Source organism: Rutidosis leptorrhynchoides, chromosome 5 (assembly GCF_046630445.1).
Source record: "Rutidosis leptorrhynchoides isolate AG116_Rl617_1_P2 chromosome 5, CSIRO_AGI_Rlap_v1, whole genome shotgun sequence".
Classification (NCBI taxonomy): Eukaryota; Viridiplantae; Streptophyta; class Magnoliopsida; order Asterales; family Asteraceae; genus Rutidosis; species Rutidosis leptorrhynchoides.
This window is the reverse complement of record NC_092337.1, coordinates 23,804,347-23,948,525: the sequence shown is the minus strand read 5'-3', so window position 1 is coordinate 23,948,525 and position 144,179 is coordinate 23,804,347. Positions and strand designations below refer to the sequence as shown.

Below are 144,179 nucleotides of genomic sequence, written 5' to 3'. Positions count from 1 at the left end.
TATCGGTGATAGATGAAGTATTGTTATATTACTTGTTGGAAAGTAAAGATGAAGCAATAGACACGTTTATTGCTTATAAAAATGTAGTTGAAAATCAACTTGAACGGAAAATCAAGGTCGTCCGCAGTGATAGATGTGGTGAATATGTAGCACCTTTTGGTGAATTTTGTGCGCAAAATGGCATTAGACATGAATTCACTGCACCTTACTCACCCCAATCAAATGGCACTGCTGAAAGAAAGAATAGAACCTTGAAAGAAATGGTTAATGCCATGTTGGTGAGTTCGGGCGTAAGCCAGTCAATATGTGTAACAACCCAAACCAACCCTCGACCAAACCACGCGAAAATACAAAAATAAAAAAAAAAATTCTGTGCAGCATACCCGCGCGGCGCGCCAGGTAGGGGCGCGGCGCGCCAAAGTGGTCTGTCCGGAAAGTTTTAAAATGCGAAAAAGATCGGCTAGTTCCCGACATTTTTAGACGACACGCTTTTAACCACACATTCAAATATGTAAAACTATCACGATTCAAACATAAAAATGATGTTTTACAAGTGGGGCCCACATCGGCCGTTTTACGAGTTTAATACAATTTACGAGTTTCGACCACCAAAAAGTTTAAGTTCCAAACTACACAATGAGCATGGCGTTTGGGATTAAACTACCCAACTATCGGTCAAACTCCAAGAGCTACTAAAGCCAAAAGCGTCCCCTAGCATCAAGCGGGATCTCTAGTCCAAAACGATGCCCTTACCCTTGTCCAAAACCGAACCTATAAAATGGTAAACAACGAGAGGGTAAGCAAAGCTTAGTGAATGCAATAATTATACGAATACATATATAATTATACCTACTTGCATACACTTACACACCAAACCGCAAACACGCTAGCATACACATTTAGCTTATCGTCACAATAGCAAGCTATAAATCTCCAATACCACAAGCTAGCATAACAACCGCATAGGAATATAACTCGAATAATATAATATGCTTACAACACAAATAACCATGGTTAACCAATAGTACAAGGGAACGGCGCTCGCGAAAACGCCATCGGTGTTCACAACATCTGTTAGGGCACTTAACACCTCGCACCACTAACCCCTAGGGTGGCACCTTAACACCTCGGCACATCACCCCGAGTGGCATCTTAACACCTCGATGCATCACTCATTATTTTACGGAGTGGTGTCTTAACACCTCGACACTACACTCCTAGGTGGCATCTTAACACCTCGATGCTACACCCGAGTGGCATCTTAACACCTCGATGCTACACTCTTCACGTGAAACGTGGTGTCTTAACACCTCGACACTACACCTTTCACACTACAACAAATAGATACATTATATACATACGCATATAATTATTCCACTCACCTCAAAGTCTTGTGAAAAGATACCCGAGCTTGCAAGACCTCAAAGTAACCTACCTATCATATTATACACATCATCAAACGCAAACTCAAGTCGGTCAACCAAACCCTTTCACCATTCTAAGCCATTTTGACCCAATGGTGCAATTTCAACCCATTTGCACCCTTAACCCTAAATTGGGTCAACACACACCAAAACCCTAATCATTCGTCAAGATGGGTTTAAAACACATTTAGGTCACAAGGCTAACTCGTTTTCATAATTGCTAGGCCACTTAGGTCATTAAAGACTCATTTGACCCATTTCAAGGTCAACACACCCATTTGGGTCATCCATACCCAATAACACCCATTTACATATTATTAAAGTGTTCTAGCACTAACTAACTAAATTTAAGACTCAAAAGTCCAATTTACACATTCAAACCCTAGGTTAGTCATCAATGAGCCTTCATAACCCATATTCACCCAAAATCCCCAAAATACTAACAAAATGGGTCTTTGGTTCATCACTAGCCCAAACCCTAACCCTTAAAGCAATTAAAGTAAGAAATTGGGTTTTATAACTTACCAACACAATCACCACGTAGCTATCGACTAGATGAACGACTTTATAACTTGCACCGAGACCCGATTCAACCTCTTTCACCCTTTAATGGAGCTTTCTCTCTCAAGAATTGCACTCTCTCTCTAGAGTTTAATTAGAGAAGATGAGGTTGTTGTGGGAGTAGTAAATGAGCTCCCCAAAACTGATCTAGGGTATTAAATTCGGCCCCAAAGTGAAATTACACAATTGCCCTCAAAATATCTATTTTAAAAAGAAGAAAGGAATCTGTCGCAGACAGATGGCGCGGCGCGCGACCTCCCAGTTCAGCATCTTTTCTCTTTTTAATTAAGTGCAACTAAAACCCCAAAACTTGAGTAACTTATATACACACATGTACACTACAATTTTTCGGGTCTTACAACTCTCCCCCACTTATTCGGATTGCGTCCTCGCAATCTAAGCCGCATGACACTAGGGAAGATAAACCAACACGAACTCTTCGGGCTCCCAAGTGAACTCGGAACCTTTACTTCGTCGCCATTGAACCTTAAAGGTCCTCACCTCTTTATTCCTCAACATTTTCACCTTCTCGTCAAGGATAGCAATCGGTTCTTCGACATATTCTAACTTGTTGTTTAGCTCGATCTCGTCTAAAGGCATCCATGAGGAATCATCCGCAAGACACTTACGGAGTGGGAAACATGAAATGTATTATGGATCCCCGCAAGCTCTTCGGGTATTTCTAATCGATATGCAACTTCACCAACACGAGCTAAAACCTTGAACGGTCCAATAAATCGAGGAGCTAACTTTCCCCGTTTTCGAAATCGAATAATACCCTTCCATGGCGAAACCTTAAGCATCACCATATCGCCTTCTTGGAACTCAATCAATCGCCTACGTCTATCGGCATACGAATTTTGCCTATCTTGAGCCTTCTTCAAATGTTCCCGAATCAAATCGATCTTGCTATTAGTCTCTAAAACCAAATCGGTACTCCCGATCTCTCTTTGACCCACTTCTCCCCTACAAACGGGAGTTCGACACCTACGCCCATAAAGCATTTCGTAAGGTGGCATCCCGATACTAGTATGATAACTATTATTGTACGAGAATTCCACCAAAGGAAAATGCTCATCCCAACTACCACCGAAGTCAATGATGCACGCTCGTAGCATATCTTCCAAAGTTTGATTCGTACGTTCGGTTTGACCGTCCATTTGAGGATGATACGCCGTGCTCAACTTCAATTGCGTACCCATATCTTCATGAAACTTTTCCCAAAACCGAGATGTAAAACGGGTATCTCGATCCGAAATAATAGATATAGGAACCCCATGTCGCGAGACCACTTCCTTGATAAACAACTTAGCCAAGGTCTTCGACGATATCGCCTCTTTAATGGGAAGAAACAAAGCGCTTTTTGTCAATCGGTCAACTATAACCCAAATCGAATCGAATTGGGTTCTCGCCGTTTTAGGTAACTTTGTAATGAAATCCATGGTAATGTGCTCCCATTTCCATTTCGGGATTTCTAACGGTTGCAACTTACCATACGGCTTTTGGTGTTTGGCTTTTACTTGTAAACACGTGACACATTGCTCAACATACTTCACAACATCACGTTTCATGCCCGGCCTCCAATAATCTTTCTTCAAGTCATGATACATTTTTGTCGCGCCCGGATGAATGGAATATTTTGACTTATGTGCTTCATCAAGTAGCACCCGTCGGTAATCACCCATCTTAGGCACCCACACCCTTCCTTGAAAAGACAACAAACCACGCAGGCCCATAATAATGAACTCCGATTGGCCCACGATTTGTTCCACATGCTTATTGTGAACGTAAGCCTCTATTTGAATCTCGCCAAGCTTCTCAAGAAAATCGTTGGAAATAATCAAACGTAACGACCCCACTTTTATCGCCGGATGTTGACTCTTTCGACTCAACGCATCCGCGACAACATTCACCTTACCCGGATGATAAAGTATTTCACAATCGTAGTCTTTCACCACATCCATCCACCTACGTTGGCGATAATTCAAATCTCGTTGATTAAAGAGATGTTTCGAACTCTTATGATCCGAATAAATCGTACACTTGACACCATACAAGTAATGGCGCCAAATTTTCAACGCATGCACTACCACCGCCAACTCAAGATCATGAGTCGGATATCTTGTTTCGTGTTCCTTTAATTGTCGAGAGGCATAAGCGATGACTTTACCTCTTTGCATTAGAACACACCCGAGCCCATTTAGTGAAGCATCACAATAAACCGTCATATCTTCCACATCTTCCGGTAATACTAACACCGGAGCTTGACACAACTTCTCTTTTAACAATTGAAAAGCAATTTCTTGTTCGTTCTCCCAATTAAACTTAGCATTTTTCCTCGTCAACTTCGTTAATGGAGAAGCAATCTTAGAAAAGTCTTGGATAAACCGACGATAATAACCGGCCAATCCGAGAAAACTTCGGATTTTCGTAGGCGTAGTCGGTCGTCCCCAACTCTTCACCGTCTCTATCTTCCCCGGATCTACTTGAATACCGTCTTTGTTCACAATATGACCAAGGAATTGGACTTCCCTTAGCCAAAATTCACATTTGGAGAACTTAGCATACAACTTCTCCTTTCGTAAAGTCTTCAATACTTCAAGCAAATGACGTTCATGTTCGTTCATATTTTTCGAGTAGACTAGTATGTAGTCAATAAACACAATAACCGACTTTTCCAACATAGGTTGGCACACCCGGTTCATAAGATCCATGAATGCCGCCGGTGCATTCGTAAGACCAAAAGGCATAACCACGAATTCAAAATGCCCATAACGTGTTCGAAAGGCCGTTTTCTCGATGTCTTCCTCACGGACCCGCATTTGGTGATAGCCGGACCGTAGGTCGATCTTTGAGAAATACGTCGCACCTTGGAGTTGATCAAACAAATCGTCAATCCGAGGCAATGGATAACGATTCTTGATCGTCACTTTATTCAACTCCCGATAATCGATGCACATCCGCATACTTCCATCTTTCTTTTTCACAAATAATACCGGAGCGCCCCATGGCGAAGCACTCGGTCGAATAAAACCCTTCTCAAGCAACTCTTGGGTTTGATTTAACAACTCTTGCATTTCCGTTGGTGCTAAACGATAAGGAGTTTTAGCAATGGGAGTAGCTCCCGGAACCAACTCAATACGAAACTCAACTTGTCTTTCTGCCGGAACACCCGGTAATTCGTCCGGAAAAACGTCTTCGAATTCACTAACAACTGGAATTTCACGAATAGGTGGTGGCTCATTACGAGTATCAACAACATGAGCAAGGAAAGCCATGCCACCACTAACAACAAAATGACGTGCCCGTGCAAAAGTGCATATCGGCACCGGTCTCCTTCGCTTATCACCATGAATAATTAACTCTCCCCCACTTAGGGTCTTCACACGAATAAACTTATCATGGCATGCAATATCGGCTCTATAACAATCGAGCCAATCCATACCAACGACAATATCAAAGTCGCCCAAGGTCATTGGAATAAGATCAATTTTAAAGGTTTCGGCACCAAAAACAACATCACAATTTTCACACACATCAACCACTAGCGCCGTCTTGCCGTCCGCTATTTCAACTTCTATCGGACTACTTAATTTAGCTAACGGTCTATTAAGTTTAGGCACAAATTTAGGAGACACAAACGACAAATTTGCACCGCTATCGAAAAGAATCCTTGCCGGATTAGAATTAACCATGTAAGTACCTGAGACAACTTCGTGCGATTGTTTGGCTTCATCATTGGTCATCAAATAGTTGCGACCCCTAGCCGTACCCGCCGCCCTCTCTAACCGCTTCACATTGTCGTTTCACAAGTCGGGACACTTCGGCTTCTTATTCCCTTCTTTGCCGTAATTAAAACAAGTGACTTTGTTTCCGGAAGATGGTTTCGGACACTCACGATCCATATGACCCGGTTGCCCACAATTGTAGCACATATAAGAAAACCCACCGGTAGTGCCCTTCTTTGCACTATTGACACTTTCGGGCCCCCTCTTGCTCTTGCTCTTCTTGCTTGAGGCGTTAGAGTAACTAAAACCTTCTAAGTTTCTTTTGGAAAACATGAAATCACTCTTTCTTGGAACCTCCGGCTCAAAACCCCGAGCCAACTCGAACAATTCATCAAAAGACTTAGCCATACCCCAACTAATCTTCCTCTTGTACTCATCATTCAAAGTACGGTAGAAATCCTTCATGAGCTTATGATCATCACCAACATATTCCGGGCAAAAACGAGTCTTTGCCAAGAATGTGGACTTGAGGGTAACCAAATCCATGGAACCTTGTTGCAAATGGTGCAACTCGTCCCGGATTCTATCGAGGTTGGAAGAAGTTCGGTATTCTTTGAAAAATTCTTTCTTGAACTCTTCCCAAGTCAAGCCCATACATTGTTCTTCGCCATATAAGTTGATCTTATCGTCCCACCACAACTTAGCTTCCTTCCGCAACATGCTTGAACCAAACCTTGTTTTCTTCTCAGGAGGGCATTCCGCGGTACGGAAAGCTCCCTCGATATCGAAGACCCAACATGTACTCTTCAAAGGATCTCGCACCCCATTAAACATCGGGGGTTGAGTGTCCTTGAAATTCTTATAATGGAAGTCCCGCCTTCCCTCACCTCCTTCACCACGAGGATACATGTTTCTAGCATCAAGGGCCTCTTCGATAGTGGCCTTCATTCGTTCATTTATCAAATCGGTCACTTGCCCATCGACCGAATCTTGGAAGACTTTTCGGACGTCCGTAAGAAAATCCGCTTTTAACTTTTTAAAGACGGCCTCAACCTTGGCCGAAAACTCAGCGTCCTCACTTGTACTTCCGTTATCATGATCGGGTCCGTTTCTCGTCTTCATTCTATAAAACGAAGTAGGTTAAGCGGCGAAACAAAAGGACATAACACGTATGTATATACATATACACCACACTACCCCATCTTGCTCAACAATCGTCGTACATTGCTTGTTCGACACGATTTGCGCCCGTAACAATGGTAGCTAATCATTGTTACGCGAGCACGTCGCATTAACTTGCTAGTACAACGTCCATCTCTCTCGATGCTCGCTAAACATACATAACAAATAGCGCATAGGAATATAACTCGAATAATATAATATGCTTACAACACAAATAACCATGGTTAACCAATAGTACAAGGGAACGGCGCTCGCGAAAACGCCATCGGTGTTCACAACATCCGTTAGGGCACTTAACACCTCACACCACTAACCCCTAGGATGGCACCTTAACACCTCGGCACATCACCCCGGGTGGCATCTTAACACCTCGATGCATCACTCATTATTTTACGGAGTGGTGTCTTAACACCTCGACACTACACTCCTAGGTGGCATCTTAACACCTCGATGCTACACCCGAGTGGCATCTTAACACCTCGATGCTACACTCTTCACGTGAAACGTGGTGTCTTAACACCTCGACACTACACCTTTCACGCTACAACAAATAGATACATTATATACATACGCATATAATTATTCCACTCACCTCAAAGTCTTGTGAAAAGATACCCGAGCTTGCAAGACCTCAAAGTAACGTACCTATCATATTATACACATCATCAAACGCAAACTCAAGTCGGTCAACCAAACCCTTTAACCATTCTAAGCCATTTTGACCCAATGGTGCAATTTCAACCCATTTGCACCCTTAACCCTAAATTGGGTCAACACACACCAAAACCCTAATCATTCGTCAAGATGGGTTTAAAACACATTTAGGTCACAAGGCTAACTCGTTTTCATAATTGCTAGGCCACTTAGGTCATTAAAGACTCATTTGACCCATTTCAAGGTCAACACACCCATTTGGGTCATCCATACCCAATAACACCCATTTACATATTATTAAAGTGTTCTAGCACTAACTAACTAAATTTAAGACTCAAAAGTCCAATTTGTGATGACCCGGGAATTTCCGACCAAATTTAAACTTAATCTTTAATTAATATCGACTTGATAAGCAAAGTCTGTAATGTTGAAGTCTCAACAAACTTGAAACTGTGTTCATATATACATTTGACCTTTGGACTATTTATATGGATTCAGTGAACCTTTGACTATTCTCGATGATTCACGAACGATTATTTGTAAATAAATATGTACAGATGTACATATATATAAATGTAAATAAATATAATAATTGGGAATGATAGAATGTAATCGTTTGAATTAAAAATTATTATTATTATTCTTATTATTATTATTATTATTATTATATATCATTTTATTATTACTAGTATTAAGATTAAGATTATATATTATCAATGTTATTATTATTAGTATCATTATCATTAATATTATTATTAGTATTATTATTAATATTATTATAATACTAGTATTTTGTTTATATTAACAATATAATATTTATTAATATACCTACTAATTACTAAATTAAACTCGACATATCAAACAGATATATAAAAACATGTACCTGCTGTATATAGTTTATTTCTTTCCTTCTTTTGTCTCTGATCATGATAAAGCATTTGTACAAATCGGTTTCAAAGTCACGATAGCAAACAAGGGTTGTTGAAAGTCGACATCTATTATATTTTTTATTGTATTTTTGGTACCTGATGGAGCAATACCAGTTGATTACTCCATAATAAATCCAACAATCACTCACAGGTTATTAACAGCACCCGTCGATTTCTTATCTTATTCCTCAATCACAACATTTTATTTAAAACTAATTCAGATGATGATTTTTAAATAGAAAAATTATAAAAACTCGATATTCTCTGCTATTAAACTTAATTTATCAAAAGCCTGCTTTCGTAACAAATTTTAAAATCTGAAATTGCAGTTATGTTATAAATCGTCAGTTTAAACTATCTGTCAAGTTTCAACATCCAATTTCTTCAATTGATTTCAAATTTTAGAGTCAAAGTTTTATCTTAAAAAGTCAACTGATTGGTTCTTGAGGAAATTCGTTGTGGTTTTGATGTAAATTGTTCAATTGATGATTGGAATAGTTTCTAAGAGTTATTTGAAATATACTTCGTGTTATACATTTTTGCTATAACGCAATGCAAATCGAAAATCAATTTTTCTTTTTATATATTTATGCACGACGAACAGTATCTGTTTTATTTTTTTTTTCTGTTCTTTCAAAACAAATAAACCTGTTCGATTTTTTTTCTTTTCAGTATTATTGTTTTAATTCGGAACCGTATTTGTTGATGATAAAAAGCTTGGGTCGATTTAAGGTGTGAGATGAAGAAGAAGAACATATAGATATATATACGGCTTATATCTATTTTAAAGGTGTTATAAATCAGAAAAAGGGCAACAGCCCAACGGTTTAGAGGGATGAAAGGTTTACGAGGGGTCGGGGGTTCGAGTCCCAGCATGGTCAGCTAATTTTTTTAGGAACTCTTTCTTGTGAGGTAGCCTTCCTATTAATGTTAATTATTATTATTATTATTATTATTATTATTATTATTATTATTATTATTATCTGTATTATTATTGTAATTATTATTATTATCGTTATTGTAAGTATAATAAATGTTATTAGTAAAGTAATTATTATTATTAGTATTAATATCACAATCATAATTATAAAGTATTACAACCGTTATTATTATTATTAATAATCGTATAAGAATTATTATTGTTATCACTATTATTATTATGATTAAAATTAAAAATTTTATTATTATTATTATTATGAAAATAATAAAATTTATTATTATTTTCATTAACATTAGTATTAGTATCATTTTAGAATTATTAGTAACAAAAGTATTTTCTATTAAGATTACCATTAGTAATAAGATTGTTATAATTAGAATTATTATTATGATTGTAGAATTATAATTATTATTACTAATGTCATATTTATATTTATAAGTATTGAAGACGCTATTATCAATTGTATATTTTTATATAAGTACTATTAACATTATTATTAATCTTATCATCTAGGTACTATGAGTATTATTATGATTACGCTTATTAATGTTATTATTATTTTAATTAATATTAGTATTGATAATATTTTTAAACATTAGTATTATTAATTAACATTACTAAACTTTTCATTTAAAAACTGTTATTTACATTTGTATAAGATTTATTAATAAAACTATCATTAATATTATTCTTATGATAATCATTAATATCATTATCATTATTGTTAATGCTAGTATTATCATTACTATTATTACTACTAAAATTATCATAGTATTTTATAATTACTATTCTTAACAAACAAATGAAATATAAATAAAATATTTAATACATATGACATAACAATATTATAAAACTAATATATATCAATGATGAAATATAAAAATTACGAATATAAAAATTATATCACTAATAATAATATAATTGTTCGATTACGATTATACGTTTTAATATATACACAAATGATATAGGTTCGTGAATCCGAGGCCAACCCTTCATTGTTCAGTTGTTCAATATCGTCATATGTATTTTTACTACAAAATACATTACAGTGAGTTTCATTTGAATCCCTTTTACTCTTTACATTTTTGGGCTGAGAATACATGCAAATGCTTTATTAACTGTTTTACAATATTTATATGCGTGAGTTTCATTAATCCCTTTTTAAATGCTTTTGCAATATATATTTTTGGGACTGAGAATACATGCGCTGCTTTTATAACTGTTTTATGAAATAGACACAAGTAATCGAAACTACATTCTATGGTTGGATTATTAAACCGAATATGCCCTTTTTATTAAGTCTGGTAATCTAGGAATTAGGGAACAGACACCCTAATTGACGCGAACTCTAAAGATAGATCTATCGGGCCCAACAAGCCCCATCCAAAGTACCGGATGCTTTAGTACTTCGAAATTTATATCATGTCCGAAGGAGGATCCCGGAATGATGGGGATATTCTTATATGTACATTGTGAATGTCGGTTACCAGGTGTTCAGTTCATATGAATGATTATTTTTGTCTCTATGCATGGGACGTATATTTATGAGAACTGGAAATGAAATTCTTGTGGTCTATTAAAATGATGGAAATAAATGATTATGATAAACTAATGAACTCACCAACCTTTTGGTTGACACTTTAAAGCATGTTTATTCTCAGGTGTTAAAGAAATCTTCCGCTGTGCATTTGCTCATTTTAAAGATATTACTTGGAGTCTTTCATAGCATATTTCGAAGAACGTTGCATTCGAGTCATTGAGTTCATCAAAGATTATTATTAAATCAATTTATAGTTGGATAGTGGATATTATGAAATGGTATGCATGCCTGTCAATTTTCGATGTAAAGAAATATTGTCTTTTAAAAACGAATGCAATGTTTGTAAAATGTATCATATAGAGGTCAAATACCTCGCAATGTAATCAACTATTGTGAATCGTTTATAATGTATATGAACGGGTCCTTTCAGTTGGTATTAGAGCAGAGGTCTTAGCGAACCAGGTCTTGCATTAGTGAGTCTAACTAATAGTCGTTAGGATGCATTAGTGAGTCTGGACTTCGACCGTGTCTGCATGTCAAAAGTTTTGCTTATCATTTCGTGTCGAAAATTACCTGCTTATCATTCTTAGAGAATCACTTGCTTACCATTCTTAGTCTAGACACGTTCTACTGCATTGACTGCATGAATAGTGTATAGACAAAATTCATATCTTAGCGTATCTGCTACTTCATATCTTAGTGTATCTATTACTGTAACTTTGCCTGACAACTTCCGTAGATTCCTCCGTAACTTATTGGATTTTAGAATTATATATGCATATGTAAATTATGTATTGCAGAATACTAATCTACATCCTATAATCTAATTCTTATCGAAAATCCTTCATCTGATCGTACGAGATGAATCCTGCAACCAGTTCGAGTCCCTCAAATTCTGATAGCTATTCCAATAGTTATTCCGACAGCTATTCCGACATAGACGTTCACCTAAGCTCCGAAAACAGTGTCATCAGCATGAATCAACCAATCAGCCATTATCAATTCATCTGATGGGTTCGTAGTTGACTTAATTAATGGAAACGCGCAGAAGGCAATCCCTTCCACCAACCGAATTCACCTCTTGACAATGAACCTGAAGCATTTACCGGCGAACCTGTTTGAGACACCATTTTCAGTCTTATTTCCAGAGTAACTCGACAAGATTATATTCTATCTACAATTCTGAACCCTATTCATCTGCTTGTTCCGACCGACAATCATCTTGGAATAATAGGAGAAGTCAACGAACTTCACGCTCGAGTAATCAATCTAGAGAATATGGTACAAAATGTACCAGCTTCAGCAACATCATCGGCACCAATAGTACCATCAGTAACAGCACCAGTACCATCAACAATCCATGCCTCAACATCTCATTATGTACCTCGAGTATAATCATCGTTCTACGTATCGTTCTACATCGATTATCTTCTTTCTTCATGACGATTAAATAATCTCTAAATGTTTTAGAGATTATGTATTCTAGTTCTAATGGTAAACCAAATGAGTTTAATATCACATTGACTCATTAAATCCATGATTACATTTGAAGAAAATATATATGTATATATATATATATTTTTTCATAAAAATTGTGATTAAAATTCTTTTGTACAAACTGTTAATGGTGAAAATATTTTAACGGGTAGGTAATACCCGAGGAATATTTATATTTCACATTAATAAGTTACATTGTACATTCTTCAATTCAGATTCAGCAGTCATTAACAACACTGCTCAAATTCACACATATACGAATCCGTTCACCACAAAATAACCATTTTCATTCAAATTTCATATTTGAATTTTGACCTATCAGAATCCAACAAGTGGCATAATGAAGAAATAATGGACACAATAAAAATTGATTAGAAACAGACTAATTAACAATATGTAATTTTGTTAAGAAACCATGCTAACTGTTCCAAACTAACTGTTATTTCCGTATTACCATTTAATTATCGCAATTTTAATTATCGTCATTTAATTTCTGTTATTTACTTTACGCATTTTATTTATCGTCATTTAATTTCTGTATTTATTTTACGCACTTTAAATATCGGGACACGTATACAAGGTTTTGACATATCATATCGACGCATCTATATATATTATTTAGAATCACCATAGACACTCTATATGCAGTAATGATCGAGTTCTCTATACAGGGTTGAGGTTGATTCTCAAATAATATATATACTTTGAGTTGTGATCTAGTCTGAGACGTATACGGGTCACGATACGTATTAGTTAATTCGAATATTATATATTAAATTATATATGAAATATTGGACTGTTAAATGTGGACTATTCACTATGGACTATAAAGATTGGATAAATTAAAATGAATTAAAATATTGATTATAACATATGAAACTAAACAACTCTTCAAGGTTGCCACTTGATTTCATCTTAAACCTCATTATATCTTGACAATTACAATCTGCATTCAAACCTTTCATGATTCTTGAAAACACCCCAATCTAGAGGAGGAACCAACCGCACTTTATCTACGGGAGAAAAGATTGAAGCATATAGTTATGCACCTGAAAACTCTCGGAACCTGAGTAAATGTTTAACACGTATCTGTGCTAATTCCTTTAGTGTTATTATTACCCAAAATAACTTGGTGATTTCCTTTCAAAGTAGCAAATTTTGTCACAGCTCCAGCAAGTCAACTTCGACTTTTCGTTTGAAACAACCTTATTAACACCTTGATATATACGTGTGCTCTTTTATTGTTACCAGGAAACTTTTTATATTCCATCATATTACTATCAGCGTTTAATCATCTAAAAACAAAATTCTCTTGAAACCACCTCAGATTGATAACCGACGATTCAGATATGACTGCATTAAATGCAGAGGAAACAGTAAAATTGTAGATGGCCTAAATGGTCAAAAGTTTGATGATAAAGAATGGAGTGTTAGGAATGCTCGATAGAAAATTTGGTACTGAACAATGGATTGAGCTAACCATGAAGGAAACAAAGAACAAATACAAGGATCATTCCATATATTCAAAGAATCCAGGTAATTCTGGATCCGATGAAACCTTCAACGAATATCTTGCTCCGTACTCATGTTAAAATCTTGCGGAAAATCTCCTTCATCATCCATCAATATTAGAAATTCCAAGATATCATCGTATATCCATTTATAAATATCCTCCATATTTCTGAAGATATCTTCATAACTATTCTTATCTGAAATCATTAATCTCTTCGTGCTATCAGTATTACATCATATAGAAACTGTTAGTTTCTATATTCTGTAAACTTTCGAGCTTAAGAATATGAATGTTATTAAAGTAATGTTGGGAACTGATGCATGAGTTAGTATAATATAATGACACTTGATCAACGTGATTATATTACAGTAAGTCATGCTGAGTTTCTAATGGGACGTAATGATTCACAGATCCTAACGTCATCACGTGCCATGTTACATAACTCTTTCATAATGCTTAACTTCTAAACATATCAAGAAAGTATTTTCTTGATAGTTCTATTCTCAAGTGATTCTGGTATTTTGATAAATCAAATCGTGCTAATACATTAGTTCTTATTTAGGACACAATGTTTATTCAAAATTCCATACTTACGAATTCTGGACCATTACTCGCTTTACTAGAGGTCGGGAGGATAATAAAAAGGCAAAGAGCTCCAAAATATAAGAGAAAATATAAAGCCCAACAACAACACCGAAATTACAAACCGTGGATATCAGTGCGTATAGCAATATAAAAACACGGGAGGATTATAAATACAATAATCCCTAAAGCATAGTAGAAATAAACGGATTCCTCCGGTGGAAGTTGGAAAAGGAGAATGATTGTTGCAATAATCAGGATAAGGACAAGGATCAGAACTGGATTAAGCATTTCACGATCTTTTGAATTTGGGAATTGAGTATTGAAGTGGTGAAGATTAATGGAACGGAAAAGGTAAAATTTATAGTGAAAATATCAGACAGGGGAATCGAGATAGATCACCGCATTTAATCTTCGAAATCTAAATTTCCTTATTCACAGGAGAATCAGATCTTTTAGATTTCGAAGATTTTCTTCAAATCCCTTAAATTCCAGAATTTAACTAAAACAACGTCAAAAGTTAAGACGCATCCTGTTTTCTAAATTCCACTGTGACTACGTCAAAAGTTAAATCTCTATCTCAATCTGTGGTGACAGCTTCATTCGTACGTTTCACCTAATCGAATCGTTTTATCTATACTACTCAATGATGATAAAACTCTATTTATCAATTCATATTCGCCAGGAAAACATTTTTATGGTTAGACATGACGACGTCACTCAAATTTCGGGACGAAATTTCTTTAACGGGTAGGTACTGTGATGACCCGGGAATTTCCGACCAAATTTAAACTTAATCTTTAATTAATATCGACTTGATAAGCAAAGTCTGTAATGTTGAAGTCTCAACAAACTTGAAACTGTGTTCATCTATACATTTGACCTTTGGACTATTTATATGGATTCAGTGAACCTTTGACTATTCTCGATGATTCACGAACGATTATTTGTAAATAAATATGTACAGATGTACATATATATAAATGTAAATAAATATAATAATTGGGAATGATAGAATGTAATCGTTTGAATTAAAAATTATTATTATTCTTATTATTATTATTATTATTATTATTATTATATATCATTTTATTATTACTAGTATTAAGATTAAGATTATATATTATCAATGTTATTATTATTAGTATCATTATCATTAATATTATTATTAGTATTATTATTAATATTATTATAATACTAGTATTTTGTTTATATTAACAATATAATATTTATTAATATACCTACTAATTACTAAATTAAACTCGACATATCAAACAGATATATAAAAACATGTACCTACTGTATATAGTTTATTTCTTTCCTTCTTTTGTCTCTGATCATGATAAAGCATTTGTACGAATCGGTTTCAAAGTCACGATAGCAAACAAGGGTTGTTGAAAGTCGACATCTATTATATTTTTTATTGTATTTTTGGTACCTGATGGAGCAATACCAGTTGATTACTCCATAATAAATCCAACAATCACTCACAGGTTATTAACAGCACCCGTCGATTTCTTATCTTATTCCTCAATCACAACATTTTATTTAAAACTAATTCAGATGATGATTTTTAAATAGAAAAATTATAAAAACTCGATATTCTCTGCTATTAAACTTAATTTATCAAAAGCCTGCTTTCGTAACAAATTTTAAAATCTGAAATTGCAGTTATGTTATAAATCGTCAGTTTAAACTATCTGTCAAGTTTCAACATCCAATTTCTTCAATTGATTTCAAAATTTAGAGTCAAAGTTTTATCTTAAAAAGTCAACTGATTGGTTCTTGAGGAAATTCGTTGTGGTTTTGATGTAAATTGTTCAATTGATGATTGGAATAGTTTCTAAGAGTTATTTGAAATATACTTCGTGTTATACATTTTTGCTATAACGCAATGCAAATCGAAAATCAATTTTTCTTTTTATATATTTATGCTCGACGAACAGTATCTGTTTTATTTTTTTTTTTCTGTTCTTTCAAAACAAATAAACCTGTTCGATTTTTTTTCTTTTCAGTATTATTGTTTTAATTCGGAACCGTATTTGTTGATGATAAAAAGCTTGGGTCGATTTAAGGTGTGAGATGAAGAAGAAGAACATATAGATATATATACGGCTTATATCTATTTTAAAGGTGTTATAAATCAGAAAAAGGGCAACAGCCCAACGGTTTAGAGGGATGAAAGGTTTACGAGGGGTCGGGGGTTCGAGTCCCAGCATGGTCAGCTAATTTTTTTAGGAACTCTTTCTTGTGAGGTAGCCTTCCTATTAATGTTAATTATTATTATTATTATTATTATTATTATTATTATTATTATTATTATTATTATTATTATTATTATTATTATTATTATTATTATTATTATTATTATTATTATTATTATTATCTGTATTATTATTGTAATTATTATTATTATCGTTATTGTAAGTATAATAAATGTTATTAGTAAAGTAATTATTATTATTAGTATTAATATCACAATCATAATTATAAAGTATTACAACCATTATTATTATTATTAATAATCGTATAAGAATTATTATTGTTATCACTATTATTATTATGATTAAAATTAAAAATTTTATTATTATTATTATTATGAAAATAATAAAATTTATTATTATTTTCATTAACATTAGTATTAGTATCATTTTAGGATTATTAGTAACAAAAGTATTTTCTATTAAGATTACCATTAGTAATAAGATTGTTATAATTAGAATTATTATTATGATTGTAGAATTATAATTATTATTACTAATGTCATATTTATATTTATAAGTATTGAAGACGCTATTATCATTTGTATATTTTTATATAAGTACTATTAACATTATTATTAATCTTATCATCTAGGTACTATGAGTATTATTATGATTACGCTTACTAATGTTATTATTATTTTAATTAATATTAGTATTGATAACATTTTTAAACATTAGTATTATTAATTAACATTACTAAACTTTTCATTTAAAAACTGTTATTTACATTTGTATAAGATTTATTAATAAAACTATCATTAATATTATTCTTATGATAATCATTAATATCATTATCATTATTGTTAATGCTAGTATTATCATTACTATTATTACTACTAAAATTATCATAGTATTTTATAATTACTATTCTTAACAAACAAATGAAATATAAATAAAATATTTAATACATATGACATAACAATATTATAAAACTAATATATATCAATGATGAAATATAAAAATTACGAATATAAAAATTATATCACTAATAATAATATAATTGTTCGATTACGATTATACGTTTTAATATATACACAAATGATATAGGTTCGTGAATCCGAGGCCAACCCTTCATTGTTCAGTTGTTCAATATCGTCATATGTATTTTTACTACAAAATACATTACAGTGAGTTTCATTTGAATCCCTTTTACTCTTTACATTTTTGGGCTGAGAATACATGCAAATGCTTTATTAACTGTTTTACAATATTTATATGCGTGAGTTTCATTAATCCCTTTTTAAATACTTTTGCAATATATATTTTTGGGACTGAGAATACATGCGCTGCTTTTATAACTGTTTTACGAAATAGACACAAGTAATCGAAACTACATTCTATGGTTGGATTATTAAACCGAATATGCCCTTTTTATTAAGTCTGGTAATCTAGGAATTAGGGAACAGACACCCTAATTGACGCGAACTCTAAAGATAGATCTATCGGGCCCAACAAGCCCCATCCAAAGTACCGGATGCTTTAGTACTTCGAAATTTATATCATGTCCGAAGGAGGATCCCGGAATGATGGGGATATTCTTATATGTACATTGTGAATGTCGGTTACCAGGTGTTCAGTTCATATGAATGATTATTTTTGTCTCTATGTATGGGACGTATATTTATGAGAACTGGAAATGAAATTCTTGTGGTCTATTAAAATGATGGAAATAAATGATTATGATAAACTAATGAACTCACCAACCTTTTGGTTGACACTTTAAAGCATGTTTATTCTCAGGTGTTAAAGAAATCTTCCGCTGTGCATTTGCTCATTTTAAAGATATTACTTGGAGTCTTTCATAGCATATTTCGAAGAACGTTGCATTCGAGTCATTGAGTTCATCAAAGATTATTATTAAATCAATTTATAGTTGGATAGTGGATATTATGAAATGGTATGCATGCCTGTCAATTTTCGATGTAAAGAAATATTGTCTTTTAAAAACGAATGCAATGTTTGTAAAATGTATCATATAGAGGTCAAATACCTCGCAATGTAATCAACTATTGTGAATCGTTTATAATGTATATGAAAGGGTCCTTTCACAATTTACACATTCAAACCCTAGGTTAGTCATCAATGAGCCTTCATAACCCATATTCACCCAAAATCCCCAAAATACTAACAAAATGGGTCTTTGGTTCATCACTAGCCCAAACCCTAACCCTTAAAGCAATTAAAGTAAGAAATTGGGTTTTATAACTTACCAACACAATCACCACGTAGCTATCGACTAGATGAACGACTTTATAACTTGCAACGAGACCCGATTCAACCTCTTTCACCCTTTAATGGAGCTTTCTCTCTCAAGGATTGCACTCTCTCTCTAGAGTTTAATTGGAGAAGATGAGGTTGTTGTGGGAGTAGTAAATGAGCTCCCCAAAACTGATCTAGGGTATTAAATTCGGCCCCAAAGTGAAATTACACAATTGCCCTCAAAATATCTATTTTAAAAAGAAGAAAGGAATCTGTCGCAGACAGATGGCGCGGCGCGCCACCTAGCCGCGCGGTGCGCGACCTCCCAGTTCAGCATCTTTTCTCTTTTTAATTAGGTGCAACTAAAACCCCAAAACTTGAGTAACTTATATACACACATGTACACCACAATTTTTCGGGTCTTACAATATGGGGGGATGTCATCCTATCGACAAACTATCTTTTAAATAAGATACCCCAAAAGAATAGGGATGAAACCCCATATGAGTTATGGTGGAAAAGAAAACCATCTTATGAGTACCTCATAGTGTGGGGGAGCCTAGAAAAGGTAGTTGTTCCCTACCTAAGGCACAAAAGATAGGATCAAAGACTATTGACTGCATATTTATCGGATGTGCTAAACAAAGTAGTGCTTATCGCTTCCTTGTGCATGAATCCAAGATTTTGGTTATACACAAAGGTTCGATAATAGAATCGAGAAATGTTTCATTCTTTAAAATGTATTTTCATACATTACAAATGAACGTGAAAGTTCATCCAGGATAGACGAGAAGGTGTTCAAGATGAGACACTTAATGAGCTAGTTCAATAGGAACTAGTATAATTAAAGAAACTTTCTCGATAAATGGCATACACATTATGCTTACAGAGGAATTAAAACTGAATGTATAAAAGATATACATAATATTTGAGACCCTTTTAAATTGGATATTTAAGACGGTGTTTATGTATGTGAAATCTATTTTGTCATGATACAAGAGATATGGTATTACATTTCTTGTGAGAAAAGCTATAGAGAATATGAATGATGCGTCAATTATTCTAATGCTTTGGACACAAAGTCTATGGAATGCTAGACTTGGACTTGTTAATGATGATCATCTGCAGAGATCAATTAACAACTAATATTTCATTGTGTTGAATATATTTAAAGACAAAATCGATTTCATTCAGTAATAGAAGGATTTGGTATATTGTGAACATCATTGATGATGTGAATTATTCACATGTTATGTGAATTATGATATTGAAGATAATTATTATATAAAGATGTCAATCTTTATTATAATATTATCTTACGATTTTGAATTGCCTAATCAGAATTCAGATGTGAAAATGTAATTTGAGTGCGAGAACTTTATTAAGTTTTCTAAATTCAACGTCTCTAGGTCAAACCTAGAATATGACTAAGAATTGCTCAAATGTGCTAAAAGATGGATCACAAAAGATGCAAATCTTATGTGTGAGCATTTGAACGCTTGATTGATTAAAGTCATATTAGATATATATGATTATGATATCAAGTTGCAAGACATGTGGGGAAGCTTTGAAAGGATAAGCAGTAACCCTAGTTGGTTGTGTAAAATGAACACAATAGCTTGTAAATGTAGGGGTGTCTTGCGTTTTCTATCAAGAACAAGGTTCATGATAACGCGTTCTAATGTATCTCTAATGAGTTGTACTCTATTCGACTTAGCATATGCTGTAAGTAAGCTAAGTAGATACAAGAGTAATCCAAATACATCTCATTGGAGTTGTATGATTAGGTTAGTTCGGTAACAGATATCCTGCAGTGATCGAGGGACACTGTGATGCAAACTATATATCTGATACGAATGATTCCATAGCGACAAGTAGGTGGGTATTCACACTTGGGGGTGCTGCTATCTCGTTAAAAGGATAAGCAGTAACCCTAGTTGGTAGTGTAAAATGAACACAATAGCTTGTAAATGTAGGGGTGTCTTGCGTTTTCTATCAAGAACAAGGTTCATGATAATGCGTTCTAATGTATCTCTAATGAGTTGTACTCTATCCGACTTAGCTTATGTTGTAAGCAAGCTAAGTAGATACAAGAGTAATCTAAATTCATCTCATTGGAGTTGTATGATTAGGTTAGTTTGGTAACAGATATCCTGCAGTGATCGAGGGACACAGAAATGTCCCGTTCATATTGATTATAAACGTTCCATATTAATTGATTTCGTTGCGAGGTTTTGACCTCTATATGAGACGTTTTTCAAAGACTGCATTCATTTTTAAAACAACCATAACCTTTATTTTATCAATAAAGGTTTTAAAAAAAATTACGTAGATTATCAAATAATGATAATCTAAAATATACTGTTTACATACGACCATTACATAATGGTTTACAATAGAAATATATTACATCGACATATGTTTCTTGAATGCAGTTTTTAAACAATATCATACAAACATGGACTCCAATTCTTGTCCTTATTTTAGTATGCAACAGCGGAAGCTCTTAGTATTCACCTGAGAATAAACATGCTTTAAACGTCAACAAAAAATGTTGGTGAGTTATAGGTTTAACCTATATATATCAAATCGTAACAATAGACCACGAGATTTCATATTTCAATACACATCCCATACATAGAGATAAAAATCATTCATATGGTGAACACCTGGTAACCGACATTAACAAGATGCATATATAAGAATATCCCCATCATTCCGGGACACCCTTCGGATATGATATAAATTTTGAAGTACTAAAGCATCCGGTACTTTGGATGGGGTTTGTTAGGCCCAATAGATCTATCTTTAGGATTTGCGTCAATTAGGGTGTCTGTTCCCTAATTCTTAGATTATCAGACTTAATAAAAAGGGGCATATTCGATTTCGATAATTCAACCATAGAATGTAGTTTCGTGTACTTATGTCTATTTTGTAAATCACTTATAAAATCTGCATGTATTCTCATCCCAAAAATATTAGATTTTAAAAGTGGGACTATAACTCACTTTCACAGATATTTCCTTCCTCGGAAATAAGACTTGGCCACGGATCGATTCACGAACCTATACAAATATGTACATATATATCAAAGTATGATCAAAATATAATTACAATCATTTTTATTATGTTTTAAAGATTTGAGTGTATTAAGTCAGCTGCCCTCGTTAGTAACCTACAACTAGTTGTCCACAGTTAGATGTACAGAAATAAATCAGTATATATTATCTTGAATCAATCCATGACCCAGTGTATACACGTCTCAGGCTAGATCACAACTCAAAGTATATATATTTTTGGAATCAACCTCAACCCTGTATAGCTAACTCCAACATTACTGCATATAGAGTGTCTATGGTTGTTCCAAATAATATATATACATGGGTCGATATGATATGTAAAAACATTTGCATACGTGTCTATGGTATCCCAAGATTACATAATATATTAGAATACATGTTGATGTGCAGCGGGGTGTATATAAAATAGCTTATATTTTACTAGGAAATACTATTAAATACGATACAATTTTACACAAGATATTTATTTATTTATAGAATGGATATACTTAAACCTTGCTACAACACTTATAGGCAGTGTACCTAATCGTACAGTAGTGTAGTTTTTAGTAAGTCCGGTTCGTTCCACAGGGAAATCTTTAAACAAAGCTCAACGCTATATTAGTTTACTTTTATAAAAATACAAACATATATATAAGTAATATTATTATTATAAAGGGGGGGTTTTTACCGTTTAATGACCGGTTTGTCGATTTTAAGACTTTAGTCGCAGTTAAAACCTAATGTAAAATATAAAATAAATACAAGATTTAAATTTAAGCGTAAAGTAAATAACGATAATGAAATTGCGAATAATAAAAGTGCGATAAAATAAACTTACGATAATTAAAAAGTACGATAATTAAAAGTGCAATTAAATAACAATAAATAAAAGTGCGATAATTAGAAGTGCAATTAAATATAAAATAAAGGAAATTAAATATGAAATAAAAGAATTATGCTTATTTAAACTTCCGTAATCATGATGTTTGACGCGTTGATTTTAGTTTTATACCCATGGGTTAATTGTCCTTTGTCCTGGATTATTTAATATGTCCGTCTGGTTTTTGTCCATAACAGTCCATCAGTCATAAATATAAAGTGCGAGTGTCCTTGTCAAATTATTATTATACCCGAAGTTAAATATTCCAACTAATTGGGGATTCGAATTGTAACAAGGTTTTAATACTTTGTTTAATGAATACACCAGGTTATCGACTGCGTGTAAACCAAAGTTTTATTACTTTGTTAACAATTACACCAATTACCCTTGAATGTAATTTCACCCCTGTTTTAATTATTCTAGTGGCTATTAATCCATTCCCGTGTCCGGTTAAATGAACGATTATTCGTACATATAAATACCCCGCCCATCGTGTCCGATCGAGTGTATATGGTAATTTATAGGGACGCCCAATTGTAAATCTTTATATTAACATTAACAAACTTTCATTTAGTTAAACAAATATAAAGCCCATTAATAGCCCATAGTCTAATTTCCACAAGTGTCGTTCTTTTGTCCAAACCCCAATTATGGTACAAAGCCCAATTACCCAATTTTAGTAATTAGCCCAACATCATGATTACTTCGTTTTAAATAAGCATAATAATAACTTAGCTACGAGACATTAATATAAAAAGGTTGAACATAACTTACAATGATTAAAAATAGCGTAGCGTTACACGGACAGAATTTCGACTTACACCCTTACAATATTCGCTAACATACCCTTATTATTAGAATTAAAATTAAAATTAAAATTAAAATATAAAATATATATATATATATTACGTATATATTGAGAGAGAGATAGATATTTTCTGTGTAAAACTCGGCAGAAAACTGGCTTTATATAGGACCTGACCAGCATTTTCACTCCATGCGACTCGCATGGATTTTGTGCCTCTGGCCATGCGAGTCGCATGGCCACCCTGGATCCAGCCAAATTGATTTGTTTTCTTCTTGCCGACGTAATATAATAATAATATATAATATAATATATAATTATATATAATTATATATATATTATATTATATTCTTGTACATAGTAGACTAGATACTTTTGGTCCGTTGCGTCGGGCGTTTCTTCTTGGCTCAGGTCCCGGTTCCGGATTTTCGGACGTCTTCGCGTATTATTTTATATCGTGTACTTTGCGTCTTGTAACTTGTACTCTTGTCATTTTGAGACGTTCCTCATCAATATTTTGAACCTTTTTAGTTGTATCTTGTACTTTTTAGCTCTTTGGACCTTTTTGTCTTCAATTTGTCGAATCTGCCTTTTGTCTTCACTTTTTAATATTTAAACGAATATTGCTTGTAAATCGAACAATAACAACTAAAATCTTGTCTTTCTTGGGGAATAATGCTATAAAATATATGTTCCTTTTTAGCCTTATCAAATATTCCCACACTTGAGCGTTGCTTGTACTCAAGCAATATCGTCTTGAAATACTAGAATCACTTCTTTATTCTTCACACTTTATACATCAGTGATTTTGATATGGCGGTATAAACAATGATAGTAACGATATGGTTTACAGTCCCACATGACTATAAAAATTTAGATCCATTAAGGAAATTGGATCTTTATGAAAACATTTGATCTTTTGAAATCTAGTTTTTACCCTAGATAAGTTTTCCGGAATAACCCTTTACCGGTGTTTGCAAAATATTTTTGTGGGTTTGGTGGGTTTCAGATTTGAAAATTTTAGCTCAAAACTTGCGGTTTTGTGTCACCCACTTGCTAACCTTGTATTTGGAAAGCAACACGTCCAGTTTACTTGTCCCGTATATTACCTTTCGGCAAACTACCGTCCGGTTATAAAGGAAAGCGTTGAACAAGCAACTGTTAAGGCAATGTCCCGTGACATGCTTTTGATTATGGTCTATAACGTGTCGGACGCAATTACTATCCTTGGTAGGAGCAATAGTAAAGCTCACCCTTATAATTTTTTCGTTCTGGCACAAGGTCCTGTCTTTGACCATGCTATGCAACCACCGTTCTTACGGTTGACACCCGATTTAGTTCAGGTGACCTAATGAATTCCAGGTGAATTCCTAGGATTTTACGTTCAATGGTAATGAACGCATTGAAAATAGGGTTTTCAGAAAACAAATCGGTTTGTAATTTTGATCAAAATATTTTCTCGTTTAAGCTCGAGTTTAGATATCATTGAATTCCATGAGTTTGAATTCTCAATCTTTAAGGTCAATCTCAAGGATTGAATAATATCAGGCTTAAAAGCTGATTTTTAATCTTTAAGGAGATTATCCTTTCTGGGGATCTGATTCATTAGTCTTATCCAGCTAATTTGCACGGTGCCTCCCCATTGTACGAGATAAATCCTTCTCATGGTTAGGATAAATCTGACCACTTGGCGACCCTGTTTGATGCTGAGGTCCGTGGATTTCCAGCTGATTTTAGTGATGACTTTTCTAGATTTTTCGTCAACCTACAGCTGGTCTGGACGACAACTTCTTGTCCTAAATCAAGAAGCGCGTGTCTTTTTCGGAAGACTTTACTTCCTTTTAAATGATGGAATTGATTCATCGTGTAGATCCATCTCTCTTCGATAGTTTCACTGGATAAAACAGTTGATTATTGTTCAAAGCAAAAGTATTTTCAAAAATTTGTTACAGATATATGTGACATATGTTTAAAATAACTTGGTAAATTTTCCCACACTTGGCTTTTTATTTTTCTTTTTATCGTCCTCTATTCCATTTTAAATGAATTTTGACATTTTAGTTTGTTTCTTAATTTATGTTCTTTCTGAGATAACAATAATTTCGGTGTTAAAACCTAGTATTTATCGTTCATAAATATGTATAAACATGATTTGAATTCATTTAATTGAAAATTTTTACTAGAATTGGGTAGTCAGTATATAAGACTAGGGCTGTTCTTTTTTATCAGAGAGCACTAGATTCTAATACAACTACTGCTTTACTAGTATTTTTAATGGTAACCAAGTGTATAAAGTAAAAAAATTTTAAAATCCGAAAGAATTTAACCCCTTCCCACACTTAAGATCTTGCAATGCCCTCATTTGCAAGAAATCAGAAATAATTTAAATTATTGAGGGTGATTAGCGCAGAAAAATGATTAAATTTTACCAAAGTTTCAAACATATTGTCGTTTGATTGTTTGAATGATAAATGGTGCACGTCATTTGTTCATTCCGTCTTGTTGTTATTTCACATATATTTTGCATCATTGTCGTCAAAATTACTTGCTTTTGCTGAACTTAATGCCAGTCTTTGAAAACGCGTTGTTTTACCCTGTTTTGTGCATAAAATAGAATACATACAATACAAATATAATCATACATGCAATTTGAAATGGAACTTTGGCATCCCACTTTCAAACTATAAGAAAAATATTAGTACACAATAATAATAAGAATATCAAACATTACATAAACCTAATAAAATGTTAAGTGTTTAAAATAAAAATAAAAATTACCAACTTATCTCTACTGATCAGGAGGTGGGTTAGGAGGAAAATTAGGATATGGATCCCAATTCATGTTCGCGTCCGGGTTCCATGGCTGATTATAGGTGAACTGGTATGCTGCGTCATAATCATATAAATCATAGGGTGGTCTCATTTCTGGCTGATGTGCGGGATAGTATGCGGGTCGGGTCGGATAATACATCTCGCCAGGCTGCAACTGGCTTATAATTTGGCGCTGATGATAATCCCATCGGCCATGCTCTCGTTGCCGGGAATGCTCGTAGTCATTCCGACGTTGCCATGCCTCGTACTGCATATGCCTATCATAGTTCGTCATGTATTCATCCTCCATACGAACGCCTAAATCAAGAGCAGTCTCCCGAACAACTCCTATAATGTTGTTCGCCTCTTCCATTTCGTCATCCGAACCTCTCTCTACCTGTCGCTGAGGTCCCTCGTATCGATATACCCGACCACGTCTCATCAATAATACCCTTGCACCGTGATAAAGGTTTGAACTTATAGTTTCACCTTCGTCCTCTATTTCGTTCATTGGACCCCCTTGGTGCTTATCCACACCTAAATACTCTCCAATGAGAGTAATGAAAATACCACCACCTATAATACTCCCCGATTTCATCCCTGAAACTACATTAGCGAGATAATAACCAACACAATAGGGAATGTTAACGAAACTCCTCGGGTCTCTAATACACTTGAGGTAGAACAAATCGTTTACGGTCAATTTCTCTTTATTCTTACCCCTTTGTGTAATTGTGTTTGCTAAGAATCTATGAATCACCCGGAGTTCAGCTCTATCTATATCTAAGTATGTATGATTTCCACTGGCGTGAAATTCATTAAAGTGGGACATACGCCTCCAGACGGCGTTAATATCAAATTCCCTATCTATCCTTTCTCCTTGGGCAATCAGGCTATTACAGTCGGGGCTCAAAAGTTCAGCAGGGGTGTAAATCTGTAAGGCCCTGGCTAAATCTATCATGGACATTCTGTACATGCGTCCACCTAACAGAAATCTAATAAAGCTTCTATCATCTATCCTCCTAACATCACTGTTTAACTTAATAGTACTAAGTAATTCTATACACCATTCCCTATATATGGTTCTACGAATTGAAAATAGGCGCATCCAATCGTTAAACTGAGAATTACCATACCTTTGCACCAATAATTCCCGAATCGGTTCGGCAAGGTCAACTGTTTCCAAAGGTACCCAGTCAATTGCCCTTGGCATTTCAACAACCTTAAAGTAGAGAATGTGCATGTTCTTTTGATAATCTGGATACTCTATCCAACATCGATCAAATCTCAGATTTGGGTGTAACTGATCTTCATTAATGTCTAAACTCAGAATCATTTGATGTGGAGCGAATTGACGAAACTGATTCATGAATAATTGATCTTGATCGTGATATGGAATATGTTGATCCTCATGTTGTTCTTCTTCTTGTTGCATATGTTCTTGTTCATAAAACATTTCCGGTTCGGGCTCTGGTTGTCTGGACGATGATGCACCGTCCGTATCTGTATTTCTCTGCAAAACACATTAAACACAAAATTTGTGCATCCAAATATGCATTAGTGTTAGCAAAATAATAACTTGAAATAATTATGATGACATGTTCAATTCATAACACATTTTATACACATTTTCTTAACAATAACAATTCTACACTTTTACATACGAAAATGTGTACAATGTTTTATCACATTTAAACTCTTAACCATGTCAACAATAATCATTATAGCAATTAAACACTTGTTATATGGCATTCAAATCAAACTAGTGCTCATTTTCATATTTTTGTCAAGTCTACACTTTGTCAAATAAGCATATACGAAAAATGTACATCAAGTTCATAAGCATTTATCTCAAATAACATGCCAAAATAATCACTACTAGCAATGAAACAAGTTTCAAATGGCCTTTATATCAAATTATCCAAGTTCATGAATTTTTAGACTTAAAAAGTCCACTTTAATTCTCAAAAACATGTTTAGGCTCAAAGTTTGGATCAATTAACTACCTAAACATGTTACACTACTTAATTTAGCAACAATTCATGACAAAAATCGGCCATAACCTGTTTATATCAAAAAGCCCCAAATTGCTCAAGAACACAAACCCTAGATTCTTAAAAATTTGAAGTTTTTAGCTTCAATTCATGTTAAATAGCTTCTATCTAGGATATACATGCATAATATAACATCAATTTAACACTAATTTCACTAAAAATTAACAAAAATTAAATTAGGTAAAATGGCTCAAGAACACACATAATTCGAATTTAAAGAGATTAGGGGTGAAATCTTTACCTTTCTCCTGAAGGGGTTGAGACTACTGAATCTAGGCATGATTGTTGTGAAGTCTTGCAAGAAATTTGGTGAAAAATGGCGGATTTTTGAGAGTATTTGGGTGCAAGTTCGTGAATATGTGTGTGTATTGTGAGAAAGAAACAGCAGCGACTGAATAAATTGATTCTGGCCAGTTTTTTGTAGCCATGCGAGTCGCATGACTTTGTGCCTAACCCCATGCGACTCGCATGGGGTGTATTTTCTGGATTTTAATATTTTTTTTTTTTAACTATAATAAACCTTATACTTTTAAAACATAGAATTAAATAAAATTTTAAAAATTTTGTTTCTTTTTAGGACGAGGTCGTTTCGGGAAGATGCCCTAGTCCGTCCCTCGAGAAAATTTTAAAATTTTGTCATTTTCAAGCGATTGTTTTAAAAGCTTAGATTTTTGAATTTTTTTAATTTTTTTGGCATACTTTAAATCAATAAGATTAAAAATAATGATAATAAAAGTTCTCGTCCCTCCCTCGGGTAAAGCAATTTCGGTTTAATGACCTAGTCTTCAACTTACGACGAATTTTAAAAATCATATTTTTAACTTAATGAGATAAAGTAAATTTTTGTTTTTAAATTCACACAACTTAAATATAAAATTCAAAATTAAAAATTAAAAATTAAAAATTCACACCAAACTTAATTTAAAAATTCATATTATAAATTCATACCAAACTTATATTAATTTTTCAAATATTTACAATTTTAAATATATTGTTTTTACAAAATTTACAATATTAATTTAAGATTTAAATATTAATTTTAAAAACATGGTAAAAATAAAATTAAAAATCTTTTTGTCTTTTTATCCCACTTTAATCAATCAAATATTATCAAAAATATGCGCCCCTCTTTTCGGTAAAGTAATTTCGGTTCCAAGACCTAATTTAACTCATGACGAATTTTTGAAATATTTTGGTTTGATTGATTAAAGATATTTATACCTTAAGAATAAACGTTAAATTTCGCAGTGATGTAATAAATTTTTGAATGATATCAATAATTTCGGTCGCCAAACCTAATTTTATTCAATACCAATTTAATACTTTTTAGCGAACAAATTAGCGTTTATTATCAAAAGGTTAAAAATAAAAATAAAAATAAAAACTGTACAGACATACCTGTGAAATAGATTTCTTAGTTATATGATCTATTCCATTCATAAGATAGTCGGTTTAATTGATTTTCCATGGCTGCACAGGCGTAACCTCGAGCATTCATTGTCTTTTCTTCTAAACATATGAACGGTCCGTCTCTGCATAAAGTAACAAATTCGGTATTTGAATAGGTTTGATTATTGGAACATTTACCTCCATGTGACCATTTTCCGCATTTGTGACATCTTTCTAGGTGTCGTGCTCTTCTTTTCGCTGCGGATTTTGATTTTCCTTTACCAAATTGTAACTTATTATCTTCGCATCTGGATCCTTTTCTAACTCCGTCCATTCTTTCTCTGATTACTGATACTAATTCGCTCGGTAGTATGTCATTATTACGTTTAGTGATCAAAGCGTGTAGCATTAGACCATGGTTTAGTTCACAGGCAGTCTTCATTTTGTAAAAACCTAAAAAAAATAAAAATTCAGAATGGGGGGAGAAGACTAGTTCTTTAGGGTCTGCTAGGGAAAGACCATACGTGTTCCATTTTCGAGAACTACACGAAAACAGACAATCTAACTCTAACAGAAATATATATTATCTTTTAAAGACTTGATTCTCCCCACACTTAGTTAGCTGTGGTGTCGAAATTGTGATTAACTTCGTTATCGACTTCCATCGGACCATGTATGTAATGTTTAACTCTGTGACCATTAACTTTAAATTCAATCCCATTTGAATTTATCAATTCTATCGTTCCGTATGGGAAAACTCTTTTGACTATGAATGGTCCAGACCATCTTGATTTCAATTTTCCAGGAAATAGCTTGAATCGTGAATTGAAAAGAAGAACTCTGTCTCCTTCTTTAAATTCTTTTGAACTTCTGATTCTTTTATCATGCCATTTCTTCGTTCTTTCTTTATAGATTAACGAATTTTCGTATGCTTCATGTCTTAATTCTTCTAATTCGTTTAGTTGACTTAATCGTAGACGTCCGGCTTCATGTAAATCAAGATTACATGTCTTCAAAGCCCAAAATGCTTTATGTTCAATTTCTACTGGAAGATGACATGCTTTTCCATAAACAAGTCTAAAAGGTGTGGTTCCAATTGGAGTTTTGTAGGCTGTTCTAAAAGCCCAGAGTGCATCCTCCAATTTAATGGACCATTCCTTCGAATTTGATCCTACGGTTTTCTTTAGAATACGTTTTAAAGCTCGGTTGGTATTTTCAACTTGTCCACTTATTTGTGGATGATATGCGGTGGAGATTTTATGAGTTACTCCATATCTTTTAAGAACTTTCTCAAGTTGATTATTACAGAAATGAGTACCCCGATCACTTATTAAAGCTTTCGGTGTTCCAAACCTTGCAAAAAGACGTTTTAAAAAGTTGACTACAACTCGTGCATCGTTAGTTGGGATAGCTTGTGCTTCCGCCCATTTAGATATATAATCAATGGCTACGAGTATATATAAATTATTATGAGATTTTGGAAATGGACCCATAAAGTCAATACCCCAAATGTCAAATACTTCACATACTTGGATGACATTTTGTGGCATTTCATCACGTTGACTTATTTTTCCGGCCCTTTGACATGCATCACAAGATTTGCAAAGAAGCTGTGCGTCTTTGTAAATTGCAGGCCAATAGAATCCAGCTTCATAAACTTTTCTTGCTGTTAGTTGAGGCCCATAATGCCCTCCTGTTGGTCCTGTGTGACAATGGTTTAAAATTTTACTAGCTTCATCTCCAAATACACATCGGCGTATTATTCCATCTGGACAACTTTTAAACAGATGTGGATCTTCCCAGAAATAGTGTTTTATATCACTGAAGAATTTCTTTCGTCTTTGGTACGATAATCCTTTTTCAAGGAATCCACAAACTAAGTAGTTTGCATAGTCTGCAAACCATGGGATTTCTTTATAATCTATCTTCAATAGATATTCATCAGGAAAGTTGTCTTGTATGGCTGATTCATTTAGAACTTCTAATTCGGGATTTTCAAGACGAGAAAGATGATCAGCGGCGAGATTTTCTGCTCCTCTTTTATCTCGGATTTCAATATCAAACTCTTGTAAGAGTAAGATCCAACGGATTAATCTTGGTTTAGAATCTTGTTTTGAAAATAGGTATCTAAGAGCAGAATGGTCGGTATAGACCACCGTTTTTGCTAGAACGAGATATGATCGAAATTTGTCAAAAGCAAAGACAATAGCAAGGAGTTCTTTTTCAGTAGTTGTATAGTTTGTTTGTGCTCCTTGTAACGTCTTACTAGCATAATATATTGGTTGAAATCGTTTTTCAATCCTTTGTCCTAAAACGGCTCCCATTGCAAAATCACTTGCATCGCACATTAGTTCAAATGGTAGATTCCAATTTGGTGTTATCATGATCGGCGCATTAGTGAGTTTTTCTTTAAGAATATTAAAAGATTTGATACATTCATCTAAAAAGATGAATGGCGCATCCTTTTCTAGGAGTTTATTCATAGGAGTGGCAATTTTAGAAAAATCTTTTATGAAACGTCGGTAAAAACCGGCATGCCCTAGAAAACTCCTAACTCCTCTAACATTGGTGGGATGTGGAAGTTTAGCAATTACATCTACTTTAGCTCTATCCACTTCAATTCCTTCTTTTGAAATTTTATGTCCAAGAACGATGCCTTCTTTAACCATGAAATGGCATTTCTCCCAATTAAGTACTAGATTTGATTTTTCGCATCTAATTAGCATTCGTTCCAGATTAACTAGACATGATTCAAATGTATCATCGAAGACTGAAAAGTCATCCATGAATACTTCCATGCATTCTTCTATCATGTCGTGAAAAATCGCCATCATACACCTTTAAAAGGTTGCAGGGGCGTTACAAAGTCCAAATGGCATGCGTTTGTAAGCAAAAGTACCATAAGGGCACGTGAATGTGGTTTTCTCTTGATCTTCGGGTGCTATTGGAATTTGAAAATATCCGGAAAATCCATCTAGAAAACAATAGTAACTATTTCCGGCTAATCTTTCCAACATTTGATCTATGAAAGGTAAGGGAAAGTGATCTTTTCTGGTGGCGTCATTTAATTTTCTATAATCAATACATACACACCATCCTGTTACAGTCCTAGTAGGAATAAGCTCATTTTTCTCATTTGTGATGACAGTCATGCCACCCTTCTTAGGCACGCATTGAACTGGGCTTACCCATGGACTATCAGAGATTGGATATATCAAACCTGCATCTAGCAGTTTAATAATCTCTTTCTTAACTACATCTTGCATATTAGGATTTAGTCTTCGTTGGCGTTGCACATACGTTTTATGACCTTCTTCCATAAGGATTTTATGTGTGCAATACGAAGGACTTATTCCCTTAATATCATGAATCTTCCATGCAATGGCTGGTTTATGAGCTTTCAACACAGAAATGAGTTGTGATTTCTCATTTTCAGTAAGAGAAGATGATATTATTACAGGTAATTCAGATTCACCATGTAAATAAGCGTATTCCAAATGGTTTGGAAGTGGCTTTAACTCTAATTTCGGAGGTTCTTCTATCGATGATTTATATCGATATCTGTCTTCTTCTTTTAGCATTTGAATTTCTTCTGTTGTTGGTTCATATCCATTAGCTATAAGTGTAGCTAACATTTCAGCTTCATCAATTGGTTCATTACCTTCTCCTAAAGAACATTCTCCTGTTCCTTGTAATTCTGGAAATTCTTCTAATAATTCTGCATGTGCATCTATAGTTTGAATATAATAACATGTATCATCTGCAGATTGTGGTTGTTGCATTGCTCTATCAACTGAAAAGGTAACACTCTCATCCTCTATACTTAGGGTCAGTTTCTTACCGAACACGTCTATCATTGCTTTAGCCGTGTTTAAGAATGGTCTTCCTAATATGAGAGGAACTTGAGAATCTTCTTCCATGTCCAAAACAACAAAATCTACTGGAAATACTAAAGTACCAACTTTAACTAGCATGTTCTCCATTATCCCTCTAGGATATTTTATTGATCTATCGGCTAGTTGTATGCTTATTCTGGTTGGTTTCAATTCTCCAAGGTCTAGTTTAGTGTATAGTGAATACGGCATTAGATTTATACTAGCACCTAAGTCTGCCAATGCTTCTATTGAACTAAGACTACCCAGAAAACATGGAATTGTGAAACTTCCTGGATCAGATAGTTTTTCTGGTATCTTATTCAACAGCACTGCTGAACAATTAGCATTCATTGTAACAGCCGAGAGTTCTTCCATTTTCTTTCTATTTGAGATTAGATCTTTCAAGAATTTAGCATATCTAGGCATTCCTGAAATCACATCAATGAAAGGAAGATTTACATTTATCTGTTTAAACATATCCAAGAATTTGGATTGCTCGGCTTCAAGTTTTTCTTTCTTCATTTTACTCGGGTAAGGAAGTGGTGGTTGGTATGGTTTAACATAAGGTTTATCCTTAACTGTGTTATCTTCATTAACCTTTTCAACTACCGGTTCTTTTTCCTTATCTTGATCAGGTTGTGGTTCTTGTGGAGTAGGAATAGTTTCATCAGAAGTTACAGGTATTTCAGGTGATTTAAGTGTTGTACCACTTCTTGTGGTAATAGCTTTAGCTGTTTCATTCCGGGGGTTAGCGTTTGTATCACTAGGTAGACTTCCCGGTTTTCTTTCACCTATTAACCTTGCTAGGTTACTTACTTCTTGTTCCAGATTTTGAATAGAAGCTTGTTGATTTCTAAATGCTTGAGCATTTTGTTCATTTGTTTGTTTTTGAGATGTGAAAAACTGTGTTTGAGTTTCAACTAGCTTCGTCATCATATCTTCTAAATTCGGCTTTTTATCATCGGTTTGTTGTGGTGGTTTGTTTTGAAAATTTGGTCTTTGCTGATTGTAAGTATTATTGGATACTTGTTGATTGCTAGGACCTTGTTGGTTGTTGTATGGAATATTTCGGTTATAATTCTGGTTTTGATTGTAAATCGGTCTTGGCGGTTGATAATTATTCTGATAATTATTTCCAGGCCTTTGGTTTATGTATGAAATATTCTCTCTTTGTTCCATTGTTAATTCAATACTGAGACAATCTTTTGTCAAATGTGGTCCTCCACACTGCTCACAACTAATTCGTATAGCATGAATATCTTTAGTCATCTTTTCCATTCGTCTCTCGAAAGCATCTATCTTTGCCGAAATGGAATCTAAGTCATGGCTAGAATCGGCTCTAGCTGCTTTAGATGATCTAATGATATCTTTTTCTTGGTGCCACTCATGTGAGTGGGAAGCAGTGTTGTCAATAATTTTGTAAGCATCAGTTTCGGTTTTCTTCATAATAGAACCACCAGCTGCTATATCTATATCTTTCCTTGTAGTGATGTCGCATCCTTGGTAGAATATTTGTACTATTTGACAGGTGTCTAAACCATGTTGCGGACATCCTCTTAATAACTTTCCATATCTTGTCCACGCCTCATATAGAGTTTCATTTGGCTTCTGTGTGAACGTAACAATTTCTGCTTGAAGTCTTACGGCTTTAGATGCAGGAAAGAATTGTTTAAGAAATTTGTCAACTAAAACGTCCCATGTATCAATCGCCCCTTCAGGTAACGATTCCAACCAATCTTTGGCTTCTCCCTTTAAAGTCCAGGGAAATAACATGAGATATATCTGTTCATCCTCCACTTCTCGGATTTTAAATAGTGTGCAGATCCTATTAAAGGTACGTAGATGTTCATTTGGATCTTCCTTCGGCGCACCACTAAATTGGCATTGATTAGTCACCATGTGTAGAATTTGTCCTTTGATTTCATAATCTGGCGCATTAATGTCTGGATGAGTAATTGCGTGACCTTGACCAGTGCGTTTAGCTCTCATTCGGTCTTCCATACTTAAAGGTTCCAGATTCTCCATAATTGAATTTGTTGAATCGGTATCACTAGATGATTCTGTTTTAATGGTTCGTTCCTCAACAATCTCTGTTTGAATGATTGGTGGTTCCGGAGGAAAGTTTAGTGGTTCAGGATCTATGAACCGTTCCTGAATATTCTCTGGATTCTCAATTGTGAGGTTGGGTTCAAAAAATGGATTATCGGAAATTTGAACTGAAGTACTTGGTTGACTAGATGACGATTCTAAAGAAAAATCAACGGCGAATATATTTGCTAAATGTCTTGATCTAGTTACAGGTGGTGAACGTACAAAAGGTGATGAACGTCTTGCTCGGTGCATTCACTGAATATCCTATTAGTTTTTAAAAGGAAAGAAAAATTATAATAAGTTATCCAATCAATAGACTTTTCTGATTTTGCCCACGTTTCGAATAGCTAAAAGATGCAGCAGAGGGGCAGGATTCGTTTGGTCTCAATATAATTGAGGACTGTTTGGCTCCAATAACCCGGTCCACGTACAAATCCAACTATTACTACGAACCAGAAAATTTTGATGTCTATTAATTTAACCACTCAAAATAAATTTTTGTAATTTTAAGAAATTTAGATAAGAAGTAGAAAAAATTCTAAGTCCTAAAAACTAGAATAGCGAGAAATAAGAAAGAAAAAGATTGCGCCGCAAAAGGTCGAAAAAGAAAAAATGGTAGAAAAATAAAAGGTGACGGAAAAACAAAAGAAACTTAAAAAAAAACTTAAAAATACTTGACTAACCTAACCTTATTACTACAACTAACTTAAAATTATAATCGCAAATTGAAATTACTAATTGGAATGATAATTGGTACATAGTAAAAGGTCTAAAAATATTAAAGCTTACAGGAAAAACTAAATCCCAAATAGAAATAACTTAAAAAAGAAACTAAAACTTAAAAAGGCGTCGCAAAATTCTAAAGCACCTAATTCTTAGTCTAAAGAAAAAGCACTTAAGGAATTCTACGGCAAAGCCTAAAAATCTAGGAGTAAAAATAACTAAAGCAAAAACTAAGTTTAAAATTAAATATGAGCGAAAAATATAAATATTACGCTACAACGATTAAAAAGGGACAAAATATTAAAAGAAATAAAAAGTGATAAAAAAAAAATACAATTTTTATTAAAATATTATTTTTATATTAATTATATTAGAGTATTAAGTTTTAAATATAATAAAACTAATTAAAAGTAGTTAAAAATAATTAAACTAAAAACTTAATTAATAATAATAAAATCAAACTAGGTTTTATAATAATAATAATATATTATACTCCGCATTAAATGCAGAATTAGGGCAAATTGGTGGCCTGGTCAAACTCCTTATGCGAGTCGCATGAAATAAGCCGGTGGGTCATGCGAGTCGCATGACTGAACTGGACTGGTTCAATTGACAGGTTCAATTTGACAGGTCACGTGATTTTTAAAATTTATTTTATATTTTCAGTTTTATAATATAAGATATAAATATATAATTTAACTAAAAACTTAATAAAATACTAAAATAAAATACAAATACTTTAATATTTTGTAAATAATAAAGAAAAACTTAAAATACACTTTAAAATATATTTTTTTTTATATATTTTTAATTTTTAAACAAAAATATAAATTTTACAAAAACTAATTATAACTTAAAAATTAAAAATATGGCGTTTCGCTTCGGCGAATCCCCGGCAGCGGCGCCAAAAATACTTGATGTGCAGCGGGGTGTATATAAAATAGCTTATATTTTACTAGGAAATACTATTAAATACGATACAATTTTACACAAGATATTTATTTATTTATAGAATGGATATACTTAAACCTTGCTACAACACTTATAGGCAGTGTACCTAATCGTACAGTAGTGTAGTTTTTAGTAAGTCCGGTTCGTTCCACAGGGAAATCTTTAAACAAAGCTCAACGCTATATTAGTTTACTTTTATAAAAATACAAACATATATATAAGTAATATTATTATTATAAAGGGGGGTTTTTACCGTTTAATGACCAGTTTGTCTATTTTAAGACTTTAGTCGCAGTCAAAACCTAATGTAAAATATAAAATAAATACAAGATTTAAATTTAAGCGTAAAGTAAATAACGATAATGAAATTGCGAATAATAAAAGTGCGATAAAATAAACTTACGATAATTAAAAAGTACGATAATTAAAAGTGCAATTAAATAACAATAAATAAAAGTACGATAATTAGAAGTGCAATTAAATATAAAATAAAGGAAATTAAATATGAAATAAAAGAATTATGCTTATTTAAACTTCCGTAATCATGATGTTTGACGCGTTGATTTTAGTTTTATGCCCATGGGTTAATTGTCCTTTGTCCTGGATTATTTAATATGTCCGTCTGGTTTTTGTCCATAACAGTCCATCAGTCATAAATATAAAGTGCGAGTGTCCTTGTCAAATTATTATTATACCCGAAGTTAAATATTCCAACTAATTGGGGATTCGAATTGTAACAAGGTTTTAATACTTTGTTTAATGAATACACCAGGTTATCGACTGCGTGTAAACCAAAGTTTTATTACTTTGTTAACAATTACACCAATTACCCTTGAATGTAATTTCACCCCTGTTTTAATTATTCTAGTGGCTATTAATCCATTCCCGTGTCCGGTTAAATGAACGATTATTCGTACATATAAATACCCCGCCCATCGTGTCCGATCGAGTGTATATGGTAATTTATAGGGACGCCCAATTGTAAATCTTTATATTAACATTAACAAACTTTCATTTAGTTAAACAAATATAAAGCCCATTAATAGCCCATAGTCTAATTTCCACAAGTGTCGTTCTTTTGTCCAAACCCCAATTATGGTACAAAGCCCAATTACCCAATTTTAGTAATTAGCCCAACATCATGATTACTTCGTTTTAAATAAGCATAATAATAACTTAGCTACGAGACATTAATATAAAAAGGTTGAACATAACTTACAATGATTAAAAATAGCGTAGCGTTACACGGACAGAATTTCGACTTACACCCTTACAATATTCGCTAACATACCCTTATTATTAGAATTAAAATTAAAATTAAAATTAAAATATAAAATATATATATATATTACGTATATATTGAGAGAGAGATAGATATTTTCTGTGTAAAACTCGGCAGAAAACTGGCTTTATATAGGACCTGACCAGCATTTTCACTCCATGCGACTCGCATGGATTTTGTGCCTCTGGCCATGCGAGTCGCATGGCCACCCTGGATCCAGCCAAATTGATTTGTTTTCTTCTTGCCGACGTAATATAATAATAATATATAATATAATATATAATTATATATATATTATATTATATTCTTGTACATAGTAGACTAGATACTTTTGGTCCGTTGCGTCGGGCGTTTCTTCTTGGCTCAGGTCCCGGTTCCGGATTTTCGGACGTCTTCGCGTATTATTTTATATCGTGTACTTTGCGTCTTGTAACTTGTACTCTTGTCATTTTGAGACGTTCCTCATCAATATTTTGAACCTTTTTAGTTGTATCTTGTAATTTTTAGCTCTTTGGACCTTTTTGTCTTCAATTTGTCGAATCTGCCTTTTGTCTTCACTTTTTAATATTTAAACGAATATTGCTTGTAAATCGAACAATAACAACTAAAATCTTGTCTTTCTTGGGGAATAATGCTATAAAATATATGTTCCTTTTTAGCCTTATCACATGTATAATACAATATAAGTTAGCTAGGATATGATTTGTATAGATTTGTTAAACATTTCCCGTAGCTAAAAAGATCAAAAATATCCAATCTTGTTTTACCCATAACTTCTTCATTTTAAATCCGTTTTGAGTGAATCAAATTGCTATGGTTTTATATTGAGCTCTATTTTATGAATCTAAACAGAAAAATATAGGTTTATAGTCGGAAATATAAGTTACAAGTCATTTTTGTAAAGGTAGTCATTTCAGTCGAAAGAACGACGTCTAGATGACCATTTTAGAAAACATACTTTCACTTTGAGTTTAACCTTGATTTTTGATTATAGTTTCATGTTCATATGAAAAATCATTTTTCCAGAAGAACAACTTTTAAATCATAGTTTATCATAGTTTTTAATTATCCAAACCAAAACAGCCCCCGGTTTCACTACGACGACGTATATCCGATTTTATGGTGTTCATCGTGTTTTTAGGTTTTAAATCATTAAGTTAGCATATAATATAGATATATAACATGTGTTTAGTTGATTTAAAAAGTCAAGTTAGAAGGATTAACTTTTGTTTGCGAACAAGTTTAGAATTAACTAAACTATGTTCTAGTGATTACAAGTTCAAACCTTCGAATAAGATAACTTTATATATATGAATCGAATGATGTTATGAACATCATTACTACCTCAAGTTTTCTGGATAAAACTACTGGAAATGAGAAAAATGGATCTAGCTTCAAAGGATCCTTGGATGGCTTGAAAGTTCTTGAAACAGAATCATGACACGAAAACAGTTCAAGTAAGATTTTCACTCGAAATAAGATTGTTATCAAAGTTTGAATATGAATATTACCTTGAATTAGAAAGATAGCCTACTGTAAATAACAAAGGTTCCTTGATCTTAGATGATTACTTGGAATGGATTAGAAAGCTTGGAAGTAGACTTGCAAACTTGGAAGTATTCTTGATTTTTATGAAACTATACTTATGGAATTTATGAAGAACACTTAGAACTTGAAGATGGAACTTGAGAGAGATCAATCAGATGAATAAAATTGAAGAATGAAAGTGTTTTTAGGTGTTTTTGGTCGTTAGTATATGGATTAGATATAAAGGATATGTAATTTTGTTTTCATGTAAATAAGTCATGAATGATTACTCATATTTTTGTAATTTTATGAGATATTTCATGCTAGTTGCCAAATGATGGTTCCCACATGTGTTAGGTGACTCACATGGGCTGCTAAGAGCTGATCATTGAATTGTATATACCAATAGTACATACATCTAAAAGTTGTGTATTGTACGAGTACGAATACAGGTGCATACGAGTAGAATTGTTGATAAAACTGAACGAGGATGTAATTGTAAGCATTTTTGTTAAGTAGAAGTATTTTGATAAGTGTATTTAAGTCTTTCAAAAGTGTATGAATACATATTAAAACACTACATGTATATACATTTTAACTGAGTCGTTAAGTCATCGTTAGTCGTTACATGTAAATGTTGATTTGAAACCTTTAAGTTAACGATCCTGTTAAATGTTGTTAACCCAATGTTTATTATATCTAATGAGATGTTAAATTATTATATTATCATGATATTATGATATATTAATATATCTTAATATGATATATATACATTTAAATGTTGTTACAACGATAATCGTTACATATAAGTCTCGTTTCGTAATTCTTGAGTTAGTAGTCTTGTTTTTACATATGTAGTTCATTGTTAACACACTTAATGATATATTTAAATATCATTTTATCATGTTAAATATAGTGTATCAATATCTTAATATGATACATATGTATTTAGTAGACGTTATCATAACGATAATCGTTATATATATCATTTCGAGTTTCTTAACTTAGTAATCTTATTTCTTATGTATATCACACATTGTTAATATACTTAGTGAGATACTTACTCATAATAATCTTATGTCAACCATATATATATGTCTATATATATACCACAACATGTAGTTTTTACAATTTTGTAACGTTCGTGAATCGCCAGTCAACTTGGGTGATCAATTGTCTATATGAAACTTATTTCATTTAATCAAGTCTTAACAAGTTTGATTGCTTAACATGTTGGAAACATTTAATCATGTAGATAAAAATTTCATTTAATATATATAAACATGGAAAAGTTCGGGTCACTACAGTACCTACCCGTTAAATAAATTTCGTCCCGAAATTTTAAGCAGTTGGAGGTGTTGACGAATCTTCTGGAAATAGATGCGGGTATTTCTTCTTCATCTGATCTTCTCGTTCCCAGGTGAACTCGGGTCCTCTACGAGCATTCTATCGAACCTTAACAATTGGTATCTTGTTTTGCTTAAGTCTTTTAACCTCACGATCCATTATTTCGACGGGTTCTTCGATGAATTGAAGTTTTTTGTTGATTTGGATTTCATCTAACGGAATAGTGAGATCTTCTTTAGCAAAATATTTCTCCAAATTCGAGACGTGGAAAGTGTTATGTACAGCCACGAGTTGTTGAGGTAACTCAAGTAGGTAAGCTACTGGTCCGACACGATCAATAATCTTGAATGGTCCAATATACCTTGGATTTAATTTCCCTCGTTTGCCAAATCGAACAACGCCTTTCTAAGGTGCAACTTTAAGCATGACCATCTCTCCAATTTCAAATTCTATATCTTTTCTTTTAATGTCGGCGCAGCTCTTTTGTCGGCTTTGGGCGGTTTTCAACCGTTGTTAAATTTGGATGATCTTCTCGGTAGTTTCTTGTATTATCTCCGGACCCGTAATCCGTCTATCCCCCACTTCACTCCAACAAATCGGTGACCTGCACTTTCTACCATAAAGTGCTTCAAACGGCGCCATCTCAATGCTTGAATGGTAGCTGTTGTTGTAGAAAAATTCTGCTAACGGTAGATGTCGATCCCAACTGTTTCCGAAATCAATAACACATGCTCGTAGCATGTCTTTAAGTGTTTGTATCGTCCTTTCGCTCTGCCCATCAGTTTGTGGATGATAGACAGTACTCATGTCTAGACGAGTTCATAATGTTTGCTGTAATGTCTGCCAGTATCTTGAAATAAATCTGCCATCCCTATCAGAGATAATAGAGATTGGTATTCCATGTCTGGAGACGACTTCCTTCAAATACAGTCGTGCTAACTTCTCCATCTTGTCATCTTCTCTTATTGACAGGAAGTGTGCTGATTTGGTGAGACGATCAACTATTACCCAAATAGTATCAAAACCACTTGCAGTCCTTGGCAATTTAGTAATGAAATCCATGGTAATGTTTTTCCATTTCCATTTTGGGATTTCAGGTTGTTGTAGTAGACCTGATGGTTTCTGATGTTCAGCTTTGACCTTAGAACACGTCAAATATTCTCCTACATATTTAGCAATATCAGCTTTCATACCCGGCCACCAAAAGTGTTTCTTGAGATCTTTATATATTTTCTCCGCTCCGGGATGTATTGAATATCTGGTTTTATGTGCTTCTTTAAGTACCATTTCTCTCACATCTCCAAACCTTGGTATCCAAATTCTATCAGCCCTATATCGGGTTCTGTCTTCCCGAATATTAATATGTTTCTCTGATCCTTTGGGTATCTCATTCTTCAACTTTCCTTCTTTTACAACCCCCTGTTGCGCCTCCTTTATTTGAGTAGTAAGGTTAGTACGAATAATTATATTCATAGCTTTTACCCGTATAGGTTCTCTGTCCTTTCTACTCAAAGCGTCGGCTACCACATTCGCCTTCCCCGGGTGGTATCGAATCTCAAAATCATAATCATTCAACAGTTCAATCCACCTGCGTTGTCTCATATTCAGTTGCTTCTGATTAAATATATGTTGGAGACTTTTGTGGTCGGTATATATAATACTTTTGACTCCATATAAATAATGCCTCCAAGTCTTTAATACAAAAACAACAGCACCCAATTCCAAATTGTGAATTGTATAATTTTGCTCGTGAATCTTCAATTGTCTAGACGCATAAGCAATCACCTTTGTTCGTTGCATTAATACACAACCGAGACCTTGCTTTGATGGGTCACAATAAATCACAAAATCATCATTCCCTTTAGGCAATGACAATATAGGTGCCGTAGTTAGCTTTTTCTTCAATAACTGAAACGTCTTCTCTTGTTCATCCTTCCATTCAAATTTCTTCCCTTTATGCGTTAATGCAGTCAAGGGTTTTGCTATTTTGGAGAAATCTTGGATGAATCTTCTGTAGTAAGCAGCCAATCCTAAAAATTGACGTATATGCTTCAGAGTTTATGGAGTTTCTCACTTTTCAACGGTTTCGAACTTTGCCGGGTCCACCTGGATACCTTCTTTGTTCACTATGTGACCGAGAAATTGAACTTCTTCCAACCAAAATGCACGCTTTGAAAACTTAGCGTACAGTTTTTCTTTCCTCAATACTTCTAGCACTTTTCTCAAATGTTCTTCGTGCTCTTGATCATTCTTTGAGTAAATAAGTATGTCATCGATGAAAACAATGACAAACTTGTCAAGATATGGCCCACACACTCGGTTCATAAGGTCCATGAACACAGCTGGTGCGTTAGTCAATCCAAACGGCATAACCATAAACTCGTAATGACCATAACGTGTCCTAAAAGCAGTTTTTGAAATATCATCCTCCTTTACACGCATTTGATGATATCCAGAACGTAAATCGATTTTCGAATAAACCGACGAGTTTTGTAGTTGATCAAATAAGTCGTCAATTCTCGTCAGTGGATAACGGTTTTTGATGGTAAGTTTATTCAACTCTCTGTAGTCAATATACAACCTAAATGTACCATCCTTCTTCTTGACAAACAAAACAGGAGCTCCCCATGGTGATGTGCTTGGTCGAATGAAACCACGTTCTAATAGTTCTTGCAGTTGGCTTTGCAGTTCTTTCATCTCGATGGGTGCGAGTCTGTGAGGAGCACGAGCTATTGGTGCAGCTCCTGGTACAAGATCTATTTGAAATTCAACAGATCGATGTGGAGGTAGTCCCGGTAATTCTTTCAGAAATACATCGGGAAATTCTTTTGCGACGGGAACATCATTGATGCTCTTTTCTTCAGTTTGTACTTTCTCGACGTGTGCTAGAACAGCATAGCAACCTTTTCTTATTAGTTTTTGTGCCTTCAAATTACTAATAAGATGTAGCTTCGTGTTGCCCTTTTCTCCGTACACCATTAATGGTTCTCCTTCTTCTCGTACAATGCAAATTGCATTTTTGTAACATACGATCTCTGCTTTCATCTCCTTCAGCCAGTCCATGCCAACTATTACATCAAAACTCCCTAACTCTACTGGTATCAAATCAATCTTAAATATTTTGCTACCCAGTTTAATTTCTCTATTCCGGCATATATAATCTGCTGAAATTAATTTACCGTTTGCTAATTCGAGTAAAAATTTACTATCCAACGGCGTCAATGGACAACTTAGTTTAGCACAAAAATCTCTACTCATATAACTTCTATCCGCACCCGAATCAAATAAAACGTAAGCAGATTTATTGTCAATAAGAAACGTACCCGTAACAAGCTCCGGGTCTTCCTGTGCCTCTGCCGCATTAATATTGAAAACTCTTCCGCGGCCTTGTCCATTCGTGTTCTCCTAGTTCGGGTAATTTCTAATAATGTGGCCCAGTTTTTCACATTTATAACAAACTACATTGGCATAACTTGCTCCGACACTACTTGCTCCGCCATTACTCATTCCTACACCATTTGTTCCTTTCGTTCTGTTAACCCCTGGTCCGTAGACCTCACACTTCTCCACGCTATGACCATTTCTTTTACACTTGTTGCAAAATTTGGTGCCGAATCCTGAGTGATACTTTTCACACCTTTGACATAGCTGCTTCTGATTGTTGTTGTTGCTGCTGTTGTTATTATTGTTGAGATGATTGTTGTAGTTGTTGTTGTTGTTTTGCCGTTTGTTGTAGTTGCGATTGATGTTGCGATTGTTGGGATAGTTGTTGTTGTTTTGGTGACTCTTATCACCGTTTTCCTCCCATTTTCTTTTGACTAGCTTCACGTTGGCCTCTTCAGCTGCCTGTTCTTTAATTCTTCCCTCAATTTGGTTCACTAGTTTGTGAGCCATTCTACATGCCTTTTGTATGGAGGCAGGCTCGTGTGAACTTATATCTTCTTGGATTCTCTCCGGTAACCCTTTCACAAACGTGTCGATCTTCTCTTCCTCATCTTCGAACGCTCTCGGACACAATAGGCACAATTCTGTGAATCGTCTTTCGTACGAAGTAATATCGAATCCCTGTGTTCATAACTCTCTAAGTTCTGACTTGAGCTTATTGACCTCGGTTCTGGGACTGTACTTCTCGTTCATCAAGTGCTTGAATACTGACCACGGTAGCGCGTAAGCAGCATCTTGTCCCACTTGCTCTAGATAGGTATTCCATCATGTTAACGCAATACCTGTGAAGGTATGCGTAGCGTACTTAACTTTGTCCTCTTCAGTACACTTACTTATGGCAAACACCGATTTGACTTTCTCGATCCACCGTTTCAATCCAATTGGTCCTTCGGTTCCATCAAATTCCAAAGGTTTGCAGGCAGTGAATTCTTTGTAGGAGCATCCTACACGATTTCTTGTGCCGTTAGCTGTATTGCTAGATTCAGAGTTATTGTTGGTATGTAGCGCGGCCTGTACTACGGCTATGTTTGAAGCAAGAAAGGCACAAAATTCCTCTTCGCTCATATTCAAGGTGTGTCGAGTAGTCGGTGCCATTTTCTTCAAAATAGTTAAATGAAACAAGTTAATCATACAGAATATTAAGAGTAGTCAATAGTATCTCGTAGCATAATATGAACTCATTTATAAAACTTTTTCTTCATATTAGTGTTTTATAAGTTTAAATTCGGGTACTACCTACCCGTTAAGTTCATACTTAGTAGCTAATATACAATTCAACTACTACAATTCCATATGAAAAACTGATTATAATAATATATCACATACAAATATTCTTCAAACTTACAACTTCGCTATATTACATATAACATGAAATATAGTACACTATGATACAGGACAGTTTTGAAGATAAATCTAGTTAATACGCAAGTTGTTCAGCAAAGGAAATAAAGACACGTAATTCATAAGTCCAGAAACAAGTCATGCATTCTGGTTTTACTAAGACGACTTCCCATCCTTGGTCTTGTGGAAAATAACCGTTATGACCATTAGCTAGGCAGCATGTTGTAATGTCGTCAAAAGGACGAGGGTTTCGTAATGTCCAACAGCCCCGTAATAAACTAAAAACCTTGTTTCTCACCCCAACTACTGAATCCGTTACTTGTGGGAAAGTTTTATTTAAAAGCTGCAATCCGATGTTCTTTTTCTCACTTTGGTAAGAAGCGAACATCGCTAACCCGTAAGCATAACATGCTTCTTTATGTTGCATGTTAGAAGCTCTTTCTAATTCACGAAATCCTATGTTGGGATATGTTGAGTCAAAATAGGTTCTTAACCCGTAGCATAAAATTGCATTTGGGTTCCCCGCATTTAATGCTTTAAAGAAAACACGGCGTAACTTACAGTCTTCCCAATGTGATATACCCCACCTATAAAAGGAAAGCCTTTTATAAACTAAGGCATTTCTGGAAAGTCTTTCAAATGTTTGGCAAGTTAATTTCGCCATAACTAAATGTGCTGATGAATTCTGACCAACTCTAGATAAGATTTCCTCAATCATATCCTCTGGTAGGTCTTCTAAAATATTCGGTTGTCTACCCTTAACGTCCATTTTGTTTTTATACTGTAAAATAGACAAGGATTAGATTCGTAATAACAAACAATACAAGCAATTTTTACATAGAACATAAAAGTACCAGCACACTACAATACATTTATTACACAACATGCTCACACCCCTCTAATTTGAATCACTAGTTTCTTCTTCTTCGGACTTGGTTCTTTTTCCTAATCTTCTAGGGATATATGATGTTCCTCTAATACGAGTCGTCGTTTTCCACATTGGTTTAGAAAAACCTGGTGGTTTAGAGGTTCTCGGGTTATTGTCACGATATTGAAAATACGGGTGTTGACGGTACATATAAAGTTCATCGGGGTCGGAATCAGATTTCTCTATTTTGATGCCTTTTCCCTTATTATTTTCTTTTGCCTCATTAAATTGGGTCGGTGTAATTTCTATAACATCATCGGAATCCTCATCCAGATCCGATTCATCGAAAAATTGGTAATTTTCCCAATATTTTGCTTCCTTAGCGGAAACACCATTGACCATTATTAACTTTGGTCCATTGGTTGAGGATTTTCTTTTATTTGATCGGTTTTCTGTGGTTCCTACTATTCCCCCCTCTGGAACCTCTTCTTCTTCCGGTTCCTCTTCTTCTGGTTCCTCTTCTTCCGGTTCCTCTTCTTCCGGTTCCGTTTCCTCTTCTTCCGGTTCTTCGGGAACTTGTGAATCTTGCCAATATATATTCGACTCTTCGTTATTATTAGGTGAGTCAATGGGATTTGTGCTAGAGGTAGACATCTATCACACAATATCAAACATGTTAAGAGATTAATATATCACATAATATTTACATGTTAATAATATATAGTTTCCAACAAAAATGTTAAGCAATCATTTTTAAAGAAAACACGGTCGAAGTCCAGACTCACTAATGCATCCTACAAACTCGATAAGACACACTAATACAAATTTTCTGGTTCTCTAAGACCAACGCTTGGATACCAACTGAAATGTCCCATTCATATTGATTATAAACGTTCCATATTAATTGATTTCGTTGCGAGGTTTTGACCTCTATATGAGACGTTTTTCAAAGACTGCATTCATTTTTAAAACAACCATAACCTTTATTTTATCAATAAAGGTTTTAAAAAAAATTACGTAGATTATCAAATAATGATAATCTAACATATATTGTTTACACACTACCATTACATAATGGTTTACAATAGAAATATATTACATCGACATATGTTTCTTGAATGCAGTTTTTAAACAATATCATACAAACATGGACTCCAATTCTTGTTCTTATTTTAGTATGCAATAGCGGAAGCTCTTAGTATTCACCTGAGAATAAACATGCTTTAAACGTCAACAAAAAATGTTGGTGAGTTATAGGTTTAACCTATATATATCAAATCGTAACAATAGACCACAAGATTTCATATTTCAATACACATCCCATACATAGAGATAAAAATCATTCATATGGTGAACACCTGGTAACCGAAATTAACAAGATGCATATATAAGAATATCCCCATCATTCCGGGACACCCTTCGGATATGATATAAATTTCGAAGTACTAAAGCATTCGGTACTTTGGATGGGGTTTGTTAGGCCCAATAGATCTATCTTTAGGATTCGCGTCAATTAGGGTGTCTGTTCCCTAATTCTTAGATTACCAGACTTAATAAAAAGGGGCATATTCGATTTCGATAATTCAACCATAGAATGTAGTTTCACGTACTTGTGTCTATTTTATAAATCATTTATAAAACCTGCATGTATTCTCATCCCAAAAATATTAGATTTTAAAAGTGGGACTATAACTCACTTTCACAGATATTTCCTTCCTCGGAAATAAGACTTGGCCACGGATCGATTCACGAACCTATACAAATATGTACATATATATCAAAGTATGATCAAAATATAATTACAACCATTTTTATTATGTTTTAAAGATTTGAGTGTATTAAGTCAGTTGTCCTCGTTAGTAACCTACAACTAGTTGTCCACAGTTAGATGTACAGAAATAAATTGATATATATTATCTTGAATCAATCTACGACCCAGTGTATACACGTCTCAGGCTAGATCACAACTCAAAGTATATATATTTTTGGAATCAACCTCAACCCTGTATAGCTAACTCCAACATTACTGCACATAGAGTGTCTATGGTTGTTCCAAATAATATATATACATGGGTCGATATGATATGTAAAAACATTTGCATACGTGTCTATGGTATTCCAAGATTACATAATATATTAGAATACATGTATAATACAATATAAGTTAGCTAGGATATGATTTGTATAGATTTGTTAAACATTTCCCGTAGCTAAAAATATCAAAAATATCCAATCTTGTTTTACCCATAACTTCTTCATTTTAAATCCGTTTTGAGTGAATCAAATTGCTATGGTTTTATATTGAACTATATTTTATGAATCTAAATAGAAAAAGTATAGGTTTATAGTCGGAAATATAAGTTACAAGTCATTTTTGTAAAGGTAGTCATTTCAGTCGAAAGAACGACGTCTAGATGACCATTTTAGAAAACATACTTTCACTTTGAGTTTAACCTTGATTTTTGATTATAGTTTCATGTTCATATGAAAAATCATTTTCCCAGAAGAACAACTTTTAAATCAAAGTGTATCATAGTTTTTAATTATCCAAACCAAAACAGCCCCCGGTTTCACTACGACGGCGTATATCCGATTTTATGGTGTTCATCGTGTTTCCAGGCTTTAAATCATTAAGTTAGCATATCATATAGATATATAACATGTGTTTAGTTGATTTTAAAAGTCAAGTTAGAAGGATTAACTTTTGTTTGTGAATAAGTTTAGAATTAACTAAACTATGTTCTAGTGATTACAAGTTTAAACCTTCGAATAAGATAGCTTTATATATATGAATCGAATGATGTTATGAACATCATTACTACCTCAATTTTTCTGGATAAAACTACTAGAAATGAGAAAAATAGATCTAGCTTCAAAGGATCCTTGGATGGCTTGAAAGTTCTTGAAACAGAATCATGACACGAAAACAGTTCAAGTAAGATTTTCACTCGAAATAAGATTGTTATCAAAGTTTGAATATGAATATTACCTTGAATTAGAAAGATAACCTACTGTAAATAACAAAAGTTCCTTGATCTTAGATGATTACTTGGAATGGATTAGAAAGCTTGGAAGTAGACTTGCAAACTTGGAAGTATTCTTGATTTTTATGAAACTATACTTATGGAATTTATGAAGAACACTTAGAACTTGAAGATAGAACTTGAGAGAGATCAATTAGATGAATAAAATTGAAGAATGAAATTGTTTGTAGGTGTTTTTGGTCGTTGGTATATGGATTAGATATAAAGGATATGTAATTTTGTTTTCATGTAAATAAGTCATGAATGATTACTCATATTTTTGTAATTTTATGAGATATTTCATGCTAGTTGCCAAATGATGGTTCCCACATTTGTTAGGTGACTCACATGGACTGCTAAGAGCTAATCATTGAAGTGTATATACCAATAGTACATACATCTAAAAGCTGTGTATTGTACTAGTACGAATACAGGTGCATATGAGTAGAATTGTTGATAAAACTGAACGAGGATGTAATTGTAAGCATTTTTGTTAAGTAGAAGTATTTTGATAAGTGTCTTGAAGTCTTTCAAAAGTGTATGAATACATATTAAAACACTACATGTATATACATTTTAACTGAGTCGTTAAGTCATCGTTAGTCGTTACATGTAAATGTTGATTTGAAACCTTTAAGTTAACAATCCTGTTAAATGTTATTAACCCAATGTTTATTATATCTAATGAGATGTTAAATTATTATATTATCATGATATTATGATATATTAATATATCTTAATATGATATATATATATATACATTTAAATGTTGTTACAACGATAATCGTTACATATAAGTCTCGTTTCGTAATTCTTGAGTTAGTAGTCTTGTTTTTACATATGTAGTTCATTGTTAACACACTTAATGATATATTTAAATATCATTTTATCATGTTAAATATAGTGTATCAATATCTTAATATGATACATGTGTATTTAGCAGACGTTATCATAACGATAATCGTTATATATATCATTTCGAGTTTCTTAACTTAGTAATCTCATTTCTTATATATATCACACATTGTTAATATACATAGTGAGATACTTACTCATCATAATCTTATGTCAACCATATATATATGTCTATATATATACCACAACATGTAGTTTTTACAATTTTGTAACGTTCGTGAATCGGTGGTCAACTTGGGTGATCAATTGTCTATATGAAACTTATTTCATTTAATCAAGTCTTAACAAGTTTGATTGCTTAACATGTTGGAACATTTAATCATGTAGATAACAATTTCATTTAATATATATAAACATGGAAAAGTTCGGGTCACTACAGACACTGTGATGCAAACTATATATCTTATACGAATGATTCCATAGCAAAAAGTAGGTGGGTATTCACACTTGGGGGTGCCGCTATCTCGTGGAAATTGTTTAAACAATCGATTATTGCTGGATCCATGACGGAATCATAATTCATCACTTTACATAAAGCTGGTGAAGAGGCAGAATGGCTACGTCAATTCGTTGAGAATATACCAAGATGGCCTAAGAAAGTGTCGGCCATATGTATACATTGTAATATCCAATCGGTGATTGGTAGAGCTCATATTACAATGTGTAATGGTATGAATAAACATATTGTATGAATAAACATATGAGACGTAGACATAATAAAGTACGACAACTAATCTCTAGAGGAATTATCACTATTGACTATGTGAAGTCAAAGGATAATGTTGCAGATCCGCTGACAAAAGGCTTAAGCAGAGAGTTAGTGTGTAAGTTGTGTGTGGGAATGAGACTAAAGCCCATGAAAGGCTAAGTTTATATGAAGGAAAACCTAACTCAGTTGACTAGAGATCCGAAGATCTGAGTTCAATAGGACAACCTACTTGTATGAACTAGCGAAGTCACTGTAGGGGAGTTAATTACTAAACTAGCAACCCTTACACCTTTTAAAGGGAGTTTACTAATTAAGAGTAGACTTCCTAGTCCATTCCTAAAAGTGACAAGTAAGAGGATAAACCTATGGCTTTTAATGATTCAACTGAAATAACCATGCGTGGTTAATCAGTAGCTACGCTGTGGTGAATCACCTATGTGAGAGAGAAGTGGGGTCACTTTGAAGGGTATTGTTGGGGCACAATATTTGATAAGCTCTCGCAGAACCGGGCTAATGTTCATGACCATAACGAACATAACTATGAGGACTTGATATTGTCAGGGAGAGTCTTGTGTGAAGCATATTGTCGCCTACACAAACGGCAGACGAGTTCAAAGACATCGCCGTCTACACAGAGCCAGTAGACTAAGTGCGTTTTCACAAGCGAAAGTTCAAAGGGTAACACCTACTTATCGTATGCAAGATTCAACCGCTGAAATTTAATCGGAAGATTGTTGTTTCTGATATCGATCTCCATTCATGTGGGGGATTGTTGGAAAATTTGGTTAAAAAGTGTGTTTTCACCAATATTGGACACTAATTAATACTCCCTCCATCCCAAATTAATAGTCCTGTTTTGACTTTTCAAAGTCTTGTTTCCGCAACTTTGACTTTAAATATCTTTGTTTGTGTTATATAACCTTTGATGAAAATTATATGAATATAATGAGTTTTAGATGTACTTTTTATTGGTATAACTTTCATCGAATATTATATATCCTAAATAAAGATATTTAAGGTCAAAGTTGATAAAAGAAGACTTTGAAAAGTCAAAATAGGACTATTAATTTGGGACGGAGGGAGTATATGATTAGTAGTCAATATTAATGACGATAAAAATGGGTTTTTTAGCCACTAACGAGGGCTTTACAACGAACTAAAGTGTGTCCAAAACGGAATAAAGGTGAATGAGATATCGAGTCTCAACGTTGTGCGTTTAGTGCAAATTCTAAAAGGCTTTTAAGTTACAATAAATTGATAGTAGGTGGAAACTAAAAGATAGAGCTTCCATTATAAATAGGAGCCTCAAGAGTTTGTAGAAAACACACAAAATTGCCGAGCAATAAAACACACACACACAATTTCTATTGTTCTCTCTCGGTTCAACATCAACGGTCTCCACGTTCGACTATCTTTCAGGCAAGTGTTTGTAGTGACCCGAACTTTTCCATGTTTATATATATTAATTGAGATTGATATTTACATGATTAAATGTTTCCAACATGTTAAGCAATCAAACTTGTTAAGACTTGATTAATTGAAATAGGTTTCATATAGACAATTGACCACCCAAGTTGACCGGTGATTCACGAACGATAAAACTTGTAAAAACTATATGATGACATATATATGGTTATATATATAGTTAACATGATATTATGATATGTAAACATATCATTAAGTATATTAACAATGAACTACATATGTAAAAACAAGACTACTAACTTAATGATTTTGAAACGAGACATATATGTAACGATTATCGTTGTAACGACATTTAATGTATATATATCATATTAAGAGATATTCGTACATCATAATATCATGATAATATAATAATTTAAAATCTATTTTGATATTATAAACATTGGGTTAACAACATTTAACAAGATCGTTAACCTAAAGGTTTCAAAACAACATTTACATGTAACGAATAACGATGACTTAACGACTCAGTTAAAATGTATATACATGTAGTGTTTTAATATGTATTCATACACTTTTGAAAGACTTCAAGACACTTATCAAAATACTTCTACTTAACAAAAATGCTTACAATTACATCCTCGTTCAGTTTCATCAACAATTCTACTCGTATGCACCCGTATTCGTACTCGTACAATACAAAGCTTTTAGATGTATGTACTATTGGTATATACACTCCAATGATCAGCTCTTAGCAGCCCATGTGAGTCACCTAACACATGTGGGAACCATCATTTGGCAACTAGCATGAAATATCTCATAAAATTACAAAAATATGAGTAATCATTCATGACTTATTTACATGAAAACAAAATTACATATCCTTTATATCTAATCCATACACCAACGACCAAAAACACCTACAAACACTTTAATTCTTCAATTTTCTTCATCTAATTGAACTCTCTCAAGTTCTATCTTCAAGTTCTAAGTGTTCTTCATAAATTCCAAAAGTTCTAGTTTCATAAAATCAAGAATACTTTCAAGTTTGCTAGCTCACTTCCAATCTTGTAAGGTGATCATCCAACCTCAAGAAATCTTTGTTTCTTACAGTAGGTTATCATTCTAATACAAGGTAATAATCATATTTAAACTTTGGTTCAATTTCTATAACTATAACAATCTTATTTCAAGTGATGATCTTACTTGAACTTGTTTTCGTGTCATGATTTTGCTTCAAGAACTTTGAGCCATCCAAGGATCCATTGAAGCTAGATCCATTTTTCTCTTTTCCAGTAGGTTCATCCAAGGAACTTAAGGTAGTAATGATGTTCATAACATCATTCGATTCATACATATAAAGCTATCTTATTCGAAGGTTTAAACTTGTAATCACTAGAACATAGTTTAGTTAATTCTAAACTTGTTCGCAAACAAAAGTTAATCCTTCTAACTTGAATTTTAAAATCAACTAAACACATGTTCTATATCTATATGATATGCTAACTTAATGATTTAAAACCTGGAAACACGAAAAACACCGTAAAACCGGATTTACGCCGTCGTAGTAACACCGCGGGCTGTTTTGGGTTAGTTAATTAAAAACTATGATAAACTTTGATTTAAAAGTTGTTATTCTGAGAAAATGATTTTTATTATGAACATGAAACTATATCCAAAAATTATGGTTAAACTCAAAGTGGAAGTATGTTTTCTAAAATGGTCATCTAGACGTCGTTCTTTCGACTGAAATGACTACCTTTACAAAAACGACTTGTAACTTATTTTTCTGACTATAAACCTATACTTTTCTGTTTAGATTCATAAAATAGAGTTCAATATGAAACCATAGCAATTTGATTCACTCAAAACGGATTTAAAATGAAGAAGTTATGGGTAAAACAAGATTGGATAATTTTTCTCATTTTAACTACGTGAAAATTGGTAACAAATCTATTCCAACCATAACTTAAACAACTTGTATTGTATATTATGTAATCTTGAGATACCATAGACACGTATACAATGTTTCGACCTATCATGTCGACACATCTATATATATTTCGGAACAACCATAGACACTCTATATGTGAATGTTGGAGTTAGCAATACAGGGTTGAGGTTGATTCCAAAATATATATAGTTTGAGTTGTGATCAATACTGAGATACGTATACACTGGGTCGTGGATTGATTCAAGATAATATTTATCGATTTATTTCTGTACATCTAACTGTGGACAACTAGTTGTAGGTTACTAACGAGGACAACTGACTTAATAAACTTAAAACATCAAAATATATTAAAAGTGTTGTAAATATATTTTGAACATACTTTGATATATATATGTATATATTGTTATAGGTTCGTGAATCAACCAGTGGCCAAGTCTTACTTCCCGACGAAGTAAAAATCTGTGAAAGTGAGTTATAGTCCCACTTTTAAAATCTAATATTTTTGGGATGAGAATACATGCAGATTTTATAAATGATTTACAAAATAGACACAAGTACGTGAAACTACATTCTATGGTTGAATTATCAAAATCGAATATGCCCCTTTTTATTAAGTCTGGTAATCTAAGAATTAGGGATCAGACACCCTAATTGACGCGAATCCTAAAGATAGATCTATCGGGCCCAACAAGCCCCATCCAAAGTACCGGATGCTTTAGTACTTCGAAATTTATATCATATCCGAAGGGTGTCCCGGAATGATGGGGATATTCTTATATATGCATCTTGTTAATGTCGGTTACCAGGTGTTCACCATATGAATGATTTTTATCTCTATGTATGGGATGTGTATTGAAATATGAAATCTTGTGGTCTATTATTATGATTTGATATATATAGGTTAAACCTATAACTCACCAACATTTTTGTTGACGTTTTAAGCATGTTTATTCTCAGGTGATTATTAAGAGCTTCCGCTGTAGCATACTTAAATAAGGATGAGATTTGGAGTCCATGCTTGTATGATATTGTGTAAAAACTGCATTCAAGAAACTTATTTTGTTGTAACATATTTGTATTGTAAGCCATTATGTAATGGTCGTGTGTAAACAGGATATTTTAGATTATCATTATTTGATAATCTACGTAAAGCTTTTTAAAACCTTTATCTATGAAATAAAGGTTATAGTTTGTTTTAAAAATGAATGCAGTCTTTGAAAAACGTCTCATATAGAGGTCAAAACCTCGCAACGAAATCAATTAATATGGAACGTTTTTAATCAATAAGAACGGGACATTTCAGTTGGTATCCGAGCGTTGGTCTTAGAGAACCAGAAAATTTGCATTAGTGTGTCTTATTGAGTTTGTTAGGATGCATTAGTGAGTCTGGACTTCGACCGTGTTTTCTTTAAAAATGATTGCTTAACATTTTTGTTGGAAACTATATATTTTTAACATATGAATATTATGTGATATATTAATCTCTTAACGTGTTTGATATTATGTGATAGATGTCTACCTCTAGAACAAGTCCCATTGACTCACCTAATAATAATGAAGAGTCAAATGTAAATTGGAATGATTCGTGGACTGATTCACAAGTTCCCGAAGAGGAACCGGAAGAAGAGTCGGAACCGGAAGAAGAATCGGAACCGGAAGAAGAATCGGAACCGGAAGAAGAAATAGAACCGGTGGGGGAAATAATAAAACGGTTAAGTAAAAGAGAATCCTCAACTAACCGACCAAGGTTAATTATGGTCAATGGTGTTTCCGCCAAGGAAGCAAAATATTGGGAGGATTACCAATTCTCCGATGAATCGGATTCCGACGAGAATTCCGATGATGTTATAGAAATTACCCCAACTGAATTTAAAAAGGCAAAAGAAAATAATAAGGGAAAGGGCATAAAAATAGAGAAATCTAATTCCAACCCCGATGAACTTTATATGTATCGTCAACCCCCGAAGTCCTTAAGTTGTAACAATGACCCGGGAACCTCTAAACCACCAGGTTTTTCTAAACCAATGTGGAAAATTACGGCTCGTATTAGGGGAACATCATATATCCCTAGAAACTTGGCAAAACGAACCAAAACTGAAGAAGAAGAAACGAGCGAGTCGGAATAAGATAGTTGTATTCGTGTGGTGTAATATATGTAATATAGTGTGCTTATGCTTTATGATATATGTAAAAATTGCTTGTATTAATAAGTATTTTTTTATGAATCTAACTCTTGTCTATTTTACAGTTTAAAAACACAAAATGGATAGACAACCCAATATTTTAAGAGACCTACCCGGAGACATGATTGATGAAATCTTGTCTAGAGTCGGTCAGAATTCCTCGGCACAACTATTTAAGGCGAGATCAGTTTGTAAGACATTCGAAGAACGTTCCAAGAATGTCTTGGTTTATAAGAGACTTTCGTTTGAAAGATGGGGGATATCACATTGGGAAACCCATAAGTTACGATGTGTTTACTTTGACGCATATATTGCGGGGAACCCAAATGCTATTTTACGCAACGGGTTAAGAAATTATTTTGACTCAATATATCTGAATATTGGACTTCGTGATTTAGAAAAAGCGGCTAACATGCAACATAAAGAAGCATGTTATGCTTACGGATTAGTAATGTTCGCTTCTCACCAAAGTGAGAACAAGAACATCGGGCTACAACTATTAAACAAAACGTTTCCACAAGTGACGGAGTCGGTAATTGGGGTAAGAAATGAGGTTTTTAGATTGTTACGGGACTGTTGGACATTACATAACCCTCGTCCCTTTGACGACGTTACAACACGCTGTCTTATCAACGGCCATAACGGTTATGTTCCACAAGACCAAGGATGGGAAGTAGTCCTAGTAAAACCAGAATGCATGACTTGTTTCTGGACGTATGAATTACGTGTCTTTATTGCCTTTGCTGAACGACTTGTGTACTAGCTAGAATTATCTTCACAACTATCTTGTATCAAAGTTATTGTGTGCTATATTTCATGCTTTATGTAAAATAAGCGGTATTGTAAGTTTGTAAAATATTGTGTAAAAGTTTGAACGCGAAATATTATTATAATCAGTTTTTCATATAGAATTGTAGTAGTTGAATTGTATATTAGCTACTAAGTATGAACTTAACGGGTAGGTACTACCCGAATTTAAACTTATAAAATGCTAATATGAAGAAAAAGCTTTTATAAATGAGTTCATATTATGCTACGAAATACTATTAACTACTCTTAATATTCTGTATGATTAACTTGTTCCATTTGACTATTTTGAAGGAAATGGCACCGACTACTCGACACACCGTGAATATGAATGAAGAGGAATTCCGTACTTTTCTAGCTTCAAACATAGCCGCAGTATAGGCTGCGCTACATACCAACAATAACCTTGGATCTAGCAGTACCGGAAATCGTGTAGGATGCACCTACAAAGAATTCACTGCCTGCAAACCTTTGGAATTTGATGGAACCGAAGGACCGATCGGATTGAAACGGTGGACCGAGAAGGTCGAATCGGTGTTTGCCATAAGTAAGTGTACTGAAGAGGACAAAGTGAAGTACGCTACGCATACCTTCACAGGTTCTGCGTTAACATGGTGGAATACCTATCTAGAGCAAGTGGGACAAGATGATGCTTACGCACTACCGTGGTCAGCATTCAAGCACTTGATGAACGAGAAGTACCGTCCCAGAACCGAGGTCAATAAGCTCAAGACAGAACTTAGAGGGTTACGAACCCAAGGATTTGATATTACCACGTACGAAAGACGATTCACAGAATTGTGCCTATTGTGTCCGGGAGCATTCGAAGATGAGGAAGAGAAGATCGACGCGTTTGTGAAAGGATTACCGGAAAGAATCCAAGAAGATATAAGTTCACACGAGCCCGCCTCCATACAACAGGCATGTAGAATGGCTCACAAACTAGTGAACCAGATTGAAGAAAGAATTAAAGAACAGACTGCTGAAGAGGCCAATGTGAAGCAAGTCAAAAGAAAGTGGGAGGAAAACGGTGATAAGAATCACCAATACAACAACAACAGCAATTACAACAATAATCGCAACAATTATCCCAACAATCGCAACATCAATCGCAACTACAACAAACGACCCAACAACAACAACAACAACAACAGCAACAGCAACTACAACAATCATCCCAATAACAATAATAACCGCAACAACAACAACAACAATCAGAAGCAGCTATGCCAAAGGTGTGAAAAGTATCACTCGGGGTTCTGCACCAAATTTTGCAACAAGTGTAAAAGAAATGGTCATAGCGCGGCGAAGTGTGAGGTCTACGGACCAGGGGTTAATAGAACGAAAGGAACAAATGGTGTCGGAACGAGTAATGGCGGAGCAAGTAGTGTCGGAGCAAGTTATGCCAATGTAGTTTGCTATAAATGTGGAAAACCGGGCCACATTATTAGAAATTGCCCGAACCAGGAGAACACGAATGGACAAGGCCGCGGAAGAGTTTTCAATATTAATGCGGCAGAGGCACAGGAAGACCCGGAGCTTGTTACGGGTACGTTTCTTATTGACAATAAATCTGCTTACGTTTTATTTGATTCGGGTGCGGATAGAAGCTATATGAGTAGAGATTTTTATGCTAAATTAAGTTGTCCATTGACGCCTTTGGATAGTAAATTTTTACTCGAATTAGCAAATGGTAAATTAATTTCAGCAGATAATATATGTCGGAATCGAGAAATTAAACTGGTTAGCGAAACATTTAAGATTGATTTGATACCAGTAGAGTTAGGGAGTTTTGATGTGATAATCGGTATGGACTGGTTAAAAGAAGTGAAAGCAGAGATCGTCTGTTACAAAAATGCAATTCGCATTATACGAGAAAAAGGAAAACCCTTAATGGTGTACGGAGAAAAGGGCAACACGAAGCTACATCTTATTAGTAATTTGAAGGCACAAAAACTAATAAGAAAAGGTTGCTATGCTGTTCTAGCACACGTCGAGAAAGTACAAACTGAAGAAAAGAGCATCAATGATGTTCCCATTGCAAAAGAATTTCCCGATGTATTTCCGAAAGAATTACTGGGATTACCCCCACATCGATCTGTTGAATTTCAAATAGATCTTGCACCAGGAGCTGCACCAATTGCTCGTGCTCCTTACAGACTCCCACCCAGCGAGATGAAAGAACTGCAAAGCCAATTACAAGAACTTTTAGAGCGTGGTTTCATTCGACCAAGCACATCACCGTGGGGAGCTCCTGTTTTGTTTGTCAAGAAGAAAGATGGTACATTCAGGTTGTGTATCGACTACCGAGAGTTGAACAAACTTACCATCAAGAACCGCTACCCACTACCGAGAATCGACGACTTATTTAATCAACTACAAGGCTCGTCTGTTTATTCAAAGATTGACTTACGTTCCGGGTATCATCAAATGCGGGTGAAAGAAGATGATATTCCAAAGACTGCTTTCAGAACACGTTACGGTCATTACGAGTTTATGGTCATGCCGTTTGGTTTAACTAATGCACCAGCTGTGTTCATGGACCTTATGAACCGAGTGTGTGGACCATACCTTGACAAGTTTGTCATTGTTTTCATTGATGACATACTTATTTACTCAAAGAATGACCAAGAACACGGTGAACATTTGAGAAAGGTGTTAGAAGTATTGAGGAAGGAAGAATTGTACGCTAAGTTTTCAAAGTGTGCATTTTGGTTGGAAGAAGTTCAATTCCTCGGTCACATAGTGAACAAAGAAGGTATTAAGGTGGATCCGGCAAAGATAGAAACTGTTGAACAGTGGGAAACCCCGAAAACTCCGAAACACATACGCCAGTTTTTAGGACTAGCTGGTTACTACAGAAGGTTCATCCAAGACTTTTCCAGAATAGCAAAACCCTTGACTGCATTAACGCATAAAGGGAAGAAATTTGAATGGAATGATGAACAAGAGAAAGCGTTTCAGTTATTGAAGAAAAAGCTAACTACGGCACCTATATTATCATTGCCTGAAGGGAATGATGATTTTGTGATTTATTGTGACGCATCAAAGCAAGGTCTCGGTTGTGTATTAATGCAACGAACGAAGGTGATTGCTTATGCGTCTAGACAATTGAAGATTCACGAACAAAATTATACGACGCATGATTTGGAATTAGGCGCGGTTGTGTTTGCATTAAAGACTTGGAGGCAATACTTATATGGGGTCAAAAGTATTATATATACCGACCACAAAAGTCTTCAACACATATTTAATCAGAAACAAATGAATATGAGGCAGCGTAGGTGGATTGAATTGTTGAATGATTACGACTTTGAGATTCGTTACCACCCGGGGAAGGCAAATGTGGTAGCCGATGCCTTGAGCAGGAAGGACAGAGAACCCATTCGAGTAAAATCTATGAATATAATGATTCATAATAACCTTACTACTCAAATAAAGGAGGCGCAACAAGGAGTTTTAAAAGAGGGAAATTTAAAGGATGAAATACCCAAAGGATCGGAGAAGCATCTTAATATTCGGGAAGACGGAACCCGGTATAGGGCTGAAAGGATTTGGGTACCAAAATTTGGAGATATGAGAGAAATGGTACTTAGAGAAGCTCATAAAACCAGATACTCAATACATCCTGGAACGGGGAAGATGTACAAGGATCTCAAGAAACATTTTTGGTGGCCGGGTATGAAAGCCGATATTGCTAAATACGTAGGAGAATGTTTGACGTGTTCTAAGGTCAAAGCTGAGCATCAGAAACCATCAGGTCTACTTCAACAACCCGAAATCCCGGAATGGAAATGGGAAAACATTACCATGGATTTCATCACTAAATTGCCAAGGACTGCAAGTGGTTTTGATACTATTTGGGTAATAGTTGATCGTCTCACCAAATCAGCACACTTCTTGCCAATAAGAGAAGATGACAAGATGGAGAAGTTAGCACGACTGTATTTGAAGGAAGTCATCTCCAGACATGGAATACCAATCTCTATTATCTCTGATAGGGATGGCATATTTATTTCAAGATTCTGGCAGACATTACAGCAAGCATTAGGAACTCGTCTAGACATGAGTACTGCCTATCATCCACAAACTGATGGGCAGAGCGAAAGGACGATACAAACGCTTGAAGACATGCTACGAGCATGTGTTATTGATTTCGGAAACAGTTGGGATCGACATCTACCATTAGCAGAATTTTCCTACAACAACAGCTACCATTCAAGCATTGAGATGGCGCCGTTTGAAGCACTTTATGGTAGAAAGTGCAGGTCTCCGATTTGTTGGAGTGAAGTGGGGGATAGACAGATTACGGGTCCGGAGATTATACAAGAAACTACCGAGAAGATCATCCAAATTCAACAACGGTTGAAAACCGCCCAAAGTCGACAAAAGAGCTACGCTGACATTAAAAGAAAAGATATAGAATTTGAAATTGGAGAGATGGTCATGCTTAAAGTTGCACCTTGGAAAGGCGTTGTTCGATTTGGTAAACGAGGGAAATTAAATCCAAGGTATATTGGACCATTCAAGATTATTGATCGTGTCGGACCAGTAGCTTACCGACTTGAGTTACCTCAACAACTCGCGGCTGTACATAACACTTTCCACGTCTCGAATTTGAAGAAATGTTTTGCTAAAGAAGATCTCACTATTCCGTTAGATGAAATCCAAATCAACGAAAAACTTCAATTCATCGAAGAACCCGTCGAAATAATGGATCGTGAGGTTAAAAGACTTAAGCAAAACAAGATACCAATTGTTAAGGTTCAATGGAATGCTTGTAGAGGACCCGAGTTCACCTGGGAGCGTGAAGATCAGATGAAGAAGAAATACCCGCATCTATTTCCAGAAGATTCGTCAACACCTTCAACAGCTTAAAATTTCGGGACGAAATTTATTTAACGGGTAGGTACTGTAGTGACCCGAACTTTTCCATGTTTATATATATTAATTGAGATTGATATTTACATGATTAAATGTTTCCAACATGTTAAGCAATCAAACTTGTTAAGACTTGATTAATTGAAATAGGTTTCATATAGACAATTGACCACCCAAGTTGACCGGTGATTCACGAACGATAAAACTTGTAAAAACTATATGATGACATATATGTGGTTATATATATAGTAAACATGATATTATGATATTTAAACATATCATTAAGTATATTAACAATGAACTACATATGTAAAAACAAGACTACTAACTTAATGATTTTGAAACGAGACATATATGTAACGATTATCGTTGTAACGACATTTAATGTATATATATCATAATAAGAGATATTCGTACATCATAATATCATGATAATATAATAATTTAAAATCTATTTTGATATTATAAACATTGGGTTAACAACATTTAACAAGATCATTAACCTAAAGGTTTCAAAACAACATTTACATGTAACGACTAACGATGACTTAACGACTCAGTTAAAATGTATATACATGTAGTGTTTTAATATGTATTCATACACTTTTGAAAGACTTCAAGACACTTATCAAAATACTTCTACTTAACAAAAATGCTTACAATTACATCCTCGTTCAGTTTCATCAACAATTCTACTCGTATGCACCCGTATTCGTACTCGTACAATACACAGCTTTTAGATGTATGTACTATTGGTATATACACTCCAATGATCAGCTCTTAGCAGCCCATGTGAGTCACCTAACACATGTGGGAACCATCATTTGGCAACTAGCATGAAATATCTCATAAAATTACAAAAATATGAGTAATTCATTCATGACTTATTTACATGAAAACAAAATTACATATCCTTTATATCTAATCCATACACCAACGACCAAAAACACCTACAAACACTTTCATTCTTCAATTTTCTTCATCTAATTGAACTCTCTCAAGTTCTATCTTCAAGTTCTAAGTGTTCTTCATAAATTCCAAAAGTTCTAGTTTCATAAAATCAAGAATACTTTCAAGTTTGATAGCTCACTTCCAATCTTGTAAGGTGATCATCCAACCTCAAGAAATCTTTGTTTCTTACAGTAGGTTATCATTCTAATACAAGGTAATAATCATATTCAAACTTTGGTTCAATTTCTATAACTATAACAATCTTATTTCAAGTGATGATCTTACTTGAACTTGTTTTCGTGTCATGATTTTGCTTCAAGAACTTTGAGCCATCCAAGGATCCATTGAAGCTAGATCCATTTTTCTCTTTTCCAGTAGGTTCATCCAAGGAACTTAAGGTAGTAATGATGTTCATAACATCATTCGATTCATACATATAAAGCTATCTTATTCGAAGGTTTAAACTTGTAATCACTAGAACATAGTTTAGTTAATTCTAAACTTGTTCGCAAACAAAAGTTAATCCTTCTAACTTGACTTTTAAAATCAACTAAACACATGTTCTATATCTATATGATATGCTAACTTAATGATTTAAAACCTGGAAACACGAAAAACACCGTAAAACCGGATTTACGCCGTCGTAGTAACACCGCGGGCTGTTTTGGGTTAGTTAATTAAAAACTATGATAAACTTTGATTTAAAAGTTGTTATTCTGAGAAAATGATTTTTATTATGAACATGAAACTATATCCAAAAATTATGGTTAAACTCAAAGTGGAAGTATGTTTTCTAAAATGGTCATCTAGACGTCGTTCTTTCGACTGAAATGACTACCTTTACAAAAATGACTTGTAACTTATTTTTCCGACTATAAACCTATACTTTTCTGTTTAGATTCATAAAATAGAGTTCAATATGAAACCATAGCAATTTGATTCACTCAAAACGGATTTAAAATGAAGAAGTTATGGGTAAAATAAGATTGGATAATTTTTCTCATTTTAGCTACGTGAAAATTGGTAACAAATCTATTCCAACCATAACTTAATCAACTTGTATTGTATATTATGTAATCTTGAGATACCATAGACACGTATACAATGTTTCGACCTATCATGTCGACACATCTATATATATTTCAGAACAACCATAGACACTCTATATGTGAATGTTAGAGTTAGCTATACAGGGTTGAGGTTGATTCCAAAATATATATAGTTTGAGTTGTGATCAATACTGAGATACGTATACACTGGGTCGTGGATTGATTCAAGATAATATTTATCGATTTATTTCTGTACATCTAACTGTGGACAACTAGTTGTAGGTTACTAACGAGGACAACTGACTTAATAAACTTAAAACATCAAAATATATTAAAAGTGTTGTAAATATATTTTGAACATACTTTGATATATATATGTATATATTGTTATAGGTTCGTGAATCAACCAGTGGCCAAGTCTTACTTCCCGACGAAGTAAAAATCTGTGAAAGTGAGTTATAGTCCCACTTTTAAAATCTAATATTTTTGGGATGAGAATACATGCAGGTTTTATAAATGATTTACAAAATAGACACAAGTACGTGAAACTACATTCTATGGTTGAATTATCGAAATCGAATATGCCCCTTTTTATTAAGTCTGGTAATCTAAGAATTAGGAAACAGACACCCTAATTGACGCGAATCCTAAAGATAGATCTATCGGGCCCAACAAGCCCCATCCAAAGTACCGGATGCTTTAGTACTTCGAAATTTATATCATATCCGAAGGGTGTCCCGGAATGATGGGGATATTCTTATATATGCATCTTGTTAATGTCGGTTACCAGGTGTTCACCATATGAATGATTTTTATCTCTATGTATGGGATGTGTATTGAAATATGAAATCTTGTGGTCTATTATTATGATTTGATATATATAGGTTAAACCTATAACTCACCAACATTTTTGTTGACGTTTTAAGCATGTTTATTCTCAGGTGATTATTAAGAGCTTCCGCTGTAGCATACTTAAATAAGGACGAGATTTGGAGTCCATGCTTGTATGATATTGTGTAAAAACTGCATTCAAGAAACTTATTTTGTTGTAACATATTTGTATTGTAAACCATTATGTAATGGTCGTGTGTAAACAGGATATTTTAGATTATCATTATTTGATAATCTACGTAAAGCTTTTTAAAACCTTTATCTATGAAATAAAGGTTATAGTTTGTTTTAAAAATGAATGCAGTCTTTGAAAAACGTCTCCTATAGAGGTCAAAACCTCGCAACGAAATCAATTAATATGGAACGTTTTTAATCAATAAGAACGGGACATTTCAGTGTTCAAGTCCGGCAGTACGCTGCTTCGGACCGGTGTACCCTGGGAACAGACGTCGAATCTGTTTAAGGGAATTGTGTCAAACACAAGATCGGTTCAACCTTCAATTCGGTTAGATCGTTCCATCTTTTCGTTCTTATTATAATTATGTGTAATACATGATTATTATGTTTGTGATAATATGTATATTTGTTTAAGTTTCGTATATAATTTACCTGGTTTATACCTTCATTGGCTTGTGTGAGCGTATGTGGTAGTAAGTGGACACGGTAGCAGTGGATGGAGGCAGAGTGAGGCCGTAACACGGGGGGTTACCTCACTTAACTAGTTACTCCAGTTGTTAATTTTATTTTTGTTATAGTTTGAAACATAAATTATGAGTATGGTGTAATGAATGCTAAAACCTTAAAGAATTAGTTTACCACCTCCCCCTGCCACCGTCTCCACACCTTCCCTGATGTCGTGTCTGCTTACCACTATCCACTAAATGCTCACAATAGCCGCCAAAGTTGTAGACCATAGTGTACATCCATAATGGCCCATTGCAATCAATTGTGTACAAAATGGTAAGATTCAAGTTATTATTAATGACACAACACTATCATTATTCATTTATATTTATATGATACAAAATCTAATAAATTCTTATAATACATAAATTCTTATCCTTATTTAATAACTTCATGAACTTATCTTCATCTACCTCTTGCATAACAGAACAAGTACAGGAGCTAGTGGTCTGTTTAACATTGGGAGCTTGCGGCGTATCCAGTCATCAACGGACATCTTGAAGCAAAACCTTCCACCATCTCATATTCTTCCCTATTCATGCCATCAAACATTCATCAAAATTGGGTCTTGACCCAAACCCAACACAACCCAACCTGATTGGGTTTGACCCATTTGGACCTGTTTAAAAAAGATAACCCATTTAGGTTCAACCCGACTGCCAGGTAGAGCCCGATATATAATAAACATTTGATCGTTTGGGGTCGCCAGATGGTCAGTTCTAACCTTTTTTTATGATAAAGATTAAATAATAATCTAATATTATATTAAACAAACTGAGAAAAGTAGGATTACATTCCACCAGGATGGCCCACATAACCAGCATGCTAATAACACCTCCAGCTGCTATAATTCTGGTTGCAGCCTCCATCGCTAATCGGGTTGTGTTCGATTTACTAATTACCGTTTTGTCACCTCTCAGGAAGATATCCCAAATTGAATGCAACTAGCCTTTACACAATAAAAAATCACAAAGGATTTTAACGCATAAATCCATAACAATAATATGAAGCAAAAATGTACTTAAGTTTCAACCAACTTTCACTTCATTATTTAGTTTCTTGTTACCAACTAATGGTAGCTATGAGACAACTTAATACAGATTGATACAAAAAAGTATACCTGGCAACTGAGACCCATACTCTCAATTTTGGGTCAATTGGGTCTTGAAAAAAAAGCCTGACAATGTAAACCCTAAACCTTGAAAAAAGTTCTAATGGGTTTCCCTCCAACCTATTGGGTCTGATACAAAATATGAAGAAACATGTCTAATGGGTATCAATTCCTAAAGCTCGATAAACAGAGATAGGTCTCATGGGTCTTGTGAATGGGTCAAACAGGTCAAGCATAATTATCATAATAAGTTTTATCCGTCAAACATTATTATGTATATTAATTAATATTTTCTATAAATAATAATATAATAACTAAAATAATTTTTTGACCCATTTGACCGACCCATTACCTTTTTCGACCTGTTACCCAACCTGACCCATTTTGACCCTTTAAAAAATATGACATGTTTGACCCATGACCCATTTCAAACCAAAACCGTTTTGACCCGTTACCCAAACTGACCCAACCTGACCCATTTGCTAGATATGCAAAAATGTAAAACTTGGTTGCATGAGTCAATATACATAAGTTTCAGTCTATACCTCGCGGTAACGCCCTTTGGAACGACTTCTTCCATTTTGCTATGGCACGTTGCAAATAGCTTCACCATTCTTTTATGTGAACAACTAAAATACTATAAACACATTTTAATTCAAATTTATTAGTTAGATGATGAGAAAAAGGGCACCTTATCGAGTTATCGGGATCATGTAATCCATCCAACAAATACCTGGTTTTTTGTAATGCGGTTTCTTGAATATACATTGAATAAACACACCCGTTACACGATTCATCAGCCACCATATTCATCATCGCTAGCGTATCATAACCATTTCCACATGTAGTATCCACAACTGCCCATTGGTAATTGAGGTTTTGACTTTGATACTACTAAGTTTAGATACCACTATGGGTGTAAAAAAGATCCATTTATCTCATCAAATCAGAAGTGATATTTTGAATATTTTCCGGACATCACCTATGAAATATTTGGGAGTTTTTCAATTAATCCCATTAATATTTAAAATATGCTGTTAAACTAGCTAAATACATAGAAGTTTGCAAATTACTATTTAATAGAACAAAAATGGTATTAAACCCTTGATACATTTTGTCTGTTAAACTTTTGATCAGACATGGTATTGTAATATATAAATATTCATATATTTATCTGTTAGCTAATTGATCCATTTTAACATACCTGGATGTGAACATTAAGTTCACTGTTATATTAATATATAAAAGCACACAACTAAACACTAAATAATGTTGATAGTTCTCCATAAAACATGATAAGCATCAATTTGAGGAATTTCATCAAACAACTTGTGGGCTATTCACAATAACGAGAAAATACTTCTTACAAATTATTAGGAAGTGTGTGAGGAATTTAATTTAATCAAACAGGCTATCGTACCAAACACAGTAATGAGAATCAATCAGATTCATAGAAAGTGGTATTTAGTATTGCAAGAGATATAGACGACGTACCTTTTCTACCTACAGTCTATGTACTGTCAAGGAAGAAGTTGATTTAGGGACATCTCCAATGTTCGGGCAGTTATATATATAAAGTGATTGAAGGTGAGTAAGGAGTTGTAAGATCTCCTCCGAAATTGATTCCACATCCTTAAAATCACTGATCGATAGATGACATAAAGATGGTGGAAGAAGAAAAAAGGTTGAAGCAGTATTCGTTGCATCTCCTTCCATTGCAAATGAAGTAACTCCTGAATCAAAACCGTCTAATCTTAGGTTAACAAGTGATGTCGGGTAATTCTGAAGCCCCCACTCAAACATTGGCTTCTTTAATTTTCCTATTTCTAAGTTCCTTAAATTAGGAGGCCACAACCCACATGGAAATGTATCATCCATGTTTTCACACATAGTTATGCTCATATCTTCCAAAGATGTGAGACTTTGCAATTGCTCATGAAATAATGACTTTAGATTCTTACAATAAAAGACTTCAAGAAACCTTAGAGAGGATGGCACATCCTGCAATGTTGTTGACATAGTCACTGATGTCATTGAATAACAATTGTATATTGACAATTCCTCAACGGTATTAGCGCAATTGTAACTCTCCAACGAATCACAATTAGAAAGATCGACTTCTCTAAGGACAGAGTTCTTGTTGCTACTTCCAACATTAACCTCTTTCAACTCATCACAATTTTCAATCTTTAATATTTCAACTGCCCCGAGATGTTTTAAAACATCCGCATCAAGTTTTGTAAGATTATTAATTTCATAAATAGTCAAATTTTGAATTGCTGAAGACACAACAACAATGGCTCTTAAGACTACATCAGAACATTTCCTTAAAACCAAAATCTCAAGTGACGGTATTAATCCAATTGACACCTCAGCCAGTTTCAGGCAATTTTCTATACGAATTTCACGAAGATGAGGAAATGATCCAATAATTTCGTCACCATCACAATTTGACCATTTCTCCAAGCCTTCCATATCAGAAACCTCCAAGTATTCTAATAATGGAAATGCAATACCATGAAAATGTGTACAATTTAAGCACCTTTTTATTGTAAGTTCTGTTAACTTATCAAATGAAGCATTTGCAAACCAACTAGGAAATTTCATTCCCCCATAGTTCAATATCTTCAGTTTATTCAACTTACTATGAGGTCTCAATCTTTGATTCACTTCATATTCTGTTTGCAAATTCCAAGAATAATCAAATTTATCACCCCATTCCATTTCCAAACTAACTAGACCCTTCTTTCCTTCTAAGTTGGCATCTATTGCTTGTTGTGAATTTGTTACCTTTTCCAATCCTCGAATAGAAAGTTGACCCTGAAGATTCACGAGGCCTTTAAGGTCAGATACCTTGAAAGCATTACTTCCTTTGATGAAAACCTTAGTTAGAGTTTGTAGACTCGTTAACCCACCTATCCCTAAGGGTGTCTTCTTTAACTTTGGAGTATTACTCATGTCAAGATGTCGCAGATTTATTAACTTACCAAAATTGACTGGAAAACTAAACAACTCAAGGCAATCACAAACCAACAGGCTTTGTAGATTATAAAGCTCACCCACTTGTTCCGGTACTTCTTTTATTTCTGTATGCGAAAAATTGAGGTAACGCAAATGCTTGAGACCACCAATGGATTCTGGTACTTTTTCTATTGAACAACCATTAAAGCTTAGCACCCTTAGGAGCTACAATCGGGGAAGCAATTTGACAAGAACATGATCTGATGTTTTAAAGCAGGGAAGCAATTTGACAAGAACATGGTCTGATGTTTTGAAGCGTGACCACCAATTAACTGACGCCGGTAAGAACGTTCGCAACTTTCTTGATCTATGTAATTCCTTGAAGTTTATAAATTCTTCATCTGGTTGAGTTAAGAATGAAAAGTGACGTATCTTATCAAAATCTTCATATCTACCATTTACATTCATCTTATCATCCAACATAAAGAAGAACTCTCCCGCAACACTTATGGCCAAGTCATGCATCAAGTCATGCATTACATATTCTGATTCGTTTTTAGTTGAATATTGGAAAAACGACCTTGATAATAGATCTTCAAAATACTGGAAACCCAAACTCTCCATTGTCATCTTAGTGCGCTTTGATTCAGACATAAACCCCTCTGCCATCCATAATAACACTAATTCATTCTAGTTGAACAAGTAGCCTTTCTGGAATAAACAGCAATAAACAAACAATTGCTTCAAATGTAGAGGAAGATCATAGTAGCTCAGCTTAAGAGCCAGAAGAATATCACTTCCGCCATCATCAGAACTCCATATCTCACTCTTCAACAACTTATCCCATTCATCATTTCCTTTTCCTTTCAAAACTCTCCCAATTGCTATCAATGCTAAGGGCAATCCCTTACATTTCTTAATTATTTCTTGAGCAAGTGATAATAATGGATGGTTTTCAAAATTATGCTCGTCTACGGCAGATTTAGCCAACAAGGACAGAGCATCTTCATCAAAATTGTGACATTCAACACTGTCCATGTTCTTCCGTATGGTAACTATAATTTTACTTCCTGGTTCCCCTTTAAGTGGTTTTTCAAGAGCTTTCCACTTATGTCGGTCTTCATTCCAAACATCATCTAACACAAGTAGGAATCTTTTCTTTGAAAGTTTCTCTTTAAGAGCCTCATGAAGTGAATTTAAACTAGCAGGTGTATTGTCCTCTCTGGTTACAGCTTGATAAATTGCCTTGCTAACAGCAACCACATCAAAGTCATTCGAAACACAAACCCATGCCTTTAGTTCAAAGTAATCCTTGACTTTTTGGATGTTGTACAAAAGTCTTGCAAGAGTTGTTTTCACGTCCCCTCCGAAACCAACTATGGACACAACGCTCACATCTTGATTACTTGATTCATACCCCAACAATCTCTCGAGCAATGTCGCTTCATCCTTTTCCCGACCCAAAACTGGAAACTCATGATCTAACAGTGATGTTTCCTCTGTTCGTTCAAAATTTCTGTTTGATCTAAGTGCAAGTACCGTATTGATATCTACACCTAACATTAATGATACCGCAACCCGAATACGCATTATACGTATGCGGGTAATCACTAGCGTGCGTATGCATGTAATTTATATGCGGTATGCGGCATGCGGAAGTGTGTTGAATGCCTTTGTTCTCGGTATGGCGGTTACTTGACCATCAAGCCTAATATCTTTTCTATAATTACAACCCAGATTCGGGGTAGTTTGTTATGGAAAGGATTATCATAATCTTGGACGGTTCTAGAATTAGGGTTTGCCTATATATACTAACCCTAATTATTATTCCAGGATCATCACACTTTACGTAGGCTTACAATACGAATTCATTATCATCATTCATCAAAAGTTAACAGGTTAGTCACTCTCGACGGTTTCCTACAGCCTTATTTGGGCCTTCGATCAACAACCATCATCGAAGGTGGACTTAATCACCTAGCCACCCCGCCGAAATCATCATGTCGACCAGGGTTATTCACGGTAGCCAGACCGGAGAGCTAAGTTCTAAGATCCTCAAACCTCTTTTAAACGTATTGAACATGCATATTAATCTCTTGGAAAATATATGCATGATCAAGTGGTGCTTTCATTGAGAGTCGAACTAATTCAAGACGTGTTTAATTGTTTTTTCTTTTAAAAGTTTTGAATTGTAAAGCTCATTACTCACAGTTTTCTTGAATTTTTTTTTTTTTGTTTCTTTAACAGAATCATGACTTCCGGGAAATCATCGAAACGTACTTAAACGGACAACCAGAACATGCCATCTGGTAATCAGCCAATGCAAGCTATGACTACGGGGGCGGGATACACGCCTTACCCTCCACCCGTGTCCGGTGAACCTTTTCAAAGGTATAAACCGATATTCCCGGATGGAATTACACCGCCAAGGGCAAACTCGCCGGTCAAAACTACGCGGCTAGATTTTTCTGCAGTGGATCCAAGAGTTATCTTTGCAGGCACTAGCGGCGAAACTATAGGCCCGCATGTAGTATGCTGCGGCCAGGTGCCTATTTACAGCACCACGGTATCAATCCCTCTGTAGACGCAGGGTTGTCAGCAAAGTTCGTCTTTTACACCACTGCAGCCTTGGCAGCCGCCGTGCCCAATTTCACAGTTTCTAACCCCTACGGATGAGCAGACATTACTTAATAGTTGGGGGTTCGGTGTCATTCCAGACGCCAATTCTCATTGGACGCCGATAACCGCAGAACAGCAAAGCACTGCACATACGGTTGGACTTATAACGGCATATCCTCAGGTCTCGCAGGCATCTGCGCCACAGGTTTCAGCACCTTTTCAGCTACCCGTATACTCTGCGCTGGCAGGCCTGCCTTCTTTTCCAAACAGCAGCCTTGGTTATATCTGCAGACCCCGGGGCAACCTTGGCAAAATATCCAGGGGCATGCGAACCTTGCGGGGCAGTTCATGCAGGCTGCACCTCCTGACATGGTTCATTTATTTTCACAACCCGACTTTGTTCAGGACATGATGAAGCGTTTCTTCGCAGGGCTCAAAGGTGACCCTGTTAAACCACCTTTTGAGCTACCAACTACTTTTGATAAGTTTTCTCCGCATATAACTGCATATCCATTTCCATCAGCGCCAAAGATACCCCACACACTGGGTACCTATAATGGCTTGACTGATCCAGATGATTTCTTGCAGCGGTTTGAAGGCGCAATGCGCACCCAGGGATGGGTGGATCCAGTTGCATGTCAGATATTTCCCATGACACTGCAGGGTATTGCACGCGAATGGTTCAACAAGCTACCAGCCGGTAGTATATCCGGGTTCATGGATTTTCGAACGAAGTTTCTGCTGCAGTATTAAAATCAGAGGCCGTTCAAGCGCACTGACATTGAATGTCATGATATTGTACAGAAACCCAAGGAATCTTTGGGTGAATTTCTCACAAGATATACTAATGAGTGCTTGCGCATACCGGACCTAAAGCCAAAGCAGCAGATTTCTGGGCTAATACATGGTATAAGTACGGAGCGTCATCCAACGCTGGTCAGGCGTCTGTGCCATACGGTGCCAACAACTTATGCTGAAGCACTTAATGAATGCCATGATTATATGCGGAGTGGTGAAGATAATGATATTCCCACCGCTAGCTCACGCAATGAGAGGAAAGACGATGATGATCGTTCGTGCGATCAAAGCCTCGGTAACAGTTCTCTCGGAAGATATCCTAGTGGTGGTCCTATAAGAAGTGATAAGGGACGAACAAGTGGCAACTTCCGAAACAATAATCAGCGCGGCATTAATAATCAGAACTATGCGCTGCTCAAAAGCCTGTCTAAAACACCAAAAGAGATTTTGGCAACCGAACCAGTATGCGCAACCTTTGCGGTTCCAACTCCGTTGACAGAATTTGGCAAGCGGGATAAAACAAAATACTGCGAGTTCCATGGCGATCACGGCCATGACACCAATCGGTGTAAAAATTTAATGGAGCGAGTGCTGGAAGCGCTACGCGCAGGAAAATTAGATCATCTCAAGCCACCAAAGAAAGATAAGGGAAAGGCCGCGGAAGAAAGTTCAAAAGCCAAAACGTTCGCATGGAAAAAAGTAGGTAAAGCTAGAAGCGCCGATGTAACCATCAATATGGTTGACGCGGAAAGAGTCGGTCAACGAAGAAAGTGCAGTGATTACCAGGATTGGGAACTCATTCCAATTTCATTCCCTCCTGTAATGTCAATCGGCACAGCTAAAGAACCTGACATCATCAAGTGTTGCATTCCTAATCACGGTATACAGATCAAACGCATGCATGTTGATACCGGCAGTGGTGTCGACATTATGTACGAACATTACTATCATTTTCTTCCCGCAGAAGTCAAAGTGCAGTTACGCCAGCCCGATATTACGCTATCAGGATTCTCTGGGGAAAGCTCGTGGCCGCTTGGCCGCATAGAGCTTGTAGTAGAACTTGCGGATGACAAGAATTCGCAATTGGTTAGAAGCGAGTTAATTGACTTTTATGTGGTCCGTTCGACTTCGCGCTACAATGCACTTCTGGGGAGAAATTTCATACGGCGTTTTAATATTATACCCTCAGTAGTGCATGGCTTGATCAAGTTTCCTACCATGGGTGGAATTGCTACAATTGCGTCACATCAAGCAACCGAGTTATGTGGTTCATTTGTGCATGTAAGCATTCCCAGCATAGGAGAATAGCTTAAAAGCAGTGCAGTCATAGCTAACCGCTTGCATCCGGACAAGCGAATCAAAATTGGCGCAGGCTTATCAGCCGAAACTAAGGCTAAGTTGCAAGGTATATTGTCCGCTAACACAGACGTGTTCGCATGGTAGGAATCAGACATGATGGGGGTCCTGCGGGATATTGCGGAACATAGGTTAAACGTTAATCCGTCACTCACACCCGTTAGGCAGAAGAAGCAGTACATGGCCCTTGAGCGCAGTGATTGGTTATGTGCAGAAGTTGACAACCTAGTCAGAGCAAACATTTTGCGGGAAGTGCGGTACCAGACATGGGTTGCTAACCCCGTGTTGGTGAAAAAGGCTGATGGTAACTGGCGGATGTGCATTGATTTTAAGGACATTAACAAGGCTTTTCCTAAAGATAACTACCCCCTCCCGGAGATTGACTGGAAGGTGGAATCGTTATCAGGTTTTCGATATAAGTGTTTCCTGGATGCGTACAAGGGTTATCACCAAATCCTCATGGCTGCGGAAGATGAGGATAAAACTGCTTTTCATACGCCGCAGGGTATTTATTGTTATACTAAGATGCCTTTCAGATTAAAGAACACAGGAGCTACCTATCAGCGCGTAATTGACGCAGCCTTCAAGCACCAAATTGGGAGAAACCTTGAAGCGTATGTTGACGATTTGGTAATTAAAAGTAACACCGAAGAGGAAATGTTTGCGGATATCCTAGAAACGTTTGAGTGTTTACGTAGGATCAACATGAAGTTTAACCCGCTTAAATGTAGTTTTGGGGAAGAGGAAGGCAAGTTTCTAGGTCATGTGGTGACGGCGCGTGGAATCAAGGCAAATCCCAAAAAGATTGAAGCCATTGACAGTTTACCATCTCCAAAGACAAAGAAGGATGTGCAGAGTCTAACTAGGAAGCTCGCGGCAATCACGCAGTTCTTGTCAAAAGCCGCGGAATGACAGTTACCGTTCTTCAATACTTTGAAGAATTATTTAAAGAATAAAGACTTTGTATGGACTCAGGAAGCAGAATCAGCTTTTCAAGATATGAAGAAGGTGCTTGCTGAATTACCAACACTTACCGTGCCAATAGCAGGCGAAACGCTTACGCTGTACCTTGCGGCGTCCAAAGAAGCTGTCAGCTTGGTCCTTATCGCAGATCGCGGAGAGGTAAGGCATTCTATTTTATTTATACATGTGAATTATTTATTTTGTGGTCAAATAATGTTGAGGTTTTCTCAGACGCAAGTGCCGGTCTACTTCATAAGCAAGACGCTTACAGCAAGCGAAGTAAGCTATTCACCAATTGAGAAGCTAGTGTATGCGCTAGTTCACACAGCGCGATGTTTACGTCGGTACTTTCAGGCGCACCCAGTTGTAGTTCTAACTGATCAGCTGATCAAACAGGTTGGTAACTACTAACTTTGCGGCAATGTCCGAGAATTTCGCATTGACTAACGCAATCATTTTCTTTCAGGTGCTGTATAAGCCTGAGATTTCTGGCTGAATGTCTTAATAGGCAGTTGAGTTAGGAGAGCACGAAATAAATTTTTCTTCGCGAAGCGCGGTTAAAGGCCAGATACTTGCGGATTACCTAGCGGAGATACCCGCAGACGTTGAGGCATCGGCCGAACATCAGGATATACCCGCATCAATTTTAACACCATTGGAGTTATACATCGATGGTGCTTGCAGCGCCGCTAGTGCGGGTACAGGCATAATTTTAACTGGCCCGGATGGCGAGGAGCACACATATGCGCTGCGGTTTAATTTTGCTGTTACAAACAATGAAGCAGAATACGAAGCCTTGTTAGTAGGTATGCGGATTGCGCATAAATTAAATGTTAAAGTGTTGCATGCTTATGTGGATTCAAAGTTGGTATGCAGCTAAGTTAGTGGTGATTTCGAAGCACATGACATAGCCATACAGCAATACCTGTCGCTTGTTCATAATCTCGCTGACCAGTTCGAGGCTTTTCAAATTTCCCATGTAATGCGAGGGCAAAACAAAAAGGCGGATGTGCTTAGCAAATTGGCTGCATTGGCCTTTGATCATCTGGGGAAAAGAGTTCTCATAGAAGAACTACACGCGAAATCCATTGTTATGATGCCCCTAGTGGCATTTGTTGAGGAGTCCAGCTCAACGTGGATGACACTCATCATTGCTTTCCTGTGGGATGGCACAACACCCGCAGACTCTGTTGAAGCAAAGAAAGTTCGCACCAAGGCACCAATGTATGCCCTCGAGGGTGGCAGCCTGTATCGAAAGAATTATTTAGGACCACATTTAAGGTGCATTGGTCCAAACGAATCAGAGGAGGTTATTGTAACAGACTGAAACCCGGGCTAGTTGTAAGTTGTCTATTCTTGCCCTTAGGGTTTGTGTTTAGTCTTAAGTGCTTTTATTTTAATTATTTTCTTAGTGTTTTATTATAATTGTGTTGTGACCAGTTTGTGACAAGGGTCCCAGAACAGGTTTGTTTATTTCAATTGGACCTCGTTTGGGTTACCTAATCTTGTGCGAAAGATATCAGATAACTGGTAAATACTCGTGTGTTGTACAGTGTGGGAATTAAACCTAATTAAGTGACTAGTGTAATGTATTTTCTTCCCATTTCTAAAAAATTCTCTAATACACCGTACCTTCATCCCTCCCATCTACCAAACCCTAATTCCTCATTGTTGATCTTGAGCTCGAATTGGTCTTGAAATCATGTTCTTTACACTCTACTGATTCTTTTAAGGTATGAATCATGAGCTTTCAGGATCAATTTAGTGTTAAAATAGTGTTTTTAAGTATATTTGATCAAAAGCTTGATTTTAGGTCAAAATCCACGGATTTGATGTTGTTATGGTCAAAACTTTGTGGGTTTATAGTCTATAACATGTAGTAATTGAGTTGTGGTAAGTTTTGGTGTCGAAAACGAGCTCTAGATCGAGTTTTGGTGAATTTAGCTTGAAGTCCGTAGGTTGTGTTCAGAATCTGTAGATGATGAACACAGTCGGCGCCGACTGTTGGTCGACAGTTGACCGACTAGCGAGTGAACCGGCCGACTGAGTTTGACTTTCGGCCGATTGTGGATATACCAAATAAGTCGACCAATTGGAAAATTCAGTCAACCGATTGAGGAGACAGTCGACCGACCGTGTGTCCAGGGCAGAATGTTTTACCAAAGTGCCTTTTTCTAGCCGTTATGCTGCCCGTTTATATTTTGGTGTCCAGGATGTAAATTTTGAGTAAATTTTGAAAGTGCATAAGTGTTAAGCATGAAAATTTTAGCGGACGCATTTTTTTTTACTAATTTGCTATAATTCGCTGTCAGTGTGTCTAATCTTGATGGGAACACTATTCTAACTTGGTTTTTTGCTGTTCTCAGGAGATAAGGACAAGGAGGAAGCTCAGAAATAATAACTAAGCAGTTGCTGGTAATTGGTGAGTGGGTCTATCTACGGATAGAGTTTAAGTAGCATATCATGCTACTGTGGTCGACTCTTTTACCATGCATAGTGTAGTGACCCGAACTTTTCCATGTTTATATATATATATATATATATATATATATATATATATATATATATATATATATATATTAAATGAAATTGTTATTTACATGATTAAGTGTTTCCAACATGTTAAGCAATCAAACTTGTTAAGACTTGATTAATTGAAATAGGTTTCATATAGACAATTAACCACCCAAGTTGACCGGTGATTCACGAACGTTAAAACTTGTAAAAACTATACGATGACATATATATGGTTATATATATAGTTAACATGATTTTATTATAAGTATGTATCTCATTAGGTATTTTAACAATGAGTTATATACATAAAAATGAGACTATTAATTTAAGAAACTCGAAAACGATATATATAACGATTATCGTTATAACAACGTCTTACTAGGTACATATGAATCATATTAAGATATTGATACACTTGGTTAATTATGTTAAATGATAAGTAAATATATTATTAAGTGTATTAACAATGAAATACATATGTAAAAATAAGACTACTAACTTAATGATTTCGAAACGAGACATATATGTAACGATTATCGTTGTAACGACATTTAACTGTATATATATCATACTAAGATATATTATATATCATAATATCATGATAATATAACAATTTAACATCTCATTTGTTATAATAAACAATGGGTTAACAACATTCAACAAGATCGTTAACCTAAAGGTTTCAAAACAACATTTACATGTAACGACTAACGATGACTTAACGACTCAGTTAAAATGTATATACATGTAGTGTTTTAATATGTATTCATACACTTTTGAAAGACTTCAAGACACTTATCAAAATACTTCTACTTAACAAGCTTACAAATACATCCTCGTTCAGTTTCATCAACAATTCTACTCGTATGCACCCGTATTCGTACTCGTACAATACACAGCTTTTAGATGTATGTACTATTGGTATATACACTCCAATGATCAGCTCTTAGCAGCCCATGTGAGTCACCTAACACATGTGGGAACCATCATTTGGCAACTAGCATGAAATATCTCATAAAATTACAAAAATATGAGTAATCATTCATGACTTATTTACATGAAAACAAAATTACATATCCTTTATATCTAATCCATACACCAACGACCAAAAACACCTACAAACACTTTTATTCTTCAATTTTCTTCATCTAATTGATCTCTCTCAATTTCTATCTTCAAGTTCTAAGTGTTCTTCATAAATTCCAAAAGTTCTAGTTTCATAAAATCAAGAATACTTCCAAGATTGCAAGTTTACTTCCAAGTTTTCTAAATCCATTCCAAGTAATCATCCAAGATCAAGAAACCTTTGTTACTTACAGTAGGTTATCTTTCTAATACAAGGTAATAATTATATTCAAACTTTAGTTCAATTTCTATAACTATAACAATCTTATTTAGAGTGGAAATCTTACTTGAAATTGTTTTCGTGTCATGATTCTGCATCAAGAACTTTCAAGCCATCCAAGGATCCTTTGAAGCTAGATCTATTTTTCTCATTTATAGTAGGTTTATCCAAGGAACTTGAGGTAGTAATAATGTTCATAACATCATTCGATTCATACATATAAAGCTATCTTATTCGAAGGTTTAAACTTGTAATCACTAGAACATAGTTTAGTTAATTCTAAACTTGTTCGCAAATAAAAGTTAATCCTTCTAACTTGACTTTTAAAATATGTTCTATATCTATATGATATGCTAACTTAATGATTTAAAACCTGGAAACACGAAAAACACCGTAAAATCGGATTTACGTCGTCGTAGTAACACCGCGGGCTGTTTTGGGTTAGTTAATTAAAAACTATGATAAACTTTGATTTAAAAGTTGTTATTCTGGGAAAATGATTTTTATTATGAACATGAAACTATATCCAAAAATTATGGTTAAACTCAAAGTGGAAATATGTTTTCAAAAATGGTCATCTAAACGTCGTTCTTTCGACTGAAATGACTACCTTTACAAAAACAACTTGTAACTTATTTTTCTGACTATAAACCTATACTTTTTCTGTTTAGATTCATAAAATAGAGTTCAATATGAAACCATAGCAATTTGGTTCACTCAAAACGGATTTAAAATGAAGAAGTTATGGGTAAAACAAGATTGGATAATTTTTCTCATTTTAGCTACGTGAAAATTGGTAACAAATCTATTCCAACCATAACTTAATCAACTTGTATTGTATATTATGTAATCTTGAGATACCATAGACATGTATACAATGTTTCGACCTATCATGTCGACACATCTATATATATTTCGGAACAACCATAGACACTCTATATGTGAATGTTGGAGTTAGCTATACAGGGTTGAGGTTGATTCCAAAATATATATAGTTTGAGTTGTGATCAATACTGAGATACATATACACTGGGTCGTTGATTGATTCAAGATAATATTTATCAATTTATTTCTGTACATCTAACTGTGGACAACTAGTTGTAGGTTACTAACGAGGACAGCTGACTTAATAAACTTAAAACATCAAAATATATTAAAAGTGTTGTATATATATTTTGAACATACTTTGATATATATGTATATATTGTTACAGGTTCGTGAATCAACCAGTGGCCAAGTCTTACTTCCCGACGAAGTAAAAATCTGTGAAAGTGAGTTATAGTCCCACTTTTAAAATCTAATATTTTTGGGATGAGAATACATGCAGGTTTTATAAATGATTTACAAAATAGACACAAGTGTGTGAAATTGCATTCTATTGTTGAATTATCGAAATCGAATATGCCCCTTTTTATTAAGTCTGGTAATCTAAGAATTAGGGAACAGACAACCTAATTGACGCGAATCCTAAAGATAGATCTATTGGGCCTAACAAAGCCCATCCAAAGTACCGGATGCTTTAGTACTTCGAAATTTATATCATATCCGAAGGGTGTCCCGGAATGATGGGGATATTCTTATATATGCATCTTGTTAATGTCGGTTACCAGGTGTTCACCATATGAATGATTTTTATCTCTATGTATGGGATGTGTATTAAAATATGAAATCTTGTGGTCTATTGTTACGATTTGATATATATAGGTTAAACCTATAACTCACCAACATTTTTTGTTGACGTTTAAAGCATGTTTATTCTCAGGTGAATAATAAGAGCTTCCGCTGTTGCATACTAAAATAAGGACAAGATTTGGAGTCCATGTTTGTATGATATTGTGTAAAAACTACATTCAAGAAACTGATTTCGATGTAACATATTTGTATTGTAAACCATTATGTAATGGTCGTGTGTAAACAGGATATTTTAGATTATCTTTATTTGATAATCTACGTAGAGCTTTTTAAACCTTTATTTATGAAATAAAGGTTATGGTTTGTTTTAAAAATGAATGCAGTCTTTGAAAAACGTCTCATATAGAGGTCAAAACCTCGCAACGAAATCAATTAATATGGAACGTTTTTAATCAATAAGAACGGGACATTTCAGTTGGTATCAGAGCGTTGGTCTTAGAGAACCAAAAAATTTGCATTTGTGTGTCTTATCGAGTTTGTTAGGATGCATTAGTGAGTCTGGACTTCGACCGTGTTTTCTTTAAAAATGATTGCTTAATATTTTTGTTGGAAACTATATATTATTAACATGTATATATTATGTGATATATTAATCTCTTAACATGTTTGATATTGTGTGATAGATGTCTACCTCTAGCACAAATTCCATTGACTCACCTAATAATAATGAAGAGTCGAATATATATTGGACTGATTCACAAGTTCCCGAAGAGGAACCGGAAGAAGAATCAGAACCGGAAGAAGAATCAGAACCGGAAGAGGAGGAACCGGAGGAGGAAATAGAACCGGTGGGAGAAATAATAAAACGGTTAAGTAAAATAAAATACTCAACCAACCGACCAAGGTTAATTATGGTAAATGGTGTTTCCGCCAAGGAAGCAAAATATTGGGAGGATTACCAATTCTCCGATGAATCGGATTCCGACGAGAATTCCGATGATGTTATAGAAATTACCCTAACTGAATTTAAAAAGGCAAAAGAAAATAATAAGGGAAAGGGCATAAAAATAGAGAAATCTAATTCCAACCCCGATGAACTTTATATGTATCGTCAACCCCCGAAGCCCTTAAGTTGTAACAATGACCCGGGAACCTCTAAACCACCAGGTTTTTCTAAACCGTTGTGGAAAACGACAGCTAGTATTAGGGGAACATCATATATCCCTAGAAACTTGGCAAAACGAACCAAAACCGAAGAAGAAGAAACGAGCGAGTCGGAATAAGATAGTTGTATTCGTGTGGTGTAATATATGTAATATAGTGTGCTTATGCTTTATGATATATGTAAAAATTGCTTGTATTAATAAGTATTTTTTTTATGAATCTAACTCTTGTCTATTTTACAGTATAAAAGCACAAAATGGATAGACAACTAAATATTTTAAGAGACCTACCCGGAGACATGATTGATGAAATCTTGTCTAGAGTCAGTCAGAATTCTTCGGCACAACTATTTACGGCGAAATCAGTTTGTAAGACATTCGAAGAACGTTCCAAGAATGTCTTGGTTTATAAGAGACTTTCGTTTGAAAGATGAGGGATATCACATTGGGAAACACATAAGTTACGATGTTTTTACTTTGACGCATATATTGCGGGGAACCCAAATGCTATTTTACGCAACGGGTTAAGAAATTATTTTGACTCAATGTATCCGAATATAGGACTTCGTGATTTAGAAAAAGCGGCTAACATGCAACATAAAGAAGCATGCTATGCTTACGGGTTAGTAATGTTCGCTTCTCACCAAAGTGAGAAAAAGAACATCGGGCTACAACTATTAAACAAAACGTTCCCACAAGTGACGGAGTCGGTAATTGGGGTAATAAATGAGGTTTTTAGGTTATTACAGGACTGTTGGTCATTACGTAACCCTCGTCCCTTTGACGACGTTACGACACGCTGTCTTATCAACGGCCATAACGGTTATGTTCCACAAGACCAAGGATGGGAAGTAGTCCTAGTAAAACCAGAATGCATGACTTGTTTTTGGACGTATTAATTACGTGTCTTTATTGCCTTTGCTGAACGACTTGTGTACTAGCTAGAATTATCTTCACAACTATCTTGTATCAAAGTTATTGTGTGCTATATTTCATGCTTTATGTAAAATAAGCGGTATTGTAAGTTTGTAAAATATTGTATAAAAGTTTGAACGCGAAATATTATTACAATCAGTTTTTCATATAGAATTGTAGTAGTTGAATTGTATATTAGCTACTAAGTATGAACTTAACGGGTAGGTACTACCCGAATTTAAACTTATAAAACGCTAATATGAAGAAAAAGATTTTATAAATGAGTTCATATTATGCTACGAAATACTATTAACTACTCTTAATATTCTGTATGATTAACTTGTTCCATTTGACTATTTTGAAGGAAATGACACCGACTACTCGACACACCGTGAATATGAATGAAGAGGAATTCCGTACTTTTCTAGCTTCAAACATAGCCGCAGTACAGGCTGCGCTACATACCAACAATAACCTTGGATCTAGCAGTACAGGAAATCGTGTAGGATGCACCTACAAAGAATTCACTGCCTGCAAACCTTTGGAATTTGATGGAACCGAAGGACCGATCGGATTGAAACGGTGGACCGAGAAGGTCGAATCGGTGTTTGCCATAAGTAAGTGTACTGAAGAGGACAAAGTGAAGTACGCTACGCATACCTTCACAGGTTCTACATTAACATGGTGGAATACCTATCTAGAGCAAGTGGGACAAAATGATGCGTACGCACTACCGTGGTCAGCATTCAAGCACTTGATGAACGAGAAGTACCGTCCCAGAACCAAGGTCAATAAGCTCAAGACAGAACTTAGAGGGTTATGAACCCAAGGATTTGATATTACCACGTACAAAAGACGATTCACAGAATTGTGCCTATTGTGTCCGGGAACGTTCGAAGATGAGGAAGAGAAGATCGACGCGTTTGTGAAAGGATTACCGGAAAGAATCCAAGAAGATATAAGTTCACACGAGCCCGCCTCCATACAACAGGCATGTAGAATGGATCACAAACTAGTGAACCAGATTGAGGAAAGAATTAAAGAACAGACGGCTGAAGAGGCCAATGTGAAGCAAGTCAAAAGAAAGTGGAAGGAAAACGGTGATAAGAATCACCAATATAACAACAGCAATTATAATAATAATCGCAACAATTATCCCAACAATCGCAACATCAATCGCAACTACAACAAACGGCCCAACAACAACAACTACAACAATTATCCCAACAACAATAACAACCGTAACAATAACAACAATCAGAAGCAGCTATGCCAAAGGTGTAAAAAGTATCACTCGGGGTTCTGCAACAAATTTTGCAACAAGTGTAAAAGAAATGGTCATAGCGCGGTGAAGTGTGAGGTCTACGGACCAGGGGTTAACAGAACGAAAGGAACAAATGGTGTCAGAACGAGTAATGGCGGAGCAAGTAGTGTCGGAGCAAGTTATGCCAATGTAGTTTGTTATAAATGTGGAAAACTGGGCCACATTATTAGAAATTGCCCGAACCAGGAGAACACGAATGGACAAGACCGCGAAAGAGTTTTCAATATTAATGCGGTAGAGGCACACGAAGACCCGGAGCTTGTTACGGGTACGTTTCTTATTGACAATAAATCTGCTTACGTTTTATTTGATTCGGGTGCGGATAGAAGCTATATGAGTAGAGATTTTTGTGCTAAATTAAGTTGCCCATTGACGCCTTTGGATAGTAAATTTTTACTCGAATTAGCAAATGGTAAATTAATTTCAGCAGATAATATATGTCGGAATCGAGAAATTAAACTGGTTAGCGAAACATTTAAGATTGACTTGATACCAGTAGAGTTAGGGAGTTTTGATGTGATAATCGGTATGGACTGGTTGAGAGAAGTGAAAGCAGAGATCGTTTGTTACAAAAATGCAATTCGCATTATACGAGAAAAAGGAAAACCCTTAATGGTGTACGGAGAAAAGAGCAACGCAAAGTTAAATCTTATTAGTAACCTGAAGGCACAAAAACTAATAAGAAAAGGTTGTTATGCTGTTCTAGCACACGTCGAGAAAGTACAAACCGAAGAAGTTAGCATCAATGATGTTCCCGTAGCAAAAGAATTTCCCGATGTATTTCCGAAAGAATTACCGGGATTACCCCCACATTGATCCGTTGAATTTCAAATAGATCTTGTACCAGGAGCTGCACCAATAGCTCGTGCTCCTTACAGACTCGCACCCAGCGAGATGAAAGAACTGCAAAGCCAATTACAAGAACTTTTAGAGCGTGGTTTCATTCAACCAAGCACATCACCGTGGGGAGCTCCTATTTTGTTTGTCAAGAAGAAAGATGATACATTCAGGTTGTGTATCGACTACCGAGAGTTGAACAAACTTACCATTAAGAACCGCTACCCACTACCGAGAATCGACGACTTATTTGATCAACTACAAGGCTCGTCTGTTTATTCAAAGATTGACTTACGTTCCGGGTATCATCAAATGTGGGTGAAAGAAGATGATATTCCAAAGACTGCTTTCAGAATACGTTACGGTCATTACGAGTTTATGGTCATGCCGTTTGGTTTAACTAATGCACCAGCTGTGTTCATGGACCTTATGAACCGAGTGTGTGGACCATACCTTGACACGTTTGTCATTGTTTTCATTGATGACATACTTATTTACTCAAAGAATGACCAAGAACACGGTGAACATTTGAGAAAGGTGTTAGAAGTATTGAGGAAGGAAGAATTGTACGCTAAGTTTTCAAAGTGTGCATTTTGGTTGGAAGAAGTTCAATTCCTCGGTCACATAGTGAACAAAGAAGGTATTAAGGTGGATCCGGCAAAGATAGAAACTGTTGAAAAGTGGGAAACCCCGAAAACTCCGAAACACATACGCCAGTTTTTAGGACTAGCTGGTTAATACAGAAGGTTCATCCAAGACTTTTCCAGAATAGCAAAACCCTTGACTGCATTAACACATAAAGGGAAGAAATTTTAATGGAAGGATGAATAAGAGAAAGTGTTCCAGTTATTGAAGAAAAAGCTAACTACGGCACCTATATTATCATTGCCTGAAGGGAATGATGATTTTGTGATTTATTGTGATGCATCAAAGCAAGGTCTCGGTTGTGTATTAATGCAACGAACGAAGGTGATTACTTATGCGTCTAGACAATTGAAGATTCATGAACAAAATTATACGACGCATGATTTGGAATTAGGCGCGGTTGTTTTTGCATTAAAGACTTGGAGGCACTACTTATATGGGGTCAAAAGTATTATATATACCGACCACAAAAGTCTTCAACACATATTTAATCAGAAACAACTGAATATGAGGCAGCGTAGGTGGATTGAATTGTTGAATGATTACGACTTTGAGATTCGTTACCACCCGGGAAAGGCAAATGTGGTAGCCGACGCCTTGAGCAGGAAGGACAGAGAACCCATTCGAGTAAAATCTATGAATATAATGATTCACAATAACCTTACTACTCAAATAAAGGAGGCGCAACAAGGAGTTTTAAAAGAGGGAAATTTAAAGAATGAAATACCCAAAGGATCGGAGAAGCATCTTAATATTCGGGAAGACGGAACACGGTATAGGGTTGAAAGGATTTGGGTACCAAAATTTGGAGATATGAGAGAAATGGTACTTAGAGAAGCTCATAAAACAAGATACTCAATACATCCTGGAACGGGGAAGATGTACAAAGATCTCAAGAAATATTTTTGGTGGCCGGGTATGAAAGCCGATGTTGCTAAATACGTAGGAGAATGTTTGACGTGTTCTAAGGTCAAAGCTGAGCATCAGAAACCATCAGGTCTACTTCAACAACCCGAAATCCCGGAATGGAAATGGGAAAACATTACCATGGATTTCATCACTAAATTGCCAAGGACTGCAAGTGGTTTTGATACTATTTGGGTAATAGTTGATCGTCTCACCAAATCAGTACACTTCCTGCCAATAAGAGAAGATGACAAGATGGAGAAGTTAGCACGACTGTATTTGAAGGAAGTCGTTTCCAGACATGGAATACTAATCTCTATTATCTCTGATAGGGATGGCAGATTTATTTCAAGATTCTGGCAGACATTACAGCAAGCATTAGGAACTCGTCTAGACATGAGTACTGCCTATCATCCACAAACTGATGGGCAGAGCGAAAGGACGATACAAACGCTTGAAGACATGCTACGAGCATGTGTTATTGATTTCGGAAACAGTTGGGATCGACATCTACCGTTAGCAGAATTTTCCTACAACAACAGCTACCATTCAAGCATTGAGATGGCTCCGTTTGAAGTATTTTATGGTAGAAAGTGCAGGTCTCCAATTTGTTGGAGTGAAGTGGGGGATAGATAGATTACGGGTCCGGAGATAATACAAGAAACTACCAAGAAGATCATCCAAATTCAACAACGGTTGAAAACCGCCCAAAGTCGACAAAAGAGCTACGCTGACATTAAAAGAAAAGATATAGAATTTGAAATTGGAGAGATGGTCATGCTTAAAGTTGCACCTTGGAAAGGCGTTGTTCGATTTGGTAAACGAGGGAAATTAAATCCAAGGTATATTGGACCATTCAAGATTATTGATCGTGTCGGACCAGCAGCTTACCGACTTGAGTTACCTCAACAACTCGCGGCTGTACATAACACTTTCCACGTCTCGAATTTGAAGAAATGTTTTGCTAAAGAAGATCTCACTATTCCGTTAGATGAAATCCAAATCAACGAAAAACTTCAATTCATCGAAGAACCCGTCGAAATAATGGATCGTGAGGTTAAAAGACTTAAGCAAAACAAGATACCAATTGTTAAGGTTCGATGGAATGCTCGTAGAGGACCCGAGTTCACCTGAGAGCGTGAAGATCAAATGAAGAAGAAATACCCGCATTTATTTCCAGAAGATACGTCAACACCTCCAACTGCTTAAAATTTCGGGACGAAATTTATTTAACGGGTAGGTACTGTAGTGACCCGAACTTTTCCATGTTTATATATATATTAAATGAAATTGTTATTTACATGATTAAGTGTTTCCAACATGTTAAGCAATCAAACTTGTTAAGACTTGATTAATTGAAATAGGTTTCATATAGACAATTGACCACCCAAGTTGACCGGTGATTCACGAACGTTAAAACTTGTAAAAACTATACGATGACATATATATGGTTATATATATAGTTAACATGATTTTATTATAAGTATGTATCTCATTAGGTATTTTAACAATGAGTTATATACATAAAAATGAGACTATTAATTTAAGAAACTCGAAAATGATATATATAACGATTATCGTTATAACAACGTCTTACTAGGTACATATGAATCATATTAAGATATTGATACACTTGGTTAATTATGTTAAATGATAAGTAAATATATTATTAAGTGTATTAACAATGAAATACATATGTAAAAATAAGACTACTAACTTAATGATTTCGAAACGAGACATATATGTAACGATTATCGTTGTAACGACATTTAACTGTATATATATCATACTAAGATATATTATATATCATCATATCATGATAATATAACAATTTAACATCTCATTTGTTATAATAAACAATGGGTTAACAACATTCAACAAGATCGTTAACCTAAAGGTTTCAAAACAACATTTACATGTAACGACTAACGATGACTTAACGACTCAGTTAAAATGTATATACATGTAGTGTTTTAATATGTATTCATACACTTTTGAAAGACTTCAAGAAACTTATCAAAATACTTCTACTTAACAAAAATGCTGACAAATACATCCTAGTTCAGTTTCATCAACAATTCTACTCGTATGCACCCGTATTCGTACTCGTACAATACACAGCTTTTAGATGTATGTACTATTGGTATATACACTCCAATGATCAGCTCTTAGCAGCCCATGTGAGTCACCTAACACATGTGGGAACCATCATTTGGCAACTAGCATGAAATATCTCATAAAATTACAAAAATATGAGTAATCATTCATGACTTATTTACATGAAAACAAAATTACATATCCTGTATATCTAATCCATACACCAACGACCAAAAACACCTACAAACACTTTAATTCTTCAATTTTCTTCATCTAATTGATCTCTCTCAATTTCTATCTTCAAGTTCTAAGTGTTCTTCATAAATTCCAAAAGTTCTAGTTTCATAAAATCAAGAATACTTCCAAGATTGCAAGTTTACTTCCAAGTTTTCTAAATCCATTCCAAGTAATCATCCAAGATCAAGAAACCTTTGTTACTTACAGTAGGTTATCTTTCTAATACAAGGTAATAATCATATTCAAACTTTAATTCAATTTCTATAACTATAACAATCTTATTTCGAGTGGAAATCTTACTTGAAATTGTTTTTGTGTCATGATTCTGCATCAAGAACTTTCAAGTCATCCAAGGATCCTTTGAAGCTAGATCTATTTTTCTCATTTACATTAGGTTTATCCAAGGAACTTGAGGTAGTAATGATGTTCATAACATCATTCGATTCATACATATAAAGCTATCTTATTCGAAGGTTTAAACTTGTAATCACTAGAACATAGTTTAGTTAATTCTAAACTTGTTCGCAAATAAAAGTTAATCCTTCTAACTTGACTTTTAAAATCAACTAAACACATGTTATATATCTATATGATATGCTAACTTAATGATTTAAAACCTGGAAGCACGAAAAACACAGTAAAATCGGATTTACGCCGTCGTAGTAACACCGCGGGCTGATTTGGGTTAGTTAATTAAAAACTATGATAAACTTTGATTTAAAAGTTGTTATTCTGGGAAAATGATTTTTATTATGAACATGAAACTATATCCAAAAATTATGGTTAAACTCAAAGTGGAAGTATGTTTTCTAAAATGGTCATCTAGACGTCGTTCTTTCGACTGAAATGACTACCTTTACAAAAATGAATTGTAACTTATTTTTCTGACTATAAACCTATACTTTTTCTGTTTAGATTCATAAATAGAGTTCAATATGAAACCATAGCAATTTGGTTCACTCAAAACTGATTTAAAATGAAGAAGTTATGGGTAAAACAAGATTGGATATTTTTTCTCATTTTAGCTACGTGAAAATTGGTAACAAATCTATTCCAACCATAACTTAATCAACTTGTATTGTATATTATGTAATCTTGAGATACCATAGACATGTATACAATGTTTCGACCTATCATGTCGACACATCTATATATATTTCGGAACAACCATAGACACTCTATATGTGAATGTTGGAGTTAGCTATACAGGGTTGAGGTTGATTCCAAAATATATATAGTTTGAGTTGTGATCAATACTGAGATACATATACACTGGGTCGTGGATTGATTCAAGATAATATTTATCGATTTATTTCTGTACATCTCACTGTGGACAACTAGTTGTAGGTTACTAACGAGGACAGCTGACTTAATAAACTTAAAACATCAAAATATATTAAAAGTGTTGTAAATATATTTTGAACATACTTTGATATATATGTATATATTGTTATAGGTTCGTGAATCAACCAGTGGCCAAGTCTTACTTCCCGACAAAGTAAAAATCTGTGAAAGTGAGTTATAGTCTCACTTTTAAAATCTAATATTTTTGGGATGAGAATACATGCAGGTTTTATAAATGATTTACAAAATAGATACAAGTATGTGAAACTACATTCTATGGTTGAATTATCGAAATCGAATATGCCCCTTTTTATTAAGTCTGGTAATCTAAGAATTAGGGAACAGACAACCTAATTGACGCGAATCCTAAAGATAGATCTATTGGGCCTAACAAAGCCCATCCAAAGTACCGGATGCTTTAGTACTTCGAAATTTATATCATATCCGAAGGGTGTCCCGGAATGATGGGGATATTCTTATATATGCATCTTGTTAATGTCGGTTACCAGGTGTTCACCATATGAATGATTTTTATCTCTATGTATGGGATGTGTATTAAAATATGAAATCTTGTGGTCTATTGTTACGATTTGATATATATAGGTTAAACCTATAACTCACCAACATTTTTTGTTGACGTTTAAAGCATGTTTATTCTCAGGTGAATACTAAGAGCTTCCGCTGTTGCATACTAAAATAAGGACAAGATTTGGAGTCCATGTTTGTATGATATTGTGTAAAAACTGCATTCAAGAAACTGATTTCGATGTAACATATTTGTATTGTAAACCATTATGTAATGGTCGTGTGTAAACAGGATATTTTAGATTATCATTATTTGATAATCTACGTAGAGCTTTTTAAAACTTTATTTATGAAATAAAGGTTATGGTTTATTTTAAAAATGAATGCAGTCTTTGAAAAACGTCTCATATAGAGGTCAAAACCTCGCAACGAAATCAATTAATATGGAACGTTTTTAATCAATAAGAACGGAACATTTCACATAGTGTAGGAATTGCCATGATAGAATAATATCGTTTGCTTGATGTTGTATGTGAATTATGTGTACACTGTGTGAATGGCACCAGTCGGGTCTAGGGAGACTGGGGACTCGAGACCGTGCCTAGGAGAGGTTAGAGTCCGTATGAGGTCAACCGTGCCAAGGGGAGGTTGGGTCCATAGGCTACTGATTGTAGAGTATAGTGTGAATGATGCATCCCCTGCATCTGGATAACTATACTGTGAATTAAGTAGCAGGGACTATCGGTAGACTCAGGCCCGATCAGCTGAGAGTCGTGTGCTCGTACAAGCCGTCGATCATCGTATTGTCTTATTGTATGCTAGTTGGTAGTTAGCAAGTGTTGTTGTTAGTATAAAGCTTGTGTGTGGCTTAAGCTATATCTGTTAGATAGATTCCATTCACTTAGCGGTGCGCTAATCCCCCACATGTTTCCCCCTTTGCAGGTTTAGGTACTGCTAGTCGGAATGGGTATTGATGCAGAAGACATGTTTGACAACCCTACTCTGATGTGGACTTTTGTTTAAATAATGTTTTGTAATAACGTAACACTGTGGTGTAAGCTTAAACTTAATTATACGGTTTAATGTAATGACGTGACTTATATTGTGTTTCTTATTAAAGTCTTCCGCTGTGTATTAAAAAAAAATGGCCAGTGTTACAGTTATACACGAAGTGCATGAGGGTGCATGCGCTCTTCATTCAGGGCATAGATCTATCGTGTCAAAGATCATGCGTTTGGGTTATTATTGGCGTACCATGTGTGACGACCCGGAAATTTCCGACCGAATTTAAACTTAATCTTGATATGATTTCGACACGATAAGCAAAGTTACTTTAGTTGAATCTCAAAATGTTTCGAATTATTTCATGGAATCATTTGACCTTTGACTATTCCCGACGATTCACGAACAACTAATTTGTAAATAGATATATATAATATTATTTGAAATATTATTTGAAATAATATATGATTTAATTGTTGGAAATAAATATATAAAATATTATCTGTATATTTAATATTATTAATTTAATAAATAATATATAGATATGCATATAATTATATATATATATATATATATATATATATATATATATATATATATATATATATATATATATATATATATATATATATATATATATATATATGTGTGTGTGTGTTATAAAAAGAAAAATTATATATTGTAGTTGTTATAATCAATGTTGATAAATAATAGTAATATATAATATTTATTATTTAAAGAGTATATATATAAATAAAGTATATAGAATATATATTTGGTGATCTCGAAATTATTTAATAAACGACGGTAACGCTCAATTGTCATTAAATAGATAGTAAACGAGTTAAAAAGGAACTTATGTGATTTTAAAATAAACGTGATCCGAAAATGGGTTTTATAAATTATAAGCTTAGTAAAAATGTATTTAGGAGTTATTATTAAATTTTAAAACTTTTTATATTTTTCTTGGGATTGGGAGTGAATAATTAATGTAATTTTTGTTTAATAGTTAATAACCGAATTTTATACCATAATGACCAAAATAAATATATATAGATAATTTAAAATTTTGAAATTATTCTGTGGACTTTTATTCGCCACTGAATAACAATGGTGTACGAAATACTATTACTATTAAGAGTGTCGGCAGAGATAATTGGTTTTAATAAAGTGGTACACGTTTTTAAAATCTTAAAATCTAAATATCTTTCATTTATATTACAATTTAAAAGTTGAATTCAATATATGTACTGTGTCTACTTCTCCACCATCCAATTATTCTATATAAACATACATATACTAAACCATTAATCAAACCCAAGGACCATCTTCCATCACCACTAAACCGCTTCCATCATCGACCAATGGCCACCACCTCCAAGACAACTTCCATCGCCACCCATCTACTCTGCTTTAGCTCGAGACCATCACCACACCACCATCGAAACCACGCTGCTGCCTTCCTTTTTATGTTTCTGTTTTTGACCAATGATACCGACAACCATCACCAGGTCACCTCTATAGATATACGTACATACACGCGAATATAATATCTATCATCACCATCGAAATCTCATCATCTTCTATTACTTTTAGTTATTTCCATTAGTCTTCTTCTTTCTGGATATCCATCGGTTCAAACACAAAAGCAAAACAACACTATCATCGTTCATTCCTGCTACGGTTCACTTTTGTCGTGTAAAACCCATGTATGAGATATTGTTTCAGTTTTGGTTGCTAACTAAACAACCACCTGCATAATATTCTGTTTACGAACCAAAACCACCACACCAACACCATTAAACCACCACCATCATCGATCCTTCCTCCTACTCGTTCATTCTGCGGTCCAATCAATATCAAGAACCCTATCGAATCTGCTGCAATTTAATTGTTGTTTTAGGTTACTATTTTCATTCCTAAAAACACTCAAGGACATCCCATTAATTGACCAGATCACCTGCTTGAATGTCTGTTTTGTTTCTGTCCGACAACACCACTCGATTCACCATCATCGAAAACCTTTTTTTTTGTTCGTTTTCTTATTAGATGGTAAACTATTATTACTAATTGGGTGATAAGATGATACGTGATGTTAATGATGAAGCTCCATAGCAAAGATGATGATATCATAAGATAATAAGGATGGTGATGTACATGATCATGTTATGCTTATGATTAAGATATTGATGAACGATTCCCTTTTGGTTCCCAATATTTTTTTCTGCCGACATTCAACCTCCAAAATAGCCGACCAGTGGATTAATTGGACGATATATTTTTTTTTTATTTATTCTGGACTTTCAATTTGGGCTTATTAAAATGCATGTTGGGCCGAGAATTCTGTTGGGCTTCGGATTTTATGTTGGGCCGTGTCCCTAGTTAAGTAATGGGCCAAGATTTTTGCTGGTTGGACTGCAGTCGGGTTAAATAAATTAAAGGTCTTGATATAATCTGAAAAGTTGTGACAGAGGAGTGGTCTGGGAGTGTTTGAGAGGGAGCGGGAGGTTGTGGGTTCGAGCCCTGTCTGAGGCATTTTGTTTTTGGGAAAAGCTTTTGAGGTTCGTGAATCCGAGGCCAACCCTGCATTGTTCAGTTGTTCAATGTCGTCATATGTATTTTTACTACAAAACACAGTATAGTGAGTTCATTTGCTCCCTTTTAATCTTTACATTTTTGGGACTGAGAATACATGCGCTATTTTTACAACTGCTTTATTAAATGCTTTTGAAATATATTTTTGAACTGTGAATACATGAAATGCTTTTATAAATGTTTGACGAGATAGACACAAGCAAAACATTCCTCGAATGAATTATTATGTAGACAGAAGTTCTGTGGATTATTATTGAATTATGTGGACATGATAATTGCCACCAATTGATATGAATATTTTCCCCTAATTATTATTGCTTGGTAACCTAAGAATTAGAATCGGGTATGACCCTAATTCACGCGAATCCTAAAGGTAGCTACCGGGTTTAACACCCCCACCCAGAATGTTCACTAGACGGAAGGGTTAGTGGGCGTGGTGTTTAGTACTTCGAGGTTTATATATTATACAGACGAGATGTTCTGTTTTGGGGATATTATTGATGTGCATTATATGTTAAGGTCGGTTACCAAGACAAGAAATGAATGAAAAGTGAATGTTATGTATCGAGAGAATGATTTTATACACAGGTTATGTGTATGATATTTTGTACACGAGATATGTGTACGGTTACTAAGATTTATGAAAATGGTTTAGTACACGAGATAGGTGTACTGTATTTAAATCTTGTGGTCTATCAAAATGATGAATTTTATTGTTTACGATAAACTTATGAACTCACGAACCTTTTGGTTGACACTTTAAAGCATGTTTATTCTCAGGTATGAAAGAAATCTTCCGCTGTACATTTGCTCATTTTAGAGATATTACTTGGAGTCATTTCATGACATATTTCAAAAGATGTTGCATTCGAGTCGTTGAGTTCATCATGATTATTATTAAGTCAATTATAGTGGGATATATATTATGAAATGGTATGCATGCCGTCAACTTTCAATGTAATGAAAGTTTGTCTTTTAAAAACGAATGCAATGTTTGTAAAATGTATCATATAGAGGTCAAGTACCTCACGATGTAACCAAATGTAATATATTCGTCCAGATGGATTAGGAAGGGTCGTTATAGGTGGTATCAGAGCAGTGGTCTTAGCGAACCAGGTCTTGCATTAGTGTGTCTAACTGATAGTTGTTTAGATGCATTAGTGGGTCTGGACTTCAACCGTGTCTGCATGTCAAAATTTTTGCTTATCATTTCGTGTCGAAAATTACCTGCTTATCATTCTTAGGGAATCATTTGCTTATCATTCTTAGTTTAGACACATCTTAATGCATTGACTGCATGAATAGTGTATAGACAAAATTCATATCTTAGCGTATCTGTTACTGTAAACTTTGCCTGACATATTTCGTAAATACCTCCATATTCTACGAAATCTTTTATTCGATATATATAGATATTCTATGTAAATAGAATACCATCCGATAGCCGAAAATCATTTCATACCGAAAAACCCTTTACTCAATCGTACGAAATGGAACTCGCCACTAGTTCAAGTTCTTCGGATTCCGACAGCTATTCCGACATGGATGTTCACCTAAGCCCGAAAGCAGTATAACCGGAATAGATCAACAAATCAGTCGTCACCAATTTTGGATGAATTTGGGATGGGTTCGTAGCCTACTTAACCATTGGAGACAAGAAGAAGGTGATCCCTTTCATCCCGCACATTCCCCTCTTGGCGAAGAACCTGAAGCACTTACCGGCGAACCTGTTCGTAATACTATTTTCTCTCTCATTTCCAGGGTATCTTGGCATGACTATATATTATCTCAAATTCTAGATCTTATTCATCCGCTCTTCTGAACCGACAATCATCCCGGTGTAATAGAAGAAGTCAACGAGCTTCGCGCTTGGGTAGTGACTTTGGAGAATATGGTGCAAAGATTACAAGCACCAGCGGCAACACCGGCAATAATAGTATCACCATCAGCAGCACCAGCAGCATAACCAGTACCACCAACAACCCAAGCTTCAACATCACATGCCTCAACATCTCATTCTATGTCTCGAGTATAATCATCGTTCTACATGACGTTCTACATCTTCGTTCTTCATGATGATTATGTAACCTCTAATGTTTTAGAGATTATGTATTCTAGATATAACGGTAAACCAGATGAGTTTAATATCATGTTAACTCATTAAATCCAAAATTACATCTGAAGAAAATATATATGTATATATGTTTTCATAAAGATTGTAATTAAAAATTCTTTCGTACAAACTGTTAATGGTGAAAATATTTTAACGGGTAGGTAATACCCGATGAATATTTAGATTTCACATTAATAAAGTTACACTTTACATTCTCCGAAGCTGATTCAACAGTCATTTACTATCCTGCTTACAATCACCGATATACGTATCCGTTCACCGCAGAATAACCATTTTCATTCAACTTTATATTTGGATTTTGACTTATCAGAATCCAACAAGTGACATAATGAAGAAAAACATTTGACAAAATAAAATTTGTTAGAAACAGACAAATTAACTATGAGAAATTTTGTTAAGAATCCACGCTAACTGTTCCTAGCTAACTGATTACATTTTATTTATCGCAATTTAATTATCGCAATTTATATTCTCGCAATTTTATTTATCGTTGTAGTGACCCGAACTTTTTCGAACCTTTCTATGATTATATGTTTAATGAAAACTATATTTACATGATTAAATGTTTCCAACATGTTAAGCAATCAAACTTGTTAAGACTTGGTTAATTGAAACGGAAATTTTGTAAACGTCTGATTACCCAGTTTTACCAATGATTCACGAACGCTATAAGTTGTATATGACATGATGATACATAAATGAATAAATATATATGTTTAACATGATATAATGATCATCAAGTATCTCATTAAAAATAGTAACAATAAGTTATATACTTAAAAATGATACTATTGACGTATGAAACTCGAAACGATACATATAACGATTATCATTATAACCACGTCTTACTAAATATATATGAAGCATATTAATACATTATTATATTATATATAACATGATAATTAAATATATCATTAAGTGTATTAACAATGAACTACATAAGTAAAAACAAGACTACTAACTTAAGGATTTCGAAACGAGACATATATGTAACGATTATCGTTGTAACGACATTTAAATGTATATATCATATTAAGATATATTAATATATCATAATATCATGATAATATAATAATTTAAAATCTCATTTGATATTATAAACTTTGGGTTAACAACATTTAACAAGATCGTTAACCTAAAGGTCTCAAAACAACACTTACATGTAACGACTAACGATGACTTAACGACTCAGTTAAAATGTATATACATGTAGTGTTTTAATATGTATTCATACACTTTTGAAAGACTTCAAGACACTTATCAAAATACTTCTACTTAACAAAAATGCTTCCAATTACATCCTCGTTCAGTTTCATCAACAATTCTACTCGTATGCACCCGTATTCGTACTCGTACAATACACAGCTTTTAGATGTATGTACTATTGGTATATACACTCCAATGATCAGCTCTTAGAAGCCCATGTGAGTCACCTAACACATGTGGGAACCATCATTTGGCAACTAGCATGAAATATCTCATAAAATTACAAAAATATGAGTAATCATTCATGACTTATTTACATGAAAACAAAATTACATATCCTTTATATCTAATCCATACACCAACGAACAAAAACACCTACAAACACTTTAATTCTTCAATTTTCTTCATCTAATTGATCTCTCTCAAGTTCTATCTTCAAGTTCTAAGTGTTCTTCATAAATTCCAAAAGTTCTAGTTTCATAAAATCAAGAATACTTCCAAGATTGCAAGTTTACTTCCAAGTTTTCTAAATCCATTCCAAGTAATCATTCAAGATCAAGAAACCTTTGTTACTTACAGTAGGTTATCTTTCTAATACAAGGTAATAATCATATTCAAACTTTAATTCAATTTCTATAACTATAACAATCTTATTTCAAGTGATGATCTTACTTGAACTTGTTTTCGTGTCATGATTCTGCTTCAAGAACTTCGAGCCATCCAAGGATCCATTGAAGCTAGATCCATTTTTCTCTTTTCCAGTAGGTTTATCCAAGGAACTTAAGGTAGTAATGATGTTCATAACATCATTCAATTCATACATAAAAAGCTATCATATTCGAAGTGGTAAACTAGTAAACACTAGAACATAGTTTAGTTAATTCTAAACTTGTTCGCAAATAAAGTTAATCCTTCTAACTACACTTTTAAAATCAACTATACACATGATCTATATCTATATGATATGCTAACTTAATTATTTAAAACCCGGAAACACGATAAACACCATAAAACCGGATTTACGCCATCGTAGTTACAACCGGGGGCTGTTTTGGTTTGGATAATTAAAAACTATGAAAAACTTTGATTTAAAAGCTATACTTCTGGGAAAATGATTTTTCTTATGAACATGAAACCATATCCAAAAATCATGGTTAAACTCAAAGTGAAAGTATGTTTTTCAAAACAGTCATCAAGATGTCGTTCTTTCGACGGAAATGACTACCTCTTTCAAAAACGACTTGTAACTTGTATTTCTGACTATAAACCTATACCTTTTCTGTTTAGTTTCATAAAGTCAAGTTCAATACGAAACCGTGGCCACTGGAATCACTCAAAACGGATTAGAAACGAAGAAATGACGAGTAAAACAAGATTGATAAAAACTACTCATTTTACCTACGTGAAAGTTAGTAATAAATCTATTCCAACCATAACCTAATCAACTTATATTTTATATTATGTAATCTTGAGATACCATAGACACGTATACAATGTTTCGACCTATCATGTCGACCCATCTATATATATATTGTGGAACAACCATAAACACTCTATATGTGAATGTTGGAGTTAGCCATACAGGGTTGAGGTTAATTCCAAAATATATATATAGTTTGAGTTGTGATCAATACTGAGATACGTATACACTGGGTCGTGGATTGATTCAAGATAATATTTATCGATTTATTTCTGTACATCTAACTGTGGACAACTAGTTGTTGGTTACTAACGAGGACAGCTGACTTAATAAACTTAAAACATCAAAATGTATTAAAAGTATTGTAAATATATTTTGAACATACTTTGATATATATGTATATATTGTTATAGGTTCGTGAATCAACCAGTGGCCAAGTCTTACTTCCCGACGAAGTAAAAATCTGTGAAAGTGAGTTATAGTCCCACTTTTAAAATCTAATATTTTTGGGATGAGAATACATGCAGGTTTTATAAATTATTTACAAAATAGACACAAGTACGTGAAACTACATTCTATGGTTGAATTATCGAAATCGAATATGCCCCTTTTTATTAAGTCTGGTAATCTAAGAATTAGGGAACAGACACCCTAATTGACGCGAATCCTAAAGATAGATATATTGGGCCTAACAAACCCCATCCAAAGTACCGGATGCTTTAGTACTTCGAAATTTATATCATATCCGAAGGGTGTCCCGGAATGATGGGGATATTCTTATATATGCATCTTGTTAATGTCGGTTACCATGTGTTCACCATATGAATGATTTTTATCTCTATGTATGGGATGTATATTGAAATATGAAATCTTGTGGTCTATTGTTACGATTTGATATATATAGGTTAAACCTATAACTCACCAACATTTTTGTTGACGTTTAAAGCATGTTTATTCTCAGGTGAATATTAAGAGCTTCCGCTGTTGCATACTAAAATAAGGACAAGATTTGGAGTCCATGTTTGTATGATATTATGTGAAAACTGCATTCAAGAAACATATGTCGATGTAATATATTTCTATTGTAAACCATTATGTAATGGTCGTGTGTAAACAGTATATTTTAGATTATCATTATTTGATAATCTACGTAATGCTTTTGAAACCTTTATTGATAAAATAAAGGTTATGGTTGTTTTAAAAATGAATGCAGTCTTTGAAAAACGTCTCATATAGAGGTCAAAACCTCGCAACGAAATCAATTAATATGGAACGTTTATAATCAATATGAACGGGACATTTCAATCGTCATTTAATTTCTGTTATTTATTTTATACACTTTAAATATCGGGACACGTATACAAGGTTTTGACATATCATATCGACGTATCTATATATATTATTTGGAATAACCATAGACACTCTATATGCAGTAATGCTTGAGTTAGCTATACAGGGTTGAGATTGATTCTATAATAATATATATACTTTGAGTTGTGAGCGAGTCTGAGACATGTATATAATGGGTCACGACACGTATTAATTAATTCGAATATTATATATTAAACTATATATGAATTGTTGTACTACTAATTGTGGACTACGAACTGTGGACTAATTGTAACGACCCGGAATTTTCCAACGTTTATTATTAATACTTGCGCTTTAATAAATGTATTTTTGTACATTTGCTTGTTACCGTATTTAACTTTCCATAGCCCGACTAGTCTTTGTGACACGTATACTTTTCACGAATAATATTTTTGAATATTATTTACATTCATGATTATTTATTATTAATCATTTTTAATTAACTAAGGTTATTAGTTAATTACTTGGGCTTTATTTATTTAAAATGCATACTTACTTGGACTTGGGCCTTAATTAATAGATTTGGACTTGGAAGTCCACCCTACACTCTTAATGGACTTGTAAGCCCATGTATTAAGCTAGTATTACATTAAGTTTAACTGGGATTAATTAAGCTAATGGGAAGACAAGAATGTTTTCAAGCATGCAAGATTACTTCCCCATGAACTTGGCCTTATACACTTTCCTAGCATACTACAATAACCAACACATGAAAGCAAGTTTTGACCTTTCCCTTTGTGTCCAAAACCGTAAACTTGCAAGGGTGAATGGGAGTTCTATTTTCATTTCACTTTGTTACTTATTACTTGCATTTCATTTTCCTTTACACACACTTACAAACAACACTTCATTTTCTCTCATTTCTTCTCTCAAAAACTAGTAAGTAACAAGATCATTTCTCTTCTTTTTCTCTTCCAAAAACCGTAGCCTAACATGAACATCATCATCATGATTTCTTGTTTAATTACTTGTTTGTTTATTGGTTGTTATTCAAGATCAAACTTCCTAGTTTGAATCTTCATGGATCTTGGTTACTTCCATCTCTTGTTTGATGAAGAACCAAGAACAAGAACCTAAAACTTGTTAGTTTGTGGTTCTTTACTTAAGTGTTTTCAAGATCTAGAGTTCATAAACTTGACGATCTTCTTTATGTTTATGTTTTGTAGACTTGAATTCTTAAGATCTAAACTTTGGTTTAAATCTTCTCAAGTATGAAGCAAATATGAACATAATACTTGTAGCTTTAATTTATTTCTTCATTTCATTTATTTAAAGTTGTAGTGTTGTTAATTTGGTCAAGTATTACTAGTTAATCTTGATCTCATACTTCTTGAAACTAAAGTTAACTTTGTAAGTTCAAGATGGAAGTTTAACTTTCTAGTTACAACTTCATATACTTTTGATAGATCTAAGTTTCTATAGCTTATGGTCTTCTAATTTTGTTGTAAACAAGAGCTTATGAGCTTACATACATTTTACAAGATGAAAATCTAAGTTTCATAACTTATGGTTTCATTAAAGTAAAGATCCAAGTCTTATAACTTAGGATCTAACTTAAGAACTTTAGATCTAGAATTTTGGGTCTAGGATCTTCAAGATCTAACTAAGAACTATGTTCTACAACTTAAGATCTTGATTATTTAGTTTACTTTCAAGTTTATAGCTTAATATTACTTTTATAATTCATGTATGTGTCGGATCTAAGATCTTGATGTAACTTTGGTTCATCAAACTACATACAACTCTTAAGTGAGCTGTGCTACATATCTTAGACAAACACTAGTGTTATGATGGTCAAAACTTGGTAAAGATGATGCAAACCCATCAACGAGTTGTACACTTGAAGCTACAAGCATCAAGGATGAGAACCGTGATGAGCATCAAGCACCAAGAACCCACCGGAACACCTTTAGCTACTGTTTCTGGAACTGATCAGACCACCTGGGCTACTGTAAAGTTTATTTTCAGTTTTCTCATTTCGTGTAGACGACTTTTCATTTAAGACTTGTCTTAATCCGAGTTACGGTTTAGGATCTATGGCCCTCCGAACGTCACTATGTCCTTTTAACATTGTGCTGAAAATTCTGACCTACTCGCACTTAAACCGTCTCCACGGTCAAACGAAGACGAGTTTGGTTCTGGAATTTTTACAGCAACTAAGGGACTCATATATGGAGCCATTTCCACTGGTCTCACCTCATTTTAGTTTGTATAGAGGCCGTGGTGACTGATCGAAGTCAGCCTTTGTTTTAAACTCTTTTCTTGAATGAAACCTACTTTATACTTTTTGCTTGATGATGAATGATAATGATACTTAAGACCTAATTTACATACTTATAAACCTATTGGGATGATTTACCGACTTAGTAACTTTTGACTTAGGTTGAGGACTTTCCGGACCTACATACTTGCTTACCTTCCCGAACCAACTTTACTACTACTTTACCACTGTGAGTTATAGCATCCCTTCTTATTTTAACTATTTTAGGACTGAGAATTACATGCGCATTTTACATTTTACATACTAGGCACGAGTACTTAAACTTTGTATATGTTTGGGTTATACAACGGCATAAACTTTCCCGTTAGCTCGATAACGTTTAGTCATTGGTCTTTGAACCGGTGAACATGAATCTTAGATATGGATCCATAGGGTTTGACATCCCCACTCGGGCTAGTAGCGCTAGCATTTAACGGGTGTTTAATACTTCGTAAACATATGCACTCGCCAAGTGTACTTTTAGGGGGTGATAAACATTAAGTTAGTTACCAAGTGCCCACGGTTAAACATATACTTTATCATACTGTTTTGAAACGCTGTTTGCAGCACTGAAATCTCGTGGCCTACCTTACATTACTGTTATACTTAAACTATAGCTCACCAACCTTTGTGTTGACGTTTTTAAGTATGTTTTTCTCAGGTGCTTAAGGTTGCTTGCTTCCGCTGTTGTACTAGTCATGCCTTGTAGACTTCCGCTGCCTTTGATAGAGATGTCACCGCATGAAACATTTTATCTTGCATTCAAACTTTATTACTTTTGAACAATGATTTGTAACGACCTAAGGGTCACGTACTATTATTACTTGCTTCCGTTCATAGAAGCATAATTTTGGTTGTAAAACATTTGACGTTGGTTATGATGTCACCTTTTATCATGAATGCAAACTTGTTTTGAAAACGCATATAGTGTTTGACCTTGTAATGATCCTGTTGTTGATGGTCCGTACATGTTGATTTAGTATGGGGCGTCACACTAATGACATTGAACAATTAAAATGAATTAAAATATTGATTATAACATATGAAACTAAACATCTCTTCAAGTTTGCCACTTGATTTCATCTTAAACCTCGTTTGTATCTTGACGATTACAATTTGCGTTCAAACCTTTCATGATTCTGGAAAACACCTCAATCGAGAAGATGAACCAACCGCACTTCATCTACGGAAGAAAATATTGATGCATATAGTTATGCACCTAAAAAAAACTCTCGGAAACTGAGTAAACGTTTAACACGTAACTGTGCAAATTCCTTTGGCGTTGTTATTACCGAAAATAACTTTACAGTCCTTTTCCAAAATAGCCAATTTTGTCACAGCTCCAGCAAATCAACTTCAAGTTTTCATTCGAATAAGCCTTACTATAACAATTTCCCCTTAGTCATCGTTACGGGGAACCATTTATATTCCACCATATTAGCAGTAAACTTACCAGCAACTTCATTACTTATTGACTTAAGTCTCTCCGAAGAACCATTATATTTGTTCATTAAAAATCTGCCTTCAAAGAATCCAAATAATTCAGTATCTGCTGAAGTCATTAACGAATACCTTGCTCCTGACTCAACATTTTTACGGACAAATCATCATCATCATCCATCGATATTAGAAATCCTAAGATATCATTATAACTTTCATTATAAATACCCTCGATATTTCTGAAGATATTTTCATAACAATTTTTATCTGAAATCATTTATCTCTTCACGCTATCTATATTACAACATAAAGGAAACTGTTTAGTTTCTATATTCTTAAACCTTCAAGTTTAAATTATGAATGTTTTTGAAGTAGTGTTGGGAACTAAAGCATGGATTAGTATAATATAATGACACTTGATCAACGTGATTATATTACAATAAGTCATGCTGAGTTTCTAATGGAACGTGATGATTCACAGACCATAATGTCATCATGTGCCATGTTACACGACTCTTACATTCTATCCAATCTATAAACATATCAAGAACATATTTCTTGATAGTTCTATATTTTATCTTGTATTCTGGTAATTTGACAAATCAAGATCGTGTCATTACAATTCTCTCTTAGGACATTAGACATGTTCATTCGAAACTTCATACTTACGAATTCTGGACCGTTACTCGCTTTACTAGAGGTTGAGAGGATAATAAATAGGCAAAGAGCTCCAAAATATAAGAGAAAATATAAATTCCAATATCAACACGGAGATTACAAACTGTGGATATTAATACGAAGAGCAATATAAAGGCACGGTAGAAATAAGAATAGTATCACCCCAAGGTAATAGTAGAAGTAAACAGATTTTCCTAGTGGAAGATTGAAAAGAAGGATGACAGAAATGATAATTAGGAAAATATCAAGGATTAGAACTGGATTAAGCATTTTCACAATCTTTTAGATGTATGAACTAAGAAAGAAAGTATAGAAATGGTGAAAATAATGGAACGGAAAAAGTTTAATTTATAATGGAAATATCAGACAGAGAAATCAAGGCAGATCACCGTATTTAATTATAGAGATCTTAATTTTCTTATTCACTGAAGAATCAAATCTTTTAGATTTCTAAGATTTCTTTAAATCCCTTGAATTCCGGAATTTCAACCCTGACTATGTCAGGAGTAAAGAAGAATTTCATATTCCTCAGTTCACTATTTTGTGATAGTTTCACTCGTACTCTTTACACAATCGAACTGTTTTATCTATAACAATCAATAGTGATAAAACTCTATTTATCAACTCAGATTCGTCATGAAAACATATTTATTGTTAGCCATGACGATTCCGATCAAATTTCAGGACGAAATTTCTTTAACGGGTAGGTACTGTGACGACCCGGAAATTTCCGACCAAATTTAAACTTAATCTTTATATGATTTCGACACGATAAGCAAAGTTACTTTAGTTGGATCTCAAAATGTTTTGAATTATTTCATGGAATCATTTGACCTTTGACTATTCCCGACGATTCACGAACAACTAATTTGTAAATAGATATATATAATATTATTTGAAATATTATTTGAAATAATATATGATTTAATTGTTGGAAATAAATATATAAAATAATATCAGTATATTTAATATTATTAATTTAATATATAATATATAGATATGCATATAATTAAATATACATATATATATATATATATATATATATATATATATATATTATAAAAAGAAAAATTATATATTGTAATGGTTATAATCAATGTTGAAAAATAATAATAATATATAATAATTATTATTTAAAAAGTATATACATATAAATAAAGTATATAGAATATATATTTGGTGATCTCAAAATTATTTAATAAACGACGGTAACGCTCAATTGTCATTCGATAGATAGTAAACGAGTTAAAAAGGAACTTATGTGATTTTAAAATAAACGGTGATCCGAAAATGGGTTTTATAAATTATAAGCTTAGTAAAAATGTATTTAGGAGTTATTATTAAATTTTAAAACTTTTTATATTTTTCTTGGGATTGGGAGTGAATAATTAATGTAATTTTTGTTTAATAGTTAATAACCGAATTTTATACCATAATGACCAAAATAAATATATATATAGATAATTTAAAATTTTGAAATTATTCTGTGGACTTTTATCCACCACTGAATAACAACGGTGTACGAAATACTATTGCTATTAAGAGTGTCGGCAGAGATAATTGGTTTTAATAAAGTGGTACACGTTTTTAAAATCTTAAAATCTAAATATCTTTCATTTATATTACTATTTAAAAGTTGAATTCAATATATGTGCTGTGTCTACTTCTCCACCATCCAATTATTCTATATAAACATACATATACTAAACCATTAATCAAACCCAAGGACCATCTTCCATCACCACTAAACCGCTTCCATCATCGACCAATGGCCACCACCTCCAAGACAACCTCCATCGCCACCCATCTACTCTGCTTTAGCTCGAGACCATCACCACACCACCATCGAAACTACGCTGCTGCCTTCCTTTTTATGTTTCTGTTTTTGACCAATGATACCGACAACCATCACCAGGTCACCTCTATAGATATACGTACATACACGCGAATATAATATCTATCATCACCATCGAAATCTCATCATCTTCTATTACTTTTAATTATTTCCATTAGTCTTCTTCTTTCTGGATATCCATCGGTTCAAACACAAAAGCACAACAACACTATCATCGTTCATTCCTGCTACGGTTCACTTTTGTCGTGTAAAACCCATGTATGAGCTACTGTTTTAGTTTTGGTTGCTAACTAAACAACCACCTGCATAATATTCTGTTTACGAACCAAAACCACCACACCAACACCATTAAACCACCACCATCATCGATCCTTCCTCCTACTCGTCCATTCTGCGGTCCAATCAAGATCAAGAACCCTATCGAATCTGCTGCAATTTAATTGTTGTTTTAGGTTACTGTTTTCATTCGTAAAAACACTCAAGGACATCCCATTAATTGACCAGATCACCTGCTTGAATGTCTGTTTTATTTCTGTCCGACAACACCACTCAATTCACCATCATCGAAAACCTTTTTGTTGTTGTTGTTCGTTTTCTTATTCGATGGTAAACTATTATTACTAATTGGGTGACAAGATGATACGTGATGTTAATGATGAAGCTCCATAGCAAAGATGATGATATCATACGATAATAAGGATGGTGATGTACATGATCATGTTATGCTTATGATTAAGATATTGATGAACGATTCCCTTTTGGTTCCCAATATTTTTTTCTGCCGACATTCAACCTCCAAAATAGCCGACCAGTGGATTGATTGGACGATATATATTTTTTTATTTATTCTGGACTTTCAATTTGGGCTTATTAAAATGCATGTTGGGCCGAGAATTCTATTGGGCTTCGGATTTTATGTTGGGTCGTGTCCCTAGTTAAGTAATGGGCCAAGATTTTCGCTGGTTAGACTGCAGTCGGGTTAAATAAATTAAAGGTCTTGATATAATCTGAAAAGTTGTGACATAGGAGTGGTCTTGGAGTGTTTGAGAGGGAGCGGGAGGTTGCGGGTTCGAGCCATGTCTGAGGCATTTTGTTTTTGGGAAAAGCTTTTGAGGTTCGTGAATCCGAGGCCAACCCTGCATTGTTCAGTTGTTCAATGTCGTCATATGTATTTTTACTACAAAATACAGTATAGTGAGTTCATTTGCTCCCTTTTACTCTTTACATTTTTGGGACTGAGAATACATGCGCTATTTTTACAACTGCTTTATTAAATGCTTTTGAAATATATTTTTGAACTGCGAATACATGAAATGCTTTTATAAATGTTTGACGAGATAGACACAAGCAAAACATTCATCGAATGAATTATTATGCAGACGGAAGTTCTGTGGATTATTATTGAATTATGTGGACATGATAATTGCCACCAATTGATGTGAATATTTTTCCCCTGATTATTATTGCTTGGTAACCTAAGAATTAGAATCGGGTATGACCCTAATTCACGCGAATCCTAAAGGTAGCTACCGGGTTTAACACCCCCACCCAGAATGTTCACTAGACGGAAGGGATAGTGGGCTTGGTGTTTAGTACTTCGAGGTTTATATATTATACAGACGAGATGTTCTGTTTTGGGGATATTATTGATGCGCATTATATGTTAAGGTCGGTTACCAAGCCAAGAAATGAATGAAAAGTGAATGTTATGTATCTAGAGAATGATTTTATACACAGGTTATGTGTATGATATTTTGTACACGAGATATGTGTACGGTTACTAAGATTTATGAAAATGGTTTAGTACACGAGATATGTGTACTGTATTTAAATCTTGTGGTCTATCAAAATGATGAATTTTATTGTTTACGATAAACTTATGAACTCACCAACCTTTTGGTTAACACTTTAAAGCATGTTTATTCTCAGGTATGAAAGAAATCTTTCGCTGTGCATTTGCTCATTTTAGAGATATTACTTGGAGTCATTTCATGACATATTTCAAAAGACGTTGCATTCGAGTCGTTGAGTTCATCAAGATTATTATTAAGTCAATTATAGTGGGATATATATTATGAAATGGTATGCATGCCGTCAACTTTCAATGTAATAAAAGTTTGTCTTTTAAAAACGAATGCAATATTTGTAAAATGTATCATATAGAGGTCAAGTACCTCGCGATGTAACCAAATGTAATGTATTCGTCTAGATGGATTAGGACGGGTCGTTATTACATGTACGCAGATACCGCACGCATAGTTAAACACTGCGAGTCTTGCCAAATTCATGCACCTATCAGCAGAGCACCTACGGATCCAATGATTCCAGTCTCCTCACCATGGCCATTCTGCAAATGGACTATTGACATAGTCGGACCATTTCCAAAAGGCCGAGGTAATATAACCATTTATTTTCTACCATATACTACTTACATCAGTATCTTACGCATACTCTGCATACGCAGGAAACATCAAGTTTTTTATTGTTGCAATTGATTATTTCACAAAGTGGGTAAAAGCAAGACCGCTGGCAACAATTTCAGGGAAAAGAGTGCGAAATTTTGTATGGGAAGACATTGTATGTCGATTCGGTATACCGAACGAAATTGTTAGCGATAATGGAACGCAGTTTGTGGGGGATCCTTTTCGCAGTTGGTGCGCGGAGCTTAATATTAAGCAAACTTTCACATCCGTGGCGCATCCGCAAGCGAATGGCCAGTGTGAAGTCACTAACCGGGATATAGTAGCTGGAATTAAGGCTAGATTAGGCCACGGCCGCATCGGTTGGGTGGACGAATTACCAAAGGTATTATGGGCGCATAGAACAACACCCCAAAGCAAGCACTGATGAAACTCCGTTCAGTTTGGTCTATGGATCAGAAGCTGTTGTACCCGCAGAGATTGGGGTACCAACGTGTAGCGACCCCGACAAATCGTCAAGTGACGGCGTCGGCTACGTGGGTCCCATTACCTGATTATAAGTCTTTTAGATAACTTTTGACCAAAATATGTCGCCTTCAATTCAAAATAAAGATTGTTTCAAAGCTTACAAGAATTGTTCAACCAATAGTTAAGTTACAACGTTATAATACGAATGAAATCTAGGCGACACGGTTTAAAGTAAAGTCAAAAGACGCTCCATGAAATGCACGTATACTCGACATCCAATGCAAGTATCAAATAATGAGCGGAAGCATATATCACCTAAGTTCAAGGACCTGAGAAAAACATAGAGAATCTGTCAACGAAAACGTTGGTGAAATCATAGGTTTAAATAAGTAAAAGAGTAAAAGCAAGCTGAACCACAAGAGTTGCAATATTGATAAAGTCATAGTACATTCTAAAAGTTAATATTCACGAGCACCCAATTATCAAAGCTTAACGTTCCGTCCGTTGAATACCCCATCAATTAGTGCTAGAACAACACTGTTCCCGAAAATATATTTCATTCGTAAACGGTAGCGAACCGTTTGAATGAGGGTTTGTCAAACCCATATGGCCATATAACATAAGTTCTCGCTTACACCATCTGATGTAACTAATGATAATCGGATTGAGGATTTTCGTTCTAAACTCGTATGTAGAATGTTTGTTTTCCCGTTCTTGTGTTCACTTAGTTCAAAAGAATCGTTTATGTTTTCTCATCCCAAAAGTAAGTTCAAAAGAGTAAAAAGTGGGACTATGATCTCACCTTTGATTGCAAGAGTGTAAAAGTACTTCAACAAGTAAACGTGCAAAGAACAATGCTAGTCTCGACCTAAACAAATAGGTTGTATCAATAACGATAGTCACGAAGGGTCAAAGTTGTTCAATTAGTCCTATGGCTCAATACGACTCGATTAATATAGCATGTGAAGCAATTTGTCAAGTTTCATGCAAGATACAAGTATAAAAGCATGTTAGGAAGATTGCATAATCAATTGGTTAAGTTTGACAAAAAGTCAAACTTGGTCGGGTCAAAGTCAACGAAAAAGTCAACGCGTTCGGGTCGGGTCTCGGACAAATTTTCTGAAGTTTTTAATCATATATAAGCATGTTAAAACAAGTTACACGTAAATTGGAGGTCTAGAATGTCCTAAACATTTTATGTCAAAAGGCCTCGCAAACAGCCCACTTTAGTGAAATGGGACGGCGTCCCAATTAGGCTAGACGGCGTCCCATTTTAAAGAGCAAGACGGCGTCTTGGTAGCCTAGACGGCGTCTAGGTTTTAAGGGCAGGACGGCGTCCTGATTCCTGGGACGGCGTCTAGGCATGATTTCAGGCCCTGCTTGCTGAACTCCTAAGTACACGAATCAAAACTCAAACCCACACAATTTACAAACCGCAAACATTCAAGGCATGTATTTTATATCACCGGAAAGGTATTTTGACAAGGAACATAACTATGCACTTATTATCAATTAAACTTTCACATACAACAACCAAAAACCGCATTTAGTGACCCTCATTCAATACACACAAGTCATAAATGCCATTTAATGATTCGGCAACCAAATTACATGAACAATATGCCGTTTCGAAGGTAATTAAGCATACAACACAACCTAACACTTACCATTAACATTTCATGTCATTTAATGCATCAAAAATTCATTCTTAGTTCATGAAACCCTAACCAAAAATCACCAAATTTCATAATCAAGTTTAAGGGGTTTCTTTGATCAATCTTTACATCCAAATGAAGCTAGTAACACTAGGAACAAGATTAAAACATGAACTCATAACATCAAACAACATATAAACACTTAAAACTCAAGATTAAACATGTTAACTTTCCATATGAACTAGTTACTTCAAAATATCAAAAAGGAGCATACAAAACACATAAACAAACTAGACTTGAGCCATAGACACTAATTAACAAACTTATAACTTTAAAAATCTCAAGAACACAAAGATTAGTGATTTTAGAAAGTTACCCAAAATTGATGAAATCGGTATGGAACCGAAGAGGAGATCACGAGGAGTTCAAATATGCAATTTGTTTTGATTGAATCCTTCTTGAACGAATTTAGATGATGATTGAAGGTTTGAGGGTTTGAGAGGAAAAGGTGAAGTATTATTTTGGGGAGGTGATAGAATGAATGGAGAGGAAAGAGTTGACTAGTTGACCTAGTCATCTCTTTCTCCATTTGGCAACTTTAGTCCCTCAACTTAGGAAACGGGTACGGGAATTACCTAAACGAGATAATTCAAACGCGTATTAACGAGATGTGTTATAAACATATAACGGAACTTAAATAGTTAAACGGAAAAGTAAATGGAAAAAGGCGGGATGTTACATTACCTACACCTTAAAAGAAATTTCGTCCCGAAATTTAAGTAGGCGTAGTAGTCGTTGTTTCTTCCTCGAGATCTTGCGTTTCCGAATTCACGAATAGATGAGGATACTTCCTTTGTATTTGATCTTGTCTTTCCCAAGTAAACTCGGGTCCCCTTTTGGCGTTCCAACGGACTTTAACAATCGGGATTCGGCTTTGTTTCAATGTCTTGACGGAGGTGTCCACAATTTCAACCGGTTCCTCCACGAAATGAAGTTTGTCATCAATGGTGAGCTCCTCGAGAGGGATGACGATATCGGGTTCGGCAAGACACTTTTTCAAGTTGGATACATGGAAAGTAGGATGAACGGAGCTCAATTGAGGCGGAAGATCTAAACGATAAGCAACGGTTCCAATACGCTCCAAGATTTCGAAAGGACCAATATACCGCGGATTTAGCTTCCCGCGTTTCCCAAAACGGATTACACCCTTCCAAGGTGCGACTTTTAACATTACTCGGTCACCGGCTTGAAATTCAAGATCGTTGCGTCGTTTGTCGGTATAGCTCTTTTGACGACTTCGGGCCGTCCTAAGCCTATCTCGAATTTGAATGATTTTCTCGGTGGTTTCGTGAATGAGTTCGGGTCCGGTAATTTGCACGTCGCCTACCTCGGCCCAACAAAGAGGTGAACGACATTTGCGGCCATATAGCGCTTCAAAAGGTGCGGCTTTAATACTCGCGTGATAACTATTGTTGTAAGAGAACTCGGCGAGAGGTAAGTGCTTGTCCCAAGCTTTTCCGAAATCAACCACGCAAGCTCGCAACATGTCCTCTAAGGTTTGAATTGTACGTTCGCTTTGCCCATCGGTTTGAGGATGATATGCGGTGCTCATGTCTAAACGCGTTCCCAACGCTTCTTGCAATGTACGCCAAAATCTAGAAACGAAACGGCCATCTCGGTCGGAGATAATCGATAAAGGTACACCGTGTCGGGCTACGATCTCCTTAATGTAAAGTTGTGCAAGTTTCTCCATTTTGTCCGTTTCTTTCATGGCAAGGAAGTGCGCGGATTTGGTGAGACGGTCAACAATAACCCAAATGGTATCATAACCGCCCGTCGTTTTTGGTAGCTTGGTGATAAAATCCATCGTTATCCTTTCCCACTTCCATTGCGGAATCTCGGGTTGTTGAAGTAGTCCGGACGGTCTTTGGTGTTCGGCTTTGACTTTGGAACATGTCAAACACTTGGAAACATAAGTAGCTACGTCCCTTTTGATGTTCGGCCACCAATATAGTTGTTTAAGGTCGTGGTACATCTTATTGGCACCGGGGTGAATCGAGTATCGTGACTTATGGGCTTCATCTAAAATAAGGCTTCGTAGATCCCCATAACTAGGCACCCAAATTCTTCCGGCGAAATATCGGAGTCCGGTTTCTTTAACTTCGAATCGAGAGGTGAGGACGTTCAAGTGTTCGAGAGAGATGTTTTCATCCTTGAGAGCCTCATCTTGGGCTACCCGAATTTGGCTATTAAGGTTGGTGTGAATGGTGATGTTTAAAGCTCGGACACGGAGAGGCACCGCTCTTTCTTTTCGACTTAAGGCATCGGCTACTACATTTGCCTTCCCGGGATGGTAACGAAGCTCGCAATCGTAATCGTTTAAGGTTTCAATCCACCTTCGTTGTCTCATGTTTAGTTGCTTTTGATCGAAAATGTGTTGAAGGCTTTTGTGATCGGTGAAGATAGTACTCTTGGTTCCATAAAGATAGTGTCTCCACATTTTAAGTGCAAAGACAACGGCTCCGAGTTCGAGATCATGTGTCGTATAGTTTCGTTCATGAATTTTGAGTTGTCGAGAAGCATAAGCAATGACTTTCGTTCGTTGCATCAATACACACCCAAAACCATGTTTTGAGGCATCGCAATATACAACAAAGTCATCATTGCCTTCGGGAAGTGACAAGATAGGAGCGGTGGTTAGCTTCGTTTTCAAGATTTGGAATGCGGATTCATGTTCGGTCGCCCAAATGAATTTCTTTCCCTTGTGAGTCAATGCGGTTAGAGGACGTGCAACCAAAGAGAAATTTTCGATGAATCTACGATAGTACCCGGCGAGACCCAAAAATTGACGAATGTGAGTAGGGGTAGTAGGAGTCTCCCATTTGCTAATGGCTTCGATTTTTGTTGGATCGACTTTAATACCTTGGTCACTTACAACATGACCAAGAAATTGAACTTCCTTTAACCAAAATTCACACTTGGAGAATTTGGCATAGAGTTGTTCTTGTCTTAAAAGTTCGAGCACAAGTCGGAGATGTTGTTCGTGCTCTTCTTCATTTTTAGAATAAATCAATATGTCATCGATGAACACGATAACGAATTTATCGAGATACGGTTTGCACACGCGGTTCATAAGATCCATGAACACCGCCGGTGCGTTAGTGAGACCAAATGGCATGACAAGGAATTCATAACTACCATAACGAGTTCGGAAAGCGGTTTTGGAGACATCTTCCCCCTTAACCCTCAATTGATGATAACTCGAGCGGAGATCGATTTTTGAATATACACAAGACCCTTGTAGTTGATCAAAGAGGTCATCGATGCGAGGAAGAGGATATCGGTTCTTAACCGTCAATTTATTTAGTTCACGATAATCAATGCACATTCGTAGGGATCCGTCTTTCTTTTTAACAAACAAAATCGGAGCGCCCCAAGGTGAATGGCTAGGTTGGATAAAACCACGATCAAGTAGTTCTTGGATTTGACTTTGCAATTCTTGCATTTCGGATGGGGCGAGTCTATATGGTGCACGTGCTACGGGTGCGGCTCCCGGAATAAGATCGATTTGGAATTCGACCGGTCGATGAGGCGGAAGACCCGGCAATTCGTCGGGAAATACATCGGAATAGTCACTAACAATTGGCACATCATCGATGTGCTTCTCATCGGACTCGACTTTCTTAACGTGAGCAAGGATCGCAAAACAACCCTTACGGAGCAGTTTTCTAACTTTGAGGCACGAAACGAGGTTGAGTCTGGTGCAACTCTTATCGCCATAGACAATCAATGGTTCACCATTCTCGATAGGAATTCGGATTGCGTGAAGGTCGCAAAGAATGTGAGATTTATTTTTGACCATCCAATTCATACCGATTATTACATCAAAACTCCCTAATTCTATGGGTATCAAGTCAATTTCAAATTCCTTACCCAAAATGTTCAAAGTACACCCCCGGTAATAAGTGTCGGCACTTAAGAGTTTTCCGTCGGCCACTTCGATGGAATAAGTAGTATCTAAAGGGTGTGGTGGAGTGCAAAGGGTAGGAGCCAAAGTCTTAGACACAAAACATTTATCGGCACCCGAATCGAATAAGCAGGTAACATAAGAGTTGTTGAGAAGAAACGTACCCGTGACTAGTTCATTGTCATCTCGGGCTTCCTCGGTATTGATGTTAAAGGCTCGACCTCGGTTGTTGGGGTTGGCTTTCTTTTTCGGGCATTCGTTCTTATAATGGCCCGTTTGGCCACATTCGTAACAAGTGACCGTTTTTGGAGGATTGGGCCCCTTTCGAGCAACGGGGGCGACGCTTGTGCAATTGTTGGCCCTATGACCAACACCTTGGCAACGGTGACAAACTAGCTTGTTACATTCACCGTGATGATGCTTGTGGCATTTGTTGCAAAAAGGTAAGTTTCCGACATAACCCTTCTTGCCGTCGTTGTTGAAAGGCTTTTTGGTGAAGGTGTTGTTGTTGTAGTTGGTTGATGGAGTGGCTTCCCATTTCCTTTTGTTGCCACCCGACTTGTCCTCGGCCTTAGGAGCCGGTACTACGATTTCGTCAATCGTTTCAATTAGTTGGCGAGCCATGTTCATAGCGGCTTGATGAGTAGTGGGTTTGGATGACATCACCCCTTGTTTGATGCTTTTTGGAAGACCGAGCATGTAGAGCTCAATCCTTTGAGATTCGGGGTTAACAAGATTAGGACACATCAAGGACAGTTCGGCGAAGCGTTGATTATAAGCTTTAAGATCGTTTCCGACCGCTTTCAAAGCTCTTAGTTCTTCCTCAAGCTTTCGGGTTTCTTCGCGCGGAAAATATTCAACAATCATCTTTTCCTTTAGATCGGCCCAAGAGAGGGCATGAGCTTCATCGGTACCCACCGATTGAACATAGGTGTTCCACCAAGTGAGAGCAACACCGGAGAACGTGTGGGTGGAGTATTTGACCTTGTCTTGATCCCGACAACCGCTTATGCTAAAGACGGCCTCGGTTTGTTCAAACCAACGAGTAAGCACAACCGGTCCACCGGTTCCATCATAAGTGTGAGGTTTGCACCCCATGAAAGCTTTGTAGGAGCATCCCTCGTTTGAGTTACCGGCCCCATTGTTGTTGTTGTTGTTGTGGTTGTTGTTATTGTTATTGTTGTTGGAAGAGTGACCGGCCATGGCCGCATCTACGGCGGTAGCTATCATCCGTTCGAGAGCTTGTTCTGGAGTTTCGTTGCGGCGTACACGACGAGGAGCCATTGTTCCTTCAAAACAAAAGAATACCGTTGGTTAGTATTCTAAATAATACTAACCGTGATATGGAATAAAGATAGAGAGAAAATTATCCTTGACCCGCCTTAAATTCTTTATGTCATAATGTCGAAACGTCCATGTGAATCACCGTAATATAATCCCGGAAATTATATTACCCTGATTCTCATGTGCATTTAACATTACTTCATAAAGTCAAGGTGGCGCATCAACAAAATTTATCAACGTAAGATCAAGATCGAATACGAGTTAGATATGATAGAAGAGTTCGAGTATAAATGCACAATTAGTCAAATAATTCCTACTTCAGTCTATATGCCGGTTGTAGTCTAGATTCACCTATGTACCCTATGACTCGGGATGGACACAAATGAACTCTAAATCCCTACAACCAAGGCTCTGATACCACTTGTAGCGACCCCGACAAATCGTCAAGTGACGGCGTCGGCTACGTGGGTCCCATTACCTGATTATAAGTCTTTTAGATAACTTTTGACCAAAATATGTCGCCTTCAATTCAAAATAAAGATTGTTTCAAAGCTTACAAGAATTGTTCAACCAATAGTTAAGTTACAACGTTATAATACGAATGAAATCTAGGCGACACGGTTTAAAGTAAAGTCAAAAGACGCTCCATGAAATGCACGTATACTCGACATCCAATGCAAGTGTCAAATAATGAGCGGAAGCATATATCACCTAAGTTCAAGGACCTGAGAAAAACATAGAGAATCTGTCAACGAAAACGTTGGTGAAATCATAGGTTTAAATAAGTAAAAGAGTAAAAGCAAGCTGAACCACAAGAGTTGCAATATTGATAAAGTCATAGTACATTCTAAAAGTTAATATTCACGAGCACCCAATTATCAAAGCTTAACGTTCCGTCCGTTGAATACCCCATCAATTAGTGCTAGAACAACACTGTTCCCGAAAATATATTTCATTCGTAAACGGTAGCGAACCGTTTGAATGAGGGTTTGTCAAACCCATATGGCCATATAACATAAGTTCTCGCTTACACCATCTGATGTAACTAATGATAATCGGATTGAGGATTTTCGTTCTAAACTCGTATGTAGAATGTTTGTTTTCCCGTTCTTGTGTTCACTTAGTTCAAAAGAATCGTTTATGTTTTCTCATCCCAAAAGTAAGTTCAAAAGAGTAAAAAGTGGGACTATGATCTCACCTTTGATTGCAAGAGTGTAAAAGTACTTCAACAAGTAAACGTGCAAAGAACAATGCTAGTCTCGACCTAAACAAATAGGTTGTATCAATAACGATAGTCACGAAGGGTCAAAGTTGTTCAATTAGTCCTATGGCTCAATACGACTCGATTAATATAGCATGTGAAGCAATTTGTCAAGTTTCATGCAAGATACAAGTATAAAAGCATGTTAGGAAGATTGCATAATCAATTGGTTAAGTTTGACAAAAAGTCAAACTTGGTCGGGTCAAAGTCAACGAAAAAGTCAACGCGTTCGGGTCGGGTCTCGGACAAATTTTCTGAAGTTTTTAATCATATATAAGCATGTTAAAACAAGTTACACGTAAATTGGAGGTCTAGAATGTCCTAAACATTTTATGTCAAAAGGCCTCGCAAACAGCCCACTTTAGTGAAATGGGACGGCGTCCCAATTAGGCTAGACGGCGTCCCATTTTAAAGAGCAAGACGGCGTCTTGGTAGCCTAGACGGCGTCTAGGTTTTAAGGGCAGGACGGCGTCCTGATTCCTGGGACGGCGTCTAGGCATGATTTCAGGCCCTGCTTGCTGAACTCCTAAGTACACGAATCAAAACTCAAACCCACACAATTTACAAACCGCAAACATTCAAGGCATGTATTTTATATCACCGGAAAGGTATTTTGACAAGGAACATAACTATGCACTTATTATCAATTAAACTTTCACATACAACAACCAAAAACCGCATTTAGTGACCCTCATTCAATACACACAAGTCATAAATGCCATTTAATGATTCGGCAACCAAATTACATGAACAATATGCCGTTTCGAAGGTAATTAAGCATACAACACAACCTAACACTTACCATTAACATTTCATGTCATTTAATGCATCAAAAATTCATTCTTAGTTCATGAAACCCTAACCAAAAATCACCAAATTTCATAATCAAGTTTAAGGGGTTTCTTTGATCAATCTTTACATCCAAATGAAGCTAGTAACACTAGGAACAAGATTAAAACATGAACTCATAACATCAAACAACATATAAACACTTAAAACTCAATATTAAACATGTTAACTTTCCATATGAACTAGTTACTTCAAAATATCAAAAACGAGCATACAAAACACATAAACAAACTAGACTTGAGCCATAGACACTAATTAACAAACTTATAACTTTAAAAATCTCAAGAACACAAAGATTAGTGATTTTAGAAAGTTACCCAAAATTGATGAAATCGGTATGGAACCGAAGAGGAGATCACGAGGAGTTCAAATATGCAATTTGTTTTGATTGAATCCTTCTTGAACGAATTTAGATGATGATTGAAGGTTTGAGGGTTTGAGAGGAAAAGGTGAAGTATTATTTTGGGGAGGTGATAGAATGAATGGAGAGGAAAGAGTTGACTAGTTGACCTAGTCATCTCTTTCTCCATTTGGCAACTTTAGTCCCTCAACTTAGGAAACGGGTACGGGAATTACCTAAACGAGATAATTCAAACGCGTATTAACGAGATGTGTTATAAACATATAACGGAACTTAAATAGTTAAACGGAAAAGTAAATGGAAAAAGGCGGGATGTTACACAACGTTCCGTGTACAAAATTTCAATGAACAAAACAACTCGGAAGCTTTGCGAGAGAATCTTAATTTGCTGGAAGAACGCAGACTCTCTGCGACGGTTAACGAAGCTAATAATAAACAGAAAATCGCAAAGTACTATAATCAGCGTGTGCGTTCGCGCTCTTATAAGTTCGGGGACTTAGTTTGGTGTCAAAATGATGCGAGTCATGCGGAAGATACTGGAAAGTTGGGCCCCCGTTGGGAAGGTCCATACAAGGTAGTGGGAACAAGCAACACCGGGGCATACCATCTCGCAACATTATATGAGAAACCTGTGAAACGCACTTGGCACGCGACATTGTTAAAAAAATGTTACATGTAGCTGGTTGGACCTGATCAATCCAAATATTTTAGCACATTATTTTTTTCCTAAGTAATTTCTGTCCGTTTGGATGTGTCGCGGTTGTAAACATGATTAATGCCAATTAAAATATTTACTCGCGCATACTCTTTTTGTATTTATCTTTCTTTTTTGTATGTGGTCCCTGCCTACTTAAGGGGTGTCCTCTAGCCACCGTGCGGCAGAAGCCTGTCTGGTTACAAGGCTAGACACTAACGGCAGGTGAAGGGAATTGGTTTTCCCCTAACCAAGCGCCACGCAGACTAGATGGCTGCCAAGTTGACTTAAAAATACAAGCATTGGTTTGCTTGTGCGTATTTACTCTCGCATTGGTTTGCTCGAGGAACTCTAAAGTATAAAAGCATTGGTTTGTTTTTAGTTGCGTTGCTTGCCATACAGCTAAAGTGCACCTCTAGCACATGACAAAGCAAGAACGCAGTAGCTTTTGAGTCTAAATCACTAAGGGTGAAATCGTTGAAATATTGGTTTATTTTACGAAGTACCCGCGTGTGCGCGGGAGTTTTGGTTAACTTACGCGCATAGGCATGCGGTATAAATTTTGTTTTGATTCGCGATATACAAACAATATAACAAAGATGCATGCAAAAGATACACATATAATATAGAAGTTTAGCAAATGTACCATTACGATCATACGCCTGCCCAACACGGGACTTAGGGCTCAAAAATAATAATTACAATTGCCTGCCTAAGCATAGGACTTACGGCACAAATGGTTAAGTGTTCAAATTAAAATTCTTCCTTGAGGAAGCCATCAAGCGGCATGTTCGGATCCGCAGCAAAATCGTTTATTAAGGGGATTGGGATGGACTGGATGGCCTGCTCAGCTTCTAGGAGCGCCTCAGTTGTACCCTCTTTCAAATATTTCCGAGCAATGCCAGGGTACAGAGGCGTGCGGTCGCAGCCTTTGATCACCTCAAGCATCACCTTGTTGCGGTCATGCTCCTTCACCGCATCAGCATAAGCATTGAACTTTTTGGTTACGGGTCCCGAGTCCATCACCTTTTGCGCAATGGTGGGAAGGGAGGTGCGAAGCTTCGACAAGTCCGCCTCTGCCAGCTCGCGGCAGGTTACCGCGTCATCCTTCTCCCGGCGCACCTTTTCAAGTTCTAACCGCACACGTTCGGTCTCTCTTTTCGCCTGATCCACCGCCCCCACTAGCTCGCGGTTTTTCTTCCTCTCCTCAATCAACGCGGTTTTTGTCTCCACCGCAGTCGCCTCTACCGCTTTGAGCGCCTCTTCCGCGGCATCCCTGTCTTTCTTCACCTGATCAACACCTGCCTGCAGCAATCCCAGCTCTGTTTCTTTCCGCACGGCCACTTGGTACAAATTGGTGGCACGGCGTACTTGATCCGCAAACATTCCAAAGAACACAAGGCCATTTTGGACAAAAGGCGTTGTACGCTTGGTGGAAGGTTAGCGCGGCCAGTTGATCGCGGAACTCAGCCGGGAAAATCTGTTACAGAAAAGCGGACTGCTCTGCAGTATTTTCGACGGAGGACTGGGTGAGCTGCGCCAGATTCGCCAATCGGAAGCTACCGTGTGGTGGGGTTGGTGTGGAATCGGAGTCAAGATGTATCGCCTTGTCCCTGGACGTGGCGGTAGCTTCAAGGTCCGAATTTGCCTGCGGCAGCGTCTGATGCGTCTCCTCAATATGCTCTGCGAAATAGTGATTCGTTAGCACACAGAAGCTACCTTTTGCGTTACTAACCTAAACAAAGCAAGAGACTCTTACCAGTAATGGGGGGAGGCAGATCCGCAGACGCTTGCTCTACGGGGACAAAGTTGTCATTCAGCATGTCCTCCCTTTATTTTGGAGTCAGCTTCTTCTTCTTTTGGGTAGTTTGAGGGGTTTCGGTTGTTTTACGCTTGTTGGCTGAGGTCGCGGGTGCGGACACCTCGTTTTCGCCGGTTCTCTCTTGCTCCAGCGGCTCATTAACCTTTTGTTTGCGGAAAGAGATACCTGCAATCTCCTCGGCAGTGAGCACTTTCTTCATCTTCATCTCTGCAAACATATGCGCATAGTTAGAACATATAAGTATGTAGCAGCTGTTATATATTCACATGCATTTATACTATTCATAGCCTTGCCATTCGGCGAGATTATGGCTGGGCGCATGTTCTCCCATGGCCAGTGCGCGGATTTCTTTCCTAACCGCAGCATAACATTCCCATACGACCGGTGAACAAGCTGTGCGTTAGCGCACTCCGCTAACAGTTTCGTTTCCTCATCATCCAGGACGGAGGTCTTGTTTACGTCCTTTGCCACGCTTTCGCACCAGATTAGCGTTTGCGGAAAGCTGGCTCCAACAACTGATTGGTCAATAAAGAAGAAAGTTTCTTTCCAATGACCCGCATTCGATTTGGGGGTTTTTGTGAAGTTTTGCCGGGCGAAGAAGGTAAACCAGGACTTATGGTGGGTAGCTAGGCGGTATAGATGGCAGAACACCATCACTAGTGGTACCTTGTTTAGCGCGTCGCACCACATCTCAAATAGCACTATTTTCCCTATGGCGTATGAGTGTAATTGCCCTAACCCTACGTGGAAATGATCTAGTACGCCTAGAAAGAAGTCTGAGGGTGGAACCCTAAAATTTCCATTTTTAAACGCATGCTCGTATATCGCTACCTTCTTCTCCGGTGGTTTGTGAGCACGTTGGTTAGAAAGGGGTGGCACCGGATTATACTGTGCTAACGGCGGGTATTGTTTAACTAAAGAATCTATATGTTTATGCTCTATTACCGATACTACGCTATCTACATAAGTCTCATTTGCCTTAGTCATTTTCTAAGAGTGATCGGAGAATTACTAGCCTTTTGTAGTTGGCCGGAATATATGAGATTTGATCGGAATTGATTTTGCAGCGTATCGGAGAAGCTTGAGGCAGAAAAATAGAAATGAGGATGAATTGGGTCTATTATAGTGAGGAATGGGTGTAGTGGGGTGAAACGGTTTCATCGTGGCCGTACACGTGTAACGCAACTGACGGTCGACGTTTTCTGCACGCGCGTGAGCTTCAGTTTGTTGTACCCAATGTTGAGCGCGTGGCCCACATGCGCCTGCTCACTGTCACTTTATGTCTTGTCAGCCGAATGGGCTTCTGCGACAGTGACAGGCATTTAATGTCCTCGAGACGCACGCGAAAAATTTAATGCTGGCCGTTTTCTTGTTTCTTTCTAATTTTTCGCTTAATAGTTTGATATCATGTGGCTCGCGTCACATAACATCAAACTGGGGGGACATAATGATACCGCAACCCGCATGCGCATTATACGTATGCGGGTAATCACTAGCGTGCGTACGCATGTAATTTATATGCGGTATGCGGCATGCGAAAGCGTGTTGAATGCCTTTGTTCTCGGTATGGCGGTTACTTGACCATCAAGCCTAATATCTTTTCTATAATTACAACCGAGATTTGGGGGAGTTTGTTATGGAAAGGATTATCATAATCTTGGACGGTTCTAGAATTAGGGTTTGCCTATATATACTAACCGTAATTATTATTCCAGGATCATCACACTTTACGTAGGCTTACAATACGTATTCATTATCATCATTCATCAAAGGTTAACAGGTTAATCACTCTCGACGGTTTCCTACAGCCTTATTTGGGCCTTCGATCGACGACCGTCATCGAAGGTGGACTTAATCACCTAGCCACCCGCCGACATCATCATGTCGGCCATGGTTATTCACGGTAGCCGGACCGGAGAGCTAAGTTCTAAGATCATTAAACCTCTTTTAAACGTATTGAACATGCATATTAATCTCTTGGAAAATATATGCATGATCAAACATATTTTTGTTCTCGTAAAGACCCTTTAATTTTTCGGTAATTTCATCAAGCATAGAACGCATCTTACGACCATACTTAAAGTTATGAGGAGTGAAATTAGTACAAGAAGTTGGAATTATCTTTTTCAAAACCTTACCGGTGCTTGTGCTGCCACGTGATTCATCATTCAACTTTCTTCGCAAAGTTTCGGTAGCCATATCATCGAGTACATCTTGGATGTCATAAGCTAGACGATGAAGATCTAGAAGCCACACTTTAACAGCTTCATTTGTTATATGCTTTTCACTTGCATCAACAAGCACAGCTTCAATATATGTCCACTTTTCCTTTAAGTTTTCTAGCTGAGATGCGATTCCTTCGGATCCAGTCAGCTTCATAAGGTCACCAGATAGTAGTTTTTCAATCAGCACAGTGACAGCAGAAGACACAAAGATTTCGGCCATTTGAAAAATGCAACTGATCAAAATCAAAAGATGAATGAAAAGAGTAGACTTTTTGGATAGAATTGCAGATGAAGTAAAACGAAGAAGACCCAGAGTCCAAAAGTTGGTGTAGAATTTTAGCGTGGAGGATATTAAATGGATAATATAGAGAGGTTAGGTGCCAAAACTCGCTACAAGTATATATAATGATAACTTCGTCAACTACAGTTGGCATTATGATATCTTAATTAAGGCATAAAATGGTTGCCTATCATTTTCAACGTAAATTGGCAACATTTGAGTTTTTGACATTTATTTTATAATTCTTTTTAATTTATTAATTATGTTATATCATATACTAAGTTTTGAGCTCGTGCGTTGCACGGCTGCTCAAAAACTATTTGAAATTACTTGTATAAACATAAGATTTTATAGTCCGTAAGGCAAGGAAACATTATAGATTATGAATATCATCTTACATGATATTTATCATGTATTTCATGTTTGTATGATTATGCAATTACGTATGTAAACGGACCAATAGTCGGTTATAATGCATATCAAAGACACATTAAGGTCCAATATATATATATACATATATATATATATATATATATATATATATATATATATATATATATATATATATATAAACCAGAAAATAGATGACAATAACACTTGAACAGTTGTACACAACAACATAGGACTTGGATTATAGAACTAGAAGTCACCCCAAAAATCTAAAATAATAGTGTCATGCCGTGTATAACTTAAGGACCAACGGAGCAAAAAAGTCGATTTTGAAGCCAATGCAAAAAATAATGAAAAAAACGAATGGATAACAAAGAAAATATAGTCAAAACAGTGAAATCAAGTTATGATCAGTGCATAGAACACATTGACTAATAAGAATGTAATCCAGATGGGAAATGAAGTTAAACTCAGCTGCTCGCAATTCATAACACAACTTCAGCACGAGGTATTAATCTAAATGTAAACAATACACAAAACAGATCAACTCTTATATCTACAACACTATCATCCTTTGCGATACAAAAATTCTGATCCTTATTTAGTACTATAACTTCATAAACCTATCTTCATCTACCTCTTGCATAACAGAACAAGTATGGGAGCTAGTGGTCTGTTTAACATTTGGAGCTTGCAACATATCCAGTCATTCACCGGCAATCTTGAAGCAAAAGCTTCCACCGTCTCATACTCTTCCCTATTCATGCCAATCAAACATTCATCAAAATTGGGTCTTGACCCAAACCCAACACAAACCAACCCAATTGGGTTTGACCCATTTGGACCCGTTAAAAAAACGAACCCATTTGAGTTCGACCCAAACACAACCGACCTGACCCAATTGCCAATGAAAAAGTATATAGAAATAAAGATATATAATAAAGATTTGATCAGTCGGTGTGGGGCTGCCAGAGGGTCGGTTTTACCTTTTTTATAATAAAGTTTAATTAAAGATTAAATAATCTAATATTATATCAAACTGAGAAAAGTAGGATTACATTCCACCAGGATGGCCCACATAAACCAGGATGCTGATAAGACCTCCAGATGCTACAATTCTGCTTGCAGCCTCCATAGCAAATCGGGTTGTTACTGATTTAGTAATTACCGTTTTGTCACCACCCGGTAGATAGCCCAAATTGAATGCAACTAGCCTTTACACATAGTAGAAAATCACAAGCAGTTTAAACACATAAATCCACAACAATAATTGAGGCAAAATGTACTTAAATTGCAACCAAGTTTCACTTTCTTTTACCAATTAATGATACTGGTAATAAATAAATAAAAAAATATCTATACCAACTAATGTATCTATGAAGCAACTTAATACAGATTAACACAAAAAGGTAAAAACTTGGTTGCATAAGTCAATTTACAGTAATTTTAGTCTATACCTCACTGTGACACCTTTTGGGACGACTTCTTCCATTTTGCTATGACACGTTGCAAAAAGCTTCACCATTTTTTTCTGTAAACAAGTAAACTTATAAACAGACTTTAGTTCAAATTTGTTAGTCATGTAATCCATCCAATAAAGGGCACCTTATCGGGATCATGTAATCCATCCAATAAAGACCTGGTTTTGTGTAATGCGGTTTCTTGAATATCAATTGAATAAACACGCCCACTACATGATTCATCAGCCACCATATTCAACATTGCTAACGTATCATAACCATTTCCACATGTAGCATCCACAACTGCATCCCCTTTCTGGAGTACGTGTTTCCAGATTCTATATTCAAACACGTACACAACAACAAAATTGTAAAAATTGTTTGATCAGGAAACAACAATAAAGTTAACATGGAAACACCAATAAAGTTAACAAAAACACGATAAAAATCAGCAGGCAACCAACACATAAAAAAAAGTGAGAAAATGACCGGTTGCATAAAATGTGTCAGTGTCACAACAGGTGGACGGGTCAGGTTGGTTTAACCCAAACAATTTCTGTCAAAAAAAATATATATATATATATGTAAAAAGTGTGCAAAACTTATTAAAAAAATAAAAAATTATAATGCTAAAAGAGTCAACTCACCAGCCACTATCGATAAGCTTATGTAATAAGCTGAAGAAAGATAATGCCCTGTCAATATTTTCATGTCCTAAATCGTCATTTTGTTCCGTATACTCTGACCACTCAACACACCTTATAAAAAGAGGCTTAAACATGTTCTCGATAAATTTCCATATAACTTCTATCCAGGTCTCTTACGTTGGTAGATGACATCTAAAAAAGGCTCGATTAATTGTGTTTCTGAATTTGGTAATGGAGGTTTTGACTTTGATTCAGGCCAAGCACATTTTAAGATTTTACTAAGTTTAGATTACACTACCACTACGGTGTAAAAACAACCATTTTTCTCATCTTTGCTTTGCTTTTCGTTGCTGATGATTTAATTGGATATACGTAGTCAGGTTAAAAGGAAGAAACTTTTGGGAAATTGGGCATGAGTCAGGCCCCATATTCTCATAAGATAGAAAATGGAGGCAATTGCTAATGTTGAGAGATAAAGTCAGGCCCCATATTTTTTCATAAGATAGACTATGGTCAAAAGACCTCCTTATGGTTTGATAAGTGGAGTAATGTTGGGCCATTAGCCAATTTTGTGACAAAAAGTGACAGATATGCCTGCCAAATTTGGGCTGACATGAAACCAATGTTTGTCTGCAAAGGATTGAAAAATGATTTGCAGTGGATTGTCAACAAATTGTCCATGTACCCATACACAAAACATATGGAGTGTGTTGAATATATTGGCTAATGCTGCAGTTGTGTTATTAAATGAATTGGAAGGAATAAAGGATAGTTTATGAAGATACATAAGTCTGTGCGTGAGGTGAGCAAAGCAGTATAGGATTTTATTGGAATTAAATTGACAAGCCTAAAGGTCAAAAAGTCAAAGAATGTTCTTATGTAAGCTTTTATAACACAAATTGACTCAATTAGAGCTTATTAAGTGTCACCAATGAAGGAATTATACAGTATCCTTGTGAATACCTAAACTACAGAAATCTTGATTCTTGATTACTATAAATTTGAAGGGTAACAGGGTGCACATGTACAAGAAACCAATAAAACTAACAATTAGTTTAACTATGAATATGACCCATAATAGAAATAGTAAAACCCAAATGAAATTATTAAAAAAGATTGATGCTTTAAATAAAAGAAGCCATAAAAATGATTATTTTGAGAAGCAATAAAAGTACCTACGAGTGAGCAACTTCTGTGGCCTTCTTCTTTCCGAAAATATAGTCCATCATCACAGACTCTACACCTAAACAATATTTTTGCATCAAATTAATACATTTGAACACAAATTGAAAATTTAAACAATTATCATATATTATTGTGTCATTATTTATATGAACAAATACCAGATAAAGGGGACTCAAGATTGTGTTTGGATGATTTAGAGTGAAAAACAAGATCTTTATGGTTACAAGAAGGTGAGGAAATAAAAAGGGGCTGATGCAACGACAAAATCTTAGAACATAATCGCGTCTTAAATTTGTGGTTGAACTTCAACGTGCCCAAAACTGGATAACCTCGTAACATCATCATCTTCTTTTCTTTTTCTTTTTTTATTTGTTTTTCTATTTCTATTTGGCGGTGGATTTTGCTTCTAGGGAACCTTTCGAAGAAGGGAGATAATTCTCACACACTATACACCGAATTATCTATTTTACCCTTAATTATACTTTTAATAACAATATAAGTTTAATTCTCTAGGGACATAACTGTGATTTTAGAAGACAAAAGTGTACATGAATAAAAGGTGGTGTGTGAGAATCACCTCCCTTTGGAAAAGGGTATTTTGATCCAAAACTAAATACTTAATACCAGTTAAACCACCCCCAACCCAGCATGTATTTACGGCGTCAGTCCCTGTTGGCATCAACTGACGGAAACTAACGGCCGTTAATGCGGCGTCAGATTCCGTTAGTTTGGGACGTTAGTTGCCCACCCGACGGGAAAAAAAACGTCAGATCGACGTGTACGCGTGTGATTGGCTGGTTTCTGACGTCGTGGGTCCCACTCCAACGGGAAAAGATTTACCATGATGGATGCTTGACGTGTTTTGTGTAACAAATCAAAGTGGTATGTTCGGGGTCGGGTGGACATGTTTCTTTGGATGCCAATGAGGATGTGAATAACATTCCTCTTTCTCAACAAAACGATCTTTTTGAAGACGATCCTTTTCCGAGACCTATGGGCCGTGAAAAGGCCAAAAAAAGGCACGATCAAACTATTCTAGCTAGTCAAGTCGATCGACACGTTCATCATAAACGGATGAAGCTTTGGAAGTTATTTCAAAGGCTAAGGCGGAACGAATTAAAGGTGTCAAATGCGCAAAAAAAAACAAGAGGCACTCCGTACAGCTTTTGCAGGTGCTAGTGTTTTGTCCCTCAATGTCGATGACATAAAGGACCCGGGTCACAAAGATTATATCAAAAAGCTTCAAAAATTGTACCTTGATCAGTTCTCGCATTTGGTTGACGCACCCGACAAATCATCTGAAGACGACGACAACTAGTAGTTTGATTATATGTTTTTTAATTTTTAGTAATTTTAGTTTTTAAGTCTACTATGTAATTTTTTTTAATGTCTATGAACTTTTAATCTTGTTAAATTATCAATGTTGTTTTCATTTATTTATTATTTTATTGAAATAATGTGTTAAATTATATAAAAAATGCAAAAATAAAAAACTGGTGGACCCTACTGAAACTGACACTGATAACTGACATTTTGGGTTAAAAAAAGTCAGAAACTGACATTGTCCAGTCAGAGTCATATTGCACTTTTTGGCCAAAAAGCGCACCAACTATCTGTGACGTCACATTCAGGGTTGGGAATGGTCTTATAAGAAAACGTGTCAGGATTTTGCTAAAATAACGTTCATTTTTGAAATCAACTTGCAGAAATAATAGACTTAAGTTCAATTTAACGCCAAAAGATTAACTCAATGAGATGAGGATTCCAAACTATTATAAGCAACAAATAGATACTTAGTCGACGTGGGATGAGATGAGATAACTCAATACTCAACACAACTGTATTGTTGCGACGATAAAAAGAAACGTAATTGCAACAATGATATCGGTGGTCGCAAGGAATTCTTGCAAATTCTCGAATGCATTATTTTCGATCATGCTTCTCAACTTGATATCGTGATCGCAAAATTTCTGGTCATTACCGAAAAATGTTCGACCATGATCTTGTTTTTGGGTTTGTGAACTTGCGACTTATGTTGTCTACATTTTTTTTTTACCAAAGTATTAAACGACACCTTAAAAATTAAAACTCGAAATTAAACGACAAACCCCCCATTATGCTATTATTAGTAATGGTAATAGTAAAGTAATGAATTAATACTTTTTTCGTAAATAAATTTTGAATAAAGCTATGTTTAGAATTTTGGAACATGCATTGTTATAGCTTTTTAATAACTACTCTCTTCGTCTCAATACAAGTGTTCTCGTTAACTTTTGAAAGTTTTTAATTGTCAACTTTAACTGTAAATTTTGTCATTTGTGTTATATAATATTTGATTAAAATTATATGAACGGATTAGATTTTAAATGTGTTTTATTCATATAACTTTTATTATCAAATATTATATAATACAAATAAAATAATTACGGTAAAAAATGACAAAGAAATACTTTGGAAAGTTAATAGATGACAGTTGTGAGTATTACACTAAGACCATGGATAACACGGCGTATGTAGCCTTGGTGCCCATGAAGTGTCGTGAGAAACGCCTGGAATGGGGCGTTTGTCTGCAGGCGTTTGTCGGCGAATCACGGAAGACTTTAGGTGCGTTTATGGTTTTTTAAAATTTTTTTAATTTTTTTCCTACCATGTTAACCACTTTTTAACCCAACTTCCACTTATATTTTGCCACATCACTCACAAACGCTCCAACAATATTTGACAAAAGTCTCCCATTACAACTCCCCCATTTCCGTGTCATGGTCCAATTATTGATTTGACCCAAAAAGTGCACCTTACTCACTTCACGTCACAATCACCATTATCCGTGGTCTAACATGCCAATAACTAAGTTAAATTTCATACACTATTATTTATGTATAATTTTTTTTTGTTAGAAATACTTTTAATGGCTATCATTCACAACTCTCTAAATTAATTACTACTGTATTTATGTTTTACACTTATATTTTACATTGTAAGTACGGAAGTACGACTTCTATTTTTGTGCTAAAGAGCAGCGATTAATTTTTTAGAGTTGCTGGCAAATTAGAGTAGATCTAGCTCACGCTTTGTGTGGCGTTATCATTCACTCCAATTTCATTAGTATATAATAATATAATAATTGCTGGTGTTATTATTAGGTTTAGCTTTCTTTATAATACTTTAATTGACATTAACTTACATTATTATGACTTAGAATATAAGTATGAAGGTGAAAAATCACATCGCAATTATACGCTTGATTGAAACTCAACGTAGATCAAAGTACAACTATTGCTACATGATCGAAAATGATAATCAATGTACAACTATTGCTAATGAAGATTATAAAAGTTGAAATGAAGATTATACGTCAGTGAAATTACTCGTATGTGTGATGACATTAACCTTGAGAAAAAAGTAACTCACTTTTTTAAAGGTGGTAAGAAATATATGTACTCCGGCCAAGACTTGAGATCTTACTTGAAAGTTTTTTATAATTTTATAATAACTGACGTCTTTAATAGAATCACTAGCTTGGGACCGATTTCAAAATCAAAACGATAAAAAAGGAAGAAAGCCATTAATAACACGACACTAGATGATATATGTATAAAGATTTCTCAAAGTTCAATTTGTTCAATAACAATTGACGTTTTTCAAGTCAAAAGTGTACGCGATGTAAGTGTGTTATCCCACTACCTTTAACAACTTTTTATCTTTTTATTAGAGATTTGAGTCTGAAATTTTTGTAGCGTACATGATAAGAGGTTGGAATTAAATACTCACATTACTATTACTATTACCATTACTATTACTATTACTATTACTATTACTATTATTACTAAGGGTCATCTCAACAATTTAGTAAGCCCTTTACAAAAATAAAAATGAGCTCTCAAGGATTATATTGTAGTGAATAAAGGTTCGAATCCAAGAGAGGTTTTCTCAAGGATTATGTTATGGTGAATAAATGTGTATCTCCTAAGTCACTTGGTTTAAGTCAAAGCACACCGAGTACCCAATGCGGTGATGGTGTGTGAAGAGTTTCTTTCTAAAGCGTGTGTGAGTGATAATCAATCCTAGATTATCCAATAACGATTAATCAAGGATTGAGTGCAATGAGGGGGTACAACGGATGTCGATTAGGATTTTGAGACCTTATTGTCATATTTCGTTAAGTGCTAAACGATCAACAACCATGTCCCGGTCTTCGTAAATTACCTTAACTAAAAAAGATCAAGTCTCAGGCAAACTCACGAGAGAGATCAATATGGCCAGGGCAATCCTTCCAGAATCAACAACCTAAAATGAGAGGTCAAGCTCCCTATTTATAGGTTTGAGATCTGCGCGGAAGTAAGATGTGTGCGCACTTAGGCATTCCGCACAAGTACTGCGAGAATCCTACGCACTCTTTAATATTCCGCGCAGCCTCACCGCATACATTAACATTTACCGCGGTTCCATGCTTTGCGTTTTTGCCTTTAAGTGTCTTTTCGCACTAAAAACATACATATACATACGTATGTATATGATCAAGTTCCCCCAGTTTATTGCGTTACATTTTCGCAGAAAATGTAATACAATAAACTCTAAAAAAATAAAAATTGTAGTTTCCATGACCTTCAAAAAGCGTGCTCATATTTATACTGCTACACGCAGTTCCGCATATCTTTCAAATAAACTGTCTGCGTCTTTAATACTTATTCTAACGGCTATATTTTTATCCGTTGAATTTCTGACGCATTTTGATAACCGTTGATTTGTGATGATTACTTGTTAACGGACTTTTGCAAACTTGAAGGTATAAATACCAGGTGCAGCCGCATACTTCCAATCTTACTTTCCCTTACTAATTTCTCTCTCTAAAAAGTGCATTCATAATCGCCATCGCATTCATCAATCTTTCTGCGTTTACTTTACACATACTTAAGCATTCAACATATTTACTTTATTATTCATCATGTCTACATCACATTCCCCATCTACTACTGGTCCATCCGTCAATGACTTTGATTCACTTATTACGGATGAGATGCTTACACAAATCAAGCTCAACTATCCGATGCTTGAGTCATTTGAGCCAATTGCACCTTCAGCAGGTGTCACGGCCAATAATCCACCAAAGGATTATATTGCTATATACGAAACCTCATTGTATTTGGGCAACCTTAGGTTCCCGTTTACGGATTTCTTCTTGAGTGTGTGTCATTTTTACGCAGTGAGTCCTGGCCAATTTCATCCCAATGCGGTTGCGAAACTCATTTTATATGAGATGTATTGCAACGCACTCAACAGGCCATTTTCGCTAGATGTCTTTCGTAAGTTTTCTACTATTCTTACGCATGACGCCGGCTGGTTCACACTGAAATGTCACAATGGAGTAATGGATACTCCTGAAGAAAATGTTGGCAATTGGCAACAGTCCTTCTTCTTTGTCAAAACGACTGCCCTTCGCGAGTACAAGGATATCAATACATGGGTAACCGCGTATTCTAAAAATAGCAAAGATCGCGTTGATCTTGATGAGTATCAAAAAGAAACCTTGCAGTTGATTAAAAATGCGCGCTTACAGATTCGTCCCTATGGGATCGTGCCTCTTCATGTAGGCAGAATCTCCACGCATTGGCTATGGCCCAACCAAATAGGCATCTTTAAAGATGCCGATGGTGAAGGTACACGTTCATTATTTTCGTATCATTAACGCGTATTTCTACATATTCACTACTGTTAACACTTTTTGTTATTTTCGCAGAGATTTCCCTCGCGTATCTTATGCGCCAAAAGGATATTACAGGATTCACTTCAGATCGTCGCTCTCTGGAAGATGGCGATGAAACCATCGACACTGAAGAGCCATTAGTAAATGAAAATATTATTCCTGAGGTTCATGATAAAGTTAAACGCAAAAGCACTGCCACCAATCCAACAACAATGGGAAAGAAACGCGCTAAACGCGTTGCCCGTGAAGAGTCTGAAGAAGGTATGCAAAGTATTTATATATGCTTTATTGCGGTTATTTTGCATTCATATTGCTTTTACTTAATAATGTTTTATCAAATACTTTTGTGCAGAGCCTATCGATCTCAGCAAGAGTTCTCAAGAAGGTCATCAGTTCAATATATCGCAAGAAATACCTGAGGGTGTTTTTGACAAGAACTTTGCCCCAGCGAGTCCAATTACCTCTGTTAGATTTGATCATCTCCACGAACATGTGGATATCGATCGAGAGACAGCCACAGACTAGCTTAAACAGCTTGGACGCGCAGTCCCTGAAGATATCCGTGCAGAATTTGAGAAAATTGATGATGAAACAATGGAGAGTGCTAGAGTGCAGAACTTATACTCTGCAGTATGCTTTTTAGTTGACGATATTCCTCGCAGAGACAGTTTAGTCACCGCACCCGAAAGTCAAACTAATGCGGCGAGGCAAGCTAATAAGAAAGCATCGCGCCTTGATAAAGAAAATGCGAAGCTGAAGCAAGAGCTTGAAGCTGCAAAAACCGCGCTTAAATCTTCCGAAGCTCAAGTTGCTACGCTTGTCACTGTCGCAGAAACTCAACAACAATTTTCTACCACAAACGATCAATTCCAGCAACTCATTGCTTATCTCCCTGATCTTGGCCACAAAATTATGGACTCCAAGCCAGTTACTGAAAAATTTCAGGCATACCTCAACGCAGTTAAACCCCGCGAACGTTGCGAATTTTTGGAGTTAATCTCGACCGCGTATGGTATTGGTGCGCCATACCCAGAAGTGATTGAAAAGGAGGTCTGCGATATAGATATCGCAAAAGATGTTTGTACAGAAGCTAGTAAAGCAATAGAACATATTGACATTCCAGATCTTATCGCGTTCAGTCAACAAGAAAACGTCACTTTTAAGGACGTTGTAGAACTGAAATTGTAAATTTGTAGTCACTCCGCAATTGAGTTTGCGTATCATTTTGTAACACATAACCGCACTCTTACACGGTTTTATCAATAGTGAAATTTCTATCAGTTGCAACTGTTTACTTTTATAGCGCTTAAGTACTTTTTCAATATTATTCATAATTACTAGCATTGTCCTTTGCAATTTCATTGCTCATTATTGTGCACATAATAAACAATTACTTTATACGAAACAACCTGTATGCACGTGTTTATACACATTATGAATCTTCTAAGTCCGTCGAAACGATCCTTAGGCAAATATGTGTTTTATGCGAAGCATCCAAGTATTGCTAAGTTAAATACTTTGGGAAAATTACAAGAATCCCTCTTTTCGCACACATTGTTCAATTATTTATATGAAACAACAAGTGGGCTTTACCATCACTTATACAATTACGAGTTTGTTACGTACATAACGTTTTCAGTCAACAATTTTCACACAAGTTTATAGTATTATCATAACTTGTTTCGCACAGGACAACCAATGCAACTTTGCAATGGCTATTAGTTTGAACAGCATCATTTTTATAAGATCAATTTCATTCTGAATCTTAGTAAAATTCTACATTAAGTGGGCTTTTCCATCACTTTATGCTATATTGATACAAAATTTTCTTTTGTTTATGAAGGTATTACGCAGAACTTCCGATGCAGATATGCGTTACTATCACAGTTTTCGCAATATAATTTTGCTCGCATATGATGAAACTTTAACAGAAACCAAAACACTTTCTTTATTTATTTACATTGTTGCGTTTGACAAGCTATATACATTGGCCAAATACTTCTGCCATACAATAATGCTTTCAAAACAGGCCATTAACATTCGTACTACCATCATTTGCTTTTCATCATCTTATCTGAACTTCAGATTTTTACTATCCAGATCATTAGAGCATCATAACTTCTGCATTTGCAACTACAATATGGCCTTCGGTTCCAATATTTTCACCCATCATTATAGATGCACATAATGGTTCTGGAACCGCGGATGTAACTGTCGCAATACCATTTGTAGTGGCAAACTTTACCATGCCATGAATTGTTGAGGAAACTATTCCCAACTTACACACAGCTGTGCGTCCCAAAAGAATGTTATACCGCGACAGAGTATTCATAACATACAAGTTCAAAAAAGCTTTATGCATTAACCTGGCATTTTGCTCATCCATAATTTCAATTTCCAGCTCCAATTGCCCTATAGGCCACGCAGATTCTCCTGAAAACCCTGACAAAGACATTGCGGTTGACTTGAGCTTAGACTGAATATCACTTGGCAGTTTGCGAAAGCATTGATTATACATAACATCAACACTATTTCCAGTGTCTACATGTACTTTCATTATATGAATACCCCCAACAATCCGCAGTCTTTCGCTGTCTCAAAAGTTATAGACTCAAGTTGCCACTTTTCATAATTTGCACAAGTCTTATGGTTTTGCATATCATCACCAATAGTCACCATATTAATTACTTGAATTTGTTGTAAGCTGTCTTTATTGGGCACCACCTTTGCATCCAAGTTCCTGACCGCGGGTGCTTTGCGTTCTTGCTGCACCACAGTACTAACATTTGGCGTCTTTGGTATAGTTGTCAATGCAGGTGTAACCATTGCATTTGTTGTGCTTGTTTCTTTGCTGATTAAAAGATGATTCAATTTCCTTTGCCCAACCGCGTCTGCAATTAATTCAACAAGGTCGCGACATCTATTTGTATCATGACCATAATCATCATGAAAGATACAAAATTTAGACTTGTCACACCTATTATTGTCACTCAACTGCGGAGGGTCTGGAAATGCCTTAGCAACACGCTCTTGCAAAAGTATTTCCTTTGGCGTTTTAGATAGCGTTTGGACTATGGCAAAGGAATCATTATTCCACTTTCGTGAATAATTTCTATCACGATTATTATAACCCTGATTGCCACCATCTCCATTACTGCGCTGTCGATCATTGCGCCAAGTTCCACCATTATTATTCCTTCGTTGCTGCCCAGATCCGCGATTGGAATCGCGATATCCGTCACCGTTACCATCACGGTATGTATCATTATCATCGCGCAAACTCCTGTCCTTGCCCCATCCACAATTTTGTGCTATATTGCTATCTTCCCTGCAGCGAATATATTTATATGTTTCTTGCATGACTTTGGCAAAACTACGCGGTACATCTCTACGTAGACGACGCACAAGGGTTGGATGTCTCTGCGGATTTATTGCATGCTCAAATCCAGAAATTTTTTGATCTTCATTAAGATTTGGGATTTTCTGACATTCATAAATGTATCTTGTCAACAAACTTTCCAACGTTTCTTTGAAGCCTTGTTTAATATCATGGCACTCAATGTGCGTCTTTTTCTGTGGTTGCAAATTTTAAAATTGTAAAAGGAATTTTTCCCTTAAATCAACAAATCCCACAATACTTCTTGCGCTTAAATTGTGAAACCATTCACGCACTAAACCCTGCAACACCATTGGAAATACGCGGCATGTAACCGGTTCATCCCAATTATATGTACTTACAACTCCTTCAAATCTTTGTAAAAAATCCAGCGGATCTGTTAACCCTGAATATACACCCAGAGTTGCGGGCACAATGGGTGGTGTAGTAATTGGGTAATCAGATATGTGCTCTACAAACTTGTCGATTGCGGATGTTATTTCAGCTGCTTTCTTCGGTCGTGCTTCCTTATGATCTGCGCAGTATTTTTCAATCATTTGCTGAATAACATCTGGTCAATCAAACTTGTGTTGCATGTCTTTTGGTGCCAACTTTTTGAACATATCCGCCAAAAATGTCTGCGCAGTCTGTATTTTTTTGGCCTGAGATGTCTCTCCTTCTTCGTAATAACGCGGAACACGCGTAGAAGGCCTTTTGCGTTTTAATTTGGAAATTTCAACCACCTCTTGATCACTTTCAGATTTTTCAGAAGTATCAGAATTTTGAAATAGAGTTTTAGCGCTCTTTGCCTTCTTTAAAATTAATACTGGCAAACCAAAAGCGTTTTGTTCTTGCCTTTCATTTCGCGCATTTGCATCATGGTTTATTATTAATCTTTGCGCAGTTGGTGATATATCATTGAGCGGCCATTCATAGTTGTTTGGGATACAGAGGTCAAAGCCTCTAAGGGCGTAAGCACTTTTTTCGCAGTCTTTTTAGGCATTTCCTTCACTGCGCTTTCTGTGGTATTAAGCGCTTTACTTTCTTTAGCTAAACTTTTATCCGCATTTGGCTACATATTTGTGGAGTCCAATTTTATCCTCATTTCTTCTGATCTTTGTTCCTCACGCGCTTGCTGAAAATTTCGCTTTGCCATGTTCATTTTTTCAACCATAACATTTGATTGCGTTTCTTCAGTTACTTTGGCATTCGCAGATGCCTTTATAAGCAACTCTTTAGTTTGTTGGCTAACTTCAGGACTTGTTTGAAATTCAAAATTTGAAGCATTTTTTGGGTCAATTGCACCTATAGTGCTTGTATTCTTCTTTTTGTTATTCGTAGTTGATAATGCTAAAAACGAACATATATTTCATAGCAATATCCCTCAAGAAAGACAAGCTTTTAGTTGCAATTGTTCTATTTACAAGTGATATTCGTTTAAATAATAAAAGGTGAAGACAAAAGACAGATTCGACGAATTGAAGACGCAAACGACCAAAAAGCTAAAAAGTACAAATTACAATCAAAGTGGTTCCAATTATTGATAAGAAACGTCTCAAAATTACAAGAGTACAAGACGCAAAACGCAAAATACAAGATATTAAATTGTACGCAAGGACGTTCGAAAATCCGGAACCGGGACCAAAGTCAACTCTCAACGCGCGACGCAACGGAGCAAAAATTACAAGTCAACTATGTACATAAATATAATATAATATATAAATAATTCTTAAAATTATTTATATATTATATTTATTTATTAAAACGTCGGCAAAACAAGAAAACAAAACCATGTGACTGGAACCAGCTGGCCATGCGATCGCATGGCCAGGAAGAACAAATGTCATGCTGTCGCATGACCCCAATATGCTGGCCACATCTATAAATTTCGCGTGTTTTGGCCAAAATAAAAACATCTTTTTCTCTTCTCATCTCTCAAACGTATATATATTATAATTTTAATTTTAATTTTAATAATAAGGGTATGTTAGAGAATGTTGTAAGGGTATAAGTCGAAATTCTGTCCGTGTAACGCTACGCTATTATTAAACATTGTAAGTTATGTTCAACCTTTTTAAATTAATGTCTCGTAGCTAAGTTATTATTATGCTTATTTAAGCCGAAGTAATCGTGATGTTGGGCTAAATATTAAAGACGGGGTAATTGGGTTTTGTACCATAATTGGGGTTTGGACAAAAGAACGACACTTGTGGAAATTAGACTATGGGCTATTAATGGGCTTTATATTTGTTTAATTAAATGATAGTTTGTTAATTTAATATAAAGATTTACAATTGAACGTACCTATAAATAACCATATACACTCGATCGAACACGATGGGCGGGATATTTATAAGTACTAATAATCGTTCATTTAACCGGACACGGGAATGGATTAATAGTCAATGGACTTATTAAAACAGGGGTAAATTATATACAAGGACACTTGGTGTAATTATAGTTTAAGTTCCCAATTAGTTGGAATATTTGACTTCGGATATAAGGATAATTTGACGAGGACACTCGCACTTTATATTTATGACTGATGGACTGTTATGGACAAAAACCAGACGGACATATTAAATAATCCAGGACAAAGGACAATTAACCCATGGGAATAAACTAAAATCAACACGTCAAACATCATGATTACGGAAGTTTAAATAAGCATAATTCCTTTATTTCATATTTAATTGCACTTTTAATTATCACACTTTAATTTATTGTCATTTTAATTATCGTAATTTTATTTTTGTCATTTTATTTATCGCAATTTTATTTATCGCACTTTAATTATTATCATTTACTTTACGCTTTAAGTTAATTTTATTTTTAATATTTTACATTAGGTTTTAACTGCGACTAAAGTTTTAAAATCGACAAACCAGTTATTAAACGGTAAAAACTCCCTTTTATAATAATAATACTACTTATATTTATATATTTATATAATACAAATATAGTTTTTAAAAAATATAGCGTTAAACTTGGCTAGGTCCCTGTGGAACGAACCGAACTTACTAAAAACTACACTACTGTACAATTAGGTACACTGCCTATAAGTGTTGTAGCAAGGTTTAGGTATATCCACTCTATAAATAAATAAATAACTTGTGTAAAATTGTATCGTATTTAATAATATTTCGCAGTAAAAATACTACTATTTTGTACCCCTTCGCTTTAACATCAAGTATTTTTGACGCCGCTGCCGGGGAAAAACAACGCCGAAAGCGAAACGCTATAAAACAATTATTAAAAATTTTAATTTATTTTTGTAAAAATACGTTTTAAATATTAAAAATACAAAAATATAAAAAGAAAAAAACAAACTATATATATTTTTTTAGAGTTGTTCAAAATATAAAAAAAAAATTAAAAAGTTTGTATTTTCTTTTAGTTACAAAAACTAATAGGTAGATATTTTTGTAAAAATATAAGTTTTTATTTAATTTTTATATATATTTTGTATAAATATAAAACAGAAAACAGAAAAGAAAAAAAAGTAATCGGGCCAAGGTACTGTAGCAGCCCAACTTCTGGCCTAGATCCACGGTCCATGCGACCGCATGGCTATATAACATAGATTTCATGCGACCGCATGATGCGAAAAGACAGGTCTGAAACATAAGCTGAACGAAATTAGGGTTTTAATTAATAATAATTATTAATATAAACCTAATTAGGGTTTTAATTATAAATTAATTAGTTTTAGTTTTTAATTTGTATTATTTAGTTTAATTACTTTTAATAATATATAAAAATTAATACTTTTATAAATAAATAATATAAAAATAATATTTTTATAAAAATTGTACTTTTTACAACTTTAAGTTTATTTTTATATTTTGTATCATTTTATTTGTTTTAGCGTAATATTTGTATTTTTCGTTCGTATTTAGTTTTAAGTCATAGTTTTTGCCGTAGTTATTTTTATTTCTAGATTTTTAGGATTTACCGTAAAATCCATTAAGTACTTTTTCTTTAGAATAAGATTTAGGTGCTTTAGAATTTTGCGACGTCGTTTTATAAATTTTAGTACTTTTTAAGTTATTACCGTTTTGGTTATAGAATTTTTTTTTAAGCTTTAATACTTTTAGACGCAACTTTTAATTCTTAATTTTTAGACTTTTAAGTTTCGACGCGCTACGTTCTTTTTATTATTTTTCGACCTTTTATTTTTCGACGTTTTTCGACGCGCTCTTTTTCTTTCTTATTTCTCGACGCTCTAGTTTTTAGGATATAGAATTTTCTATTTCTTCTCTAAAATTTCTTTAAATTTCAACGAAAAATTATTTTAAGCGGTTAAATTGATAGACATCCAAAATTTTTTTGTTCGTAGTAATAGTTGGATTTGTTAGTGGCGAGTTGTGGGCTTCCGATTTAAAGGGTCTTGGCTACCTGCTGCATCTATTGGCTATTCGAAACGTGGGCAAAATCAGAAAAGTCTATTAATTTGATAACTTATATAATTTTTATCTTTTATAACTAATAGGATTTTCAGTGAATGCACCGAGCAAAACGTTCACCACCTTTCATACGTTCACCACCTGTAACTAGATCAAGACATCTAGCCAATATTATCGCCGTTGATTTTTCTTTAGAATCGTCATCTAGTCAACCAAGTACTCCTATTCAAATTTCCGATAATCCATTTTTTGAACCCGACCTCACAATTGAGAATTCGGAGGATATTCAGGGACAATTCAGAGATCCTGAACCATTAATCTTTCCTCCGGAACCACCAATCATTCAAACAGAGATTGTCGAGGAACAACCCATTAAATCAAAATCCTCTAGTGATTCAGATTCAACAAATTCAATCATGAAAAATCTGAAACCTCTAAGTATGGAAGACTGAATGAGAGCTAAAAGCACTGGCCAAGGTCACGCAATTACTCAACTAGACATTAATGCGCCAGATTATGAAATCAAAGGACAAATTCTACACATGGTAACTAATCAATGCCAATTTAGTGGTGCGCCGAAGGAAGATCCAAACGAACATCTTCGTACCTTTAATAGGATTTGTACTCTATTTAAAATAAGAGAAGTAGAGGATGAACAGATATATCTCATGTTATTTCCCTGGACTTTAAAGGGAGAAGCCAAAGATTGGTTAGAATCGTTACCTGAAGGGGCGATTGATACATGGGATGTTTTAGTTGAAAAATTTCTTAAACAATTCTTTCCGGCATCTAAAGCCGTGAGACTTTAAGGAGAAATTGTTACGTTCACACAAAAGCCAAATGAAACTCTATATGAGGCATGGACAAGATTTGGAAAGTTATTGAGAGGATGTTCGCAACATGGTTTAGACACTTGTCAAATAGTACAAATATTCTACCAAGGATGCGACATCACTACAAGAAAAGACATCGATATAGCAGCTGGTGGTTCCATTATGAAGAAAACCGCAACTGACGCTTAAAAAATTATTGATAACACTGCTTGCCACTCACATAAGTGGCATCAAGAAAAAGATATCGTTAGATCATCTAAAGCAGCAAGAGCCGATTCTAGCCATGACTTCGATTCCATTTCTGCAATGATAGATGCCGTCGAGAGACGAATGGAAAAGATGACTAAAGATATTCACTCAATACGAATTAGTTGTGAGCAGTGTGGAGGACCACATTTGACAAAAGATTGTCTCAGTCTTGAACAAACGATGGAACAAAGAGAGAATGTTTCATACATGAACCAAAGGCCTGGAAATAATTATCAGAATAATTATCAACCGCCAAGACCGTTCTACAATCAAAACCAGAATTATAATCAAAATGTTCCATACAACAACCAACAAGGTCCTAGCAACCAACAAGTATCCAATAATACTTACAATCAGCAAAGACCTATTTTTCAAAATAAACCACCACAAACCGATGATAAAAAGCCAAATTTAGAAGATATGATGTCGAAGCTAGTTGAATCTCAAACGCA

The 144,179-nt window shown here is 35.2% G+C and overlaps 2 protein-coding genes and 1 pseudogene across 2 annotated transcripts; all 3 read right to left on the bottom strand.

Moving 5' to 3' along the window:
- Positions 1-67,344: 67,344 nt before the first annotated feature.
- LOC139848459 (tRNA (mnm(5)s(2)U34)-methyltransferase, chloroplastic-like) lies at positions 67,345-68,979 on the bottom strand. The gene is given in 8 exon segments (XM_071838191.1): positions 67,345-67,430; positions 67,433-67,467; positions 67,729-67,753; positions 67,756-67,852; positions 67,854-67,884; positions 68,592-68,675; positions 68,738-68,903; positions 68,955-68,979. Coding segments are annotated over 8 exon segments (549 nt in total).
- Positions 68,980-69,549: 570 nt separating this feature from the next.
- On the bottom strand, positions 69,550-125,417 carry LOC139848458 (putative disease resistance RPP13-like protein 1; annotated as a pseudogene).
- A 798-nt stretch (positions 125,418-126,215) lies between these two features.
- On the bottom strand, positions 126,216-129,513 carry LOC139846761 (tRNA (mnm(5)s(2)U34)-methyltransferase, chloroplastic-like). Its single transcript, XM_071836271.1, has 6 exons — positions 129,318-129,513; positions 129,154-129,217; positions 127,473-127,665; positions 127,325-127,398; positions 126,926-127,081; positions 126,216-126,624 (listed from the first exon to the last, which is right to left on the bottom strand). The coding sequence occupies exons 1-6, from the start codon at positions 129,502-129,504 to the stop codon at positions 126,501-126,503; spliced, it is 798 nt and encodes a 265-aa protein (XP_071692372.1). The 5' UTR covers positions 129,505-129,513; the 3' UTR covers positions 126,216-126,500.
- Between the last annotated feature and the right edge of the window lie 14,666 nt (positions 129,514-144,179).

What these genes read in the sequence shown, in the direction of transcription:
- LOC139846761 (XM_071836271.1), bottom strand. Translation starts at nt 129,504, where the DNA reads ATGATGATGTTACGAGGTTATCCAGTTTTGGGCACGTTGAAGTTCAAC. An exon ending in GCCACAGAAGTTGCTCACTC is followed by an intron (nt 127,666 to 129,153) that starts GTAGGTACTTTT and finishes GTTTGAATATAG; the next exon opens with AATCTGGAAACACGTACTCC. An exon ending in GTGGGCCATCCTGGTGGAAT is followed by an intron (nt 126,625 to 126,925) that starts GTAATCCTACTT and finishes TGGCATGAATAG; the next exon opens with GGAAGAGTATGAGACGGTGG.